This window comes from Micromys minutus (assembly GCF_963924665.1).
Source record: "Micromys minutus genome assembly, chromosome: 12".
NCBI classification, from domain to species: Eukaryota; Metazoa; Chordata; class Mammalia; order Rodentia; family Muridae; genus Micromys; species Micromys minutus.
The window spans coordinates 349,094-470,653 of NC_137981.1; the positions used below are offsets into that span (position 1 = coordinate 349,094).

The window sequence follows — 121,560 nt, forward strand, 5'->3', positions numbered from 1 at the left end:
ACTCTCCTGGGCCTTAGCAAGTTTCCTACTCCTAGGTCCACTTCTTGATTAAAAAAAAAAAAAAAAAAAAAAAAAAAAAGTTGTGCATTTTATATCTATGTTGGTTACAAAGAAAACATATTAGCATGTTCTTCTGTGACCCCTGAAATTATTGTGTTCCCCAGCATACCCCCAGAACCTGTGCCTACCTGTGCCTGGTGAATAAGTCAGCTCTGATCAGAATCCCATGATATCGTTAAGGCTACATGTTCTTACACGGATATTTTCATTTTCGTTACATTTATTACATGTTGAGAGGTCCGAGGACAAGGTGATGAACTAGGCTTCCTTCCATTGTGTCCACTCTAGGGATGAAATTCAAGTTGTCAGAGTTGGCAACAAATGTCTTCACCCTCTGAGCCATCCGGCCTGCCCAGGCAACACATTTTTAGGGCACAGCCTAGGGGCTGGGGATGTGGCCCAGCAAGGAGAGCACCTGTGCAGCACACAGCATGTGAGCTGAGTTTTGTCTCCAGCACTGCATGGCTCCTTCAGTGGAGGCCGGCATCTGTAATGCTCACACGCATTGGGTGGGAAGATGGAGGGAGGGAGGGAGGGATCAAAGGAGGTCCCCTAGCCTGGTAACCCAGAGGTATAGAAGGTTTATGTAAGACTCTGTCATGAAGAGTAAAAGTAACTCCAGTCTGTGGCCTCTGCCTGTCTGAGTTACCAGAGTGACATTTGCAGAAACGCCCATTTGTGACTCTAACCTGCCACTGGGCAGAGACAAAAGATCATGTCGTCTGGGTTGAAACTTCAGAGGCATGGGGAAGGGCTTTTTGATGTCCAGACCATCTCCCCCTCCCCCTGCCCTGTCTCCCTGTCAGTGAGTCCCAAGCCCATTGCCCAGAATTCCTGTCTTAGCCATGCTAGCCAGGGAAATTTTGGTGCTTGGGTGCAGAGGTGAGAGGCCCTGTCTCCAGGACTGGCTCATATATGAATACCTTACTTTACCATTTAGGGACTGGAAGGTTTCTGGAACAGCCTTGCCTTCTTCCCCTAAAGTCTGGGCGATGAGCTACGCAATAGAATCTCAACATGGGATAGATGAGTCGGGCATGTGGGAAAGACATCTTCTCCAACTTAACCAGAGCCCTTTTGATTTTATTCCCTTGGCAAAGTGGTGTATAATCCTAGCTACTACCTCCCCCATTTGGAAGTGTAGTGAGTTCTAAAGGTTCACATAGAAAAGACTTGCTGATATACCAGATCAGGACACTGCTGGGAGATGAGAAACTTGTAAGAGGTGCAGCTTGGTTGGAGGTCACAGGAGAGACTGCTCTGGAAGGGAAACTGGGCTTGTGCCTCCCCCAACCCATGCCTGTCTTTATTTTATGTGTGTGAGTGCCTTTCTTGTTTGTATATTGGCCTGTGAAGGCCAGAAGAGCAGAAAAGCCCACCTCATGTGTACTTGGTGTGTGTGTGTGTGTGTGTGTGTGTGTGTGTTGTTCCACTACACGCTCTTTTTCACAGACCCAGAATCAACAGTGGTAAGGGCCATAGACTGAAACTTCTGGAAGCACAAATCAAAATACTGCCCTCCTTTTAAGATGATCTCAGACATCTGTCAGGATGAGGATGATCTGGGACATCTATCAGGATGACGGAGCTGACTAACACAAAGACACAGTCCTTTTTCTTACATCAAAGTCACACAGTGCCCAGTGCATTAAGGAAAAAGAGCAACTCAGACACCTATTTACAGTGAAATATACTTTGTATTTCTTCAGGATTCACATGTGCTTGTTTATGCATAGACACCTTCGGGGAGCCCGCGCTGTGTGAAGAGGTTGCTTCTGAGACGATAAACTGGGAGTAGGGCCAGGCGGGTCGTTGCTCTTCACCATTCCTAAGTGCAGCAAAAGTAAAGAAAGAATATCCAGAAAAGCAAAGCGAATGCACAGAAATGGGTGTCCTGCATACAAGCAAGATAGCATGACATTGCTAGATCCCAGGAGCAGCAGGAAGGGGTGAAGCCTTTGGTTCCAGTTGGCCTTTGAGTGAGTTGCAGTGCTGGCCGTGGTAACAAACACAGTGTAGACAATGTTGCAGGGAAAAAATGGGATATTCGGCTGGAGACAACTGGAACAGGACAGGCACGGTAGGTTGAGCCCCTTCAGGGAAAGGGACAAAGAGGAAGAGGAAAGGGAGGAAGGGAGTGAAGGTGCTGTTGGAGCATGTGTCCAAAGTGAGGCTGACTATCAGATAATGGAAACCATGATGTCTGAAGACTGAGCGCAGCACATGGCAATGGCTTGTGTGCATCGCTCTGAGTACGGGCGGGCTGTGGGTGGGGCGGGCTGTGAGTGAGGTGGGCTGTGGGTGGAGGTGGGGCGGGCTGTGAGTGAGGTGGGCTGTGGGTGGAGGTGGGGCGGGCTGTGGGTGGGATGGGCTGTGGGTGGGGCGGGCTGTGGGTGGGATGGGCTGTGGGTGGGGCGGGCTGTGGGTGGGATGGGCTGTGGGTGGGGCGGGCTGTGGGTGGGGTGGGCTGTGGGTGAAGTAGGCTGTGGGGAGGGGTATTGGAAGTATGCCAAGTCTTTCCATGTGTGCTCACTTCTGGGAAACAGGAGTGCCCTGTGAACTTGGCAGCTGGAACTGACAGCTAATATCTGTCCTGCTGCTTAAATAGTGACAGTGAGGTCAAGGTGATGTAACAGAAGTCACTCTTCCCAACTTAGCTCCAGCTACTTAACCCAAATGGACAATGAAAGCAGCTTGGCCACTCTAATTCCTGGGTGTGAAGACAGCTTAGAGCTGTGAGAGCCATTTTATTAGGAAGCAAGGGGTAGCTTCAAGAAAGAGAATATCAGCATGAACCTAGGAGCGACTGCCTTTTTTTCTCTTCTTTAGAGAAATAGATTTTCTGTTGTTGGTGGAGGCCCTTGAAGACTGTAGCTTAAACTCAACTGGAAAGTGGTCACTGACATCCAGGGCCTATAGGGAAATGGAAGTAGAATTAGAGGCGGAGTGCTGAGACATGCCGCGGAGTTATCAAAGACTGCATTCAGGAGTGCAAGGGACAGGATGCTGCTCTTGGTCCTGCTCCTAGGAAATGTTGGCAGATCTTAAGTCTCAAGAGCAGCCCTCCTGCAGTTCCAGGGTGTGGATCAGAGAGACAAGGTGGTAATCTTACCTCCTCTTCAGACAACTCATACGCTTCCTGAAAGTCAAAGATGCCACTGGAACGGGGAACCATGGAGTTGACTATCTCTTGCCCACGAAGCACAATCCTGGAGTGGGGACAAGGAAGGTGCATGAGTTAGTCCAAGCTGTAGAGTTGTGGGACCGGAGTTTGATTCTAGAGTGTGTTGAGCAGTCTGGCCCACTTGCCATCTCTGTAGCAAGTGCTTACTATCCACAGCTGAGTTTGGCTTTCGTTTTGCTGCCGGTGCTGCAGTTTTGTAACTTGTCCAAAACCTAGAAATATCTGGGAAGAGGGAACCTCAATATGACAAATTTGCTCCACCAGATGGCCTGTGGGCATGTCTGTGACGGGCTTATTTTTAATTGTTAATTGATATAAGAGGATTTAGCCCACTGTAGGCACTATCATCCCTATTCAGGAGGGCCTGAGCTACAGTAGTGGAGTACTTCAGTTTTGTTTATCCAAAGTAATTTATTAAACAGTCATGAACAATAAAAGAACTGCCAGAGGTATCACAATCCCTGATATCAAATTGTTCTACAGAGCTATAGCAATAACACCAGTATGGTGTTACCACAAAACACACTTTACTGATCTATGAAATAGAGTTGAAGACCCAGAAATAAGTTCACACACCTATGGACACCTGATTTTTTTTATAAAGAAACCAGAAATACACACTGGAAAAAAGACAGCCAGCATCTTCAACGAATGTTACTGTTCAGATTGGATGATTACATGTAGAAGAATGCAAATAGATCCATACCACCACCCTGTATAAAAGTCAACTCCACCTGAAACAAAGACCTCAACCTCTAACCAGGTGCACTGTATCTGCTAGAAAAGAAAATAGGGAATAGTCTTGAACTCACTGGGACAGGAAAAGTCTTTCAGAATAGAACAGCAATAGCACAGGCATTAAGACCAATAATTAAGAAATTAATGAATGGGGCCTTGTGAAAATAAAAAATTTCTGTAAGGCAAAGGACATTGGCATTGGCACAGGGGACAGTTTACTAGCTACACATCAAAAGACAGCTAGTATCCAAAATATATGTAACTCAAAACATGAACATCAAGAAAACATATAACCAAATTTAAAAATGAGATACAGATTTTTAAAAAGAACTCTTAAAACGTGAAGCAAAAATGGCTAAAAAAAAAAACTTAAAGAGGTGTTCAACATTCTTAGCCATAAGTTTAATACAAATCAAACTACTCTGAGATTCCATCTTACCCCTGTCAGAATGGCTAAAGACAGCAGTGCAAGTGACCGCTCATGATAGAGAGTTTGGAGTAAGGAAAACACTCATCCATTGTTGGTGGGAGTACAAACTTGTTCAGCCACTATGGAAATCAATATGGTGGTTTATCAGAAAGATAGGAATCAGTCTACCTCAAGATGCAGATATACCACTTGGGCATATACTCAGAGGACGCTTCATTCTATCACAAAACAGTTGCTCAAACATGTTCATTGATGCTCTATTCATAATCGCCAGAAATTGGAAACAACCTTAATATCCACCAATGGATGAATGGAAAAAGAAAAATGTAGCCCATTTACACAATGGACTATTACTCAGCAACTGAAAATGAAATCATAAAGTTTGAAGGTAAATGAAGCTCGATAAAATATCATCCTGAGTGACAAATACGGTATATATTTACTTATTTGCTTATATGTGGATGTTAGCTGTTAAGTCATTGATAAGCAAGCTACAATTTGTATAATCACACAGGTTAGGTTGAGAGTAAAGGACTAGGGGAGGGTTGGGCCTTCCTAGGAAGGGGAACTGGAAAACTGACAAATACTGGGGGAGATGGAGCCCCAACTGGACATCTCTCATCACCAAATGAAGCTTCTAGTACTGGGAATGGGCTATACCAAATCAAGTTGTTAGCCAAGAAGTCCCATGGGAACACGCAAACAATCCAGGCTATTGCCAAGGCTCTCCACAGTCGACAGTAAGGCCCTATTGTTGAATACAAAACCTATTCAGTGAGTTGAACACAGAGAAGTCAAGCTGGAGCCTACCTAGAGCCTTCACCCTTATGGACCAGTACTGTAAATACTGGGATTTAGTTACTCTGCATGCTACGGAGAAAGCTAAACAGCAATCCACCTGCAAACTTTCTACCTGCGAGAGTGACCTGCCTGCAAGTTATGCTGGTGCAGTAGTGGCACAATGCTTGTGGAGTAACCAACCAATATCTTATGTAAGTTAAGACCCATTCCATGAGCTGGAACCCACACCCAAACTGTTTGGGTGACCAGAACCTGAGACTAGATAGGCCAGGGACCTAGGGGGAAACCAAATACTATTGTTCTGCTAAAGGAACACAGCAATGAAATGACTCCAAATGACCATCTCCTATATTCATAGATTCATGATGCCCTGCCTGGCTATCACCAGAGAGGTTTCCTCTTGTATCAGATGGGAACAAACACAGAGACCCACAGTCAGACATTACGTCCAGTGAGAGACCTTGGAAAAGCTCCGAAAGGGAAGTCTCCATAAAATCCTTCCTCTCAGGGTTCAGGGAACTCTGAGGAAGAGAAGGCAGAAAGATTATAAGAGCCAGAGAAAGTGGAGGACAGAAAGGAGTTAAGGCCTTCTAGATACAACAGGACAGGCACATGTATGAACGTACAGAGACCGTGGTAGCATGCACAGCACCAGGTGTGTTAACACACCCTATCCCTAACCCTGACAGTCACTACTTGACAGTCACTTGCAAATGAAAATCTAGTTTTCTCCAAGGGAGTCTCACTGGGAAAACAAACTCATGGTAAGGCTAGGCTTCAATCTCAGCAGCAGATAGGATTTTACTCAACAAAAAAGAAAAACTCAGCAGCATCTTTGGAAGCTCCTTCTGTCATAATGTTACGTCAGGGTATCCTCCCCCTTTTATCTCACAGCTCCTTTACATATATAGTGTGGCTTCTGGTTGGGGTTTTTATAGGGTTCACGTGTATTTGTATATATGGATCTATACACATTTCTTGTGCTTTTTCTTGGGCTCTTTTCCTTGTTTGACTCTTTTGTCCTTTTCTAATTGTTTTTGTTTTATCTTATTGTATTTTATAATTATTTTTTATAAGCCTGTTTGTTTTCTAACAAGAAACAGAAAGGGTGTAGATCTGGAAAGGAGGGAAGGAAGAGAGTATCTGGGAGGAGTAGGGGGAGGGGAAGCCACAATCAGAATGGATTGTATGAAAAATTTTTTTAATAAATGAAAATAAATAAATGAAAAGGAAAAGAAAAGTAACTGGGTAATTTAGGAGGACCAGGCCACTGGAGCATTCCTTCTCAGTCTCTGCTTCACTCTCTGATTTAAGGTCCTGTCTTGGTTGCCCTTGATAATAGACTATAACCAGTAAGCTAAACTAAACAAAACAAATTCAGTCAGAAACCCGATCTCAAGGCTATAAGACAGACATATATCTCTGACCTCCAGTACATACTCACTTGCACTTACCAGCACACACACACACACACACACACACACACACACACTCAAGTAACAATTTAAAAAACAAAACAAAGTGGCCTCTAGCATTTGCCAAGGAAGGCAAGCAGGTAGGTCTATGTGATCTTAGTGCCTTGCCTAATTTGTGGAAAGTGGATCAAACTGCCCTTCCATGGCTCTCCCTAAGATTTTCTACTTCTGTGTGATGGCTTGGTTTCTGGGTTTAAGCTGCTGGGGTCCCATAGCTGGCATGGCCGATTGAGCCGGTACTATCTACCAGCTTGGTGGAAGATTCTTGAGAATGGGAAGAGAGGCCTGGGAACTTGAGAGGCTATAAGTTCTCACACTGGGCTTCCACTTTTGAGGACTGAAACAATAATAGACAAAAAGGAAACTGTAGCCTCAAAAATCCCCAAGAGGAACAAAGGTGGCCAAGAGATGGGTATAAAATCCAGACCTCAGACCTAAGAAGTAAGCTTGCTACAAGGATGGCCTTTATGTGCTTCCTCAGCTGGCTGAGCACTGGGAACAGCGGGCTGTGCAGTTTCTGCTGCAGATGGTCACTGGCACTCATGCTTCAGAAATTCCCGAGTTCCTTCTAGCTCAAAGAACAGAGCTGACAGTGCTTAAAAAAATCCCAGGGAAAGTTTCAGTGCACAATGATTGTGAGCATTTAAACATGTGCATCTGCGTTTCTGTGTAGCAATAGTTTAAAAACTATTCAAGTCAGGCATAGAGGCGCTGTAATCCAGCACTGTGGAGGCTGAGGAAAGACCAAGAATTCAAGATCATCCTGGGCCAAATAGTGAGTGTGGAGGCAGCCTGGGCTACGTGACAAAGCCCTGTCTTAAAGCAGAAAGTAAAAATACTGTTGTATTAAATACTCTCATTTGGGGGCTTAGTGGTTAAGAGCACTGACTGCTCTTCCAGAGGTCCTGAGTTCAATTCCCAGCAACCACATGGTGGCTCACCACCATCTGTAATGGGATCTGATGTCTTCTTCTGGTGTGTCTGAAGACAGCTACAGTGTACTCATATATATATATATATATATATATATATATAAATGAATGTTTAAAAATATACTCTCATTTTAAATTTGAAAGTTATTTCCTTGTTGAGGTTCATGCCATTACAAGCATGTGAGATCAGAGAACAGCTTTGTGGAGCTGGATCTCTCCTTCCCTGTTGTAGGGATCAAAGTCAGTTCTTTATGCTTGTGAGGCAAGTACCTTTACCTGCTGAGCCACCTCGCTGCTCTTCCTTGACTTTCCAAATAGTACCCAAGGGTCATAAACATCGGCTCAAGATATACAAGTCAGCTATACGTTTCAGCAGTGTTTCTAGCAGCAAGGCCCTGGTAACAGCTGATTGGCTAGTGGTGGCAGTGAGGTGACCTGCTGCGGTCTATGTTTGGGATAAAATTGGTGACAACACAGGAATTGCTTGTGGCCATGGCTTCCTGAGTGTTTCAGGTATCATCTAAGAACATACAAATGTATTTAGCACTGGTCATAAGACAGACATTGTGTTAAACATTTTGCATGTGCTATTTCATTTCTCTCATTATATTCCTACAACTGAGTTACTTCCAATGCTACAATCAGGGATTTACAAGTGAGAAAACCAACACAAAGTAAGAGTCTCTCAGTTGGTCACAACACGTGAAGTGGTGGAGTTGAGACTTGAACTCTGGCCCTTCTGATATTAGTGCTGGCCACTGCTAAGTTTGCGCACAACCACACAATTCGTAAGAAACCAGCGGGCCCAGCTGCAGCTGGAATGATCACATGGACACAGGGCTAGTCTCCAAGTCAAACCACCACTACCTTGGATAGTCACCTGTGATCATCCCAGTTGGGACTGTGGACTGTTTACACTTCCACAAGAAAGGTGGGGAGGGTTACAAGACCAGTTCCTGAGTTTTGAGCCCCTCCCTACCGCCTGCTATATGCAGCTCATCCCCTGATGCCCATGGCCTGGGGAAGGGATAGAGTGTATAAACCTGCTAAGATTAAGGGATCCAGGCTTAATCAACGCAGTTGTGAAAAAGGTCATGATCTCTGCTAGGTGAAGACTTCCTGCTATGGCCACTTGCCAGGGATGCACCCACACTCCAGAAAGTAAACTCCCACCTAGGATTTATAAAGAAACCCAGCAATCTCACGAGTTCCCTGGAGTGAACTTTGGTGGAACCCTACCTTGGTTTGCTATTGGGATAGTAGGGTATGCATTGTTTACGTCTCCCCCAGGGAAGAACTTTTAGCTAACAGTTTTGAAATGGAGCTGACTCCTTCTCAGGCTGCTCTGGGCCAAATGCAGCCTCTGCAGAGGTTCTCACCGATCATAGGCACAGCTGGTGCTCTTCTTGACTGTGGTGTCCTCTTGGTCCCCAATTAGCCAAACAAAGTTGGGGTCTGTCCTCAAACGGATGTTCTGCCAGGCCTTCTTGGGGACATAGCTACAGCCGGCGTTGAAATCACCCATGAAGATGAAATTCTGAAAGACATATTTTAGAACCATCACTTGGTAAGCACTGGAAGACATTCATTCATCACCAGCAGCCAGGACCCACCTTCCACATTCAGTAAACAAAGAGGTATGTTTGATTGGTTGGTTGTTTTGGTGTGGTTTGGTTTTGAAGTTGGTATAGCTCCGTGTAGTCCTAAATGTCCTAGAACTTGCTCGGTAGATCAGACTGACTTCCAGCGTAGAGATCCTCCTGCCTCTTCCTCCCAAGCACTGAGATTAAAGGCCTGCACCACCGCTGCCTGGCCACAAGAGTATAAAGAAATCTTTCCTGACCTGAACTGGACCCCTTCCCATATATTTTTACTCATTTTATACACATACACAGATACACACGCATATAAACATATATACATATATACATACCTATGCATATATAGTGTGTGAGAGAGCGTGTGTGTGTGTGTGTGTGTGTGTGTGTGTTACATCAGAGGATGACTTGCAGGAGCTGGATTTTTTCTGTACTGCTGTGCATTTCAGTGATGGAACTTGGGTCATCAGGCTTGGGCAGCAAACTCTTTTACTCACTGACCCATCCATCCAAATTTTAACTCCTGGCCACAACACACTAGAGTGTGACTAGATTTGGAAGTTGGATACTTTGTTGCTTGTTTTGTCTTGAGACAAAGTTTGTGTAACCTAGCTATGTAGCCCCAGGTGGCCTTGGACCCCAGGTTCTCCCGCACCCATCTCTTAATCCTATGCACCGCCACAGCCAGCTGGAGAATGGGTCTTTAGTTAAAACGAAGGCAGGTGTGGGGCCCTTTATACTTTATACAGGAGCAGGGTGAAGATTTGCTCCTGGCTTTGATCACTAGCATGACAATAATTAGTGAAGAACTTTAAGTAAACTTTAAGAGGTGGTTAGAACACAGGAAGACACAGAGGAAAGACAGCCAGCAGAGACAGCAACATCTTCAGGCAGAGGACAGAGGTCCCAGAAGGAACAGCGTTGACCTCACACACTGGCCTTGGCAATGCAGGCCAGCCAGCAGTGACAGACCAGCCAGAGTTGTTTCTGTGTCCTTTCTTTTAAAAATGTATTTATTTTCATTTGCCTTGGTGTTTTGCCTACATGTATGTCTGTGTGCGGGTGTCAGATCCCCTGGAACTGGAGTTACAGACAGTGGTGAGACACCATGTGAGTGCTGGGAATTAAACGTGGGTCCTCTGTAAGAGCAGCCAGTTCCCTGAGCAATCTCTCCAGCCCTGCATCTTTGCTTCCCTTCTAAGAGAGGAGAAAACAGGTTCCAAGTGACTCACAATTTTGACAAGGATGTGACAGTGAGAAGAAGGAGTAGGAGAGAATGCTCACTCACTGTGTCATCCGGTTCTTAGTCACCCTCTCTCTGTAGGCGGTTGTGCACAGGTAGCAAGAACACTGTGATCCCCCTAAGATCTCCCTCCCATAAACATTGCAGCAAGTGTGAATGAATATACACCTCAGTACCCAAGAGCCAAAATGCACTTGCGGAGTGTGATGATACTTTGGTGTCTCTTGTGTCCTATTGTATGTGTTGAGGTCACTAATGCCTATTAACACTCAGTACTTAAAGACAGATTCCTAAGGGAGGCAGGCCTAACACCAGCTGATGGAAGTGCCTCCATGACACCCACAAGGGCCAAAGGAAGAGAATTTTAACATTCCACACTACAGAGGAAACAGCCTATTTCCTTTTTTTTTTTTTTTTTTTTTTTTTTTTTTTGTGCTATTGTTTGGGATGATTGCTGACCTGTGAGTTTTTATTTTAATATCTGCAATTAGGATGTACCTTGAGATTAATGTAAACAGTTAAGGACAGAACATGAACTCCCTGACCTATGTACCCTAGCCTGCATGGAGTGACTAACTAAACCCAATTCAGCTTGGTTTTGAAAGCGTCATTAGCTATGGCAGGAACAGGTTAGACTCTGACACTTAAAGGGATCAAGCTGACTGCTCTAGGCCACACAACCAAGCAGTCTGCTCTCCTGAAGTTCCTTATCCAAGGTTTCTTCCTCGGGACCTATTGATTGATTGATGCTCAATATATTCTTGCTGTGTGTGTGAGATTCATCATTTGTCCTGGAACTTACAAATAAGCAATAAAATACATCTTTGGGCTTCTTGCTGGTCAGTTTTGGCCAGCTGTGTCTACACTTGCCTCATCTCTTACCTTGAGCAGAGGAACTGAAGAGGAAGAGGGGCTCTCAGCATCATATTCCGAAAGAAAAAAAGAGGAATTTGGTAGGAAAGCCATCTGAGCACTTCCCCATTTAACAGGTGCTTCCTCAAACCCTCAGAGCCTTCCAAATGCAGAGGTGGCGGCTGTCTTGAGGAGCAGCCTCCGTATAACTTCTCTACATGATCTTGCCACTTGCATCTGAAACTCCCGGCCTCTAGACCTCACTGTTCTCAGCTGTGAATAGGGACAACTTGTGGAATTGCTCAGTATGTGTGGTGGGTGTCCATGTGGGCAAGGACACATGGAGGTGTACTTGTGGAGCCAGATTACATCCTGGGGAGCGTTCCTTAGGCACTGTTTCTTTCTTTCTCTTTCCTTTCTTCCTTCTCTCTCTCTCCCCCTCTCTCTCTCTCTCTCTCTCTCTCTCTCTCTCTCTCGTGTGTGTGTGTGTGTGTGTGTGTGTGTGTGTGTGTGTGTGTTTGAGTGCTAGCCTAGAACTTGCCAAGTAGGCAAGGCTTCAAGGCCATTGAGTTCTAGAGATCTGCCTGCCTCTACGTCCTCAGCACTAGGATTATAAATTTGCACCAGCATACCCAGATCTCTCTCTTTCTCTGTCTTTAACTCTCTCTGAGTCTCTGCCCCCCCGCACCCCCTCTTTCTTTGTGGTGTAGGGAGGGTTGTCTACTGTCTCATGGTTTCTGGAGATTGAACTCAGGTCCCAATGTTTTCAGGGCAAGCACTTCATCAACTGAACCATCTCCCCAGCCCCTCATTAGATTATTGAGAGAGTTAAACTCACCTGTTCTTGTATAGTCCCAGCACACTGCCTAGGCCTCGGTGCCAAATGCTGACCTCCAGTATAAATGCAGCAAAGCATGAATTCCCAAGACCCGCTGGTACAGACCCAGGCAGCTTTAGCAAGAAGGATGCTTAGGGCTGAAGAAAAGCCTGAGATGAGGCTGTGAATAAGTAGTGGCTTGCACATACTCTGCCCCCTCACCCTCCTCTTCAATAGCTGGGTGCTGCTTGATGGAACAAAACAAGCACAGAGGTCCTCACCTCTGCCTTCCATCGGCTTTTCACATCCGCATAGACATCAACCAGCTCATCTATCTCTTTAACGGAGGTCTCGGGAGTTGTGTGCAAGGGGACAATCACGAAGTCCTGGACAGCTGAGGAATGGCAAATAGGCAGTACAGTGAGAGTTCTGGAATTTTGGTTTTTTTTTAAAACACAGAAATGTTATAAGAATATGTTGTTTTAATTCCAGGTGTGAGATATGAGGCTGTCCTAGTTTGACCACAGCAGCTGACTATGATTTGCCTCATGCTCTGTAAGGGGTGTGATTTTGCCAGCTGCAACTAGATTCTGATTTGAAATTCTGGGGACTTGTCAAAGGGTATAAAAATGCTAGGTCCTCAAGAGGCATGGTTGGTTGTTGGCTCACTGTTGATTGCTACTAGTCACAGTTTGTTAAGTAGTCGGGCACAAAAAACAAAACAAGAAGAAATTAATATCCTGCAGTGCAGATTAACCTTGTCCCAAGGAACTCAACACCCTAATCAGCAAGAGGTAGTCTGACAATAACATTGCCCCCTTTCTGACCCTTGACTTTATTAAGGGATCTCTTTCCTTTCTTTACCCTTTTTTCTCTCCTATCTAGTGTTAGGGAATTGGAAGGGTGGAATAAAAGGGATATAGAAGGGTGTGAAAAAGAACACAGAAAGGAGCCAAAGTCCAGCTACAAGGAGGTACACTTCCCGTTAAGGGCCCATTAATACTGCCTGAGGAAAAACTATCTCTTCTAGGAGTTTTTCCTGCTGCACGTGGTGGAACTTCAGGGATCTTAGTGCCATTAGGATACTTGTTTTCTTTCTGGACATGGAAGATTCTGCACACCCAACTGTGCTCTCTCCAGCTATAGGGAAGCTGGTGGACATGGTACCTGTTGGCACTGTGGCTTCTCCTTTTTCCTTTCTTTCTTAGAGTGTGTGTGTCTGTGTGTCTCTGTGTGTATGACAAATTACATTGCAAAAATCACATTGCAGAGTTGGTTTTCTCCTTCTATGTGGGTTCTGAGGATCTCACCTGCTCTTTCTTTTTCAAGTCTTCATTTTTCTCTTGGTTTACTTAGAGTAATAAAAATTATGTTCTGTGACTGTCATTCTTTTCTAAGAGTAATAAATTCATCTGGGTGGTGTGGTACACATCTGTAATCCTAAACTTGAGAAGCTGAGAGATAGGATTAGAAGTTTGAAGTCAGCCTCAGTTACAAGAGAGTACCTCAAAAATGAAAAAGACAATCTACATCAGAAAGACAGAAGGCTACTTGTAGTAGGGCTTTAGTGACTACTTTTGTTTAAAGTGGCCTCCTGGGGCTGTAAGTGTCCAATGGTTAAGTCAGGGTGAACAGTTGGCATATGTGCATTTATTTTGTATGTCTCCTCTGCTACATTAAACTTTGGCTCAGATTCTGAGCTGACATGATCACCATTGAAGGAAGCAACGAGTCTCTTGTCCCCTGAGACTGAAGACAGATGTTTTCATAATTCCAGAAACAGTGAACCCCAAAGGCAGGTCAAGCCCTGACAAAAACTTAGGCCGGAACCGCAGACAGCAACAGAGTCCTCCAGGCCACCTGACTTGCTCTCCCGAGGCCAGTCACAGAACTAAAAATGACATCATGACCAGGACTGGTGACCAGTGTCCACTCTACCTCTCCTGGCTTTTCTTTGCTGTCTCTCTTTGCTTTCTGGGGGTCTTGCGAGGGTCCCCCGGGGCAGGGCTCAGGACAGTCCTATCTGACTCCTGCTATCACCACAATGGCGGTCATGCCTCTCTTGTTTCCCCACCACTGTCCAGATAGGACTTGAGGGCAGCAGGTGGCAGACCTGATTTGCTGTGAGTCCTGCACCCCGGCCCCAGACCAAGGACTCTGATAGCATGTGTAGCTTTTATACTAAAAAGGAAAAAGAAAAATGGAGGCTGGGGAGTTCTTTTGTAAACAAGAATAAAAGAAAAAAAGAGGTAAAAAACTAGAAAGCAGGTTCTGAAGGTACATAGCTTTGTTACCAGTACATGGGAGATTGAGGCAAGTTCTATCTGTGAGTGTGAGGCCAGCCTGGTGATACCATGCCTCAAAAAACAACAAAGAAGAAGGTTCTAGAGAGAGGGGAGCATTACTATTCTGGCAGAGGATTGGAGTTTGTTTTCCAGAACCCATGTTGGGTAGCTCACAGTTGCCTATAGCTCCAGTTCCAAAGCACACACACACAGAGGAGAGAGAGAGAGAGAGAGAAAGAGCACTCTGGGTTAGGTTCCCAGCACCACATAAAACAAGGCATGGTTGCATAGGCCTGCAATTTCAGTATTCAGAGATGGACACTGAAGGATCAACAGTTCAAGGCCAGCCTGGATTGTGTGAGGCCATATATCAAAAACAAAACATGATGGTTAGGCTGAGGTAGTGTACTTCTGTAATCTTAGCTTTAGAAAACAAAGAGCAGGTAGGAAAGCCTGGAAGGTGGAGTCTCAGGAAAAACAGATTTGCTTAGCAATGCAGGGCCTTGCCTCCCTTTGAGAAGAAATGGCACTTGCAGATGGAGGCTCTCCCTGCCCCGCCTGGCACAAGCACACTGGAAAATGAATAGGATTGCTGCACTCACTGTCCTCAGCAGCCTCTCTCTTTTTCTACTGACAATTCCCACACCTCTTTTGTAATCCTTTCCCAAGTGCCCTCCTCTAAACTAATTAACCCAGGGCAGAAATAGTTAATGCCATAGTTTTGGGTGTTGCAACAGTGTGGGGTGGGTATAGGCATACTTCCTTTAATTCTACGTAGACCTGTTTGCCTAGATTGGATCTAGGACCTTGTGCATGCTAGCCATGTGCCCTTTCACTGACTTATACATTTGGCCCTTGGCATTTTGAAAAGGGTCTCACATTATAGCTCAGGCTGACTTCAAACTGGCCAATCCTTCTGCCTCTGCCTCCTGAGTGCTGAGATTCCAGGCATGTGCCACCATGTCTGGTGAAATCTCCGCCTTCTATTGAGTACAGTGGTGACCTGGAATATGGTCTTTTGGTTTGGTGGCTTGACTTACAACCCTGGCTTGTCATTAATAGCTTTTAGTTGTTAACAGCTTGTCTGGCTACTTGAGTAGCTGGATTTTGAGCAAGTGATAATGCCTTTGAGCATTATCACAATGCCTCGGTTTCTTCAGATCTGAGTAGGGGGCAATCCCAGCCCTATACCTCAGGACACTGGCCATTAATTATGGAATAGTGGTGTCATTGGGGATCAAAGTGCACCTGATGTGGCTCTTCTCCCTCCTGGCAATTTGTGGAGAGGACTGCTACACTATGGAGTGACTTGACTAAAGGGAGAGTGAGACTCTTGGGGTTTTCCTTTGGTGACCCCTGCTTACGACTTTTGGAAATGAAGGACTTGACAGAGACCAAGGACTGAGATAAAGCATTTCCATGACTCTGAATCTCAAGAGGGTGGAGCTATCAGTGATCCTGGAAAGTGGTACCCAGGCTGGGAGGTCCTGCATCCCAGCAGACCAGCTTCTTTTTCTCAAGTATTAACTCTCAGCTCAGGCATCCCATAAGACAATGCATGAATCTGAGAGCATGGCTTACACATGCTCAGGGTTATGCCCCTTCCTGGGCTGCTGGGGAGGTAACTAGAAGGGCTGTTATGGTTTAAATATAAAATGTCCCACCTAGTGTCAAGTGCCTGGTCTACAGCCAACAATAGTATTTTGGGAGGTTGTGAAAATTTTAAGACGTGGGGATTGCTGGAAGAAGTGGGTCACTGGGGAGTGACTCTAGGGTTCCCCTTGGGCCCTGGTGCCTTTCTCCCACCCTCCATCATGAGGGGAAGAAGCCCTGTGGCACCTACTCTCATTGCCATAATGCTCTGCCTCACCACAGCCCCAGAATCCATCCCGGATGTGACCTGAACTCTCTGAAACATAAATAATCTCCCATCCTCTAAGGTGTTTTGCATCCAGTGTTTGGTCATAGCGACCTCAAGAGTAACTTATATAAGAGTCATGGTCTTACCAGTGAAGGGTGCCTGGAACCAAACCACAAATGGTTCTCTGGAAAACACGTCTGTGTCTCCGTCCTGATAGTCATGGTAGAGGTATTTTGCCTTCACAGACACCAGCTTCTCCCTAGAAGAGAAAAACGAATTCCTCGCTGAGTCCTTTGTTGGGAACATAGTTTCCTTTGACTTCAGAAGTTTCCAGAGCAGGCTCAGTTGACGGTGGGGGATCTGGAGGACCTTTCCCTAAGAACAGGCAGTCAGCTCTTCTCCACAGACTTGGTCTGTGTTACACCTGCTATTGGGCACACAACAAGTGAGTGTTCTTTAAACAGATTGGCAGCAGGAAGCCGGTGAGAGTCCTCTGTGTTACAGTCATGTGCTGGGACAGGCCTTCCCCAGGAAAACACAGAGCCTCTGTCCCCAGCCAGTCATTGCTGTTGCAATGCTGCTGTGTCTTCTAGTTAATGACTGCACACTTTCTTACTAAGGTTTTTAGGTGATTTGCTTTGACACAGGGTCTCATCTCATATACCTCAGGCTGACCTTGTACCAGCTGTGTTGCTTGAAGATTCTCCTGCCTCCTCCATTGGAGTAGAGTGCTGGGACTTAAGACCCATGACAACACAACGCTAGGGATGGACCCAGGTTTGCAGATGCTGGACAATCACTCCATCTACTGAGCTACAGCCCCAACACACATGTCATCAAGTTGACAGCAAAGATTCTGATTGATAATGATAAATGCCTAGAGACCAGAATCAGATGTTTTTGTTTTATTTGAGCAGGGTCTCGGTATGTAACTCTCACTAGCCTAACACCATGTAGACCAAGCTGGCCTCAAACTCATAAAACTCTCCTTGCCTCTGTCCCCCAAGTCCTGGGGTTCAAGGTATATGCTACCATGCCTTGCCTAGAATCTATTTTAAAGGAAAACATGGTGCCCATATTTTGGTCAGCTCATACTCACTTGTAGAGGAAGGCATACTGCTCTTTGTATGTGTTTCTTCCAAGTCGAGAACTAATCACATAGTTGTATGTTGTGCTTCTTCTTGAATTTCTAGAAAACAAGATATTTTAGTGTGTTGTAAACACCGCACACACTTCTTCAGCATCTGCCTTCACCCCTACCCCTGCCTCCAAATCTCTAGTGCTAGCATATAGTACCATGGCTTGCTATTATTTCTTGCCCTAAAAACATGGCTACTATTTTTACCCCCTACTCCATCATGTGTTGTTGTTGTTGTTAGAGACAGGGTTTTCTGTGTTGTCCTGGCTGTCCTGGAACTCACTCTGTAGATCGGGCTGGCCCATCTGCCTCTGCTTCCTGAGTACTGGGACTAAAAGTGTGTGCCACCACTATCACCTGGCCCCCACTGTAGGATTTAGTAACACAAGGCTAGGATTTGAGGGTAGAGCTTTTGTTCTTAATTTCTTAAAAATGTATTTATTTATTCACTTTACATCCCAATATTAGGCCCCTCCTCCAAGCACAATCGCACATGGATCCTCCCACCCATTCCACCCTCCCTCTCCTTTGCAGAAGGGAAGCCCCTAACTGGGTGTTATCCCCCCATACCCCACTGCCTTTCACATCAAGTTGGTACGAGACTAGGTGCATCTTCTCCTCCTGAGGTCAGAGAAGGCTGACCATTGTGGAGAATGAGATGCCTTTTCATTTCAAACTCCATAAGCTTTGGCCTGCTTCTATAGGAATCACAGGGGCCAGAGATGGTACAGGCAGAATCAAAAACCCTTGCTTTGGATTTTTCAAGATGGCTTAGCAGATAAAGATGTTTTCTGCCAACCAAGCCTAACAGTTTAAGTCTTCAGCATCCAAAGAGTGGAAAGAAAGAACTGACCCCTGAAAATTGTTCTTTGACCTCTAGATGCCTATCATGGGACATACACGTGTGCACTGCCATTGCTGTAACTCCTGTTTCTTATGTCTCCTGTCCACATACCACTTCTGAGGTCTACCGGATGCCTCCTCTTCTGAAGCCCCCTGGGACCTGCTTAAAACTTCTGGTACAGATTTGTAACAATCAACTATTTATTCCTGGTGTCTAGAGCTTCACCATGTAGGGAGAAAGAAGACAATAGACTATCTCTGGCTTCCACAGGGAAACTTGACCCTCTCTGTGAATATATCTAATCTGCTGATAACCTAGTCCAGACAGTCCTATACTGTTTCCCTCCATTGGCTCCCAAAAGGATCTGGGACCTGATTAGTATCTGGCTGTCTTGTGATCAGTTGGAAAAGACAGGGGGTCTGATTTAGGGACCAGTTTAAACTTTACAAAAATGTCTTGGGCTTCAAATGTGTGCTGTAAGCCAGACCCAACCATGGAAGGCGTGAGGACTGCATTCAGTTTGGAAGGCCAACCCTCTGCAAGCTCTAACCCACTAGGTTTTGAGGCAGCAAAATGCTTCTGAAGAACCCCACTGTAAGGTGGCTCACACTCTTTTCTTTTTACAGTGGACAAAGAGATATGTTAGCAGCTTCAGAGTTAGATCACATGTACAACATGGTCTTAGCATGTGTTCATTCAACTGAGAGACCATCAAGGGTGTAGCTTTTTTTCTGCTTGGGGTCCTCAGTCCAGTCTAGGTAGGTTGAGGATAGAGTTGTGAAAACCTCTTACTTCCAGACTGGCTCCAGGCTGACTGGGGGGAGAAGTCTGGAGTCTACTTCTCCCTTTGGCCCCTACACTCTTAAAAACTTCCCTGAAGGCTGAAGGGGCTAAATTAGAACCCAGGTCTAAATGTAGATGACGTGAACAGGCCTCTTCTCATGGTGTGTTGCCTTGACACAGACCCTACAACAAGAGACCTCCAAAACAGCGAGCAGAAGCTCTCCTCTTTCTGAGATGTCTGTCTTGAGTAGTTTACCACAGCAGTGAAAAGCTAATGAGCATGGTAGCTGGTCAATCATTCAGAAGGATTATAATCAGTATTAACAGAGTCCTTTAGAACTACTAGAAGATACTGCTTTCATTTCCACTATCTGTTCCTTCCCTTCCCCCACTCTCTCTTGGGTTTTTCTGTGTAGCCCTGGCTGTTCTGGAACTTGCTGACCTTCAGATTTAGAGATCTGCCTGTCACTGCTTCCTGAGTGCTAGGATTAAAGATGTGAGCTACCACCACCACCGCCGTTGTTGTCACTGCTGCTGCTGCTGCCTCCAGGTTTGGGTGGCCTTTTTTTTTTTTTTTTAATATGTTGCCTAGGCTGACCTCAAACTTGTGATCCTCCTGCCTCTGCCTTCTCCTTCAGCAAATCCTACTGATGTCCACTACCACAATCAGCTATACTGAGGGTAAAACACTCAAATATCACAGAAGTATTGAAGCAAAAAAGGCCTCCTATTCCTTCACTGACTGAACACCGTGGTGACTTTTTCCCAGATGTAGCCATTAACAGTTGTTAGCTCATCCTCCCAAGTCTTTCTTCCATGATCATCCAGACATACCCCTCCTTCCAGTATTCATGTGAAAACTAATACAGTGACCTGAACTCATGGAAAGTATGAGGCCCTCTGCCTTTCACCTTTACAGCAGGATTCCTTAGCTCAGCCTCTTACCTACCCATTTCACTTCTCTGTCCTAATTCTTTGCCTTTTTAAACTCTTGTTTTTACTCGAAAATATTAAAACCTGCCAGGTGAAAGCACACAGTGAGAGACAACTCAGCCCTGGCCACACTGTCCAATGATTAGAGTAAATGCCAGCCATGGTACTGGTTTCTATACCCCTTCCATAGTCAGGTGCCCTTGTACTTGACTTTACAATGTCTGGGGACCCATCCTGTTCCCCCTTTACCCATTCAACTTCTGCATCAGCATGGGACAGATGTTGTTGTTGCTGTCCTTGATTTCCATCAGCAGTATAAGGTCACAGCGTTTGATGATCTGTAGAGAGAGAATTCTCAGAGTTTGAGGCAAACCTTTCATCAGACACGTGCTGGGAGAGACTAACCTCAGAGCCAGGCTGACTCCATGACTTTCCATTTCTGAAAACTGACAGACTAGGCCTAAATCTCTGTTTCCCAGAAATGAGAACCTGGATCCAGGAACCAGGGGTCAGCCAAACACAGCTGTAGGCAACCAATCTCAGGACACCTTGTCATCTGGCCTGAAGTGAGGACAGGTAACTAGAGTGAAAAAGCAACCCCTCAGGGAGGTCTCTAGAGCCTAACCAATGATAGAATTAGTCAGACCCATGGAGACAGAGCTAACCAATCAAGGTAAAAGGGCACATACCCTTCCCTGGAATTCCCCTAACAGACAATAAAAAGCTAGGCCTACTAGCCCACTCCATTCCCAAATGGGGAAAATCCTGCATGCAAAAAAAATTGTTGGAATAAATGCTTTTTGTTTTTTTTTTTTTTTTTTTTAAACATAGTATTTGAGTTTGGGATATTCTCTGGCAATCTTGGATCCTAACAGGTGGGCTCCAAGCACCACAGTCAAGTGGCTGCTAACATAGCTTAGTCTCTTCCTGAACGAAACGAAGGGCTTCCTGGGAGCAGTGCCTTAGTTGTGGCTGTGCCCCTTTGTGTTTTGATGATGTTTGCCATTGTTTTGAGATACTGTCTTGTTGTTTAGGCTGGTCCCAAACTCTAGTGCTGAAGGGATCCTCCTGCCTCAGACCTGAGTAGCTAGGATTGCAGGCACATTGTGCGCCCAGTGGTTTGATTGTCGCTGTTCTTTAGTTCATTTTTGTCCATTTTAATTTTTAAAAATCAATTCTTTATTCGAGACAGAGTCTCATTATATAGCCCAGGCTGGCCTAAAACTTGAAGATCTGCCTGCCTCTACCTCCAGAGTGCTGGGATTAAGGGTGTGCACCACCATACCAGGCTGGTATTTCTATTTGAAGGATGAGGATGTTGAAGATCGAACAAGGTTAAGTACAATAACTAGTCTTGAAGCTAGAAAATATCCACAGAGACACCTGATCTAAGCAACCCTGTCCAGAGCCCTAACTGTCACCCTCCCCCACATCTACAGCTTGGGTCTGCTTGCGAGGTCATAGCAATAAGTACGTGCTGCATCTTTAATGACTAAAGGTTCTGGGCTGGCTATCACAGATATCAGGAGGCCTAGTTACAATCATAACAAGTCTAAGAGCTAACATTTATCGTAAACCTACTTCACAACAACACTAAGAGAGGGTTATGATGGTTAGTTAGTTAATTAAATCTAGATGCTAACTAAACTTGGAGTAGTTACACAATTTTTCTGAAGTCACACAGCCAGTACAACCGGAGAGCCAGGATTCCAGTGCATCTTCAGTCACATCTGCAGCAGAGTGGGATCCAGACTGGCAGAGACCCGGGATGCAGCTGTGAGGAAGCTGAGGACTGGCTGATCAGGAGACCCAGATTCTAGCTTAAGCCCATGGCGTCAGCCACGCAGGACTCACTAGCAGCCTGCTCGAGCTATCCTGGTGGTTCGTCACTGTGTGGTTACCACACCTTTCTAGAAATGACTGTAAAAGGTACACATCTAGTGTGTGTAATGGCACACACCTATGATCCCAGCATTGAAAAGCAGAGGCAAGCAGATCTGTGTGAGTGTGAGGCCAGGGCTACCTAGTGAGACCCTGCCTCAACACACAAAGACAAATGTACACTCTTTGATTCCGTTTTTCCATTTTGATTCTTCACAATCACAAGCTAGATAGAGTGAGAGTTTGAGGCAGTACCAGGGATGCAGGTAGTCAAAAGTAGATTATTATTTCTAAGGCCCAGTGAGTACTAAGACTTACAACTTCCTGTTTGTATTACCACATAGACATGCTTGCATGTGTGTGTGTGTGTATGTGTGTGTGTGTGTGTGTGTGTGTGTGTGTGTAGGGTGGTGAGTATCTGTGTTTGTGGGTCTACATATACCTCTATTATACCTCTATATGTGAGGGCATGAGGAGCTTCCCTTCCTGTTTTCTGAGACAGGGTTTCTCATTGGGACCTGGCTTGAAAATCAGGCTAGGTGAATACACAACGAGCCCCAGCAATCCTGTTGTCTCTGCCTCCCCAGCACTGGGATTGCAAGAATGCACCATCACATTTGGCCTGAGGAACCAAAGTCAGCTTCTCATGCTGGGTCACCAAACAGCTTACTGACTGAACACCTGCCCGGCCTCGTCTTTCTTTACCACCGAGAAAGTCAGTACTTGGAGTGGTTGAGGAAATCTGTAGGTTTTCATAGCTTGTTGGGAAGAGCCAGGGTCAACACTGACTGTTAGGATGTCCCTCCTGCTCTTCTCCACCAGACAGAGCTTGTCATTCTCCCAAGCAGAGCTCCTGCATCTGTCACATCATCTCTGAAAGGAGAGCCAGACACTCCGGGCACTGGGATGTTGGGAGAGGCTCGTCAGCCTTCCCAAGCCTTATATTACATGATGAGTATTGTTTTCTACAGTGCTATATACTGAGTTCTTAACAGGTGGGCTCAGAGTCCACCCTTGCAATCATCCTGATTTTATGCCCATTCTACAGATGGAACAGCTGAGCTCAGGGCACAAGCCATCCAATGCAGCGAGGCACATAGGGTAAGGAAGTGGATTGAAGTGGTTTATCCCCATTATGTTATGCTGTTTCCTGCTTAAAGACATCAGGTAGAGCTTCTCCTTACCCAAGATCACTCTATACCTCTGCAGACTGTCCCTTCCCTCTCCCTCAGAGCACAAAGGATTCCATCCATATTACCATGCAAGTTCTTTAAAAATTTCTGCCCTTGGAGGTTTTGACTGCATAGTAGTTGGCATAACTGCCTTCCAGGCTGTGGTAACTTCTGTGAAGGCAGGAATTTGGTATTGGCTAAATCTTAAAGGGTCCAGAGCTTGGTTATGAAAGGACTGCCTAGGGGTCTCTTCCTGAGTAGTAGGAACCAGAAAAAAACAAAACAAAACAAAACAAAACAAAAAAACATAGCTTTTTTCCTGGAACTGTGTCCTTTTGAGAATTCAGACAACAGGATTTTGCAGATTCTTGTCTGAGGAAAACATCCTAGAGATATAGCAAGGAAACTAGAAACTAGCATCAGCTGGAGATACAGGGTTCAGAAGCGCTTGGTAAGCAAGGACCAGGGATGTCGACAGGAAATCTGGCTTGTTATCTCAGGAAAGAGGATTTGAGCCCATGGCTTACACTTGCTCCATGAGAGGGACCTTGGCCTCTGGCATGCTGATCTCCTTGGCTGCTGAGTGTAGTGGCCAGGAAGCGGTCTGTAGCAGAGAGGGCTCGCTACTCACCTTCTCTTGATGTTCAGCTTACTAGTGCTTGGAGGAAGCAGCTCTATAGAGGTTCCGGGGGCTGTGAAGAGGGCTACCCCAGCAGATGGGACTCCACTCAGTTGGTAGGATTCTTGCCTGCTGTACACCAGTCTCCAGTATAAACAGGCAATAGCACACATCTTTAATCAGAGCTCTCAGGAGGTAAAGGCGAGGGGATCAGAAGTTCAGGTCACCCTTGGATACAGAGGGGGTTTGACCAACATAGGCAATCATAAGGAAGACTAATAATATTCTTCTAAGCTACAACTTCTTGTTTTACTTTTTGTTTTGGGATTTTTGGGGGGGAGTGGGTTTTTTCTTCTTCAAGACTGGGTTTCTCTACATAGCCCTGGATGTCTTGGAGCTTGCTCTGTAGACCAGGATGGCCTCGAACTCATAGAAATTGACTTGCTTGCCTTCCAAGTACTGAGAAGCTGGGAGTCAAGGCGTGTACCATCACTGCCCTGCCTAAATCATTATTTCTAGTGTTACCTAATACCTTTTCATGGTACATTTTCATCACTAAATTGCATGCTTCCCTACTTGGGTTGTTTGCATTCTTTTGGTGGCAAATATGTCTTTTTCCTTGATCCAAGCGCTAACTATTCTGATTGAGCACTAGGTGTTTGGGGTCAACTGCGACTATTCTGTTAGATGGCTCTGAGAGTTCTGGGGTGATTGACTTTGTGAGAACAGGATGAGGCATTGACAAGGCTTTAAACTTGTAGCTGGGGAGATGCTGTGTGAGGAATGGAATCACCAAAGAACAAAAGCACAGCCCTCAAGAGTGTGGCAACATTTCCAGGGTTGAATAAATCAGGAATGTAGATAGGCACTTAGGTCCCCAGGCTCTCCTGGGCCACATGTGAAGAACTTGTGAAATACTTTCCTTGCATGTCAGATTTCTCCATTAAGCCATGGTGTCAGAGTTACCACTGGCTCAGCACAGCTGTCCTGGTAAAAACATACCTAGAGGTGGTTAGCTTATCCAAAGGGGAGAGTCATCTAGGGCCAAGAAGCATCTTGGCAGGAGCACAGCAGGTCTTCTGCCTGTATCCTGTGCCCTACAGTAGCCCGACTTGGGCCTCGGCTCAGCTCAGGTGGGCCTCACTGATTAGCCTTGCCAGCCTCTCGGGTGGTATAACCCACTTTAGGTGAAGTATCAGGAAGAGAGGGGACCTTGAGCTCCCTCAGCTGATAGATGGGGTCTTCTGGCATTTTCACCATACAGTGGGACCTCTGGTGCTGCTGCTGTTATTGGTGGAGGTGGTGGTGGAAGTGGTGGTGGTGATGATGGTGGTGGAGGTGGTGGAGATGGTGGTGGTGGTGGTGGTGGAGATGGTGGTATGTGCTATATTGTATTGAGATAGGATCTCATGTAGACCAGATTGATCTTTAATGTTCTACATAGCTGACGACGACTTTGAACTTCAGACCTTCTTAGCTCTCTAGTGCTGCAGTGTGGGATGCCACACGTGGTTTATGCAGTGCTGATGCTGGAACTGTGGACTTCACAAATGTCAAGCAAGCATCCTACCAACTAAATCCTACCAATTGAAGTAAATCCTAATCCCACTCTTTTTGTTTTTAAGTAATAACTAACCCATGGAGTCCCAGCATCAAAACCTGTGGAACAGAGAGTCAGCTGATGCCAAAAATACAAAAGCAGCTTTCCCAGATATAGGTCGTATTGTCCAAGGACAGTAATATTCACAAGCAGAGAAAGAGCAGAACTGAGAGGTGGGAGATCGATGGGAGAGAGGGAGGGAGACAGAAGGGGGGCTGGCTCTCATGATTCACCAAGATTATGAAGCTGAGTCAGGCGGGCTGCAGTAGCTCCCTCCCTACCACCTCATCACCCTTCTGACTTCATCCTCCTCAGTAGCCCTTGTTCACAAGGTTGACAAATGACACCATGTATTTACGTGACTAACACAGACATTCAGTATGTTCAGTTAAAGCTAGCAGAACAGCAGCCTGTACCTGGAACTGACTGCCAGCCAGACTCTGGCAAGAACATCACATTTATCTGCTCAAGTAAACTTGCAACACCCCCGAGGGAAATACAGACCCACCCAGTCTGAAGACGGAACAGAAAACACCCAAGCTGAGGTGGTTATGGAGAAGGTGGCTAAGCCACCGTAGTAAGCTAGGAGTCAGCCCTTACCTCCCTACCACGCCAAAGGCAACTTCAGATCCCTTGAGTCTGCAGCTGGGAGAAGGTGCAAGGGGTTTCCAGGGCAGGAACATGACTCACCTTCACAATGATATCCATAGCATCATGGTTTTTCTTCTTGCTCTCTCCAAAGGACCTCACATTGAAGGAGCAGAGCCTCAGGGCCAGGGCACCATGGAGGGCAAGGATGAAGAGCAACAGGGAAGCCAGGCGTGAGGACGCTGGGTGCAGGGACATCTTTGCACTCCTGGGACTTCAGGCCGGATGAAGACAGGACCTTGCTCGCTGTCTTATAAAGCTGGCTGCTAACAGGAATTACTGGATCCCTTCAGGCCACTTTCACTTCTCTGAGGAACTCACCATCACGCGTTTCAATCCCAAGGAAATGAAGACAATGAGTTAGCCTTTATGGAGTCCTCTGGTTCCGTTGCCCTTCTAAGGAAAACGGCATGCTGAATGTACACACCAACCTCCTTCAAAGCCACTCATGATCTCAGTGGGCAGGGATTGGGGTGGGGTTAGTTCTGATCTCTGGGCATGTCTCCTGTGGTAGCCATGGGCCTTTTCCTGATAGTTGATGAGCTTGGAAGTGTCCACCCAGAGGGAACTGGACTGGTGGAGCCACCTGCTGGATGATAAGAATTTGATGAACAATTGCCACTGGCCACATAGATGCTGTGTCTCTTTAGCCATGTCTGTGGGTGCACAAGGTCAGGCTTAGTTTGAATTCAGTTAAGCAAAGGATACCTTGGAATCTGAGGAAGGCAAGGTGGAGATCCCAGCAGCAAAAGTGTCACAGGCTGAGGCCCTCGGAGGCAGCAGAGATAGTTTGCAAGATAGTCCTCAGGATGGGCAGGGATGGGTCGTGTGACCCAAACAGGTGTTCCCAGTGGCTGACGTTGTAATGAGTGAGCGGCCAGACAGCAATCCTACAGTGTGCACACACTACTGTGTCATCACGTCTCACCAGCAGCTTCGGGTTGTGGCGAGGATGGAGCACAATTTAACGTTGTGTAATTCTAGCAGGACTCACCTGTGTAAACTGAAGCACCAGGGGTGGGGTGAGGTAGCCTCGCCTATGTTACAAATTCTGCAAAGCTGAATGACTAATGGCCACCATGACTGCAGAGTCACGTGCATCTTCAGCACATTTAAAGCATCCATTGCCAACACCTGTGCTGGACCTAACATCCTGAGACAATCAGGCAAACCCCTGTTGGAATACACCAGCAGAACCCAGAATCCAAGGATCTCATCAGATAGCAACTGACGCCAATAACATGGAGTTTCTGCTTTGTTGAAACCACCTACTTACTATTCCCACCAATGTTTTCTTGTTTTGTTCTTATAAAAACATCCTGAAACGGGGGCTAGAGAGACGGCGCAGAGGTTACGTGCACTAAATGGTCATCCAGAGGATGCTAGTTCAACTCTCAGCACCCATATGTCCAGTGATCATGGTCTGAAACTCCAGCTCAAGGGGTTCTCACACCTTCTCTGGCCTCCACAGACACCAGACATGCACACGTGCTCAGACACCCATGCAGACAAAACACCCTACACATAAACAAACAGAACCCCAAACTGTTCTCTTGACGGAACATGGTATCTGGGGAAGCCTACCTCTATGCTTCTAGGCCACCGTCATTCATATTTGGCTCTTATTCCCCTATTCTCTCCCAGTGGGAGCTGTATTTTGGCAGACCCTTTTGTACCAGTTTCAGCCCCACAGGGCAGTGTCCACACAGGGGTGTACTTCCACTTGAGGAGAATCACCACAGCAAGTGAAAGCCCACACGCCATGCCTTCAAAATTCTTTGAAACTTCTTTCTTCCCTTCTCTATTTCTGAAACAGAGCCTCTAGCTCAGGCTGACCCCAAACTTCTTATGGAGCCAAACATAACACTGAGCTTCTGATTCTCCTGCCTTTACCTCCTGAGAGCCACTACTCCCCATTCTTGCACTTTCGGAGGTCAAAACCTAGGACCTCCCATGTGCGGGGCAAGCATCCAACCAAGTGAACAACCTCTCCATCCATTTAGACGCTGTGACGGAGCACTGAAGTTCCTTGGTAGGGCCTCTACCCTCCCCCACATGCTCCAGGGCATGCCTCCTCCCCCACCAACTCCCCTCACTCCCAAGCCTTGGCCCGACTCGGAGCTCCTCCTTACCCTGCTTCCAGCCCCAGGTGTAATCACACACTCTGAGTACGCCTGTTTTCTTCTTCTCTTTCTTTTTTTTTTTTTTTTAAAGATGTATGTATTTATATGTGTTCACTATAGCTGTTTTTAGACACAGCAAAAGAGGGCATCAGATCCCATTACCGATGGTTGTGAGCCACCATGTGATTGCTGGGAATTGAACTCAGGACCTCTGGAAGAGCAGTCAGTGCTCTAACCACTGAGACATCTCTCCAGCCCTCCTCTTCCATGGTGTTCAGGTCCTGTACTTTGTTCTAGGTACCAAAATGTATTACCTTGTATGAGTTTCGTGCTTCCTCATCTAATGTCTGCCTTCCAAACAGCTCTTTGTAGGGCCAGATATATCATGTGTGCATGTGTGCATGGAATAGGTGTTCAATAAACTACTATTGAATGTATAATGTGCTCAGTTGACTACCCAAAGCCCAGGTTCTCCATGACAGTATATGGGTCCTGCACTAGGGAACTCAGTTTCACTGACAAGGGAATTCCCTTCCCTAGCTACACAGACAAAACCAAACAATAGCAATACTGGTTGACCTTTGAGGTATTGCTGACATTTGCATTTCAACAATGTCACCTCCCACCCATCCACCCACCCCCTGTGTTAGACAGAGGCTCAGTTCTCCAGCATGAGTTGCTATATGGTGGAACCCTTAATGGAAGGTTTGGGTCATCACAGGCATACCCTAAAGGGAACTGTGGAACAGCAGTGGTTTTTTTATTGTCTCTCCCCACCCCCATGGAACACCTTGCTCCAATATATGTTCCTGTGATGAAATATTTGCCGTTCATTGACTACAAATAAACACAGTCTACAGATGACGGGCTTGACCTCCAGTCAGAAGGAGCCCCTTCCCTACATGAATTGATTACCTTGGGTAATCCCAGGAGTGGAAGAAATCAGTCTGGTTGAGAATGTTGATTTGGAGGTTAGAGCAAGCGTGCTTCGTTACTGGCTGGTCAACCACACACAAATAACTAAACCTCTCTGTGTCCGTCCCTCACTTTTAAAATCGACGATAATTGCTCCCATATAGTAGAGCTGTGAAAGTGAGTTTCTAACTAAATAGCTAACTTACTTAGCATAGTGACTGGTCATTCATCTATGTAAACAAAACATTGCTGCCTGTAAACTGGAGAACCGGCCCACTGGTTACGAGAACTTGGTATGCAGCCATGGGTTTGACTTGGGAGCCCAGCACCCATGTAATAACTTGGGCGTGGTCTCATACACACCTTTAACCCCACAGTTGTGACAGATGGAGACAGGGACTTGTTGGCTGCCAGTCTAGCCAAAAACTGTGAGCACTCCAGGCTCAGTGAGAGCCCCTGCCTCAAAGTAGTAAGGAAGGTGAAGGGTGGTCAAGGCAGACACTGGACACCCTCCTTTGGGCCTCCCTATCTACACACACATGCTATACACACCACACTCATTCCATATGCAACACAGAGAGAGAGAGAGAGAGAGAGAGAGACAGAGACAGAGAGAGACAGAGAGAGACAGAGAGAGACAGAGACAGAGACAGAGAGAGACAGAGACAGAGACAGAGAGAGACAGAGACAGAGAGAGATTCCCATTTTACAGATCCAGAAATAGAAAGTCAGAGGTAAGATATTGCATTGAGCTCAGCCGTTGGTTATGGTGTGACCTCAAAGGCATGCATTTGTTTTCTCAAACCGAATCCTCTGGGCTAATTCTTTGCTTATAGGTACAAAAAGACCTGTATAACTTCAGACTTTGCCTGACCAGTCAGTGACTCAGAGCTGGTGATGTTGCAATGCATAGATTATTAGATCTGCCAGGCTGGGCTAGGGAGAGGCCAAGGTTTAGGGCACAAATTTCAAGGTAGTGCCAAACAAATTAATAATCAAGGCAATTTCATTACATATTTTGTAAAAAAAAAAAAAAAAAAAAAAAAAAAAAAACCAAAATCTATTTAAAAAACCCACAGTGAACAGTGTCGATGTCTTAAAGAAGGTCACAAATGGGACCTTGCTTTGGCGTGACTGTCTTCTTCATTTCGCATTAGTACTGCTGCTTGCATCTCACTCCGAAGTCAAAACTCCTCGTTGCCTCTTCAGGGTGGACACCAGAGGAAGCAGCGCCCTCTTCTGGCAGGCGGGAGCACGTTTTTCTCGGCTGGTGAGCTGGTTGTGCCTTGGCGCCTGCAGCTCACTGCTTAAACACAGATTTCCATCACACGACAAAAGAACGCACTCGGTCAAACGGTACCATTGCAGCCCTTTCCCAATTCCTCCCTCTGGCAGCGCCGTCCACTACTCTTCTCACAGCTTTTCATACAAAGAAGCAGGGCAGGGCCTCTGGCGATTCTAAAGCAGCTTCTTGGCGTCCAGCGGACCTTCCCAGCCTGACCACATGAGCCGCTAGATCAAGAAGCAGAGGTCATCTAAACTATGCAGTTCTTTGTTTTTAGGGCTATGTGGTTTCTTAAATTACATTTATTTACTTACGATTATCTTCTTACTTTGAAATAATCCCAAGTGTACATACAAATCTCAAAAACAGTGAGAAGAAATCATATACTTTACCTAACCTTTTCTTTTCGCTCAGTGAGTTCTTCGCTAAGGCGTAGGCTTCTGACGGTGTGACATTTTACCCTTAAACATCAGGGTTCTCTTTATATTCTTTATATTCAGATGAGCATTGCCAAAACCATGTTTAACCATGATACCGTATTGTTACCTAATCTATAATATTACTCCAGGTTTGCCAGCCAGTTTAGCAATGCCCTGCTTAGCACCGTGCCCTGCCATTCCTGAATGACACCTGTCCCCAAGTGGGCCTTAAAGAGACAAGTTAAAGAAGAGCAGAGAAAGGAAATGTCTTCAGTTGGTCACACTGGGAAGAGGGACGAGAACAGTGACCACCTGGAAGACAAAAGATATGCATCAAGAAGCAGAGCTGGTTACGGTCTGACCCCGCCCATCACGGATCCATCACTGTCTGATCTGTCTGATCTGAAAAGTGGTCCAGTGTTTTGTAGGAACTGCATGAAATCACTTCTTGGTTGACATGAGACTGGTCTGACAGTATCTCCCTTAGAATGTCTTTGTTCTTAACAGAACCATTACATGTTTCCTCCCGCAGTCATGGCCTTGACTCTCTGGAAACACACAGTTTAGTTTTGTAGTTAAAGCTCTTTGGGTGTGTCTGGCACCCCCTTCCTCCTCCTGCCCCCCTTTCTTTCTGGTCTCAGACCAGGCTGGCTTCAAACTTGCCATTCTCCTGCCTCTATCTTTCCTGTTCTGGGATTATAAGTGCTTGTCTAGAAATAGTTTTGTGAGTCACTGTGATGGCCTTTGTATGTGGTGGTGGCTCTGTCGAATGACAGAGCCAGTGGCCTTTCCTTCAGAAGCTCCTATTTGTGTTGGGGTGAGTAGCTTCATTTTGATTCCGATGACTTTCAAATATACAAAAACAGCGAGCTCTCTGGAAGCCCGGGCTGCAGAATAGGGATCCCCAGAGGATTACATGGTGTGTTTTGGAAGCATATCCTCTCCTGAGTCATCCTACATTAGGCCTCCATATATCAATCCATCAGAAAGCACACCAACTGCAAAGGCAGAGTAGGAAAGCAGGTTTGAGCAGCTGTCAAACCTCACTAAACAATGACTCACAAGTGGTTCTCGGCGGGAATGACACCAAGACCGAGAGCCTCCGAAGCACTCTCCTGGCCAAACTTAGATGCAGGTCAGCCGCATTCCTATCCGTAGTGTTGTGTGTCAAGACGTCAGGGCTGGAGACTTTGCCACAGTACTTCTTGCTGTGGGACTTGGAATGGTTGCACACCGTGGGCTTCCAGACGTTTACTCAACATTTTGCCCTCATGAGGGTGGAGGTTGCATTGTGGAAGATGTTTGATAGAACTGTGTTGAGACCATTAAAACAAGATTAGATGACTAAGAGGGAGCAATCCTCTTCTGCAGGAATGGGCTTGTTCTAGCAAAATGACACATTAAGCCAAGTGTGATGGCACATCCCTGTCATCCCAGGACACCAGAGGTGTAGGCAGGAGGTTGAGTGTGAACAGCCTAAGTGACACAGGGAGACCCTATCTCACCTCCAGGTTATTACAAACCAAGCTTATCCACTGGGCTCTGTTTTCTTCTCACTCTCCTTCTGCAGGTTTTCTGCAATGCACTGAAGGAGCATGTGGCAACGATACCCAGCACCTTCCCGATCTTACGTGGCACAGACCTTCCAGCCTCCTGAGCCAGGAGACAAGATAAACCTAGTTTTGTTGTTGTTGGGGGTAGTGGGTTGTTTGTTTGTTTGTTTGTTTGTTTTGTCTTTTATTTTGTTTTGCTTTGTTTTCAAGACAGGGTTTCTCTGTGTAACAGCCCTGCCTGTCCCCCAACTTGCTCTGTAGACCAGAACTTGCCTCTAACTCACAGAGGTCCATCTGCCTCTGCTTCTTGAGTGCTGGACTTAAAGTCAAGCGGCCACCATACCTGGCTCTTGTTTCTTTATGAATTACCCGACCTTCAGTATTCTGTTATACCAGCTGAATCCAGACTAAGAGAGGCATAAGGGAATGAATAAAAGACCTTCTTTCATGAAGGACTTGGAATTGAGTAGTTAATGGGGCTTGTCTTCAGTTTCACTGAGTTTTCTGGGTCTCTGAAAGATCTGTACCCAATAGTCACAAGACAGTCACAAATCTGAATTGCCAGCCTAAATCTTAAACTTAAATCACTTTGAGTCTCATTGGCCACTGTTTGATCTAAACTGTTATGACTTCTAACTATAATGCTGAAGTTACTTTCCTAGTTTGCCCAAGCATAACATTGAATCAGTTCCTAGGGTGCTAGTTTAAATAAACAAGTCACAAGCAGATAATTAATTGCTCATTCTTGCATTAGGGTCAGGATAGGAGGCATAAGAGGGGTAAGAAAGAAAGGTAGTCATAACATTTTACCTAAGCATTTCTTAACAAGGATAAATGTAAGGAGTAAATGCTATACTGTTCCTATTGTATAGTAGGGTATAAGCTGAAGCTGGGAGAGACTGGACAATAGTCTGAGTATCTGTTGAGTGAACAGCAGAATGACATGTCAGAGACCAAGCTTGTGCCATCCCTTGGTATTACCCTAAGGAGACACACCTGTGTAGAGGTGGCACAGAGAAAGTCCAGAAACTATATTTAACATTAATTCTGAGACAGAGACCCAATTTCTCTGCAGAAAGTCAGTGGAAGCTGTTTCCATGGAGACCCACTCATATCCAACCAAGCTGTGTTCTAATGTAGCCCCAATGGTGAGAAGGCATTGTCACTAAAATACATACACCCCCCCCCCCCAGCTTCTTCAACGTCTCCCACTGGCTGTGAATTCAATAGAGCCTTTATTGCAGCCTGCAGCATGTGTCTCACAAAGCCTAGGAGGTCCTCCGGAGTGCCAGGTTGGTTGACAGCCCCTTATCCTCCCTGCAGTGACTTTGAACAAATTACCCAACCCTGAGGTTTGGTAAGCTTGTGGTTAAATGGCAGACTCACTGGCTGAAGATGAAAGCAAAGGGGTTAATGCATATAAACCAAAATGCTAGGCCCAAACTAGGCAAGGAGGAAATGTTCCCCACTGCCGAAGGATAACCGCTTGCCTGCCTGTTAATGAGACAGATCTGCTCAGGAACTGGCTGGAAGAGCAGGAAACAGGGCGCTCTGTTCTCTGAGAGCTGCTCCCTTTGACAACACCTCACTCAGCTGTGTTTCAACACCTGTCTCCATTCTCTGAGTTTAGCCTGTTCCCTGCTACCTTGGGATCAAGTGGCTCAAACACCTGAGCTGTCTCCACTCCCCATGAAGCCAGCTGTGCAGCCAGCTGCAGTAATAGTTTTACTTGTTTGTTTGGTCAGCCCATGCTGATTGTTCTTGACCCTTCACCCCATGCTGTTTCTGGGATTCCCTGTCTCCCCTAACCTCAGTCCACTCGAGAGGGCAGTAGGCACGTATTCCCCCCACCCCCACTTTGAGACAAGGTTCCTCTGTCCTGCAACTCACTCTGTAGACTCAGCGGTCCTGCTTGCTCTATAGACCAGGCTGGCCTCAAACTCAAGAGAGCCACCTGCCTCAGCCATTGGAGTGCTAGGACGAAAGGTATGCACCACCACTGCCTTCCCCTCTGTGCTATGGCCCATTGTGAGAACAACTGTGCTCCTGGTCTAAGTGTTACTTAAAAGATGGAGAGAGTTGGGAGGATATGGCCCATGGAGGTTTGAGGTGTGGGGGGAAGGGGTTTGCCTCTGTGGGACACATGTTGGGAATCCCTTCCCCCTGAGGGACCAGCCACATGACAGTATAGTACAGAATAGTTTATTCAGGTCATGGCAGGGGGTGAGGGGTAAGAGGGTGGTAGAGGCAGAGAGAGGAGAGAAGTAGAGAAGTAGAGGCTAGCATGAGCATATGGAGAGGGGGGGGAGGAAATGGGGAGGGGGGAAGGGTGGAGAGCAAGAGACCAAGAGAGTAAGAGAGAAAGGAGGGGGCAAGCAGCCCCCTTTATAGTGGGCGGAGCATACCTTGCTATTGCCAGGTAACTGAGGGGTGGGGTTTACAGAATTCCAACATTAAGTCCTTAGGGCTTTTTCCCCCTTTCTTTTTTAAAGTTAGGGATGTTTTGGCTTTTCTTGACTCTGCTCATTCCTACCATTTTTAGAACAATCTCCTTATGTCCCTTGAAAAGTGCTGTTGAAATTATGACCACAAAATTATCCTGAGTCTAATTTTAGTGCTTTCCTGAGCACCGGATTCTTGGCGGCATCTAGTAAACAGGCGCAGCCCTTTGTTAGAAATCGGAGTCATACCTCAGGGATTCTAGATCTGCTTGTCTCTCTGCCCTACTTGAAAGGATGGTAGTATAGGCTATTGAGGACCACAGGATGTTTCTTTTTGGCCCTGTGGGTGGCCTTTTCTCTTGATCTGCTTACTTGATCTAGGTTGCCTTATTGGGTACATTTCATTTTATTCTGAGCTGAGCTCACCCTGGAGGACCAGTTCAATCAGGAGCTCTTTTTCATGGTGCAGAGACAGAAGTCAGGAAGCTGGCCCTGTACACATACGCTCAAATCCTCATTTGCTCAAGCTTTCATTCAAATCTCAGTTGTTAGTATTAAAATCCCAGCAGTTTGGGGGGTTGGTCCTGTTCTCCAGGCTGATACTGTGGAAATTTCCCATCATTTTCCAACGTCCACTCAGGTACCTGGAGAGTTTATGTTTCAGGGAGGACTCTCCTAGCGCTTCCTCAAAATCCAGCTCTGGCTCCTCTCACTCACAGTTCTCCCTGACTGAGTGCTGGGCTCCACTGGCATTTTCTACAAGCAAACTTGCTTTGGTAAAAAGGGTAAGTTTAGGGGATGCTGAGAATATGGCTCAGGGGGTAACCTGCCCGCTGTGCAAGTGTAAGGACCAGAGTTTGGATCCCTAGAACTCACACACCGAAAATGTGACACAGTAGCATTTGTCTATAATCCCATCGCTCCTGTGACTAGACGGGAAGTGGAGACAGTATTCCCAGAAGCCCGTGGGCAGCTTGCCTGGTTTACACAGCAGGGAACGGCAGAAGACTACCAATATTGAAGGAACACTAGCTGGGGCTGCTCCCCCCCAACCCCGGGACTTTTGAAGCAGCCTTTCTGCGATCATGCACTACAGATTGACACAGTGACTTGTCCGGTTTGGGTTTTTTTCTTCTTCCTGTTTGAGACATCATCTTGCTATGTACTTCTATAAACCTTGAAGCTTAGACTTAAAGGAATACTCTCCTTGAAGGAAGCAGTCAGAATGAATCTTTCCTATTAGGACTTCTGTGCAATATTTTCAGTCATTTCAGAAGGTTTTGGGGTTTTGCTTTGATGTTTTGTTTTTTGTTGTTGGCTTAAATGCTAATGTGTTATAGATTTCTGAATATTTAGAGTTAGAATTTTCCACATCCCACAGTCTTCATATTTAATTCTGTCACATTTCAGTAGCTTATTGGCTTCCACACAAATTTTGTGTTAAGACATGCACAAGTTTAGTTAAGACATGACAATGTTACTGGCTAGCTGTGTGACTTTAGCAAGTTATTCAGTCTCTCAGAACCTCGAATTGTGTTCCTCATCTGTAAAATGGGGCTAGTAATATAGTAAAATCCCCCGATAGACTTGTGATGGTCTCGGTGAGCTAACTCAACATGAAGCCCTCTGAGCATGGGATGAGACAGGCAGGAACAGCTAATGTCTGCCTGCCCTGTGCGACCCGTCCCTGGAGACATGAACATGGAAGAGAGATGAGCCACAGCCTGAGAGAGCTGAGAGTCACCTAAAGAAATGCACTTTCTACCGTTCTCTGTGCACATGGAGAATGAAGAGACAGAAGGACTGTGAGGTGCTATGGTGGGAACTGCAGACTGAGCAGACGGTTTGGTCACTGGCTCACAAGTGCCATGCAGGTGTCCTGGGACTGGACCATCAGGTGCTTTATGAGACTGGCGTCTGGGCACACATGGAACCTTTTACATTTTTCTCTTCCAACACTTCCTTGCAGAACATTGCCGTCATGGGATTCCATGATACAGCAGTCTCCATTATTTTCTTAAATATAAGCAGACTCTGTGTTAGTTACTTGGTTTTCTTGTTTGTTGGGATCAAATACAAGATCAGGAGTGTCGGACCAGATCTTTTGGGTTCAGACGCCAAATTAGAGGACCTGACCTAAGGCTAAACCTAATTTAACCAACAGGCTGGTACCTAGCACCAGTTTCCTGGTTACCCCTCAAGAAGACCTATGTCTAACATCAGTTTCCAGGTTACCCCAAACACATCTATCTATACCTCTAGGTTACAAGCCTGCCCCTGACACTTCACTTCCTAACAATAACCAATCAGGAGAAAGGCAGAAGTGTATGGTTTGGCTCTTGATACCAGCCAATAATGACCCCCCCAATCAGATGTGTGCCAGGTTAGATACCCCTTCTTGCCTCTATAAATGCTTGCCTAAAACTAGGCTCAGAGCTCCTCCACCTTCCCAGTCCTGCCATGTCAGGGTTGGCAGGGGTGGGGAGGCCCAAGCTAGAGTTTGTAATAAAGACATTCTAATCTGATTACATCATCGGAATCAGCTCATTGGTGGTCTTTTGGGGTTCACGAGCATTTCCTAGCACAACAGGAGTAACTCAAGGGAGGTAGGTTTTCTCTGGGCTTATAGTTCAAGGGGATACAGTCCACCATACAGGAGAAAGCACGAGGCAGAGGTATGAGCAGCTGATCCCCCTCCTTTATCATCTGTCTGGAACCCCAGATCACTGAACGGTGCCACCCAGATTCACTTCATCATCCTATTTAGAGACTTCTTCAAAGTCATGCCCCAAGGGTTGTTTCCTATGTGACTATAGATCCTGTCAAGTTGAAACAATATTAATCTTCACAAACTCTAAGTCTTTTAGGACAACCGGAGAGTGTTGGGCCCACAAGATGGCTCAACACTCATGGTGATTGCTGCCAAACCTGATAATCTAAATTCTAATCTCAGGACTCATATGATAGAAGGAAAGAACTGACTCTTTAAACTCCTATGACTTCCACACACATCCCATGGTAGTACTGATAACGTTTGATGGATAAGAAATGGATGGTTTGATTCCTAGCTCTGCTATGAATTAGCTCTGGATTCTATCAGGTAATCTTTCTGATGTGGTGTGTGGAGCAGTCATGAGACTACACGATTGGATGTCCAGATCCTTTAGAACAAAAAAGCGTTAAACTATAGCCGCTGTAGGTACCGCTCCTTGCTGACTGATGTGCTGCTAAGTCTAGGACATTTCTACAGACTTGTGATGGAAACTGAGCCCACATTCTGCAGAAGCTACTGCCAGAGGAGAGCTTTCAAAACTCGGGTGAGACCTGACTGTCGATAAGGAGATTCTGTTTCTCAGGAAAGAAGGAAGCTCTGAGAACTGCTCCCCGCCCGCCAGCTCCTGACACGATGGTAGTGTTCAAAAGTGTCAGAGGCCAGAGAACTGGGGTGGGGAGGGGGTTCCTTCACTTGTACTTACTTCTGTAGCTTTACTGCAAGACTGGGGCTAGTTCAGGCTTCTCTCTTGTCACTCACCATATAAAGAGTCACAAAGCATGTGACTTGGCTCTGGGATTGATTATGTCCACATAATAAAACTGTGAGGAAAAAAAGACTTCAGCTCTTGGGAGGCCTGAGCCCATAGGGTATGAATTAAAGAAGAGGGGATAAAAAAAGAACTATCCACTTTAAAGTTTGCTGTTGTTGTTGTTGTTTTTTACATGCAAGGGGTCAAACCCAAGGCCTCACGTTTTCAATTGTTTGGGTTGGGTTTTTTTCTTCTTCTTTTTCTGAGTCTCTCTATATAGTCCCGGTTAGCTTGGAACTCAGAGATCCACCTACCACTGTCTCTCTAGAGCGAAGATTAAAGGCTGTGCCACCAAATCTATCAGTCCTCAGTTTATATCACTGAGGACAATCCCTCTATCACTGACCTATATCCCAACCTAATTTTAAAGTACTTAAGAGGGAAATTTAAGACCCTTAAAAATGAACTGCCTTCAAGCACCCACAGTGAAGGTTATAAATGGCTTCCCAGCTGAGTATTGTTTGATGTTCATTGATCATTGATATCATTCCTTAGTTAAATTCTGAAATCACCCCTGAGCATCTGCTTTGTAACTACTTGGCAGAGTCCCAGTTTGCAGGGCCACAGTAAGTGGCCTGTGGGAAGTGGGGGTAGCTCATTTGGTTCCTTGCCTCTCTGTCCTGAGGCTGTTGGTGAACAGGTGGGTTGGAAAGGCACAAATGTGTTCAGTGAACAGAAATACACAGAGCTTTCTATGGGTGACTTGGTATGCAGGCGGTGGAAAGAGCTTCATGCGGTGAATCAGATGTAGCCATTAGGGCCCGAGGGAAGAGCTAGCCAACAAGGCACCGGGATAAGCTCACTGGGCCTGCGCCACGAACCTTGTCCCAGATTTGGGGATAAATTCCAGAAGCTTGATCTAGAAAAACTTTGCAGATAGGTGTTTGCACCAGGGGAATCTTTGGGGCGGCTTCTTCATTCTTAGAAGCTAAGACCCTCAGCTTAGTCCAGATGTACTGGCTCCAGAGCCTGCTGCACCGGTGGATGCCTTTATAAAGGATGTGAGAGGTCCAAAGTCCTTCTCCAACAAGCATAAACCCAAGGCATGAGCACCCACTGGGTTCTCAGAGGCCAAGTTGAATTTTCCCCCCACAAACCGTGCTCAGGGGCGGGCACACGGAAGCAGAGACAATGCCTCTTTACGAGGCGAAGCCACAGTTCATGGGCACTGTTTCATTTACTGAGCACCTACTATGTGTCTGGCACTAATGTCTCACACCCTCCTAAAAGCAATTCTTGGCTACTGATCTAGATTGTGGGGATGGGGATGGGATAGGGGGTGAGAGCTAAGAAAACTTACTGAAAAGTATATTCAAAGGTCGTTTCTTCCTTTGTAAGACCAGACAAAGGACAGTGTGGCCTGGCTGGTCTTCCTGTTCTCAAGTCTCAGTTAAGACGTCATTTCAGGAAGCCCTCCTTAAAACCCTTTAGGCTCACACGGTTTTGCAAGCTTCCCCTGTCAAAACACTTAGTCATTCTTTTAACAAATATGTACTGTGCACTCACTGGCTGCACAGAGATGAGCAAAGAACCCTATACGCAAAGCACCAAGCCCTAGCCCTCCAGACGTTTCTGAACCCTGTCTCCAACTAGATTTTGTTTTGGATTTGCTTTGAATTTTCCAAGCGCCCTTAAGCTGTCAGGGCCAAGACGCTGCTTGAATCTTTTTGGAGTAGTGCCAGGCACACATTAGATGCTCAATAAACGAAACAGTGCCCCATGAACTGTGGCTTCGCCTGGCAGCGTGGCAATGCCTGCTCCCTAATGCCCGCCCGCAAGCACTCGTTTGTGGGATTGATCCAGTGGGTGGGTGCTAGTTCCTTAGGTTCATGGTTGTTACAGCCGCGCCGCTGGGGACGGATACTGACTGTACTTCCGGGTTTGCTGTTTCGAGCTAGGGATGCGGAGCGTCCACCAAACAAATCCAGGCAGCTGAGACGACGACGCCTCAAGCCGGCTGGGCTGGCTTTTCTGTCGGAGGGCGCGAGCGAGTGCGTTGCGCCTTTAAGGAGTCAAACCAAGCCTATCGCCGAGCGCGAGAGTGCGCAGGTGCGGGGACCTGGGACCCGAGGGTGGCGATCGGGCAGCAGGACCCCGGCTACTGAGGTAGGTCTGGTGAGCGAGGTGTAAGGGAAGGCGATGGTGGCTACGCTCTTAGGAGAGGGGTGGCAGCCTCCCACTCCCACGACCTGACCACCTGCCCCCATTTCCGAGGCCGGTCCCTTCACCCCAGGATCGCAAGGGTGAATGCAGATGCGTCCGAGATACAAACCTCCCTTCCCATTCCATTTTCCCGCTCTCTCTTAAGGTGCAGGGAAAGGCCTGAGACGTCCCCAAGCGGGGTCTCCCCACTGGCTGGCCACCTGCCAGCCTCCTTAAGCCTGGGGCTAGAGTGAGGACGCAGTGGAACCTCCATCCTGTTTCTCTTCCTCCGGATCCTCCGCACTTGCAGCAGCCGCGGCGCCTTTCTCCTAGTGCCTGGGTGGATTTAGTCCCGCGCCCCCTCCCCCAACCCTCTGCTTACACTGCCCTGGAGTAGGGCTACCACTCGCTCTCCTGGTACCAGGGAATCTCCGCATCCTTTTGAGGATTCGTAGTCTCGTTGATTTAAAAAAAAAGTCAAAGCTCGAAGACCTTGTTTTTGGAGTTTGATAGAAAACGAGGCAGGCAAGATGTAAACCTCTGTGACTGGTGGAAGCGGGTAGATAAAGAGGAAGAAGTTCATGTCCTTTGAGATAGGGTCAAAAGAGGCTCAGCAAAGGGAAATTTGCTAGCAGCTGTGTGGAAGGAGTCCCGAATGTCAGGGCAAGTATGCTTAGGATCTGAATGAGGAAGAGGTGGAAAGGGGGAAGAGGAAAATTAGCTTTTTGAAAGAGAGTTCAGAAAAGCAGGCAGACTCAGCAGTGGAGACGTGTAAGCAGCTGCTTCTGGGGTTTATATGTACTTATCTCATTATTCCTGCCATTACCTTAACAGTCTTCAGGCATATCAGCCTTGCTAAGAGGTAGTCTCCTAGGTGATTGACAAGCCCAGTTAGATTAACTCTTAAAGACCATGCTTTACCGGGAGGAAATGCTTTCTTTTTCTGGGCTTCAACGAAGACCACCAGTCTCTAGTTTCCTCCCTTGCATATGGCACCTGAAATGTTAAAGGTCAATTGTGACGCTTCCTTTTCTTTAAAAGAAAGAAAGAAAAAAAATGCGTTGCCAAGGGAGACCAGAGGCGGTGCCTAAAACTCATAATGGGAGGGACCTCCAAGCCTGTCTCCCGAGCCATCATTCCCAAATGACCTAGTCTTATGTCATCTCCCCTACCATGACCGACTTCTGTACTTCCCTAAGATTTCTCTCCTTCCACTAATGTCAAACCTGCTTCCTTTCAGCTGCTGGAACCTTAGTGGAGTCAGGATGCTGGTCTAACCACTTTGACAGCCAGAACAAGCTTTATCATCCCTGGGGCTTTCTGATCACCTTAGCGATGCAGATTGTGAAATGCTAGCCCCAGGACAAAGCACATGATTTATTACCATGTCCACAGACCTGGGGAGAGGCCACATCCACGTAGTGAGGGATGATCAATCTGCTGTGTGTGCAGGGGATATGTATTCTGAGCTAGGTGCTGGGTGGCTAACAAATTTAAGCAGAGAAGTCCCGCTCCAGCCTGGACCTTGAAGGTAATCATTGCTTCACTCCCTGTTCTGAATCAGCTGACTGCCCCTAGCTGGTAGTGAGAGACAGTGTGCTAAGAATGGCTAACATAAAGTAAGTGCTGACAGCCTGGCTCTGTCCAAAGACCATCACTCGAGTTACTGCCCTGATAGTACCACAAGGTGAGGATCTGGTTGATACAATTTTTAAGGGACTGACTTGAGACTTCCAGAAATGGCTTTTCCCAAGACACACTGAGTCTAACTTCAGAGCGTCTCTGAGCCACTGACTTTTTACCTAGTTTTAAGAACTTTCTTTTTTTTCTTAATTTTTATTAATGTAAATGGGTGGTTTGTTCGCATGTCTGTCTGTATATTATGGGCATGCCTGGTACCTGTGGAAGTCAGACAAGGGGGTAAGGTCCCTTGGAACTGAAGTTACAGACAGTTTATTAACCAATCATGCGGGTGCTGGGAATTGAACCTGGGTTCTTTGCAAGAGCAGCCAGTGCTCCTAATTGTTGAGCCAGGTTCAGCCCCTATGGCTAACTTCATATTAATAAATACTCTTATAATATAGGGAATAGAGATATAGCGCCTGTGTTCCTGGTACCAGTTAATTTTTCTAAAATTCATCTTTATGGGCTGGGAGTAGGGGAGATAGTGTTAGAGCACTTGCTTGGGATGTGATAGGCCCTGGGCCTGGCATAGCTAAATAAGCAAATTATGGTGCTCTAATCATTAGGAAGTCTTTAGTATTCTCTGGGACAGAGAGACAGACTGACAGACAGACAGACAGACACACACACACACACACACACACACACAAACAACCCTCCCTCCATGGAAGCCAGCAGGTAGACTAGTTTGTAAAGTAATAGTAGGCTCATGATTTCTGAACCCTGTAACACTAAATTCCCTCAGTGCAACCCAGCAGGATCACAAGGAGAAAGGCTCCTGTTGTATGGTGGCATAATTGCCTTTGTTCATACACAAAAGATTTTCCCCACAGTGACTTGGTCCCACATCTCCACTCTGCTTGCTATGGCCCTGGGCAAGTTACCTACCCTCTGAGCTTCATCTTTTATAACTGTTCCTACATTAGAGGAGCCCGCTGTGTGGGTCCCTAGGTTGAGAAGAGATTGTTGACCAGTACCTGGGATTGCAGGAGCTATATTTAATCACAAATAAGTGACTCACATCCTCTACTTGAAAGTGAGTTTGGGCCAAGCAGAAATAAACATTTTTTTTAAACTCAAGTCTCTGTAGTTTTGTAAACTCTAACCTATCTCTTGTATTTGCATTGAGAGCAGATTGGCTTTCCCTTTCTTGAGCTGTTCCAGGTGATGGGCTGTGAGCTCCGTGGGCATCTGCATAGGGAGAGTGAGTGTAGACACATAGATTGTGCATCTGGAAATACTGATGCAACTTTATGCAAGGAGGAAAACCTGTCTTAGAGACGGCCTACTAACAGGATGTGTTACTAGCAAAGGTCTGTCTTGGGGGAAGATGTTAGAACCAAGGATCATCTTTGGGTTTGGGAGGGGAAAAAAAACTAAGCAGCTGAGAGAATATTCTTTACCAGTTCTTGGATGTTTTGGTGACTAGAAAAGTTATTGTGCTGTGACTTCTAAAACAAAAAGAAAGAAAGAAAGAAAGAAAGGGCAGAGATGTCACCTTTAAAACTGTGTTTGCAGTGTGCTAAGAAGCACGTCCTGCAAGTTGTATTTCTCTCCCATGATGTAGGGTGTGGTGCTCAGCCTCGGCTAGTACTCTGTCACTGAGTGTACATATCCACCCTTTTTAAGAAGATTAAAAGATAATTATGTGTTTATTTGTGCATATCTGTACATGCACACCATGGCACATGTGAAGAGTTGGTTCCTTCCTTCCATCTTCTAAGTCCCAGGGGTTCAGCTCAGGTTGTCAATGTTCAGTGTCAGTCACTTCCCTACTGAATGATGTCACCACCATGAACACGCACACACATACACACACAGACACACGGTGTGCCACAGTACCATTACCACTACTACCACCATCAGTTTTTCTTTCTAATTCTGAGATGCTGGCTGGCTCAAGCTGGCCTTGGATGTTTCCTGTGCTGGCAGGCATGGCCTTGGGGACTCTCCTGTCCTGGTGGCAACCCTGTTACAGCTATGATTACGGGCTTGTACTACAAGGCCAGTGGGAAATGTGTTACTTTTTAATTTCTCTGAAATTGCATTTAAGTGGAATACAAATTGGCAAAGATGTTTTGATACTTTAAGACATAAATCTTTATACATTTCCCTGCTCTAAGAAGTGTAAGAGGCCATAGAACTTTATTTTTGTGACCCTATAGGGTCAGAAACACTTCCTGGTGTTTTTTGTTTGTTTGTTTGTTTGTTTTTTAATATAGTAACAATTAGTCACATGTTGCTATTTTAAAAATGGCTTTCAATTAAATTTAAAACTCAGTTCTTCCTGTTTCATATGTGGCCAATAGCTGTTTGAGACAGGCCTTCATGCAAAGTTCCAAATGGCAACACTGTATAACTCAGTGAGATCTCAAGAGAGCCTCCTGTTGGTGGCCTTAAGTTCTGATCAATTGTCTAAGTGCTAAGAAACAGAGAGTGTGTCATTGTGAGGAAGGAGCATCAGAAATCTTACACTTGTTTTGGCTCTACCAGTGGCTTTTTCCACTGTTCCACTTTTTACACTTAGAGCCACATGAGGGCTGGGCTCCAGTGTAGATCAGAGGTAAAGTTCTTGCCTAGTTTTTGTAAGTTTCTGAGTATTTAGACTACCCACCCTGGGAGGGGTGGCAGGCCATCTGTGACCCATATATCCTGTTTGGGCAGGAGATGGAGTTAGTTCACTTGCTAAAGTGTTTGCTTAGCATGGGTGAAGCTCTGTGCTGAAGGCTGGAAGGTGAGCAGTTCAAAGTCACCCTTAGCTACATGTAGCAGGCTTGAGGTCAGCTTGAGTTATACGAAAGAACCAGCCAGCCAACCAGCAAGGGTTTTAAAAACAGCACTGCGCCAGGGATCCACTCTTGAGCTAGCTGACTCAAAGGGAGATTCTTACATGGAGCCAGGCTGTAAGAGTCTGGAAACTGTAAATTTAGAGCCCTTGATAATGGAAGACATCATTTCTGGGTAACTTTTGTGCATAATTTCAAGTTCCTCACTGAGTTTCCATGGTGATGAGATGGGCAGACGGCTCAGCCGAGATAAATTTGTCCCTTGGGAGATTTTGTTTCGTTTTGAGACCTTTCTGCTTATCATCGTGAGTGGTGTGTGGTGTGGGTGAAGGCCAGGGATGTTGAAGACAGGACAGCCAACACTACTCATCCGGCACCCACTGTCACTTGCTGAGAAACCTGACATGGACATGCTTTGTGTGACTTGAAAGTGCTTCCTGACCTTGGGTGTGGTTGTTTGTTCATAAAGGAGCAGGAGGCTGTCAGGGGAGGTAGTTGTTGCTCCTATGGCTGAATGGGCAGTTTTGACTAGTTCTCTGGTACTGCAGAAGAGGCACAGTGCTGGAAAGGGTGAGCTGAGGTCCCTAACTGCTGCAGGCTGGGATCCTCCTCTTGTTAAGTAATTACCTAGAATAGCAGTAGCTTTTGCCTGAGAATTTTCCAGAAGCTTTGGCTGTTGGCCTAGGAGGTTTGCCTTGCCATGCAGAATTCGGGTTTTACATACATGGAGACGACAGCACAGAACTCTTCACATAACTTAAGCAGCTGGACGGTCCTTGAGCAGGACAGGGCATGGCAGGGGTAAAGGTATGGTATAAGGCAGGACTGCCCCACTGCGGGGACAGCAGGCTGATCTTTTTGCTGTGCAGAGGGAGCTTCCAGTATCTGCCAGTCACCTCTCTGAACCTTCTCTTGCATCACTTGTCATCTCCACAGTAAGGTTCTACGATGTTAAATTCAAAGCTGGTCAGTAGTAGAGCAGAGATTTGAAGCCAGGTTTTGAAGTGCAAACCTGGCCGTTGGGAAGCATGAACAGACAGAGTACAGTGCTTACAGAAGTGACCTGTAGATGAGCCAGGGTTTAAAAGGCAAGAAGGACCATGTGTGCCCAAGCCCTACAGACATGGAAGGAACTGATGTGTCTAAGGCTTGTTTAGACTAGTCTAATAAAGTGATATTGGGCAGGTGGTTAGTGATAGAAGAAACTAATTCCCAAGGGATAGCAGGCTTCAAGCTCCTGGTAGTGTTGTACCTGGAGCTGAAGGCCCTTGTGAACCATGGAACAGAGGAGAAGAAAGCAGTGTGACCTGCACCCTCTACCAGACTGATCTGACAGGAATGTTCATTGTGTTGGTAGCTATAGGGACCACGTTGACACTAACTGGGTGTAGTGGCTATTCCTGGTTGTCAAGTTGACTATATCTGGAATGAACTATAATCCAGAGTTGGAAGGCTAACCTGTGATCATGATCTTGAGGCTGGGAGACACAAGATTCTGACTTGGATTTTGGCATGAAGATCTTGAGGCATAGTGACTATGAATCCCAGGAGACTGAGGCAAGGAGATCTCAGAGTTCAAGGTCATCTGGGACAAAGCAAGTCCCAGATCCAGGCCTGGTGGTACACACCTTTAATCTGGGACACATCTTCTGCTGGAGACTTACATTGGAAGAAGGAAGAGTCTCTCTTCTGTCTACCTGTAGGACTGAGCAACTGCTAGGTCCTTGGACTTCTATTCACAGCTCCTGCTGACCATTGTTGGGGAGTTGGACTACAAACCAAACTGTAGTCCAACAAATTCCCTAACTATATGGAGACTACACATGAGTTTTGTGACTCTAGAGAACCCTGACTAAGACTAGGCAATCCTATGGACTCAAAACTCCTCCATGAGAGACAATCTGGTGGCTGCAGCAGCTTTTTTTTCTTAGTCTGAAAGTTGGTTGTATTTTGACTTTCTAGCATACTGTTTGGAATTTACCAAGTGCCCACCAAGTGGTTTTTAAGTGCTCCTGATAAGTTGAAGGTATGATATGGCTCATTCAAAAGCTTTCAGGGAGGGAAAATGGGTGAGGTGATCTGAGGATGCTGAGGAATCTCAAGCTGAGGTTTGAACTTTGTTCTACCAGCAGGAGCTGTAAAGGAGATGAGGTGTGTAACATGACCTGTAGGTACAGAGAGGTGTTCGCACAGAAAAAGAGAAAGCCAGTGCGGACAGCCTCCAGAGAACCAGGACATCAGCTGGTCTCATATCTCAATCCCCCCAAAGGGTCCAGCTTAGAGATGGGAGCTAAAGATGTTCATAACAAGAAAATCCTCATTAATGGATTCACGAGCATCCAATCTCGGTCCTGCTGCTTTCCACCCTGGGGCCGGGCAAGTGCCATGGTTTCTTCTGGGTCTTCGAGGCCATATTTACATATTTGTAAATGTTGCACAGAGAAAGGCAGGATTTTATGGAGTTGGGGGATGTTTAAGAGCCTCCTGACTGATGTGTTGAGGTGATGAGCAACATCTGAGTTTTAAGATGTGTCAACAGTTAAAGAGAAGGGATTAAGCACCACTTCAGGGAACAGAGACTGGAAAATTGGAGGACTGAGAAATAAAACTATGTGATTTGAGAGGGGGGGTTCACTTTATCATTACTATGGTAACCAGATGTTAGATGGGTAGGCCCTTCATGATACTAACAGTATGAGGAACTTTATTTTTTGTCCTAGGAATGAGCACAATGTTATAATTAAAATACAGATTTTGTTTAGTGTTTGTTACTTCATTTGTGTGTTTGAGACAGGGCCTCAAACTTACAATTTAGCTGAAGATGAGGTTGTGTTTTCTACTTTGTGGCTGTGATTACATGTAGGCATAGTCATGTCCACTTTACAGAGTACAGGAGATGGAACCAAAGCTTTGTGCGTGCTGAGCTACATACACCATAGCCCCTTTATTTATTTACATTTAAAAAAAAAAAAAACGTTAAGTTTACTATGAAAGAGTGCATGGGTTCCCAGTGGCAAACCCCTGTTCACTGCATCTTGATAATTTTTATCAGCATACAAAGTAGCAGGTTTCTTTGGCATTTGGGAACATCCTTTGTGTAGATTGATTTCCCTTTCTCTCCATTATCTCCCTCAGGGTTGTGCCCTCTCACCTACACTATTCTCTCCCACATGTGAATGGTATGTGCTGTTTCTCTGCCTCCTTCCCTTTTTCTCTCTCACCACTGTAGTTTCATAACGCACCCCACACGTATCCCTTAACAAATACACATATTTAGGACCTAGAAGCTAGGGTGGGTATATGAGAAAGACTGTGTGGTCGTTACTATTGTATTCCTAAACCTGGTTCTTAATGTAGGATTTTCCAGTACTATCCACCAACTGTGAAATTTTGAGTGTGATTTTATCTTGTGTCTGTCTTTCTTTTTTTACCCTTCCCTTTCTTTCTTTCTGTGTCTTTCTTTTTCTTTTTCCTTTATTTTGTCTTTTTCTTCCTTTCTCGCTTCCTCTTTCTTTCTTTCTTCTTCCTTCCTTGCCTGCCTACCTGTCTCCTTCCTTCCTCCCTCCCTTCCTTCCTCCCTCCCTTCCTTCCTCCCTCCCTCCCTTCTTTCCTTCCTTCCTTCCTTCCCTTCTTCCTTGCTTGCTTGCCTCCTTCCTTCCTTTCTTTTTTTCTTTCTTAACAAGAATCTCTTTTTGAATCTCAGGCTAACTTTGAATATAATCCTCCCACTTCAGCCTTCTGAATGTTATGGTTCTGGGTATGCACCAGCAGGTTTTGTTTTTTTTTTTTTTTTTCTTTCTTCTTTTTTTTTCTTTTTGTTTTTTTATTGTTGTTGTTTGTTTTTTTTTTTTTTAGATTTATTTATTTATTTATTTTATGTGAGTACACTGTAGCTGTGTTCAGACACACCAGAAGAGGGTATCAGATCCCATTACAGATGGTTGTGAGCCACCATGTGGCTGCTGGGAATTGAACTCAGGACCTCTGGAAGAACAGTCAGTGCTCTTAACTGCTGAGCCATCTCTCCAGCTCACCAAAGCAGGTTTTATGTTCTTTTTTTTTTTTTTTTTTTTTTTTTTTTTTTTTTTTTTTTTTGGTATTTGTTGGTTTTAGGTTACTGAGACTCCTGGGGAGGAGATTTTGGCTAGAAAGGGTGGAGACCAGCTCACCAGTGTCCAGTTAGGCCCTGTGCTCCCCAAACCTCAACACTTTATTTTGACAGGGCTCTTTTTCTTTGTTCCTATAATCAGAAATACTATTGACTAGCTGTATCCCCTTTGCTGAAGATAAACCTCTTTAAGCTCCTGATTCTTTGAGAGCAGGTTTACACATCAGGAGAGTGTTTGGGGTGCTTAGTTTCCAGTCCAGACCTCTAATGTAGCACACAGGGCACTATTTTGATTCCCTTTTAGTTCCATAGAAAATACTTGCTGATAAGATGCTTTCTCTGGCCCTTCACTTTGAGTGAGGATGAAAGCTTGTATGCTCCTTCAAACCCCGGGGCTGAGGGACCACATGAGGAGCTGGTTTAGTGACTTTGGGTTTTCGTAGAGACTGATTTGGATTTCAGTGGTGGTGTCTTATTTCAAACATGATTTCAAGGAGATAGTGATCTCAGACCAGCTTACATCTTGCCTCAAGACTGATGCTTCACATATGCTGGGCCTTGCTTCTTAGACAGTGAGTTTTGAAAGCTGTGCCACAGATGCAAAAGCCTCCTTCATCTAGTTAAGTTCCTGGTTAGTCTCTTAAGTAGTCTTGCCTCTGCCTGTTACATCTCAGGATTGTCGGATGGCAAGACTTTCTGGTTTTTTCTGCTCTTCCACCCGTGGGCACAGCCCAGCAGTGTCACTAGGTAGCAGAATCAGGGAACAGCTGTGTCTCCACTGGTTCTTGGACAAGAATCTCTAGGACAATCTGTTGCAAGTGCTTTTTGAACCTTCTCATCAGCCCTTTTTTGAACCACAGAGGAGACAGGAAATCATAGCTTAACTGAGGGTGTGTGGATGCAGGGTGGAAAGTCCTTACCAGTGTCTATCTTAGAGTACTGGAACTTGAACCTTAACGACCGAAGTTCTTTCGGGTGTGTACTTAACCTCTGCTCTGTCACACAGGTCAGGACCCTGTCTCCCAGGACTGAGCATTGCCTTAATGTGTGGGCCTTCAGGTTATGTGCCTCTGTGTGGAGATGGATTTTCATCCTAACAGTACTTGAATTTGTATTTCTTTACTCATTAGGTTTATTCACTCTTTCTCTCTGTCTCTGTCTCTGTCTCTCACTGTCTCTGTCTCTCATGGATCGTTACACCAATAGAACCTTTAATGATAATGAGAATAGTCAGTATTTTTTTTCACCATCCTTCTATCCAGTATGGAAGTCAAGAACCATGTGTGGCTCCTGTGCATGACACTTGGCTAGTGCAGATAAGGAACCAGTTTTTAATGTTGTGTGTGTGTGTGTGTGTGTGTGTGTGTGTGTGTGTGTGTGTGTGTGTTGTGTAGACAAGATTATGTCAGTGTCAGGGGGTCTTTCTCTATCCCTTCTACCTGCTTCCCTGCACTAAGTTTACAGAAGGTGCTCCCATTCCTTCATGGGCGTGAGATCCTAACTCAGGTACCCATACTTGTGTGCCATGTCCTTTACTGCCTAAGCCGTCTCTCTGGCCCTTAAGTCGTAATTCTAATGAACATAAATTGAAACATCCACGTGCACGTAGTAGCTACTGAAGTAGACAGTTCAGGAGGGCTCCTTGCATTTGAGGAGCTTAGATTGCATTTGTAAGGAAATGGAGGGACTTTTTATGCAGTACCGACAGCACAAGCGAGTATCCATTAGAAATCTCTCGCTGTTCTCTCCGTTTCCTCCCCACCCCGTTTCCTTACCAGAGCCGACTGTTGTCTCCAGAACCATTGAATATATGTGAAAAGTGTAGCATGTATGTTTTTTCTTAGTGTCTTTTTAATGCAGAAGTCTTATTTTACCCACTGTCTGTTTTGGTTTTGCTTGCCTGCCTATCTACCTATCTACCTAGATAGCTCAGTCTAGACTTGAGCTCCCGAATTCTCCTACTTTAGCTTTCTGAGTGATGGAGATATAGATGTCTATCACCACGTCTGGCTGTTCTTTGTTTTCTTCCTTCCTTCCTTCCTTCCTTTCTTTCTTTTTCTTTTTAAAATTAACTATGTTTCTTATTATTTATCATCTATTTGGATAAATGAGACTGCCTCATTATTTTAAAATGTATTTATTTTTATGTGTATGAGGGTTTTGCCTGCATATATGTGTGTGGATCATGTGTGTACCTACTGCCTGTGGAGGACAGCAGAGGGTATCAGAGCCAGTGAAACTTGAGTTACAGGTTCAGGCCCCATATGGGTGCTGGGAACTGAGCCCAGGTCCTCTGCAAAGCAGCCAGTGCTATTAAGCAACGAGCATTTCTCGATCCTCAAATAAATGTAATTCTTAAAAAGGGTGTGTGTGTGGAGAGATGGCTCAGTGGCACTGGCTGCTCTTCCAGAGGTCCTGAGTTCAATTCCCAGCAACCACATGGTGGCTCACAACCAGCTGTAATGGGATCCAGTGCCTTCTTCTGGTGTGTCTGAAGATAGCGACAGTGTACCCACATACATGAAATAAATAAATCTTAAAAAAAAAAAAAAAAAAAGAGTAGAGACCAGAACCATTAAAAGCTGGTAGTACTCTCCTATTTAAAAGACAAGATCTCAGTAAGTACCCCTGCTGGCTTGGAAATCACTGCATAGACCAGGCTGGCTTCTAACAGATCCACAGACCTCTGCTTCCCAAGCACTGGGATTAAAATCATGCACCATAATGCCTGGTTGTATTTCCCTTTATTTTATGTTGATGTCCAATCATTTTAACTTGTATTTAATGGCTCTATATAATCTAAAAAATTGTAAAGCTGTGCCAGCACTTACCTGGACCCAAGGGTGAGTTTCTGGAAGAAAACGGGCGTTGCAAGGTCAAGGGAAGGAACAGGTTTTGACACATTGCCGTCCCATGGAGTTTGTGGAAAGGTGTGTAAGCTGGTCCAGGATTTGAGAGCATCTGCGTCTGTACAGCCTCACTCCGTGGGCTATGATGCATTTTTGCTGAGCAAGAGTGTTGTTGCTAATGAGAGGTGAGAGCCTCAACCCATGACCTTAGTTTGCCTGTGTCTTACTGTGAGTGAGGCTAAGCATCTTTTCAGGGGTTGAAGAGCTGATTTCATTCCCTTCCTGAGTTCTCCAGGTCACTTAACTCACTTTCCCTACGGGCTCTAGGCCTGCAGGGGCTTTCCATACTCTAAGGAAGCTGTCTACTGCAAGATGTCTGTTGGCAACTTTTGACCTTGTTTATGTGCTCTCCCCAAGTGGACTTTAAAAAGTGATTTTATGTATCAACTTATTACCCTCGTAATACTGATATATTATTTTAACATGTTTTGTTATGGTCTCTGGAAGTGTGTGTGTCTTAGAATGGCCTACTCCATGGGAGACATTTTCAGAGTTATTGTGATTTCATCTAGATGTTTCCTGGTTTGTTTCTCATGTTTAATGCTAACTTGTCTGATAGGCTTTTGGGTCTTGGGCCTAACTTCCCCTCCCATCTCCTCACACTTTGCTGTGGAGTTTTTGCCTTCCATTCCTCTAAGCCCTGTTTGTGAGCATTTTGACCTCTGCTCACTGGTCACTCCTGTAGCAGGATTGCCTCCTTCACCATGGTTATCTCCCCCTTCCCCTCCCCCTCTCCTTCTCTCTTTGCTCCTTTTAGAAGGTAGCAGTTAGGTGAGCCCTAGTCCAAATGAGGAAGGACAACTCTAGATCTTTACGTGAGGCGATTCATTAAGCTTTGTGGCCCGTGCCTCTTCAGACCGTGCTGGTGGTGGTCAGTCCATGTACCTGACCTGTTGACACTTTCACCTTAGACCCTTTTAGCCCTCCCAGGCTTAAGCAGTTATCTAGATGCCCTGCCCTCTGTGCACTTTTACCTAGTTGGGGAGGTGGCTTGAGCTAGAGGTGGACTATAAAGTCGTAGGATATGCAAATTTTCTGGGTATTGAGAGAGCTCTTTGCTCTACCACAGCCAGATCTAGCTGGCTGCCAATACATCCAAACATATTATATTCTTCATGATAGTTTAATGATTTGTTATTTTACTTCCTGTGATCACAGAACCTCATTTTCCACTCCTGCCAAAGCCAGCGACATTAGGAGTCTGCTCCTTGAATAGTAAGTGTGAATTTTTAATATATTAGAGTATCTAAAACAGGATTGACCTTCTCAAGGCTGGGCCAACCTGTGAGGGCCGCCTGTGCTAAGTGACGAAGTACTTGGGGGAATGGTGTTCAGAACGTCAGGATACAGTCTAAAAGTTCCTGCTGTTGCCAAAGACCATCCTGAATCTCTGATATAAAGTGTGTCTAAACAGGAATGACAGTGTTCTACTGGGGAATGTGTCGCTGGAACCAGCCCTAGAGGCAGGGAGTTGTTTATCAGTTAGCTAGGAGAACAGGATCAGAGGGGACAGAGCAGGAAGCAGTGTACATGGGTCAGGAAGCTGGCTTGTTGGGATATAAGCAAGACATGCGGTGAGTTGATAGTAGGAGGCTGAGTTAGGACCATATGGGATGACTCTCGTTTTATCTGAGGGTGTTAAACTCAGACTGCACAGCTGGATCCTTGAAAGAACTAAGATGAGTCTCCCAGGAGCTGGTGCTGGAAGGATGCCTCGTGTATCATAACAGCATCATGGAGGAGGAGCCAGGAGGGCCTGGTTCCAGTGTACAGCGAAGGGAGCAAGTCTGGCTTGGACAGTTCAGTATCTGATGTGAATTGCTCTTATCAATAGTCCCACTAAACTCTGAACCAAACTGGCCTATTCAGTTGCTTGTAAGGGGCCATCCCAGTGTGACTCCCTGCTGTGTGTTCCTGAGTGGGTGTGCCTATCTACTTGTGGCTTTTGAGTGCTTGAAAGACAGTTATTGTAGTTCAGAAGTGAACTTTGGATTCTACTAAATTAGTATATTATGTAAACTTACTGACCATCGAACCTAGGAATGCATACATGTTATACAAGCACTTTGCCACAGAAGTTATTTAAACTTACATGACAGATTTCCACAGACTCAGACAAATTGATCTCTGTGCTGGTGTCTTCTCACGATTATGTTTCTCATCTAATAAACAGATATGAAGAATGGAAGGTATGTCGGCACTGAGGAGGTTAGATGGATGGGGGAACTGTCAGCAGAAACAGTAAGAGCTGTGTCAGAGGCGTAGCTTAGTGTTGTGGACTAGTCGAGCAGGCGTTAGGGAAATGTGAAGGAAAACCTGTATCCTGGGAGTGACAGGGGAGAGAAAGCCTCTAGGATTATCCAGGAGAAAATGAGGAGAATGTTGAGGTGCAGCTGTTGGAGCTACAATTCCAGAGTAGGAATGAGCTCAACCCGAGTTGAGGAGACCAGGTGCTCGCAGAGACGGTGGAGGAGAACAACCCAGGGCTGTCTTAGCTGTAGCTCTTCAGGGAAACGTTCAAGACTCAGTTTCTCTTTCCAGGAACTAGTTCAGGACTCTGTGGAGATGCAGCATTATTGACCAGCCAGACTGCACTCAGATTTTAAGAACATAGTTTTTCTCTTCCTATATTCTTTTCTTTATAGTGTTTTAACTGTAATATTCTCCCCACAGTGGGAATTGAACTTGTTCTACCACTGAGCCATATCCCCAGTTCCATCAAATTGATTTTGTGAGAAGATCCTGCTAAGCTGCCCAAGCTGGCCCGGAACTTACTACTTAGTCTAGGAAGTCCTTCAGTAATAAATGATCCTCTAGCCTTGCGTTCCATGGAGCTGGGATTATAGGTCTGTGTCATGAGGTGTAGCTAAAATCTGTATTTTTTTAGGACTAGAGATATGGCTTAGCCCTTGATCACTTAATTGTTTTTGCAGAATACCAGGGTTCAGTTCCCAGCACCCTCGTGGTGGCTCATGACCATTTATAACTCCAGTTCCTTTCAGGAGATCAACCACCCTCTTCCGGCCTTACTCAACAGTGCATCCACATGGTACATAGGCATACACGAAGGCAAAATGTCCATATCCACAAAATAAAAATAACAGTCTCTTTCCCTCCCCCCGCCCTTGCTTTTTGAGACAGGGTTTCTCTGTAGCCCTGACTGTCCTGGAACTCATTCTATAGACCAGAGGCAGAGATCCACCTGCCTCTGCCTCTCAAGTGTTGGGATTAAAGGAATATGTCACCACCACTCAGCATAATAAGAACTATTTTTCCAATGTTAAGCTTTATGGGAAGAATTTTTACATTTCATAACTAAAGAGATATAGCAGCATCGAGTAGTTTTTAAAACACACCAGGAGGCATAAGGAATGAACAAGATTGCAGAGGTTGTCAGTGAGTTAGCGTGTGTGGACGAAGTTCTGCAGAAGTTTAGCAGGTGTCTGGGAGGTCGTTGAACTCCAGAAAGTGCTGCATGGGAGAGGCAGAGGCATGAAGTAGGAAGGCCTGCAGGGAGGGAGAGCCGGAGGCATGCTGCTTACCAACCAGGTGCCCTTCTCATCATGGTTTGAGAGAGAGTGGGAAAAAGATGTTAACGAGCACGTGCTGGCACAGGAGAGTTAGACTCCATGGAGACTGCTCTTTTTGCTCTTTGACTGTGCTTGTTACCATAACTGGTCACAGTTACTGTCTTTTGTTGTAAAAGACATTATCTTTTACAGATGCTGTCTTTTATAGACAGACCAATGTAGCAATAACAAATACCACCAACCCTCGCTACCGCCGGCATCATACAGCCACACGGCATTTTCGGGGTATTTTCATCTCAGCCGGACTCGCAGACTCTCTATCCCGGAGCTCTCAAAGCGTCTTCATCCGACTCGCTAAGTTTCCAATTTTTATCCCAGTCTGCCACCAACTCTCTGGTCCCAGCAGTGGCCACCCTCTCCCAGTAACCCAGTAAAACCAAAACTCTTGAGACTTGTAATTCATCAGTCAGATTTATATCAGTAAATTCTCACTCCACAAAATACAGTAAACTCAGAGCCAACTGATATTGATATAAACTGCCCACCTAGATGAGACTGTAACAGTCCATCCCGTATAAGACAGTCACAGCTCCCTGTGGCTATTAAAGCCACACAGAGATGGATTGTCTTCTCTCTCCTCCATCTTGGCCTCCTTCTCCTCTCCAATCTCTCCTGTGTTTCCAAAACTGTGCTTTATTTTTTCACTGTCCAATCACAGGCCTCGCCTTGTCTTGTGCCTGCCCTCACCTGCATAACAATCACAGACCAAGACTAGTTTGTCAGATTTGATGGACTCCAGATGGTTGTCCAGATATCCAGCCTTTTGGCACCGTAATGACACTGTTGCTACTGTGTGGGCTGTAGCTGGGAATACCTGTGACTCGAGGGGCAGGTTGGACGTGTATAGAAGGCAGGAGTCAGTGAAAGTGTTTCTGTCTTCTGTTTACTCTTGTGTATTGCTTCATTCCCTGAAGTGTGTCATTGCTCAAGATCCTTAGCATTCAAGTCGGGGGCATTAGAGAGTTCTGAAATGCCTGATTTCTGATCCCAGTGACTTCCCTCATGCAGGACTTATTTGGATCTACAGTCTGCTGGATCTCCTGTCCAACCTCTATCCAATTCCTCTCCATTCTCGTTTACAGTGACAAAGGCCCTGAACATACAGCTCCTGTGTTAACATGTGGCAGCGGAGGCTGAGTGTAGGCTCTGTTCTGGAGCGTGGCTCTGTGACTCTCCCCACTGACGGCAAGACTGGCCAACTCTTCTTCCTTCTTCTCCTCCTCTATTTTGTTCTTTTTGGTTTTGTACAGAGAATAAATTCTCAAATTCGCTGATTACATCGAAAGTCAAACAAAACCACAAAGGCATATATTGAGGCAGAGCCATAACCACCTCCTGTCCTGTGCACCGAGCACAGTCACCTTTCCTCACCCTGCGCTGCAGGGTTCCTGGGTCCTATTTATACCATAGATCAGTGGAAAGACTAACAAATATTATCTGGTAACAAGAGCCGTCCATTTAAATGCTTCTGGGAAACTGTAAAAGGACATGAGATTTATGGGAGGATTAATTAGATCTGGTTCTTTGATTGCCTGATTAACTCTAGAAATGTTAAATCACCAGATTAGGTAGACAGGGGAGGAGAGTGGGGTCTCAGAGCAGATGTGTAGAAGAGGTGGGGGCTGGAATGCCCCGAAATCTAGTGCCCCTCCAACCGGTGACTGTGCCCTACCATACAACAACTTGCATACCACAACCTCAGAACCACACACCAACCAGTTAGCATTTCCTTTGTTTTCTTGCAGAACCAGGGATCAAACCTGGGACTACACATGGTAAATGTCTACCAGTTGTCATCAACCAGTATCCCTGTCATCAACCAGTATCCCTGGCTCTGCCATTAAGAGCCAAAGAATGGTTCAGTGGTAAAAGTCCTCACTGCCACACATTATTACAGAAATTTGAGCTGCATATTAAACCTGCAAATTGTTCTCTGACCTCCACATGTTTGTTGAGGCATGTTCCTGCCTCATGACACACACACACACATACACACTACACACATACACACACACTACACACACACACTTACATACACACACACACACACACACACACACACAATCTGTTGAAATAAATGATCGGCAGACTGGAGAGGTGGGTCAGCAGTTCAGGCACTGGCTGCTCTGCCAGAAGACCCAGGTTCAATTCCCAGTGCCCACAGGGCAGCTCACAACTGTCTGTAACTCCAAGATTTGACACCCTCACGTACACATACATATAGGCAAAACACCAATGCACATAAAAACAAACTCATTAAAAAAAAACAGGTGCTTATACACATATACACACTGTTAAGATAAATGGTGGGAACAGTGTCACTGGCTAACTAAAGACTTCCAGGAGTTCCCAGGCACAGAGATCCACTGAACTTGCTGTCCTCAGAGCTGCTATCTGGCTTTGACAGGACTTGACTGGCAGAGATAAGTTGTTTAGGGAGTATTAGTATTGCCCAAAGCTATATGCCACTGAAGCCTGACTTAAGCCATGTGCCACTGAAGCCTGACTTAAGCTATATGTCACTGAAGCCTGACTTAAGCTATATGTCACTGAAGCCTGACTTAAGCTATATGTCACTGAAGCCTGACTTAAGCTATGTGCCACTGAAGCCTGACTTAAGCCGCCAAGCATTGTCCTATGTATGGGGCCATAGTCTGGAAAGTTACATAGTCAGGTAACACCTTGATGTGGTCTTTTGATTTTTGGTAATTAGTAGTCTTTGTTCTTAAGGTTTTGTCTTTCCTGTCTTTAGTGTCCTGAGTCCTAAGGACGTCTTTAATAAGCACCAGCAGGGTAGAAGAGCCTCCCAAAGGAAATCTAGGCATCATATGTAGTGAAGGATATTGCAAAGATGGAAAATGTTGTCTGTTCTTTGTCTCAATCAGTGGCTCTCAACCTTCCTAATGCTGTGACCCTTTAATTCAGTTCCTCACATGGTGGTGATCTCAACCATAAAACTGTTCTGTTGATACTTCATAACTGTAATTCTGCTACTGTTAGGAATCATAATATAAACATCTGCTATGCAGGATATCTGATATGTGACCCCTGGGAAAAGGTCATTTGACCGCAGAAGGATTGTGACCCACAGATTGAGAACCACTAGAAAACATGGCAGTCAGAAAGCATAGGTTACTCGGGGCCTGGCTTTGTTTGACCTTGTCTTGGAGAGTGTATGGGTTCTCTGGGGAAGCCCAAACCTTGTTAAGTTGATCCTGCCACACAAGAGTTCCTTCTCTGAAGATGGATCCTAGTAGAACTCCCTTCCACAGCAGACAGCAGCAGAGGAAAGTTCTTCTCTCTGTCTGCCTACCATCTCCAGTATCAGACCTCGTGATGACCATGACCTTGGGCATCACATGTTCTAACTTCTAGACTGCAGGGACATTGTGTAATTAACTCCCCAGCTCAGGAGTCTGAATCACAGTGGCTCTTGGCACGTTCTAAGGACATCCTGTGATAGGGACGTTATCTTAAAGTTAAGTTCTGGTTCCCATCAGTTCACATGAGAATCACAACCTACAGCCTGCAGACTTTTACACATCTGTTCTGAGCTATACCTCTTTCCCCAGCCCCTGTACCTTGAATATAATAGGCAACTCTAAGGGGTTTTGTAATGACTTATTTTCTGGGGAAATTTTCAGTCTCTTGTAGCATTGTAGGGAATGATTTTCCTTCCCTAAAACACGTTACACAGGATCAATCCCATCTTGTAACCTTGCTTTTCTTTAGTCTGTTTGTACTTGTGTTTGCTTTGTGCTGTTTCAGGCACTACAAAAGAACATACATTGTAGCCCAGCAGGCCAGTGACTGAAGCATGCTGGGAAAACTGCTTCTGGTGACTAAGCAGCTCAGAGGACAGGAGCATGAGCAGACCAGGGTGATGTCTCCCTGCTGCACTGCTTCATCTGTGAAATGGGTGTTACTCCTCTACTCCTCTCTCATGTGGTTATACTTTTAAATTTTAAGTACATGGGTGTTTTGCCTCCATGTATGTATGTGCACAAGTCCGTGTCTGGTGCCTGAGGAAGGAAGAAGGAGGCACCAGATCCTCTGGAACCAGAGTTTCAGATGGTTGTAAGCCCCATTGTAGGCACTAAGAGCCCACACCAGCAAGAGCCCCTAACCACGAAAAATCTCTGCAGCCCTTCTAGGCCTACCTAAGCTACATAATGAGTTTCAAGGCAGCCTAGGTTACATAGTGAGGTCTGTCTCAATCAATTAATCAATAAAAATAAATGATTTCAAACTGAAGAAAACTGGAAGGGATGATACATCATAGTTGTTTTATATATGTTACTTTCTCCTGAACTTTTAGGGCTGAGTAGTAGATACCAGTCTATACAGAGTCCCGCCTCCGCCATCCCTCCCCCACACCCCCTCATAGCCTGAGCACTGTCGCACGACTACTGTCTGGTACCCATTAGGTTCTGGGGTATCTCCAGCCACCCTGCAGTGTGCACTGGAGTGTTGATTTTCACTTTTTGAAAATCCTTCCAAGTCAGCCTGGTCATACCTCCCTGCTACGGTTAGTTCTGCAGGCACCTGTCTCCTGACTCAGGGTCCTTTCCTTTTTGAGTGTTTTGGTTTCAATACCCCTGCCCTCTCTTCAACCTCTGCAGGTGTCAACAAGCCTCAAGGAGCAGGATGGATCTCGACGTGGTTAACATGTTTGTGATTGCGGGTGGAACCCTGGCCATTCCAATCCTGGCGTTCGTCGCTTCTTTCCTCCTGTGGCCTTCAGCGCTGATAAGAATCTATTATTGGTAAGTAAAGTGTCACAACATTGTCATCCCTCTTTATCCTGGCCTGGACATTGTTTGTCATCTTGTCATGAAATATTTTTAACCTAGAAAAGAAGGACATACATCTTGTTTTGAAATCTTTTTAAAGTTTTTAAAAATAAGTTATTTTATAATAGTTATTTTCATGTGTGTGGGTGTTTGCTTGTGAGCATGTCTATGCACCCACAGAAGCTAGAAAAGGGTGTTGGGTGTCCTGAAGTTGGAATTATAGATACTGATAGCCTGCCATATACATAGTCCTCTGAGACAGCAGTGAGTGCTGCTAACCACTGAGCTATCTCTCCAGCTTCTCTTTTGAGTTTTAAATGTTCTTGAACTGGAAGCGGCTTCAAAGCAGATAGAATATTTCTAGTCACTGAGACATGCCTCGGAAGCACTGGGAGCCCTCAGTGGCAGGAGCACATGTGGCAGACTCTGGAACTCTTAGGTGTTTGACTGTCTTCTTTGGGTTTGGGCACAGGATCTCAGTATGTAGCTGTGGTTAGTCTGGAATTCTGTGTAGAACAGGCTGGCCTCGAACTCACGGAGATCTGCATGCCTCTGCCTTGGAAGAGATAGGAGTGAAGGCATGCTCCACTACATGGGTGGCTGAGCATGATTTTGAACTCAGGACCCTCTTGTTCCTGCTGCCCAAGTGCTGGGGTTACAGGAGTGAGTCAACACACCTGTCTTTTAAATCTGTATTTAGAAAGTGATATAAATGCTTCTACTGAAACATGAAAAACTTGCCATGAACTCTAAGTAATGAATAAAAGTAAAAGTAAACATAGTTACCTGTAGCAAGCTTTACTACTTTGTGGATTTTTCTTCTCCCATCTTTTTTCAGTTTCATCCCGTATTATTAGATAGGAGAGAAAGAAGGATAGAGGAAGGGGGAGAAGGAGAGGGAGGGAGGGAGAGAGGGAGAGAGACCTGAATCTCATTTCTTTCCTTTTGTTTCTTTGAGCCCAACTGCTAACAAATCACAACCACCTCTAAATTACCACCAACTACCAACCCCGCCTATCAAGGGTCTAGCATTTATATACCCTATGAAAAATTCTCAGAATTCTAAAACTCACACAATTGCAGAAACTGTCTGTACCTGGGAACATCATGCCTCTACGAGAGCATGAGGCAAGTCATGGTTAGCTGCTGTGGATAGTCTGAAACAGCTCCATTTCTCCACACCTGGGATTAAAACATGTTCTTAAAACATTTCTGTGCTTTTTAAAGTAACCACAATTCTTGAATTCTTACTACAGTTACCTTAAATAGTCATACTAAATTTTCGCCTAGTTGTTGTTGCCCATCAAAGGACAGAACCCAGGGCCCATGCATGTGGACACGGCCTCTGGTGCTGACTTGTAGTCCTAGGTCTTAAAAATTTAGCACTTGGAAAGACAGTGCTTCATTGATTTTTTTTTCTGTAACACTGATGAAGTGATTATGAAATAGACCCGGTTCTTCTCCATACTGTGCATAAACCCCAGGAGATTTATGGGGCAGTTAGGGGAGTCTTTCAAGAGAAGGGTGCCAGGAGGTGGATGCCCTCTATCTGCTCTCCTTTCTGGCTCCCTTTTGTTTCACTGGCTCATGGAATTTTCCACCGGCTGCTCAGGCTCCAAGCCTTGGAAAGCAGCAAATAGGACAAAATGGTTTATGGTCTTTCATTCTTTCTGCCTTTTCTGTGTGGGTGAAGCTGCCACCTCCTGGGAGGTGACCCTCCTCTTGCATTGACAAATTAGACCTCTAGCTGCGTGAATTCTACTGTCCTTACTACATCACCAATGCTCCTGGGTGGTCCTGGCCATGTTGAGCTCAGAGCCGTGTCTCCACTCCACGGTCCTACCAAGGTCCATGCTCCTTTGCACACAGATGCCATCATTAAGTGAATGGGCTTGAAACAGAATGCAGTCTGCATGTGTACCATGACATGCATATGGCTGAATGAAAGTGTATACAGTTGAGTGGTTTCATTGTATTTGCAGTTTCATACTATCATGACTAAGTAACACAGAGTTCACACTAAGTAAATGTGTGATCCTCCTGCCTCAGCCTTCCCACTGCTGGGATTACAGGCTTGTCCCACCAAGTTCCATGTGCACTATCTTGGGTGTCAGTACTTGTTTTTTTTATTATGGTTTGCAGAATGATTTTTCGTTGTACCCACCTCATATTAAGAGGGTTTGCACTTCCCAAACCCTTGTTGATGGTTCATTCCCAATGGAACAGTGTTGAAAGGGCTGCAAGAGAGCATTAGGTCATTTAGAGAGATTAAGGCTGTTCTGCTGAGATTGAATTCATGACACATGGGAGTTGGTTGTGGTAAGTCAAGGCAGCACCTCATAATTTGTTTTTAGTATGTGGCCACTTGCCCTTTGGCTTCTTGTCATGAGTTGAAACAGCAGAAAATCTTGACCAAAAGCCAAACAGAAGTCACACCATCTGCTGGCATTCTGCTACAGAGAAATTGTCTTGGGGTTGGGGGAAAGTAAGGTCTGGTCAGGGGCCTTGGACCTCTCCTCATAACCAATGAAAGATCTATCACTCTTCAGAAGGAAGTACCGGGGCCTCCAGTTCTTGATGTATTCACCACATTTGTGGAGCCAGCCTTCTTTGATGACAGATACCTTATTTATGGTGTCAGCATTAACACGCTGTCACCTAGCTTGAGAGAGCTCAGGGCAGCAGGACATGCAGGAGGCCCCTTGGATATAGTACAATCTGTCACCCTAAGAGGCCACAACCCAACACCTTTGTCATATACTACCTGCAGTGGATACAGTCATTGAGAGGACCTTCCGTGTAGACTCTCCAGATAAGAGATTCAGAGTGGATGTGAGCTATCCAGATGGTAGCCAACAAGCATGTCTGAAGCAGTGGGGCCCAGGTGGGGATGCCTTGAATTACAAGTGTGGCTCCCCCAGTGACTCTTCTACATCTGAGATGATATTGACAGGTAGCTGTCAACAAGGCACAGGCCAAAGTGACCATGAATGACTTCGATTATCTCAAACTCCTTGGCAAGTGCACCTTCAGCTAAGTCATTCTAGTTCAAGAGAAGGCTGCTATTATGTCATGATGGTCCTGCTGAAGGAGGTCATCATTGCAAAGGATGAAGCTGCTCTCACAGTCACAGAGAGCCAGGTCCCACAGAATACCAGGTACCCCTTCCTTACAGCCCTGAAGTACGCCTTCCAGACCCACGACTGCCTGTGCTTTGCGATGTGTGTGCCAATGGGAGTGAGCTGTTTTTATGGAGCAGAGATTATGTCAGCTCTGGAGTACTTGCACTCAGGGATGTGATGTACTATGACATGAAGCTGGAAAACCTTATGCTGGACAGAGACAGCCGCTCAAGATCACTGACTTTGTCTTGTGCGAAGAGGGCATCAGTGATGGAGCCACCATGAAAACCTTCTGTGTTACCCCGGAGTACTTGGTGCCTGAAGTGCCAGAGGACAGTGACTACAGCTGGGCAGTGGACTGGTGGGGGCTGGGCGTGGTCATGTACGAGATGACGTGCGGCCACCTGCCCTTCTACAACCAGGACCGTGAGCGCCTCTTCGAGCTCATCCTCATGGGGGAGATCCGCTTCTCTCCCTGCTGGCTGGGCTGCTGATAAAGGACCCTAAGCAGAGGCTCAGTGGAGGTCATCCTAGTGATGCAAAGGAGGCCATGGAGCTTCGGTTCTTTCTCAGCATCAACTAGCAGGATGTGGTACAGAAAAAGCTCCTGCTACCATCAAACCACGGCTCACTTCAGAAGTGGACACAAGGTAAATCGATGATGAATTCACCGCCCTGTCCATCACAGCCTGGGCACGCTGTAACTGGACCAGTGGACACACTTCTTCCAGTTCTCCTACTCAGCCAGCATCTGAGAGAAAGCAGTCCTCTGCCACCAGGACACAAGCATGGCCATCATCCACTGCCTGGGTGGCTTTAAAAGACAAAACAAAACAAAATTTAAAAAACTATTTTGCCTTTTGGTTTGTTTCCTTCCCTGTCCCCTCATCCCATATCCAGGTTCTTCTTTGGTTCTTGCTCAGAGTTAGTGGTCCTGGCAGCTCTGGCCTCCCCTCTGTTCCTAGATGAGGACTGGGGACCTGCCCAAGGACAGGCTGTTGGGAAGATAGAGAGTGAGGTCATTAATCACCACCAGCCTCCAAGAGGGTGACGTGGGGAGCCTGAATTTAAAGGCAAGCCAGCAGAGGACACATCTAGAAGTCCCCACCCCAGCACTCAGCAGCCTTCTATGCAGCCATCTGGGCATCTGTCTGCTGCCGCCCCACCTGGGACAGAAAAGCAATAATGTCCAGGGACATGCAGAAGCCATTGGAAGCTGAGGGATCTGGGTTTGGTTCCATGGAGAATGGAGTCAAGACCTTGGATCTTCATGGGGGGGATCCAGGATCAGGAGCTGCCTCCTGAGCCTGCCTCTTCTTCCCAAGCTGCTCTCTTAATTCTCGATAAAGCAGGAGGAACATTTGGGGCCTTCCTGCCCCCAGCCAGGGCTTCCTTCTAGCCAGCCTTGCCTCCCGCTGGGCCCCTTTGGATGGCTCCGTTCTCTGCCTGGGGCAGAGGGAAACCAACCTTGGTGGTTACATATCTCACACTGAGACAGTATTGGGCCCCTTGGGCTTGACGGGGGTCTGAGAGGGGACAGAGATGGGGACAGAGATGGGGACAGTGTCTCTGGTATACAGTGGGGTGGAGGCCGCCTCATCTCCAGGGCCCCTGTTCTGGAGCCTTAAAGCGAATGTTTGAGTGAGAGTTGTCAGTGCTGTGGGTGCGAGTGTGCACCCTGACCTAGCAGTGAGTGTGTCAGGCTCCTGGATGCTGGTGCCCACAGCTGCATGCAGCACTGTGTGGGTGGGCTCAGGCCTCAGCCCCAGCCTGAGTGCTGGTCCCGTGGGCTGCAGCAAGTGCAGCCATTCGCCTGCTGCTCCGGCCATGCCTCTCCTTCAGTATCTCTGAGTGTTTGAAAATGAGTTTTCCTGGTTCTGCTCTCCCACCACACCCCCAGAATAGTCGGGTTTCAGAAAGGCAGTACGGTGGGGCGGCTGGGGATGGTTATGGGGGTCATCTGCTTTTTACCTTTTATGTGTGTCTGTTTATCAGAGAGTTTTCTGCCATCCCTACTAGCCTTTCCTTACTCGCCATATTTGTACGGTATGAGCAATAAAGACACTCATTTCAGACCAGGAAAAAAAAAAGAAGTCATACGATGGCTGGTACTTCCTAATTTCTATAACGGTGGTTCTCAACCTTCCTAATGCTGCAGCCCTTTAATACAGTTCCTAGTGGTGGGGTGACCACAACCACAAAATCATTCTCGTTGCTACTTCATAGCAATGTACTCTGGCCTACTGTTATGAATCATAATGTGATATCTGATACATAGGATATTTGATGTGCCACGCTGCCCCAGGTAGAGAACCACTGCTCTAGAACCATTAACCTGAATACACTGCTTTCCTTTACAAATCACCCAGTCTTTAGGTTTTCTTGGTTTTTGGGTTGTTTTATTTTGTTTTGTGTTGTTGTTGTTGTTGTTGTTATAGAAGCAGAAAACAAGGCTAGCATGATTCTACCACATTTTGATTATCCCTCAGCTGTTGACCATGGGTTGTTCCCATCTTTGGCTCTTCTTTCATAACAGAACTGCAGAGCAAACAGTTTGCTTCAATCAGCAAATGATACCACCCAAAGCCAGAGAGTTCACTGAGCAGAGCCTGTAGCCCCTGGTGGTCAGTGTGACTGAATGGTATCCTAAAGCCTGTCTGTGCCCAACACCCAGCTCCCAGCACTGGCCGGCAGACACAGAAGAAGACTAAGCTAGTTGAAGAGGACGAAATCCTGGCATACTTATTGGATCACACCAGATGGCATGGTGACACGAGGGATTGAGATTTTAGTAACAGCTTCTGATGCTGTCCCAGAAAGCCACCAGAAGTCCCAGGAGTAGCTTCCTCTGCTGCACTGGAAAGCACGGCCCATTTCCTTCTATTCTCCTCGCTGCAAGAGGCATTTGCATGGTGCTGCCATAGGACCAACAGCTTTCTCACGCCTCACTTACACTCCCTAGTCACACTGTTCCAAAGGCCTTCGTCTGCTTGGCTGCCTCTCATGATTACTAGTGCAGATGCCAACATGGCTGGGCACTCAGGTGACTTTTTAATATTGTCACACTAATAGGAACAACAGATGCTAGAAGCCGCCCTGTGGCACATACTATTTGGGCAGAAGGGCTTGAAATCATTGAGCATCCTGACTCCCTCTAGGATCTGCCCAGCTCAGGAACCAGAGACTCATGTCCTCTACAGGCCATAGCTAGTCTTCTTGGCAGCTCTCTCTGGGTCTGAGTATTCCTGGAGCACAGCCAACCCCTCTTGATATTGTCATGGCTCCTGCAGAAGTGCCAAATGTTTCCCCATGAGTCAGCAGAGGGCACAGCTGTGGCACTGTGGCCATGCTGTGTGATGGGTCCTGTTTCTGGTTCCCACTGCAGAGTATAAATAACAAGACTGGTCTCACTGTCGAAAAGTCTGAGATTTTCTAAGTTTCCTATTGAAGCTTGGTCATGAAACTGAGGTTAGCAACCATACCAAATCATTTGGTTATATAAATAAAATATAAAAAAGAATGAGAATTAAAAATAAAGATATAAGTTATGTTTGCAAATGACGGGATTGTGTACATAGGAAGTCTGGGAGAATCTATAGATAATTAGAATAGGGAAGTTTGGGGGTGGGAAGATGGCTCCATTGGCATAGTGCTTACCACATGAGAATAAGGACCTGAGTTCTAATCTCCAGCACCCATGAGAAAATCTGGGTAAAGCTGCATACATCTGTAATCCTAGTATTGGAGAAGCAGAGATGGGAGAATCCCTGGGCTACTGGCCACTATTTTAGCAAAATCAGTGAGAGACTATGTTTCTTTAAAAATATGGGGAAAAGCAATTGAGAAAGACATCTGGTGTCAACCTCTGGCCTTCACAAGCACATACACATAAATACATGCACCCACACACATGATACATGTGTACACACATACCAAAAGTGAACTTGGATGAGTTACTGAATACAAGATCAGTAACTAGAGCTAGAGAGATGGCTCATTGTAAAGGTCCTGGGTTCAATTCCCAGCACCCACATAATGGCTCCTATCTATCCTTAACACCAGTCCCAAGGGATCCAACAGGCACACAGATGGTACTCATACATGCATGCACAATATTGATACACACAATATATATGGACCTAAGAAAAATCAATAATCAAAATCAGTGGCATGAATACCCGATAATAAATCTGAGAAATAACATGGGAGCTAAGAAGATGGCTGTTCAATGGATAAAGGTCCTTGCCACACAATGCTGATAAACTGAGTTGGACCCCTGGAAACCAGAATGGAAGCAGAGAAGTGACTCCCGAACGTTGTCCCTTGACCTTCATATTCTCATGGTAGCATGTGCATACACATTTTAAAAAGAATGTAAAAACGTTCCACATAGAAATATAAAAAGTAGTCATGAGAGGTAGTTGACGACACCTAATTTGATAGAATATACCATATTTGTGGGTTGAAAGGTTTTCTTCTTGTATAGATGTCTTATTTTGTACAACAGCCCCTAAATTAAGTGGCTAATCATCTTAAATCCCAGTAGGTTTTTCTATCCGCATTTGATGAGCAGTGGTTTGGTTTGATTAGGTTTTGGTCAACTTGATATAAACTAGGGTTATCCATGAAGAAGAAACTTCAGTTGAGAAAATGCCTCCATTAAATTGGCATTTTCTTGACTAAATGATGCTATGGGAAGGTTCAGCACACGGTGGGTGGTGCCAGCCTGGGCTGGTGGTCCTGGGTTTGATAACACACAGACAGAACAGGTCAGTAAGCAGCACTCCATAGGCTCTGCTTCAGTTCCTGCCTCTGGGTTCCTGCCTTGGCTTCCCTCTGTGGACTGTGCCCCAGTCCTTTCCTTTCTAAGTTGCTTTTGGTCATGGATCTCTACCTCAGGAATAAAAAGTGAATTAGGACAAGTAGATTTTTTTATAAGTTTAGAAATGTTTAATTTTTTATATGATCCTTCAAGTTGGCATTAGCCTCATTTTACAGAAAAGACTAATGAAGCACTCTAGATTAGAACTGACCTATTTTCCACAAGGGGCAGGGTGAGCTGAAGTTAAGGTATTTTGTCTTCAGTTTTAATTTTTATTAGCATGTGTCATCTAAATAGTTAGGATGAGTTTCCTTATGACAAATTTGACATATCTGTAACATTTTGATTTTGTTCTCACCTTGTCACCTTCTTTTGTCCCTCCCACTCCTGCCCATCCCTTTATTTTCCCAACTAGTCTCTCTCCTACTTTCATGTAATAAGTGCGTTCTTATTTTCTTAAAGAGATATGTGTTTTTATTTTATATGTGAGTATTTATCTGCATTTATATGTGTTATCACATGTGCGCCTGATGCCCATGGAGAGCAGGAGAGGGAGTCAAATGCCCGGGAACTGGAGTTACAGACGGCGATGAGCTGCCGTGTGGGTCCTGGGACCTGAATCTCAGTCCTTTAACCAGTGCTCACAGCTGCTGAGTGTTCTCTCCAGTCCATCTAAGCGGACTCTTGATAAAGAAAGGTAAAGGGCCAGTAAGCAAGACAGTCTTGAAGAGTTCATCTAGATGATTTATATTACTAGCTATCAATTATAAAGCTAAAAGTCAGTGCGGAACAGGCCCAGAGGACAAAGAGAGCAATGGACCAGAGGTACTCAGAAATATATTCATGGCAATATGGAAACTGCACTGTATTAACAAGATATCTAGACTCAGGGTAGGGAGGGTAATTTTTACCTTTCTGGTAGACAGAATTATTAAATTATGCTCCTCAAAGATGCTCCCACCCCAGAGAGCTGTGACTATGACAGCATATTTATCTCATGGTCATACTAAATTACAGTCAGTGCATGCTCCATGCAGCTAATTCTAAGGCAGGGACATCATCACCTCAGCCCTTAAAAGCAGAGAGATGCAAATCTCCATCATGACTTGGGGATGCTGTTTATTTGAGCGGGAGGGAGCCATCCAAGAAGAGCGCAGGTAGGATGGAGCCAAAACTAAGAGCTGACAAGGACACAGGGATGTTCGACCTGCACCCAGGAGGAACAGAGTCTGCCAGCAAACTGAGTGAGCTTACAGCCTAATGACAGGCCACCCGGCTGAGCTCTTCACTGTGAATCCCTGAGCAAGGTGCCTAGCCAGGATTATGTCTTACTTGCACTGGTGACCTAATGAGGAGTGGCTTTAAATTCCTCTACATCTGTGTTGTCGTGTAGAGATAGAAACACTAAAAACGGCTCCTTTTGTGCAAGTTCACATGGCACACAAAAATCCAAGCCTGGTACATTGAAGCTCTATGTAAAAATGTTCAACAAATCATTATTTTAAAAACACAGAAATGCATTTTCTTGACAGCCAAGGTAGGCAGAAGCATGGCATAAAAACTTCTAGCCATAATAAGTATTCAGTTTAATTGTATCATGTTAAATGAAGAAATATTGTTAACCAAAAAGAACACACTGGCATATAGTTCAACAGTGAGTATGCCCAGCATGCACTGGGCACCGTGCTAATTTTTCTCCCCAAAGGAACACTATTAGGGAATAAAAATGCAAACCACGGGGTACATATTTGTAGTAAGTCTGTGTGTAAAGAACTTACAACTAGCATATATTAAGAATTCCTCCTGTAAGTCTAAAAAAAGTGCATATAACCTAAAAAATGGGCAGAAAACTCACTTTACATAGATGGTATCCATAGCCCATTAGCATGAAACGAAACCCTTTTCTGGTTCCTTGGGCATAGAGACACTTGGAACCACAAGTGAATCTGTATTTGGAAGGCTGAGCAAGAGAGTGGAGCTCAAGTGTTCAAATCTGAACGGAAAACAAAGCACAGTGAGATGCTGTTACCTGCCTATCAGCAAGGTTAAAGGTAAAAGCAAACAAGGGTCAGGAGAGCTGACTTGGCGGTTAAGAGCACTGGGTGCTCTTCCAAAGGACTCAGTTCAGTTCTCAGCTTCCGCGCAGTGGCTCACACCATCTGTAACACCAGCTCCAAACGATCTGATTCCCTTTCCTTCCCTCTGAGAGAAACCAGCATGTGGTTCACAGACACAGAGGCAGGCAAAGCATCTGCACACAAACAAATAAATATACTTCAAAAAACAAAAACCAACCTGACAGGTGGTAGTTGTGCACACCTTTAATCCCAGCACTTGGGAGGCAGAGGCAGGAATTCTCTGTGAGTTCAAAGCTAGCCAGGACTACATAGAAAGACCCTGTCTCTAAATAAATAAGTACATATAAAATTAAAAACTTTGTATTTCATCAGGAATACAGGAAATGCCAGCAGTGAGGGTAGACCAGACAGACCCTGATACCAAAGGGGGAACTGACTCCTAGGAAAGACTTATCTCACAGTGTGAGTAGCTTAACTTGTAGCTAAGTCTATGCATTGTCCCCGGCTTTGTTTCAACATTCCTGTATATTATATAAGGACAGATAGAGAGGGGCTGGGAATTTTTCTCTTCCAAGTTCTGGCCAAAACGAAACCAATCAAAATTCTTTTACCAGTTCCTGCTTCCTGAATGGTTTTGTTTTGTTTTTATTTTTAGGAAGGCTAGCAAGGGACCTAAGAGTCCAGTGGTGTAAAAAGATATGCTTTATTGTATGTTGATATCTTAATTATTAGTGAACTTCACTGTTTTCTGTGTTTTACAATAATCTTTCTTCTATCCTGAGTTATCCTTTCATTTGTTTTGCCCAGTGTTGAATTCAGTTTTTAGCGTGGTTTGTAGCTGTGTGTCAGCTTTTATAAGGATATCAGTCCTGGCTGGGGGCGCAGCTCAGTGGTACAGTGCTTACTTAGCCTATGTTGAGCCCTGGCCTTGTCCCTAGAGAAGCAGAGATGACAGCAATCTGTGGCTATGATATTTGTCACAAGTATTGCCTCCAATTCTTTCTTTTAATCTTAGCAGATGGCATAGTTGGAAAGATACTTTTTAAAATATAATGCTACTTAGTATTTATCAAATATCACCATGTGCTGGGTCTTGAACAAAAGTTGTGTGGACTGGGGCTGGAGAGGTTGCTCAGTGGTTAGTGCCGCTTCCTGTTCTTCCAGAGGATGGGAGCTCAGTTCCCAGTATGGGTCTCTGGCAGCCCACAGTGGCCTGTTACTGCAGTCAGTGCATTCAAAGTGTTGCACTCACATACACATGCACACATTCAGACACTTAGGCACACATGATAATAATAGTAATAAAAGCAAAGCACGCATAATAGTGACAATAATAAACACTTTTCATGTGGATTGTCACATTTAATATTGGTCATAGCCTTGGTGCAATGCAGTCCCCCCCCCCCCATTATCGTCAATGAAGAAATATATGTTCAAGGTCACGTAGTCAGGCTGGGTTCTGAATGAACATAGAAACTAATGGTTACACAGCCATTACTTAAAGAAATGAAATATGCCTGCTTTTCCCTATGGAAAGCCTTAGGCGAGACAGTTCATTACTGTTTTAATGGTTCGATGCAATTTTATGACTGTTTTAATGCAGCCATTGCAAAAGGATAGAAAGAAATCCAGTCAGAACCCCCTGCCCCCTCCGCTCCTTGCTTCTCACTTCATTCTCTGTCTCCAACCCAGACCTTGGGAGTGCCTTGGATGTAAGCCCCCAATTTTGTCTGTAGATACAAGTAAACATGAATATATGCTTTAACTCCCGCTCAGTATCACACAAAATATTACTATACTTTTGATGACTTGCTTTTGCAAGACTGGGCAGCCATTATAGTGTAGAGCCTATTACAGAGAAGCTGTCCGGATGATTCAGTTATCTTTCATTTTTGAAGAGATTTTTCATGCTGGAAGTTCAATTTGTTTTGATGGTAATTTCATATTGAAATGGACTTGAGTCCAAACTGCAGCTTTGCCAAGGCTTATGTAACCAACAGAAGCTGAGCCCTCAACCAGCCACTACTGTATGCGGAAGAAAGCCAGAGGGCTCAGTTTGTGCCAGTCCTGAGTGGTCAGTTTGAGCCTCAAGAGCTGTCTAACAAAAGGTCATTGTGTGGGGTTTGCTGGTTTGTTTGCTTGCTTTTGTTTTTCACTCAAGGGTAGTTTTTTTTTATCATTTCTAATTTTTCCTCATCTTTATTACCATATATTAGTTATGCACCGTGAGGCTCATGATGACCCTTCCCACAAATATGTGTAATGTGTATGATCCTGTTACTCTGCTGTCTGTACATTGTTACACACACACACACACACACACACACACACACACACACCCTGCTGGTCCCCTTCTTTCCAAACACATGTGTGACATACTTCTCTTCCTAGTGCTCCTCGAGGGTAAAGGACAAAATCTGGAAGAAGCGTCTGCCTCACCTCTCAGTAGGATCTCTAGAGAGGACCAGTGCCCTCCTGAAGCATGTCCCCTGAGTGTGCCCACATGTGCCTTACTTTCTCCATCCTAGGTACTGGCGGAGGACACTGGGCATGCAAGTCCGCTATGTGCACCATGGGGACTATCGGTTCTGTTACTCCTTCCGGGGCAGGCCAGGACAAAAGCCGTCCATCCTCATGCTCCATGGGTTCTCCGCACACAAGGATATGTGGCTCAGTGTGGTCAAGGTAACTTCCAGATGCTTCTGCCTGCAAAGGAGAGGGGTGGGCAGCACAGTTCAGGTTCACTGTGAACGTTAACAAAGACCCTTTTGGTGTTGCAGAATTAAGTGAGTAGTATTTAAAAACAAAAACAAAACCCATGTCTCTGGAATCTTCTCACCTTGGGGATATTTTTAGGCAGGGGTAAGGATGGGTGTGAGCTAACAAGGCTCCATCTCAGAACTGCCTTGATGCTTGAGGTTGAGCTTTTCCCAAAACTGTTAGTTCTTTTAAATTCTATAATTCTTCTCTCCTTTCCCTGTCTATCCCCAAGCCCCCTCTTCCTTCTGTTGTTTGTTCTTTTTTTCTTTTCCTTAACCATTTAAAGAAACAGTCTAGATTTAGCAGCTTTTCAGAATCCCTTTTTGTCACTTGAGACTGTTCACTTGTGTGGCCTCTGGCTGTCCTTTGAGAGTGACCAGCTGGTGGGGAGGCCCCGGCTGGCACTCGCCTTGAGAGCACAGCATCCTGAGTTCCTACTTCAAGGGGTACAGTATCTGAGAGATCCAAAGTGTCCCTAGAGGACTGTACATGTCATTGAGTCACCTGTGTTCTTCTCTCATGGCATAAGGACAGCCATCTCGAAGTCTTAATGAATTCTTTTCATCGACTCTTCAGTAAACATCTCTGATAACTGATGTTTCTCAGATTCCTGGCTAAAGTTGGTGCATCTTCTAAACAGAATGGAAAGGAAAATAAGTATCTCAAGATTTAGACTCTGACGGAGGAAAAAAAAGTTACTGGATAACAACCTTGTGGCTTTGGGGAACAGCACTGGAGCTGGCCAGGGCTCTGGGAACCATCCCTTCTAGCTCCAAGACAACAGCCCCATGGCTGGAGGAAGTATGTCGGGAAGGAGAGGAAGTAGTACTGAGCTAACGGTGTTAAGAAGCTTTAAGATGCTGGGCCACTGAGATGGCTCGGAGGGAAGAGAGCTTGCCATGCAAGCTCGATGAGCTGACTTTGATCCCTGGGAGCCACAGAAGGTAAAGGAGAGAACTGGTACCTAAAGCATCGAGGTAAATAAAAACAAAAGCAAAGTTAAGCCCCAGATGTTAAGTTCACCACCCTGCGTTTGGCATCATTCCATCCTCCCGCCCCCAAGTCACCCATGAGCCTCAGCCTCTTTGTATCTGTGCACCAGTCTGGGGCTCCTCTCTATACTTATTCCTGAGTATCATATAAAACACATGGAGGCTCAGAAAGGGCTGCCTCCCCAGAGACATGGGCAGGCACATCTTTTGTAGTTTTTGTAAATGGCATACTGACTGTCGGTCTGGGTTTTCAGTTCCTTCCGAAGAACCTGCACTTGATCTGTGTGGACATGCCTGGCCATGAAGGTACCACCCGCTCCTCCCTGGACGATCTGTCCATAGCTGGGCAAGTTAAAAGGATACATCAGGTAAGCAGGACACTCCATCTGAAGTCCCAGGTAGCTCCCCAGCACATGGCCAGTCCCTAGTACATTCTGTCTCCAAGTGATTGCAAACAAAATGGCAGCCTAGAGACATCTCTGGCCATTTAAGGAGGGCCAGATGCTTATTACAGATGCTTTTCCTTTAAGCCTATGGAACGTTTTTGTTTTATATTTTGAAACAGGCGGTTACGTAGATGAAAGGTGACCTTGAACTTCTGATTCTCTTGCCCCTACCTCCTAAGTGCAATGATTACAAGACGATGCTACCAGGCATGTTACGTGTGGGTCTGGGAATCGAGTCCAGGAATCTGTGCATGCTAAGCAAGCACTCTGCCCACCGAGGTCTGTACATGAAGAGACATAATCTGGACAGTTTCCCAGCCCTCTAAAAAGTCTCCCTGTGTAGGCCTGTCTTTCTGCCTCTGTGTGGTTAGGGCTGGGAGATTTTGCATGTTACTGTATTTTAGTTTTCAGCTCAGGCTTTCTCCTATAGTTACCATCACTCATGAGCCCTTTCTTAAAAGAAGAGTTTGTAAGGTTCATATTGGTGGTTTTTTCCAAATAAGAATATTTACTCAATAATTTCTGCTTCCACTGTTAAACTGTGTGTGAGCCACCATGTGGCTGCTGGGAATTGAACTCAGGACCTCTGGAAGAGCAGCCGGTGCTCTTAACCGCTGAACCGTCTTTCCAGCCCTAAACTATATATTTTAACAAGAGCTTATTGTCTGGCTCTTTGCTATATTCTCAGCAGCTAAACATAGTTACTTCTAAATAACAAGTACCCAACAAATGTTTTTCCAGAGAGGGATGTATGTGTAGATGGTTGATTGGACAGATGTTTAGCCAGATAGGGCTTCAAATTAAGCAGGAGTCATCAAACTGTGGCCTCAAGTTCACTTCTGTGAACTAAATTTTCTCCATACACAGCTGCACTTGCCTGCTTACATATTGCCTCTGGCAGCTTTTGCAACACAGTAACCAAGTTGAGCAATGACACAGGGACCAGCTGACCCAGAGAGAAGAAACACTGATGCTTTGGCCCTTCACAGAAAAGTTTGACTTATTAACGGAAGCCTCATTGTTTGAGTGATATTTATAAATGACCCAACAGTGAATGTGTGCCATATAAAGGAAAGTACATATATGTCACAGGGCTCAACTAGGTGATGGGTCAGGCTAGCCAGTGTCAGACCCAGTGGAGGGTCCAACTGTCTTGGGGGAGGGGTCTCTGCAGTGTGCTGACGTCACAGCTGTGATCACACCTCCTTTTCATTTCTCTTCCTAGTTTGTAGAATGCCTTAAGCTGAACAAAAAGCCCTTTCACCTTATAGGCACCTCCATGGGTGGCCACGTGGCTGGAGTATATGCTGCTTACTACCCATCGGATGTCTGCAGCCTGTGTCTTGTGTGTCCTGCCGGTGAGTTACATGATCAGGACAGCCTCACCAGTGACTTGAATTTAAAGAAACAGCTGCACAGCTTCTGTGGTTACTTCCAAAAAGTTATCCCTGATAGACTTCCGAGGTAGGCAATGCTAGATGTTAACTCTGACCAGGCGGCAGTTGTGAGAGCCATGGCCAGAGTGACGTGCCCTGTGGCGCCAGCCCTGTTCCACAGCGAGCTGGAGGTAGGCAGTGCGCATGCTCACTGCAGAGTGCCACTGCTACCCATGATCCTCTAGAGCTAACATCGTCCTATCAATCTAATTGTCATTTAACCCTGTGACATGAAGGTACCATCCTGCTCTCATTCTTTTGCCAAAGACTTTTGGTCATTCTAAGATTTTTTTTTTCCCACGATTTTTGTCTGCATGTGTTTATTGTGCAGAGTGCTAAGTTTATACAAACGTTTTTATCCAAGGTGAATAGTCACACACTGATAGCTTTGTAAAAAGCCAGGGGACTTTAGCTTCTCCGCTTCTATTTGTGTGTGTATAATTTTACTTATTCACACACACACACACACACACACACACACACACACACACACACCTTACTACAATTTGAGCTGCAACTCCAGAAATTGCTACCTCAAACTGAAGTTTTTAATTTATTTTTCTCCCATAAGTCTTTAAATTTAGAGTGATAGCACATGTTAGATAAATAGTAATTTTTCTCTTTCCAACTTGCTCTCCTTCCTTTGCTGTGTTTGATATTAGGGCATTATTTACACGTAGTAAAGTAGGTGTTGTTTGTTTGTTTTGAAAGAGTATCTATTTAGTCCAAATTAGCCTTGAACTTGTTATTCTCCTGCCTCGGCTTCCTGAGTTCCAGAAAGTTCGTGATCCACACGTTAAGAAGCATTGCTTTATATGATGCGCTGGAACTTAGCCATTAACTGGACACTTGCAACTCTTACTGAAGCTAAACTAAACAGACCTTTCAGCCGGGTGGAGAGATGGCTCAGTGGTTAGAACACTACCTGTTCTTCCAGAGGTCCTGAGTTCAATTCCCAGCAACCACATGGTGGCTCATGACCATGTAAAGAGATCTGATGCCCTCTTTGGTCATGTAGGTGTGCATACAGACAGAGCGCTTCTACATTAATAACAAAACAAAAAAAAAAATTTAGCTAGGGCTGGAGAGATGGCTCTGAGGTTAAAAAGCACTGACTGCTCTTTGAGAGGACCCAGGTTCAATTCCCAGCACTCATGTGCAGCTCACAACTGTCTCTCATTCCAGTTTCAGGGGCTCCAACACCCTTACACAGACGTGCGCACAGTATACATGAAATAAAAATACATAATTTAAAAACAATAAATGTATTAAAAACAATAACAACAAATCAAGTACTGACTAAAAAATATATTCACATGGTTTTATGTAAAAATTATTTTAATATCTGAAAAAACAGTACTGACAAAAATGTATAATTTTAAGCAAAAAATGTTTAAAATCTGTACATTTATCTTTGTTTTGTAAAATAAAGTCGTTTAAAAAAAAACAATAACAACAACAAAAAAAAACCTTTCAGCCACCGTGAAGATTGATCATTTATTTGCAGGCCTGTTAAGGACTTTGAACTCAAAGGAAATTCCTAGTGTATCTTTTCTCTCTTTTCTCAGCACTGTTTCTGAAATCGGTTGCTCTTTTAACAGTAAAATTTGAGGTCTGAAGGAGCAGCTCCTGGAGAAGGTGACTCACCTTCCCGGTAGGAGGTCATCCTGTGCTTTCTTTCTGTCCTGTGTTCCCGTCCGTCCGTCCATCCGTCTCTGAGGCCTGCAGCCCCACTCGCACCACACCATACTCATCCCATCAGCTTGGGATGCAGATTCTGATTCAAGAGGCCAAGCGTCAGCGGTCACAGTATATGCAGCCAGTCCCATGCTGGCCTTGAACTTGTGATGCTCCTGTCTCTGCCTCTGGAGGCATCTATGTACCACAATACTTAACTCTCTGTTGCTCAAAATACAATGTTCACTTTGAGTGTTGGTGTCAGTTCCAGTGGAAAAGGGTTCTCCCGGTGAATGACTCCTGACATGTTAACCCGGGTTTGTGGTTGGACGCTTTTCTGGGGGCATGGTAAGAAGGTGGTGTGTCACTGGGCTCTTCTATTTTGCATCCCAGGCCTGCAGTATTCAACTGACAATCGGTTTGTACAACGGCTCAAAGAGCTGGAGGATTCAGCTGCCATTCAGAAGATTCCCTTGATTCCATCCACCCCGGAAGAGATGAGTGAGATGCTTCAGCTCTGCTCGTATGTCCGCTTCAAGGTGCCCCAGCAGGTACAGTGTCTCAGGGCCACTCCCATGCCCTCCCTGTGGCCCTACCCCCACCCCCCAAACACAAATATCCTCTTGCATCTACTGTCTGACTCCATTCTGTCTGCTCCATTTCTTCAACATGTAGCTTACCTGTGATATGTCAGACACTGTGCTGAACAATGTGGTAAATCCGTGACACAGGGAATTTTCTTGGGCAGATATAGTCCAATGTAGGAGGTAGACATTAACAGATAAAACTTTACAAATTGTGAAGTGAGTCTTAGAGGTGAAATTAAAACTTGTACATTAAAAAAAATTTTTTTGGATTAACCCAAAGGGCTTTCATCTAGAAGAGTTATATTTGTTGATATTGAAACTCAAAACAATTAACATAAGCATGTACATTTGCCACCAGAGATGATATTGTTATATTATATAGTATGCTTAAGAGAATGTAGGTGAAAGGCAATGACAATGGCAATGAAAGTCATTGACAATGAGCACAGTGTGACCTCATGGTCTCAGACCTGCTCCCAGATGTTGTAGGTCTCTCTGGCTTATGGGACCGAATCTATTTCTTTGTAAGCGTAGTGGGGGAGCCACTGAAAGACTGTGGGGGAACACACCTAGAAACAGGGCTACTTAGGATCTTCTTTGGCCTAGATGGTACAGGCTGGGATGGAAGTAGTAGAGATGAGGGCTAAAGTGTGCTGTGAGGAAGAATGGGCAAGATAGGACATGTGCAGAGAGTTCCATTTTGGACTTATGAAGTTCAGATTGCATTTGAGGCCTCTAGAGGGACATGTCCGGTAGGCAACTGGACACTTAAGTGACGAAAACAGAATTCTGACCTGAAGGCAGAGCAGGAGCTATTGGCAGAGGACAAGTTGAGAGTCGTGGGTCTGAATGAGATCATTGAAGAAGAGGTGTGGAGAGGAAAGTCTACAGCTTGGGACCCATGGACTAGGCTATCTCCTGTGTTGGAGGCAGGAACCCTAACTCTGGGTGAGTGGAGTCCTCCTAGGCTATGAGAATGGCTGCTGTTCAGACTTAGTAAGTGCAGCGTATATCGGGATGCATCCAAATCTGTTTCTGTGGCGCACTCTGTCCTCAATACCTTTTTATTCAGAAAGTGGCACTTTCTTCTCACTGTGACATATTTAGAATATCATGACCAAAGGAGACTCTATGCTTTTCATTGTCAGAGATAAGAATACACTGAGAGGACATATTGTTGGCTTCCAAAGCCTTTTTTTCCCAGGAGGGTAGGATCACCTACCACTGAGCCCATTAGGCCATCTGTAGTTGTGTCTGTTCACATGTGGCTCCTGCTGTATGCTCTGTAAGATCAGGGCCTGTGTCTCTCCAGACTTTAGTAGTGCATTTCCACAAAGAAGGTCCTACTTACAAGATTGGATAGATGGTAGATATTATAGGAGGCCATAGTGTCAGAGATGGTGGGTATGCGGGTACAAGATAGGTAGATATTTGAGTTGATACATGTGTATGCTTCTATGATTTAAGGCTACAGGATGGGTGGATGGGTGGGTGATTGGGATGCTGGCTGGATAATACAGGGATGGAGAGTGGATGGATTAGCAAATATATACACATAAATATAGGATTCAGGGAAAGAGGAGGTGTTGATTAATCAATTAAGCAAAGTTGGAGACAGATGTATGGATACTGTATGGACGGAGGGGGAAAAATGTCTGTCTCAGAGCACAGTGCTATTAAATAAGTACTCATCACCCTCACCCCTGGTTTCCATCCTTAAAACCTCTCAGATTCTAGTCATGCTTTAGATCCAGTCCAAAGCAGCCGTGGTCCATATGTTAGCTTTCTGCCACTGTGGGAAATACCTCAGCTCTTTATGGGTTCAGCAGGTTCATTCCATTGTCACTTGGCCCCTTCACTTTAAGCCTAGGATGATTCAGTATATCATGGAGGGAAGCATGTGACAGACCAGAACTGCCCATCTCAGGACGGGCAGGAAACAGGCAGCGATGGAGCCAGGGTCCCAAAAGTGTATCACCAATCACTGCTTCCTCCATGTTGGTCCATCCTCCTTCCAGTGGCTCCACAGGCTGAAGACCAAGCATTTAGTTCATGGTCTTTTGAGGACTGTAACACTACTCTTCCCGACTTTGGTCTGAATAAGACTCCTGAGGTTTGCTGAAAGGATCTAGACCTGTTCCCCGATGGAGGAGAGGCGTGATGGGCTACCTTGAGGATAGAGACCTGTGCTCTGCCTTGGAGTCCTGAGGCAAGGAACCAATGCCCAAAAGCCACCTGTTTTGGTTAGTAGCCCAGGACTTGGAGAGCTGGCCTGACTATATGCTGTACAGCCCTCAGCAAGGAAGCAAAGGCAATGTCAAACAATTGCCTTGCTCTGTGGAACTATCGGAGTCTTCCCAGGGTTTTCTTAATACTTTACTTCTTCTCCTCTTCTGCCTCTTCCTCTTTCAAGAAGGTCTGTTCATGTCTCACAGGCTAGCCTGGAACTCACTGGATTGTCAAAGATGAATTTAAACTCCTAATCCTCCTGCCTCTCCCTCCAGAGTATTCGTTCAGGCTTGTGTATCTCAGCAGGTTTATATAGTACTGGAGATGATCAAGGCTTGGCGCACGCTAGGCCAGCTCTCTACCGACTGAGTTATGTCTCCAGCTCCTTCATGGCTCATGGGATCAGCAATCTCGGTGGCTCAGTCTCACTGTGCTTTTGCATATCATTGAGTAATGACCTGAAATTTTCTTAATTCAGATTTTTGTCTTGAACTAAACCAATCATTTCTCAAGATGCCTGGCAATTAGAGGTTATTTTTAGCATAGTGTGCAGGCCTCTGGCTTTGCAGCATTTCTCAAGTTCCCACCTAATTTTTTATATTATTATTACTGTTGAATGTGAAAGGTGTTTTGCGTGTATGTGTGTTTTGCACACGCGTGCCCCACATGCATGAAGTGCCGACAGAGACTAGAAAGGGGCATCAGAACCCTTGGAACCGGAGTTACAAATGGCTGTGAGCCTTCTTGTTGGTGCTAGGAATTGAACCCAGGTCCTCTGCAAGAGCTGCGAGTGCTGTTGACTATGGAGCTTTCTCTCCAGAGCCCCCTAGTTTGCTTCTGTAAAGCCCCCCCAATTATATTCTACATTCTGGAGACTCCTCCCCTGTGCTGCCTCAGAGCTAGGCTGGAGGAAGTAAGGCTTCTGTTGTCGTCTAATTCTGGATCATTCATCCTCAGATCCTTCAAGGTCTTGTTGATGTTCGAATTCCTCATAACAGCTTCTACCGGAAATGTAAGTAGCCCGGCTCCAGCTAGCAGCTTAGTGGCTAGCCACCTTGTAGTTTGTAAAATTGTTCTCAGGAGGAGGTGGTGGCCTGGGCTTGAAAAAGCTCTGACTGTGGGCACCTCTGCAGAACCTGCATGAGCTCACTGTGTGTTTCTTTTCCAACAAGTGTTCCTGGAAATTGTCAGTGAGAAATCCAGATACGCCCTGCATAAGAACATGGACAAGATCAAGGTCCCAACACAGATCATTTGGGGAAAACAAGACCAGGTATGTCATAGGGCCCTGTAGGAAAAAAGCAGGTGGTAATCTTTACAGCAAACCTCCCTGGTGGCTTCTGTGTCAGGTGCCAGTGTCTGCCACCGTTCTGTGATTGATTTTTAACATGAAAGGGAATTTGTTTATTGAAACAGGGTTTCTTTTACCACGTAGCCCAAGCTGGCCTTGTCCGTGAGATCCTTTCGGCTGCACATCCCAAATCCTGGGGTTGTCGACTGCCAGTGTGCAGACCGGGCCTCATACATGCCAAGCACTTTACCTTAAGCCATAATCCCAACCCCAACTTATCTGTCAGGTTAGGGACATGGACCTACATTCTTGTACATAAGAAGGTGACGCAGAGTGTCCCTGGTGTCCAGGAAATCACAGTCAGCTTAGCAATACAGGCCCTGTTGAAATCAAACTTACCAAAGGCATTTTGTCACGTGGTACCAAAAATACCGCAAAAATCAATCATGTAAATTTGTGTCCTTTCCTTCCACATCTTAGTTTCTGTTTCCTTTACTTCCTTACAAGATTTCTGGAATTTTCTTAAGCCAGATGTTGAGAAACTTCCTGTAAAGAGCCAAATAGTAAATAACTGTAGCTTTGCTCTCCATGGTCTGTCACATGCACCCAGCTCTGCTCTGTGTATAAAGAATCCTAGATAATATAGAAAGACATGACATGGCTGTGTCACAGCCAACAGCAGCGGGGACGTCACTGGGGCAGAGCACTGAAGTAGCATGGGTGAGTGTGTCATGTCACAGTTAGCAGCGGGGACCGTCACTGGGGCAGAGCACTGAAGTAGCATGGGTGAGTGTGTCATGTTACAGTTAGCAGTGGGGACCGTCACTGGGGCAGAGCACTGAAGTAGCATGGGTGAGTGCTTTGTTCAGTTCCAGCACCATAGAACAATGCAGAACAAAAGCAGCTACCGCTTATCTGCTCTTACCCCAGCGTGCAAGCTTATGTGTATACAGTACAGATAAAGAAGTTTGCAGAGTCTGTTGTTGTTGTTGTTTTGAGACAGGCTCTTAGGTAGCCCAAGCTGACCTGGCCTTAAACTCCCTATGTAGCCAAGTATAACCTTGGACTTCTTTCTGTACCTCCAGAGATCTAGGATTATATATACACTTCCTAAACATACTGTTTTGCACCAAGATTTGTGCCTTATGTATGACTCTTGTATCTTAGAAATCATTTCACATCTGTTCATATAGATCTATGTATTCTTAAAGTAGTTTTATTTTGAAATCATCTTAAACTAATAGAAAATATTACATGTGGAAGATTTGAGGCAGGATGGTCCTAAGTTCAAAGCCAGCATGGCCTACCTAGCCAGACTCTTTCTCAAAAACAAAACAAAGGGCTGGTGAGATGCCTCAACAGCCTATGGTAGTCGCTGCCGAGCCCGACAATGTGAGTTTTATTATAAGGAGCCATATGGTAGAAGGATAGAACCAAGTCCTTCGAGTTGTCCCCACCCTCCGTTCAGGGGCCGCAGTACCCATGCATGTACACACACACATATTAGTTAGTGTAACTGGAGAAATAAAAACTATTAAAGGGGCTGGAGAGCCAGCTCAGCAGTTAAGAGCACTGACTGCTCTTCCAGAGGAACCAGGTTCAATTCCCAGCACTTACATGGTTGCTCACAACCATTTGAAAATTCATTTCCAGGGATCTGACACCCTATTAACCTCCTCAAATGCTAGTCAGGCATGTGCTATATGAACATCTGTACAGGCAAAACATCTATCCGTATAAATTTTAAAAATAGACAAACACAAAAATAAAAGAGTACAAAATAGTCTTATACACCTTCACCGTAATTCATCAGTTTTAGCTGCTTTATTGATTGAAAAATACTTGATTACATTTTATTTGTGTATGTGTGGCAGGGTGGAGTGTAGGTGTGGGAAGGTGTGATAGGTTTTGTCCTGTATGCTTTTATTTGTTTCAGAGGACTGCAACAACTAAGTACCACAGCCTTGGGGGCCCAGCCAGCTGAGAGAAATTTATTATCTCTCACTTCTAGGGGCCGGAAGTCCAAGGCCACGTTATCAACAGGGCTGGTTCCTTCTGGGAGCTCTGAAAGAGACTTTCCCCCATATCCCCATAGCTTCTGGGGGGATTTTAACCATCATCAGAATCCCCAGGGTTCTACCTTCATTTTCACGTGGCATTCTGTGTATAACTCAATCCACATTCTCCTCCCCACCTTTTGAGGACACTAGCCATATTGGATGAGGGCTTCTCTGCTCCATTATGACATCATCTTAACCTGTACACCTATAATGCACTATTCCAAATCAGGCCAATGCCAAGTAGTGGCATTAGGACTTCGGCATTAGAATTTATGAGGATACCACTAAGTTCAGAGCCAGCTCTGAAAAGACGCATCAAGTTCATTCCCAGAAGCGCTTTTGTAGCTGCCTTTGAAGAATCATGTTTACCAAAGATTTTCCATAAAGTTTAAAGCAAGAGAGGGCAGAGAGAAGTGTATAAATCAGATGAACAGCAGTGTATTCTAAAGGGTGCACAGGAAGCAGAAAAAGATATTAAAAAAGGCTTTATTTGTCTGATTGTTTTCTGTTACCATAACAAAATGCCTGAGGCTGAGTGGTTTATAAGGACTTCGAAGTTTATAAGCTAATGGTGAGGGACTGTGAAGTCCACACACAGAGTGTGACCATCTGCTCAGTATGGAGTGAGATTAAGGACCTCATGATGGTGACATTAATCCATTCCTGGGGACAGAGATCTCAGTGGTTCATTCATCCATTTAAGAGGACAAAGGATAAAGTTTCCAATGCATGAAAGTACAAGAGACACATTCAAACTCTGATAGTCCCCAAGGTGAGAAACTACCATAGTGTGTTGTGGTAATTTCTTACCCCAATAAACCCATATAAAAGCACACAACTCAGTTGTTATATTTCTAAGCTATATGCCTAGATTGGGAAGATGTAGCACTACTCTGATTTATTCCCCGAGGAGACCCCTTGCTCCTGCGGCTTCTCCATCTTACTGTTCTGCTTCATCCTCCTTCCTCCTCTTCTCCATCTTGCTCTCCTCCCCGCCTCTGAGACCTGCAGTCCCACCTTTCCCTTCCACTGCCTGATCAGTGGCTCTAGCCTTTACTTGACCAGTCAGAATGGGGAGAAAGTTCAGTGAGCTCACCTGAGTATGTAATCTACTTCTTGTTGGAGGACAGCCCTCTTGAGGAAGCAGAATTAACATCAAAATACAAACAGCAGTAGGGCAAACCACAATTGTGAGTTCTCTGTGGGCAGTGCAGAAACACAGAGTCTCGCTGGACTGACAGACCAAACGTGCCATGGTGGCTCAGGTGGAGAGGTGGAGGGATGACAAGAAGTGCTGCTCTGAGCTGGTGCTCACAGCGCATGTAGAGGATACACCAGATGAGCCTAGGCCGAGGATGGCTCAGAGTACAAGCAAAGGGGCACAAGGAGAGGTCCCCACTCTCCCTCCAGCCACACCCTTTCCTAGCAGCAGAGGGACTGAAAACAGCTCTGTGTATGTACAATCAGAGAAGTGAGGCCTAGAAGCTTGGCCAGCAGGAACTCAGTCAAAAGGGGGGAAAAGCCTTTTTGTCGGGGGAGGTAAAGATTTCCCTTTTTAATGCTGGTCCCTTGAGGACCTGCAAGGACAGGCCATAGCCCATTATCCTGTAGAGCAGGAAGATCAAGAGAGCCAGAAAGCCAGTCTTGGGCCTCAGAAGTATGTTCTAGCTCTACCTTTGCCCTCCCTCAGCCTGTAACCCCAGGCAAGCACCCCAGTACTCTCCAAGTTAGGATGTCTCTGTTGCTGCCAGGCTAACTATGATTCAAGTGCAGCAGCTTGTATGAAAATGATCTCTTTTTTTCCAATTATCAAAACTTGAGTGATTTATCCCACATGTCCTTTGTCCCTGACAGCTACAACTGGCTTCAGCCTACCATTAAGAAGAATTCCTTCTCACATTCTGAAGTCTATTTTGTTGCACAATGTAAAATCACATGCTGTGCTACAGATATGATGAAACCTTTTATATTTTGTGCATCCTGAGGCCAGAGGCCACATAACAGAGGCTTCAAGTGTGTGTGTGGAGGGGAGGGAGGGTCTATTTCATGGTCTTTTGCCCAAGCTTCCTGGCTCCTAAGCTCCCTATTCTCTGCCATCATGCCCAGAAACAGGTTGTGTGGATGATGCTCCTGGATGTGGGCAGTATAGACCAGCTTGGCTGAACACGGCAATCCTTCCTGAAAGGGCTCCTGTACATCAGTCAGGCAGAGAACGTCTTCCATTTTCAGTCTACCAGAACAGAAAGGCCTTCAAGAGAACAAATGTCAGCATCAGTCATCTCTTCTTGCCAGCACTATGTATGACAGGACAGAAACACAGGCAGGTAGTGAAAGAATTTACCAAGATCTACTGCAAGAGTGCAAGCCAGTCCCAGTCTGTGTGGTTGAGAGGGAAAGAAAGTCTCATAGCAGTGAAGGGAAAGTACTTGAGTTTATCTCATGGGCCACTTGTATGGGATCGATAGGTGGCCATCTTACTATCTTGTCAAGTAATTATTTCTACAGAACAGCTAGCCCCTTCTGTAGGGCATCATAGCTTCTTAAGAATGCTTGTGTGCCAAGGCCGTGATACACGCCTTTCATCCCAGTCCTTGGGAGGCAGAGGCAGGCATGTCTCTGGGAGTTCAAGGCTAGTCTACAGACTGAGTTCCAGGATAGCCAGAGCCACACAGAAAAACCTTGTCTCAAGAAACTGAAAACATTAAAATAAAGTTTAAAAAACTGAAAACATCCAGCTCCAGGCTCCAAATGGCTATTGCCTGGCTGTTAGAGAGTAGAAATTCTGCCTGGTTTAGGCCTTTTGTCTCTTTGTGACAGGTCATGGCATACAAGAGCTTGCTTTCCCTCTACCGCCTCTGGTTAGTGTTTATATTTATGAATACTGCATTCAGGAATTTTTCATTTGTGAGTAATTTTGGCTCCTTTAAGTTTTGTATTTTAGGTGAAGCCTAGACTCCCCTTCTGTTCACCTGGGCTTTGGTCTCATGTGGAATGGAGAAAATTTTTAGAATATATATAAATAATCTGTGCTTATGGTTCCCACTGGCAAGCAGATGGGATGAGGGACTGTACATCAGCTTCTCATGGGTAGTCTCGGGGAAAGCTGGGTCTGCAGAGCTTATATGGACATCTTGACGTGAGTTGTCTGATCTCCCTCAGGGTGGATCCGCATTGGGAGTTTTCTTTTTCTCATCTACCTCTGCCACTTTGTGACCTGCATCCTCCCCGGGCACTTACTTTCCCAGTACATGGGCTTCTTTCTCCTTGGACAGTAACTTAGTGGTGGTTCTCACCCACATCTGGTGGTAGAAACTGTCCATAACAGTGCAGTGGAGCATCTAAATCTTTATGCATGTTTCTTTCTTGCTCTTTCTCTGCAGGTGCTTGATGTGTCAGGGGCAGACATATTAGCCAAGTCAATCGCTAACTCCCAGGTAGAGGTTCTGGAAAACTGTGGCCATTCAGTGGTGATGGAGAGACCGAGGAAGACAGCCAAGCTCATTGTCGACTTTTTAGCTTCTGTGCACAATACAGACAACAACAAGAAGCTGAACTGAGGCCACTGCAACAGCCTGCATTGTGCACACAGCATCTGCTCCCATTCCCAAAACCTGCCACAGTAACCACTCTCAGGGATCCTGCCCCCAATGCCGTCGGGGCACCAATGTCCCTGAGGAAGCCAGTTGCCTATCCTAGTATCCTTGGTTCCACAGAGCATCAGGGGCCCCAAGGAACTCTCCAAGATCATTTTTCAAAATAGAAACCTAAATGGAACAAAAACAAACAAACAAAAAAACAAACAAAAAAAAAACAACAAAAAAAAAACACCTAGCCATGAAGCCTACCAGAAGTCTACAACTTAATGTCACTGACAAGCCAATGCTAAGCGGCCACCCTGGAACATGATCTTCAAGGACACTTTCTTTAAGACACTTCTCACACATTAAACTTGATCTATTTTGTTGTTGTTGCTTCAGATGTATCCCTTGCATGGTCAGTGGCTTTTTCTACAGGAGCTTTAGTCCTTTTTTGAAAACTCCTATTTAGATTTAATTCAGGTTTTACATAGAGGCCCATATGTGAATGCAGCTGCACATTAGCCACAAGACCAGGGAAGAGATAGCAAACTGTGGAAGAGGTTTCTGCCCCGGGGTCTGATACCCAGGAGACTGAGGCAGAAGGATCCACGATCAAGGCCTGCCAGAGGTTGAGTGAGTTCAAGGCCAGCCGGAGCTGCTGACTGAAAAAAGAGAAACTGTTTCTACCTATTTTTAATATAGAAATTTGCATGAGTGGCGTTGCTCCACCTCAGTCAGCCCTGGGAACCAGCCAAACAGCAGGTCATAGAGACTGATGAGTTTGGGCACCACAGACCAGACGCATCTGACCAACCACAATGGCGAACACGTGACCGGGCGGGTTCCCTGGGAGTGATTTATAACTTTAAAAATAGGACTAATAAAGCAATAATGCTCTAGACTTCTGTCTGATCAGACTGGAGGTCCACACCAAGCACCCGTGGCCATCTTTTCTATTCTGCTGTTCTACTGAAAATCGTTGGAAGTAAAATACCAGTTTGTTAATGAATTCTGTGAATTCTGTGGAACAATGGCGTGATTGGGGGAAAAAATGAGTCCAAACAGCTGTAAAAGTGACCACAATAATGTGAAATAAATTTACTAAGTCTAGGCTGGTGACACCCAGGTACTTTCTATTTCCGAGCTCCTAATGTGTTTATGTGCGGGGACATGTGGCGAGGCCAGAGGCTGAGGGTTGGTGTCAGGTCTCAGCCACCCCGACCCACACCTTATTTTTAAGACAGGATCTCTCAGTGAACCTGGAGCTAGCAAAGCCCCGGCATTCTTCTCTGATGGCCTGCCCAGCCCTGGGACTGCAGGCACACGCCGCTGTGCCCGGTCTTTACTTGGCTGCTGGGGATCCAGACTTAGGTTCTCATATCAGCCCAGCAAGCCCTTTATGGACCGAGTCCTTTCCCCGGGTCCTAAAACGTATTTTTATTATTTCTCATTTCCTGTGATTAGGTATCAGTGTCTGGTTTTATGTGGGGCAGATGCAAGTGGGTGGTGGGGCTAATGGAGCTGCACTTACAGGAGGTAGTGAGCTTCCTGACATGGGTACTGGGATCCAAGCTTGAGTCCTCTGCAAGGGTGCTGTGTGCTGGTAACTGCTGAGCCACTTGCTCCTCATCCTAAGTGTGTGGTTTTAAAACTGATTTAGTACATGTGCACTGCTGTTTTGCAGGCATGTATGTATGGGTGGGTGTGTTTGATCCCTTAGAAATGGAGTTACGTCTCTAACTGTGATCTGCCATGTGGGTGCTGAGAACTGAACCTGGGTCCCTGGAAGAGCAGCCACTGCTGTGCTGTCTCTCAAAAGGAGAAGTCATCAGTTTGCTCCTATTCATTTGCTTCTGGTTTTTTAATAGTTTAAATGGAAATCCATGGTGAGGTGTGAATATTGTAATTGACCAGAGGCATCTTAGAAAAGATACAAAAATAAAAAATAAAAAAATTACACCAAGCTTGTGAAATTCAGCAAGTGCAGTGTCAGGAAAACATATAAGTAGAAATGCATACATTAGTAAGAAAGGCTAAAGATCAGGAAGATTAAGCTTCTGCCTCCAGGAGCTAAAATAAACTAGTAACTAAAACAGTAAAACAAGGTAGTAATCCAACAGAAAAGAAAATCTACAAAAACTATTCTCTTTCTCAGAGAAAGTAGATAGTACATGTTTATTCATCCTGTTCTGCATTTACCAAGAGTTCTGGGCCTCTGGGGAGAGGCTGAGTCATTCTCTGGGTGGTGAGAGATGGGTTCCTATCAATCACGAAGACGCCCTGAGGATCTGTCTCTCGGAACAGCTGACTCTGGACGCAGGATTTCTTCCTGGTGAGGGTTAGATGTCTCTGGAGGACAGGTGTGTACTCATAACCATAGGACCTGTATGGAGGAGGTGAGATCATGTGACCACAGACTGTCCCAAAGCACAGGGGCTTGGGGAGAGGGGTCTACATTGTCCTTCAGGCAGTGTGTGCTGTCCACCTGACTGGAAGAACTGAAGGGACACTGGCCAGCTGAAGCATTGTGACCAGGGCTCTGCAGTTTTTGCCCCTCTCCCCATTCCCTCTGCCTTGCTAAAAGCTGTTAGATTGCATTCTCAAAGCTTGTCCCCAAGGTCTGTTCCCTTATTTGGCACTTCTTCCTCCTTAGAGCTATCAAGGTCCAGCCATCAAAGTATTGAAGTGCAGCCAGCAGAAGCCCTGTTTGTCTCTCCTAAGTTAAAAAACCCAATTAGGATCAAACACTTCATTCTAACAAGTGTTTCCCACTTTTTTTCTTCATAAAACAGCATTTGCCTATATGTCAGTCTGTCTCCCCTCTATCCAGAAGCAGTCCTTTGTCCCATTCCAGGACAAACACCCCTTAGGCCTCTCCCTTGTTCCCATCCTCTTCTCCCTCTTCCTCTACCTCCTGTCTTTGTCTCTCTGGGCAAATAAACCTCTTTGGTCTTGGAGGTTTCCTTTCAAGAACAGCAGGCAGGTTCTGCAGGAGGACATGGTCCCCACTCCCTCCACTGTTAACAAAAGACCTGGAATGGAACTCATGAACCAAGAGTATGTTGGTTTTTTATAAACATATAACATAGATTGCTGAGTTCTCTGGTGGTCTGCTATGCTGGGAGGTCTCTTGCACATTGTTTCCCACTTCGGTGATTGTAAGAAGCCAGCCTCCACAGCAGATCCTGCTGTGCCGTTGCTGACTCTGGAAAAGAAAAAAGGCATCATTCATTACAGCCCCTCATGAAAGACTGCAAGAAAGTTCTGGTATAAAAATGCAAAGCCTCAGCAGACCCACTGCTTGGAGTTAGGACCATCAGAGTTGTTGCAGATGGAGCCTCCTGAGAAAATACAGAAGACACCGAGTGACAAGCAGTGGTCAGAATGGACTTCTTGTCCAGGATGGAGTGGGGGGGGGACAACAGGAATGACATTGGTACTGGGTGACATATGCCAGATTGACAGTGCTGCCTGTTCAAGTCTGTGTTCTGCTTGAGCTCCTGTGATGGCCCCATATCCCAGGGAAGTCATACCAGTTGCTCTGCTCTGAGGAAGTTCTCAGAAAATACTGGGTCTGAAATACCTGCCAGGTGGGGCAACGTGTCGGCTACTGTGTTTGTCGGGTCTCCTTTTCTGTCTCCTGTGTTTCTATGCCTCTCCTGGTATCAGCCACTCACTAGAAACATGGCTTTGCTGTCTTCTATCTCTCCCAAGTGTCAACTCTGAAGCCACAGAGTAGACTTCCTGGTCAACTTGCAGGGGCTTAAAAAGTAGGTGTTTTGATGGGGAAGGAACGAACAGAGATGGGACAATAGTGAAAACCTCAAATCACCTGCCAAGGTCTGAGCAGAGCAGGCTGGAACATTACAGGGTTACTGTTCAAGAGTCCTGCTACCCCAGGGCTTTATGGTTTAGTATCATACTGTTCTCTAGGCTGATAACAACCACAGTATGGGCCTGTCAGTTCCGCTGCCTGTGATGGAAATGGGGGTCTTAAGTCACCATCACTGATCTGAGAAAGGAAGAGGCATTAGACTGCTGTGCTGTTGTTGCTCTGAGCTCCAATGGGAACTGTTCCTTTCCCATTGGATCCCATTTTGGGATCTTTGATTCCTAAACCTCAGGTGATGGGAATGAAGGGTTCTGACAATCCCAGTGGCCCAAGGCCAAAGCTAGCTGGGACATATGACTCTTGTTGGCTGAAACACAACTCCCAAGACTAATGTGAGCTTCAGGTCTAAATGTGATTCAATTCAAGACCATCCCCATGTAAAAGGACCATGGGACCATATCATGTAATATCCAGCTCTATGCTTAATCAAATTGACTCACCCATGTTTCTGCTGTCAGTGTAAATCGATGATATCGGAGTCGAGTCATCTTTTCACAATGGTTTGAGTGAGGAGACCGAACTTCTGTTTTGTATGTTTGTTTAGTTTCAGAGTCACAAATAAACAATGAGAGCCTGGTCCTGGTTCCAGTTCTTCTGTTGGGAAGTGGGTAGTGAGAATTTCTCAGCATGGAGAAGGGGCAGCCTGTAAGTGGATGTGTGCCACAGCACCCTCTTCCTGACCATCAGCTTGTAATATTTTAATTATTGATGTAAATAGTACCAATCACTTTTATTTTCTAAATGCTAAGAAGGAAGATACCTATGCCTCCTGCCCTCCCCTTCCCCATTATTTTTGGGGGATGACTGTGTACTTGCAGACACATATACATACCTATAAACATACATACCTATAAGCAGGTACATTTGTGGGTTTTTTAAAAGATAAATGGAGTTATGCTGGGAATTATTGTTGCCCCCACCACCTGCTTCTCTTACTCTGTACCTTGGGACTCATCTAGATTTAACCCACAGAACCCTGGGTTTCTGTAGGGAAATGCAGAGTTCTCCAGAAAAACTGCATCTAACCAGTTCTAGTGGCACAAGCCTGTCATTCCAGCTACTTCAGAGGCTAATGTGTGAGGATGACAAGTTGGAGGTCAGCCTCGACAACTTAGTGACATCCTATCCCAGAATCGAATTAAGGACAGATCTCCATGGCAGAGTCCTTGTCCTGTGAGGCTCTAGAAGACAGGAGGGTTGGGGTGGGGGTGGGGTAAGTGACTGTGTTGGTTTGAATAGGTATGGCCCCCACAGACTCATGTGTTTGAATGCTTGGCCATATGGGGTGGCACTTAGGAGCTGTGGCCATGTTGGAGGAAATGTGTCACTGTGGAGGTGGGCTTTTGTGTTATGTGTGCTCAAGTTATGCCCAGTGTGAGCACTTCTGCTACCTGCAGATCAAGATGTAGACCTTTGGGCTCCTCTGGAACCATGTCTGCCTGCTTGCCACCATGATGATTGACTAAACCTCTGAAACTTTAGACCAGCTCCAATAAATGTTTTCCTTTCTAAGAGTTACCTGGGCCGTGGTGTCTCTTCCTAGCACTAGAACCCTACGACAGGGACAGATTCAAGACCCACACCAGGAAGCAATCCATTTCAATACAGGGTGGTTGGATTTTCCTCTACTGGGGTCTAGAGGGTGGTTTGAGTTTTCTGGGATCTATCTAAGGAAAGCCCCCTTCTCTATATATAATTTAGAGACAGAGAAGGCTGGCTGAAACACTTTGGTGACTTTGATGCTAGCAGGCACATATCAGGGGAAGAGCTGGCACCGAGGTGAGAGCTTTGAGGCAGAGACCAAGCTCTGGGTCAGAGCATCGAATCTAATGTGATCCACTGAGCTGCTGCCAGAACCCCTGCCTGCGGAGGCCACTCACACGCCTCCAGCTCCTCTTTAGTAAGTTTGGGGTCCAGCCTTGCTGTGTACTGGCTGCTGGCTCAGCTGACGGACAGGCTGAAGTCACCCTTCTCCTACCTTTTGTGGCTGCCTGGTAAAAAAAAAAAAAAAAAAAGATATTCAGTAAAATTTTAATGTCAGATGAGTGATAAATATATTTTTAATAAAAACATTTAATGTGTGTTCTACAGACTGTTTATTTGGAACTCGGATTTAACTGGGTGCCAAGATTTAACTGGTAATCCTGGGGTTTTGTTGTTTTGTGTGGTGTGTGCATGTGTGCATGCTTGGTTATGCATGTGCATGTGTGCATCCACGTTTGTCATTCAGAGTTCTGCTCCATAATTATTCCCTTGGAACAAGCCTCACGTAATCCAAACCTTACATTTACACCAGGCAGGCTGGCCAGTAAGCTCCTGGGATCTGCTGCTTTTTATCCCACAAGTTTGCATGTAGCTGAACTCAAGTTGTCTCTTACTGAGACATCCCAGGCCAAACTTCCCAGATTTGTTGTTGTTTTTTGGTTTTTGGTTTGGAGGTTGAGCTAGGGAGGAGAGACAGGGTGAGTCATGTAGCCCAGGCTGGCCTTAATGTCTCCACATTCTTGTCTCAGCCTTCTGAGTTCTCAGATGACAGGCATGCACCACCATACAAAGAATCCTTATTTTCACTTGCTGCATCTGGAAGCCAGTGGCCAAGACAAGAAAGGCTTGATCTTCCCTTGAAGCTGCCTCAAAGACTGCAAGTCTTTTACACTCCAGAGTCCCTGTGGGTACAACTGCACCAGACTTCAGATGAAGTCTATGAGCTATGTAGACAGATGCTACATTCTGAACCCCACTCTGGTTGCCAGACAAATGAGAACCCTCAAGTACCTCATCTTGATTGTGTTAAACCCTGCTCCCCAATTTAAAGAGAATTGGTTAGTAAAAGGCTGGAGCCTGAGTTTAGGCAGTAGATAGAGAGACAGGTGGGGCTAGAGGATGGAGTGAGGGGGTCTCAGAAGAGATCAAGGGGAAAAGAAAGAAGATGGAGGGAGCAGGGGTCTCCATTAGACAGGATGAACCATGAGCACAGGGCCGAGAGAAGTGCACCATGAACACAGACTGCTGGAACAAAGCAATGGGAGCAAGACTCAAACAGCAAGCAATAATGGGTGTACAGTTTGTATGTAAGGCAGAATGGCTCAGAGCCTGCCCAATCTAGGCTCACACTTCATAAATAAAATACCAGGTTTTTGTATCTTTTATACATGCCAGCTAGAATAAATAATTATTTTTACAGAACTCACCTCCTGCTGTCTACCTGCCAAACCCTGCTCCCCTTCTCTTTGGAGGTTCCACCGTGCCTTTCAGCTCTTGGGTAATGATGCCCAGGGTTTCTTTGAAGGAACACACACACACACACACACACACACACACAACCCCACACAAACAAAACCAAAAAACAATGCATTAATGCATGTAATGTACTCAGTGTCTCACAAGAACAATGTCAGGGCGCCTACAGTCAAAACACTTGGGTCAGTAACTGTGCTGGCTAGATTTATGTCAGCTTAACATGAGCCTTAGTCACCTGAGAGGAGAGAATTTAGATTTAGAAAATGACTCTGTAAGACTGGGCTAGAGGCAAGACTGTAGAGCGTTTTTAAAATTTGTGTTTGATGAGGGAAGGCCCAGCCCATTGTGGATGGAGTGACCCTTGGGATGGTAATTTGGAGGCCGATGCAGCTGGAGGGGTGCCTTAGATTCAAGCTGAGGCATCTCCCTCTCCCCGTGTACCAGCTGTACGGCCATGCGACAGGTCTAGTATAAAATGAAGTTTGTTTTGGACATGAGAAGGGGTGTACAAAAGAAAAGGGACAAGAAGATAGGAGACAGAAAGAAGGGAAGAGACTGGGGGTAGAGGGACAGGCCAGAGACAGAGACCCGAAAAATAGAAAGAGAGTCTGAACAATCCTTTTACAGCAGCCAGGCTCCTACCTACTATTGCTAGGTAACTGTTGGGCAGAGCCTAGAAGAAATGCTAGCAATGGGTTCTGTAAGAAAGCAGGCTGAACAGGACATGGAGAGCAAACCAGTAAATAGCACCCCTCCATGGCTTCTGCATCAGCTTCTTCCTCCAGGTACCTGCTCTATTTGAGTTCCTATTCAGACTTACTTCAATGACAGACTTATAAACCCCTCTCCTCTCTCCCTTTTCGTCATGGCCTTTGATCACAGCAGAAGTAAACCCCTCCCCCACTGCCGACTAAGACAGTAACTATGTACTTATTTGTGTTCTTTGGGAGAGACTGAAGATGGCTTACTAAGATGTATAAGATTTCATAACAGAAAATTAAACTTAAGTTTAATATAAGTGAGAAAGAATAAAGACAAAGAAACAGGACAGACTGTAAGCTCTAGTAGTCAGTGTTAGGGGAAGGATGGTTTGAGACAGACATTGACCATTGGGAAGATCCCTCTTCAGGACTCTCGCAGCCGGGCTTTCACAGCCGGTCTCTCTGTAGAGTGCATTCTCTTCTTCGGGGTTCTAGCAACTGGTCTTCTTGTTCCCCCACCCCAGGGCTTTCACAGCCGGTCCTTACGTCCTTACGCTCAAAAGTCCAGGCCTGGCAAAGAGCACTCTCCCTCTCCGACGGGACCTCCAGGAATCTGAGTGACGACTCCAGATCCCTGCGCATAGGCGAAATTTTTTCTACTGAGTTTTATCCACTGGGATGCTGGTTTGAGATAACTCAGTAGCCTCCTTTGTTTCTTCCCAATGGGCAACTCAATGTCTCAAAATGTGTCACCCGGCTCCCCACTGGGATATCTCCTGGAAAATTTCAAACCTCTAAAACTAACACCTCACCTGAAGACATCTAAATTGATACACCTCTGCAACAATGTTTGGACTCAGTATCCACTAGATAATGATTCAAAATGGCCAAAAAATGGCACCCTAGACTACTTAATTTTACAAGACCTTCACTCATACTGCCAACAATCTGGTAAATGGAAAGGTCCCTATGTACAGGCATTCATCTACCTCCGCTCTCACCCTTCTCTGTGTTCTTGTAACCCCACCCACCTCCTTTTAGCAATGAGGCAAACAGCAGATGACACTACAGCAATGAACTACCCCCCCTTCACCGCAAAATTCAGACTGCTGCCTCCCCTCCTCCTCAGCCAGATTCATGTATGGGCACAGACACGCGAATGCCCCATCCGGCCCTCTCTCATCCTCTTCTGCACTGCAACCTCACCCCCACCCTGTCTCCACAAACGTGCCAACTAAAGGCCACTCTGCCTTGGCACCTAGTTTTACCCCTCCCATTACCTGCTCCAAAACCATGGCTAAATTCCCGCCTGACTCTCCATCACCAGAGACTCCAGGCCCAGTATCTGTCCTTCCACTAAGGGAGGTGGCTGGTGTCAATGGGTAGTCAGTCCGTGTCCATGTTCCTTTCTTGCTAAATGAACCCTCCCAAATAGAAAGCAGGCTGGGTTCCTATACCTCCAACCCATCTGCTTTTATTAAGAGTTCCAACACATTACCCAATCTTAGTCTGACGTTCCAGGATGTTCATATGATTCTTACTAATAATTTTACTTCCTGAGGAACGCCGGTGAGTTTGGGAGCAGGCAAAAACACATGCAGACGAAATCCATCAAACAGATACAACATACCCAATTGGATCTGAGGCAGTACCTGACCAAGATCCCCAATGGGATTACAATTCCATGGGTGGTATTTTGGCCAGAGACAGGTTCATAACCTACCTCTTTGCTGATCTCCACAGAGCAGCCTTAAAACCAGTAAATTTTGAAAAGCTGCAAGAGGTTTTCCAGGACAAACAGGAGAACCCATCTCAATTTCTAGAGCGCCTCACTAAGGCCCTGTTACAGTACACTAACTTAGATCCTGAAAACTCAGAAGGTAAACAACTGCTAATGACATATTTCTTTTCCCCAGAGCTACCCCGACATAAGAGATAAGCTTAAGAAGCTAGAGAGGGGACCCCTAACTCCACAGGCAGAAGTCTTGGCCGCTGGCCTTTAAGGTGTACCATGGAAGAGATGAAAAGGCTCGCTAACAACAATACCATATGCTGGCTAAGGCTGTCCAACCAGCCCCAGCTACTACTACAAACTCCTGGTCTCCTAGGGCTAAGCAACTACCAGTCCCTGCTATAGATGTGGTCAGCAAGGTCACTGGGCAAAAGCTTGCCCTAGCCCCCAAAAGCCAAGGGGACATGTCCCAGATGCCATTGAGAGGGACACTGGGATGTAGATTGCCCTTATATCATGCAGGATAGAGGGGCATCACGCCCAAATAACTCTCCAGCCGATCTCCTAGGCTTGGCTATGGATGACTGATGGGGTCTGGGCTCCCTAAACCCGACCACTACCATCACAAACAGGGAGACACAGGTAGCTATCATGGTATGTGGGCAGCCCATCTCCTTCCTCTTGGACACTGGAGCCACTTACTCAGTCCTGATGGAGTTTTGGGGACCCACTTCTTCCTCCCGTTTTCCTATGGTCGGGGTAAGAGGACAACCCTACCTTCCTCACCAAACCCCACCACTTAGTTGCATCTTCAGGGGTGTACCTCTCACCCATTCCTTTTTAGTAGTGCCAATATATCCTGTCCCCTTATTGGGAAGAGACCTTCTAGCAAAGTTGGGAGCCTCTATTTTCTTTGCTCCCCCCATTCGCCTAAACCCAAGCTCATCAGCAACCCCTCTGCTCCTCCTCCTAGCCAGTCAACCTACTAACACAAACATGTTATTTCCTTTACCAGCTTCTCAGGTAGACCCCCGAGTCTGGGACATCCAGAACCCCTCTGTTGCTAAACATCATTCTCTCGTTGTCATCCAATTACTGGACCCTACCAGGTACATAACCCAAGGTCAATACCCTCTCTCCCTCCAGAGTCTCAGGTGACTTAAGCTATCATTTCTGACCTCTTAAGAAAAAAACTCCTTCACCCTACCTCTTCCCCTTTAACACCCCTATACTAGCAGTTAAAAAGCCTAACGGAACCTATCGCCTGGTTCAAGACCTCAGTCACATCAATTCTGCAGTGGTCCCCCTCCATCCTGTTGTGGCTAACCCTTATACTCTTCTTTCCACTATCCCCTCAGGGACTTCCCATTTCTCAGTCCTAGATCTCAAAGATGCGTTCTTCTCCATCCCTCTAGACGCACAGTCACAGGACATATTTGCTTTACCTGGACAGATCCGGACACCCACTTCTCTACCCAGCTTACCTGTTCTACCTCGGGGGTTCCGAGACAGCCCACACTTGTTTGGCCAGGCTCTGGCTTCTGACTTGTCATCTTTGCCTCCCCTCAGACCTAAGATCATACTTTATGTAGATGACCTTCTCTGTAGTCCTTCCTCAGACATCAGCCAGGATGACACCTCCATTCTCCTAAACTTCCTTTCCAGTCAAGGCCACAGAGTCTCACCTTCTAAGGTCCAACTGTCCACTTCTCAGGTCACCTATCTGGGACTAACAATTACCCCAACCCACAAAGCTATTACCTTAGATAGGAAGAACCCAATTCAGTCTCTAACCATTCCTTCTACAAAGGAAGAAATTTTATCATTCCTAGGAATAGCTAGCTTTCTACGCTCTTGGGTCCCTTCCTTTTCCCTCCTCTCTCACCACTTATATGAAGCATTATCGGGTCCCACCCATGAACCTCTCCTCAAGCCTGTTACCAAACCCTTCCGAAGGCTCCAACAGGCCCTCCTTAAGGCTCCGGGCCTTACATCTCCCTGACCTGACTCACCCCTTTTCCTTCTATGTAACTGAAAAAGAGGGATTTGCCCTTGGAGTCCTAGGTCACCAACTGGGACCATCTTTTGCACCTGTAGCATAGTTGTCAAAAAGACTACATCTAACCATCCAGGGATGGGCACCCTGTATTTGTACCTTAGCAGCTGCTGAACTCCTCATTAGAGAGTCAAAAAAACTAACCTTTGGGTCGCCTATAACTGTCTTCTCTTCTTATAACCTGTCGCAGCTTCTGACTTACAAAGGCCTACAGACCCTACCTCCCTCCAGGATTCTTTCTTTCCAGGTAGCACTAATGGAGGACTCCACACTCACTTTCCAATCATGCCCACCTCTTAACATTTCCAGCCTTCTTCCTCCACCAAACACTAGCTACTGCACTGAAACTTGAGAGGAACTATTACCTAATCCCTCACACATACAGGAAGGCACACTGCCTCAGGCTACCTACATCTAGTATACAGATGGCAGTGCCTTTTTACATGATGGGGCCAGGAGAGCTGCCTATGCCATAGTGTCAGACACAGAGGTGGTAGAGGCATAGGCCCTTCCTGCTCTATGACCAATCAAGAGGCTGAATTAATAGCCCTTACCCATGCTTTTCAATTGGCACAGGGACAATTCCTCAACATCTACACCAATTCTAAATATGCTTTCCATATCCTCCTGTCCCACACTACAATCTGAAAGGAGCATGGGTTACTTACAACTAAAGGAGGATCAGTAACTAATGCACATCAAATTATGGCCATGCTAAAGGCCTCCCATCACCCCATGGCTATTGAGATTATCCACTGCAGATCCCACCAGACCGATGATTCCATTGTTTCCAAGGGGAACAAGGGAGCTAACGAGGCAGCTAGGGCTGCAGCCCTTAGGGGCCTAGGCTCAACTCACCCTCCCCAAGACATTTTTACACTGCAGCCCATCATCCCACCTTCACTCCCGGACATTCGCCAAACTCTGTCCTATCTTCACCAACTCTTCCATCCTAACAACCAGGCCTTGTCCTATTTTGTTAAGACCCACCTGCAGCCTATTCCTGAAGACTCAAGTTTCCTAAAATCTATCACTGCTTCTTGCAAAATCTCCCAGGCGTCAGACTCTAACTCAAAATATCATAGTGCCTCTTTCCCTACCCATCAAGCTCAAGGTTCTCTTCCCAGAATCTACTGGCTACTTGATTTTACCCACATGCCCACTGTCAAACGAGTCAGATACCTCCTGGTCTTGGTAGACACCTTCTCAGGGTGGGTAGAGGCATTTCCCACAACTAACAAGAGGGCTCAGACAGTCTCTGATCTCCTCCTCCAAGAGATCATCCCCCGATTTGGTGTCCCAGCTTCCTTGCAGTCAAACAATGGTCCTGAGTTTACCTCTCAAATCTCTCAAAACCTGCCAAAACTCTAGACATCCCCTGGCATTTTCATATCCCCTACCACCCTCAATCTTCAGGGAAGGTAGAAAGAACTAACCGCTCTTTAAAAACCACCCTTGTCAAGCTGTCACAGGAACGTTACCTTGATTGGGTAAAAATCCTACCTCTGGCTCTTTTCAGACTAAGAGCTCTTCTCAAGTGACCTCTTCAGGTCTCACTGTTTGAACTCAAAAACCATCTACTTACCCCATTACTTTGCTGCCTCCATTCTCTCCTGTGGAACTTTGCTGACCACCATCTACCCTGACCACACACTGAATCTTGTCCACTGCCTGTCAACCCTGGAGACCAAGTTTGTCTATCTCCTCCAGACAACCGGCCCTCATCCCTCTCTCCTAAATGGCAGGGCCCTTTTAAGGTGATTCTTGAGACACCTACAGCGGCCAAACTGGAGGGACTCCCTCACTGGGTCCACCTGTCCCATCTGAAACCTTTTATTCCCCCACCTAAACACTCTTCATACACATCGACCCTAACAGGACCATGCTCTGTCAAGCTCCGGAAGACGTTGAGACCACCCATCTTGTCCCTGGTTCCAGAAAATGAGACCCCACCCTGCCAGTGACATTCAACACCACTGGATTAGACATGGGCTTCTTATCTTCCCTTTATGTTTTTTATCCAGGACAGCCCATATATCTGGAGATTTGAGGTTCAAGAGACTTCTGCAGATAACAAACAGTCCTTCCAAATAGGGTGAGGAAACTGCTCCATGGCTGAATGTCAGGAATGACTCAAATCGCTGTCGTCCTGTGTTGGTTTTCCCATCCAAGTACTACGATCTCTTTACCTGCCTTCTCTTTGACCAGACATCAGATGTTTGTAAGAAATGGCCAGATGAATATGGGGGCTGCCCATATTGGTCTTGCCAGATACACATGCTAGGATCACGGCCCCACCACTTCTACCAACAACGTAAGACGCTCTTTTTCTACATAGAAGGTCCATGGGATCCCAGGTGGGAGACTGGAGTTGTCGGTAAGCTCTACCGTAAAAACCAACCAGGATCCCCAGTGAGTACTATCAAAATTCAGAGGAAATATGTCTCAATTGCCCAACCCCTAGATATAGAAGGGGTAGGAGAAATAATCAAACACTCCTCTGAGGTCCTTACTTCCTTAGCATCCCCCTCATAAATGGCACCAGCTTGTCCTTCCGCCTTTTGCTTCAGACTTTGACCTCAGCATACAAGCTCCTTAATATCACCTGACCCGGCCACTTTAAAGACTGCTGGTTATGTGTTCCCCCTGGAACAAACTCACAATTGACACTTACAGCCTCCCCAGTGATGTTGCCTAATAACCTTACCTCACCCTTCATCAGCTGCCCTGACTCTGATGTTGCCATGACCTTTCCTCTATTCCTCTTCTTGGCATGGCAAACTGTTTGAAGGCATCCGAGACACATCCTGTAGGAATGTTAGGCTCCCTAGAGTGCAATACAACCACAAGCCTTGATACCCCATCTCTGCCACAGTGCCCAGCGATCCAAAATATGTCAGCACTCTGTGACACGCAGGTATGCCATTGTTTGCCTGCCAGTTGGTCTGGAAACTGCATGTTGGTTCTCCTTTTCCCTGAACTGGGGGTAATCCAGGGAAACAAACCTCCGCCAATCCTAGTTGTAGATTTGACAGCTGCCTGACATAAGAGGGCAGTTCAGGTCATGCCACTCTTGGTCGCTGCAGGAATAGCCGCAGTAGGTGCTGGCACTGGGGTAGCAGGGATAACTGCTTTCATGACCAAATATAATGAGATCACCTCCACACTCAGCAACAGGTTTCAAAAGTGTCTGAAACTTTGCTCACTATCCAAAAACAGATAAATTCCCTGGCAGCTGTGGTTCTTCAAAACCGATGGGGGCTGGACATCCTGTCAGCTAAAGAAGGTGGCCTTTGCCTGTTCCTCCAAGAAGAATGCTGCTTCTACATCAACCAATCCGGAATAGTGAGAGATAAGATCCAGGAGCTACAGACAGACATACAGAATTCCAGGGAACGTGAGACCTCCGGTTTCTGAACCTTCGAAAACCCTACATGGAAGTGGATAGTCCCCTTCGTAACCCCTCTTCTAGTCAACTTTCTGGTGTTACTGTTTGCTCCCTGCCTTATCAATCTTGTCTCTACATTCCTTCAACGACAGATACAAAAAATTTCTAACCAGACCATTAATCAGCTCCTGTTGCAGGACTACAGGCCATTGCCCATGGAGGATCCTGATGTTAACGATTACCAAGCAGACCCCGATGGTGAAAACCAGCTACACCCCTACGACGCCCCAAAACAGCAGGAAGTAGTTTAAGAGACCCGCCGCCCCTATTCCCTTTTCACCATCGGCTTCCCTATCCTCTCCTTTTCTCTCTTTTTATGATAAGAAAAAGGGAGGAATGTTGGCATTAGGATAGCCCCTTTCCCCAGCAATGGCTCCACCCACAGGTGACAGGAACCTAGCACATCAATTGCCATGGAAACAGTCAAAGCATCCCCAGAAGACATCAGTTCAGAATCCCCCCTCCACCTGGGAGCAAGTGAAGTCACTACTGCTACAAAAGACCGAAACTCCTCCTCCTCACTCTCTTTCTCTTCTTCACTCGGCCTTGACTCCTGCCCCATCCCGTTCTATTAAACCTCTCCACGTGGAACCGTGCTTGTTTAGTGTGGTCTGCCTAGGTATGGGCCGAGAAATCTAATTAACAGCAGTCAGGACGAATGTGTTCTGTGAAGTCCTGTATACCACCAAATGCTAGGTGACCAGATGGTAATTGGCTCAGTTCATGCAGCAAAACATAGGTTGTTTGTAAGTGGATACCGTGCTGCATGAGTCATTGTCAGGTGCATAATCCACAGAGTCTGCTAAATCTGTGTCAGCCCTTAGAAGATCCCTAACTGCTGCCAAGGCGGGGATACTTCAAGAGCAGCGCTCACCGACAACAAGCTGGTTGCAACAGATCTGAAATCGGTTTTCACTACTATCCTCGTGCCAAACATCAGTTTGGAATTTAACTTGACACAACCTCTCTCTAACAATTAGGAAGAACCTAACGCTTGGTGAAATTATCTTACCAAGGACGCTTTTATAAAAGACCAAGGTGTGCTTTTTTTTTTTTACTTGAAAGATTTTTTACATTTAAATTTTAAATAAATAAATGTATGTACATGTGTGTTCACCAAGTTATAAATGCACAGCATCTGGGGGTCAGAGAACAACTTTCTTTCCTTCCACCATGTGAGTACCAGGGATACAACTCAGGTTCTTGGACATGTCAGTCAGTACCTTTATCTGATGAGCCATCTAGCTAGTTCCCTTGTGTGGTTCGATTTAAAGTGATGTTACACTTAATTGTTCAAGAGAGAAAACCCACACTCAACTTGTGGGAGAAGATTTAAGAAACTCAAACAAAGGCCTACAGGTGGTATTTTTGCTACTGCTAAGCTTGCTGACCCTTGAGAGAATGAGAAGGGGGGATGGAAGGAAGGGAGGAGTCAGGGAGAGGAAGTCAGAAAAGGAGGGAGAGAAGAGCAGGGGAAACCCCTCAAACATGAGCCAGGCATGGCAGAACACACCTATAACCTCAGTACTCTGGGGACCGAATTAACAAGTTTGAGGCTGGCCTCAGCTACAGGATAAATTCAAAACCAGCAGGGGTTACATAGCAAGACCCTGTCTCAGAAAGGGAGGGGGAAAGGGAGAGAAAGATGGAGAGGGTGAGGAAGAAAGAAAGAGGGGGAAAGAGAGCATGCCTACTTTTGAAGACAGAAGTACTAGTTAGGGAGGGAGGCTTTTCTTGCTTTTCACTTTGTATCATTTGAAATGATACATCATGATACCTAGTAGAATAATAGACTTTCATTGGATTAACCAACAATGTATTTCTTTCTCCAAAGTATCTCTTTTGTCTTCAACTCTGGAGTAACAAGAGAGTCTGAGACAGAATTCAGGCATCAGGAGACACTGCTTTTCAAGATTTTCAAGAGTGGACTTTTACTGAGGTTCTTTGAAACCCAAAATGCATGTGCATCTGTTTTTTTTTTTTTTTTTTTTTTCTCAGTCACACGGCCTAGCAAGATTAGTTTTCTGGCCCAGAGAGACTCCCATTACAGTTTCCTGAATACCAAACAGTACATCAACTCTTTCCTGTCACAACTCTGCAAGGAAGTTGCTGGTGATCTGTCTGTACAAGAGGGGAAAAAGCTAGACCAGTGGCAGAGAATAAATTCCAACACAGTTCTGGAAACTACCTATTCTGGGGACTGTTAAGGGTCCTGCTTAGGGCTTAATAATAAAGATACAGACACATCTGTACACTATAAGCCCGTTAGTCGTTTTGCTGGGGGCAGGTCCTCAGATGGCCATCCAGACTTGAGTAGACTCCTGGGCCACCTCGTTAGACCTCACAGATCTCTCTCCAGCCTCTCCCCACTGCCCTCCCCCAGGTTCAGCTTCAAGTTCTTTTTATTGTTAAAGAATTTCAAGCCAAATTCTAAATGTCAAAACTTCTTATCTGATCTAGGGACTGTCTAGAAAAACCTATTGCCTAAGCAAATCTCACCCATGAGAAATTTTCCAATTTGGTAGGCCTGTTTTGGTACTGAGTTGTGCAAAGACTCTGAAAATCCTTCAAAAACAGAATAACCTCATAAAATCTCAGTTAATAATCACTGACAAAAGGCTTCTTAAAACCTTAGGTACAGTCACTCCAGATTCATGTCAGATATAAGAGTTCTGCTAAAGTTTTGCTATAACTACCAAAATACAAACTTGTTTTGAGAAAGCAAATGTCACTCTCTGGGGTCTGTGTTAGCTTCCCCCCCTTGTTCCCCCAAGAAGTCCTGTTTTCTCTGGGTGGGAAGGAGAAGAACCAGAAGCCACAAGACTCCAGAGTATGGTCAATGTGAGCTTTAGCGCATAACAAATATCAGGTTTGTTTCTCAATTACAGAAAAGGCCCTGACTGACCTCGACACAGGCTTGGTTGTGCAAGGCATATGGTTACCATCACTGACATGTCCAGCTCAGGCCAAACCAACACTCATCTTTTTAGTAAATCCAAGCTGCATGACCACTGGTGCCAAGGACTGCAATATGGTGATGAGGCATCACATAAGTTCCCACACCCAGAGGCCACCTCAGAAAGCAGTTGGGTTAAGATGGTGCATCTGGACCAGTCTGGACATTACTGGCTGTCTTAGTTAGGGTTTTACTGCTGTGAACAGACACCATGACCAAGACAACTCTAATAAGGACGACATTTAATTGGGGCTGGCTTACAGGTTCAGAGGTTCAGTCCGTTATCATCAAGGTGGGAGCAGGGCAGCACACAGGCAGGCATTGGTGAGAGTTCTACATCTTTATCTGAAGGCTTCTAGCAGAATATTGACTTCCAGGCAGATAGGATGAGGATCTTAGAGCCCACATCAACAGTAACACACATACTCCAACAGGGTCTCACTTTCTAATAGTGTCACCCCCTTGGCCGAGGATATACAAACCAGAACACTGGCCAAAGCAGATGATCTGTATTAACACTGGTAACCATATTCAAAGGCAAACAAATTAGTCTCTCCCTGTGCCTCAGTTACCCTTCTGTAAAATGGGACTACTGCAATAACAGGTACCTCAGAGTTGCTTGAGGGCTCCATTAGATAGCCTACGTGAAATCTTCTGCACAGTGCCTGGCCCAAATGTAAATATCAGTTGCTATTATTGTTGTTGAATATACATGGTATGTCACATGAATACAGGACCATCTCTTATTCTCCTGAGTTGCCAGCACTCAGTCTCCAGTGCATAACAGATTCTGAACAAGTACTTGGTGACTGAATGCAGAGGTGGAATAACTTACATCCGGAAATAGGAACAGCTGGATCTTTCCATGTCAAAACAGAACCTCTAGTGTATGTTAGGAACCACAACTGGACACTGGCAGAGGTTCTTTTCTTCAGTGCCTGACACAGATGTTCCTAACATGACAAGGCTCAGATTTAGCTTGTGGGTAGAGGACTAGCTTATCATAGACGAGGCTGTGGTTTTGATTCCTGGCACTAGAAAAAAAAAAAAAGAAAGGAAAAAGAAAGAAAGAAAAGAATCCAGGAGAATAAATAACCCGTTGAGCATGAATGTCAGTGTCTGGTACCAGTTCCGGGTGTGGGCGCTAGAGGGCGCAAAACCCGATGGTCCTCAGCTCCTGTGGAGGATTACGCGTAGTTCAGGGACCGACGCCGCGCGATTACGTCACATCCGGATGTGCGTCTGTGGGGCAGTGCGGAACGGAGTCAAATGTAAATACACCAGTTTTCCTGGCCCGGCCTTGGGCTGCTGCCGGTGAGCTCCGACCCGAGCCGAATTCTAGCAGCGGACGGCTTAGCCGCGCGCGGCAGGTGCGCATGCGTGACGCGGGAGCGTAGGGTGGCGGTGTGGTGGGCCTCAGGTTCTTCGCTCTTGTGTTAGTCAGAGAGCCGCCACCGGGCGGGACGGCGGGACGGAGCGGGACGGAGACCGGGAAGGCTGATCCCGCGGTGGGGCTGGGCGCACTACCTTCGAGGTAGACCGACACTAAGTCAATAGCGGTTGTTAATCGAGCAAAGTTGGAAACAATCTTACTCTTTAGCAGTAGATCGGCTTTTTAAATGATTGCTTTAGTTGTATTTTGTGTCCCCAAATGTAAAAGACACTCGTTTGAGTCCGTGAGAAACACTAGGGAATGGAACATCTCTATTTCGGAGGACAGGCACTGTGGAAAGCTGAAAGGGAGTAACACTAGCAAGAACTGGGCAAGGAGGGTTTGGCACAATAAAAATAAGATGGGCTGTGGACACATTGAGCAAGATGAGAGAGGCTAGAAAGTGTGAGACACGTGGCTACCTGGAGTCGATTCTGGCTTTCGAAGAAACTAGTAGGGGTAGCCGAGACCAAGAGGAAGCCCAGGGTGTTAGGTATCAAGAAATTGTTTTTCGATGCGCGTGGTGGCACACCTTTAATCCCAGCACTGAGGAGGCAAAAGTAGGCGGATCTCTGAGGGACAGCCAGAGCTCCGTTACACAAAGAAATCGAACCAAAATCATCATCATTCTTTTCTCAAAGTCTGGCATTTAGACAAAGGTCAGGATTCTTTCAGGGACTTAAGAAGATAGTTCCTACTTGCTAAAAGGAGGCTTATTTCTGGCCAAGGACATATTGCTTCTCCATTAACCTGTGTCTGTGGTGCCTATTAATATAATGAGGTCTATGCCAGCCTCTCTACAAGAGCAGCAAGATACACGAGGCATCCAGATGTGCACCGTCACCTCAGTCACATATATAGCAGGTGCTTTGTTGAGCGTGTGCCCTCCTGGACCTGGAAGAGAGGGATGAAGCTTCCTGCATTCAACTTTTTCCGGCTGTCATCATCCAAGTGTGCTTGGAATTGGGTCTGACCCAAAGAGGTTCTTGAAATATTCCCTAACAGTGTGACTTTGGATAAGAGGTGGAGGCCCCCAGTCTTTTGGGTCCAAAGACAAGACATTACATAACAAACATCTATAGAACAAGTATGAGAAAACCTCCCTGAAGGAGGAGACATTGAATTGGGAATGAGAGCTGTCCGGGGGTGAGCAAGGTCTGAGTGGACTCAAGGAAAGAGATCTTCTAAGGGTCAGCACATTGGAAGTTCTCGAGAGTCTAGATCTGTTTGAAATGGCCTGGAGCTTGGAGTGCCCTGTGCACACCCATAATCGCAGCACTGGAGGATGAAGCCTGAGAATCAAGTGAAAGGCAGCCTCCCCCATCATTACATGACAAGAGCAGCACTACTGCTGCCTGTGTTTGCGTATCTTCTGTTGCCAGTAAGAACACCGCAGACTAGGGAGATTATAAACAGCTAGGTTTTGGCTTATAGTTCAGGTCCAAGGCCAAGAGACTGCATCTGGTTGGTCTCTTGCTTATAGTCTCAACATAGAAAATAGGGCAAGTTCCTATTAAAACTGCAATACTACCGATAACACTGCATGCCTGCCTGATGGTTACGAGCTCTCTGGACTCCTGCAGGTACCCATGCTGGAAGATGCCAGCTACTGCCTATGAAAGAGTGGTTTACAGGAGCCCCTCGGAGCACCACTACATGAAAGTCTGCCTGTGAGTTCCATCTTGTGAGTTCTCTTTTTATGAAGCTGAAAAGCATGACATTTAATGCGATATTTTCTCACTATTTTTTTACAGAGAGTTTCAAGAACACGGAGTTGGACTGAATGCAGCCCAGTTCAAACAGCTGCTTGTTTCAGCCCTGAAAGACCTGTTTGGGGAGGTATGGAATCACTTGGCAGATTAACATTCTTAAGGTTTTTGTAAGAAATTTTAGAAAAGGGACTGAGGGTATAACTCACTGGTGAAATCATGGCCTACCTCAGGTCTGGTTGTACCTGTTACCAAAGAGGGAGTTGGGGGAGACTTTTCTGTTCATTTGTTTGAGACAGGTCCTCTGTATGACCCAGGTTGTCTGGAACTTGCTCTGTAAACCAGACTAACATCAACTTCACAGCCAACTGCATCTGCCTCCAAAGCCATGGGATTAAAGGCTTGCAACATCACTCCCAGTCCAGAAAGGGCAGGTTGTAAGATATACAGAAATATATACATACAGAAATATATATATTAAGCTGTACTAGAAATTGCAGAGGCCAACTTTCAGGAATAATGAATATAGGTTTTTAGTGTCTCCTGTGTTTGACAAGAATCTTACCAGACGCCGGCTTGTTGAACGGTGCTATCCAGTTGTAGTGTAGACTGGTAAGCCAGAGCCACGATTGCCCATCTTTGAAAAGGTGAAGGTTTCATGGCATGCTTCAGTGAGAACGCCTCTTTATAAAACAGTGTGAGGGCAGCAGGATGTCCTGACTTCAGTCCCTGGAGGCCATATGGTGTAAGGCGAGAACCAGCTCTTGAGAGCTTCTTCCACCTCCACACACTTGCAGTGGCACAGGCACACATACATATGCATGTGGGCAAACATACATGTGCAGCCACACACATACATGTGAGGAAAACACAAAAATAAGTAAGCCTTGAAGTAATAGAAAAAAGTCTAATAGAGTGTGAGCAGAAGCAAACTGACGTGCTTCTCGGCCTTCACGGGCCAGCACTTGGAGCAAATGCTTGGCTTGAAGACGTCCCAGCAGTTGTGGGGCACCTGGTTCAGTTGCCAGTCCCACACTGGTACATAACTGTCTTGTAGCTCTATTTTTTCTTTCTCTGGCCTCCTTGGGCACCAGGCGTGCACACGGTACACAAACATGCGTGTAGGCAAAACACTGACACACATAAAAATAAACCTGGAAAGGAAAATGGAAGGAATGTTTCACGCCAGTGTCTGTGGAGGTCATGGTAAGCTGAAGCTGAAAACACCACATGTTGTTCAGTGGTTACATGTTCATATTATGGAATATAATCCTCAGAAGAAAGGACAGTGCTACACAAACCTCTAGAAAATTAAGCTAAATGGAAAAATCCAATCCTAGGTAAGTTACTTACTGAGAAATTCTGTGTAATGCTCTTCCTACAACATAACCTGTAGAAAGAAGTGGTTGCCAGGGGTTAGTGGGTATACGTGATGAAGGACCAATAGAAAGTCTTGTGATGGTCCAGGGTTTTATCTTGGTGGTGGTAATAGTAGTTACAAGAAGTTGTCAGTGCGGAAGCACCCACATATAAATACATGTGTGTACAAATAATGTCAGGTCTAAGTGAAGTCAGTTTCGTCAGCACCACTCACCTGCTTTGACCCTGCACCGTAGTTACAGGAGATGCTGCTTTATGGGGAGACTGGGGGAAGAGTATGTGCACTTCCATGTAGATTGCAACAAATTAAAAAAAATAGAACCAGCAATTTGTCATAAAATGTGGTTTCAGGAGATAAGAGTTAAATAAGACATGGTTTCTATTCCTTGGGTTGACTTGTTAAGAGTCTGGTTTAAAAAAGAATGTAGTCAGTAGGTTGATCATATGATCTTCCTAATCTTGTGAATAAGAAAAGGAGCTTAAAAAAAAATTCTTCTGTTTCTCTGTCTCTCTCTTTCCCTCTCTCTCTCTCTCTCTCTCTCTCTCTCTCTCTCTCTCTCTCCCTCCCTCTCTCCCCCCGCACATGCACACATTGTGTACACACATAAATGTGTTTGTGTGTACGTTTGTCGAGGTCATTAGAGAACTTGGAGTTATTTCTCTGATTGAACCATGTGAGTCCTGGGGATCAAACTGGGGATGGAGCTTCGGCCGTCAGGGTTTGTACCAGGCACCTTCCCACTGAGCCATCTCACCAACTGGAGAAGGAACACTTTACACACAGGTTCAAAGGTGAGGCAGTATTATGAAAAGGGACAGGAACATTCCAAACAGTGGGAGCTCTTAGCAGACACGTGAGAGCACCAGCACTGTTAATTGAAATACTGGTTTTATTAGAGTTCACAAGTGAGCACAGAGGTCTGCTTGCTAATGGTATTGTTCCATACCTAGGTTGGTGCTGCTCTACCTGTGGATGTTGTCACCTATGATGAGAAGACATTGTCAGCCATCTTGAGAGTATGCAGCAGGTATGACCTGGGACAGTTCTAGAATAACAGAGAGAGTGGTGGGACAGCACAGTGGAGATGCTTCCAGGATGCAAGTGCCTGGCCAGCAGTCCTGAGTGCCTTTGGGGATTTACTGTGGAGTTAATATGAACATCCCTCTCAGGAAACTCCATCTTAGGGATCCTGACCTTAGATTAAACCCAAGTAAAAGAAAAAGGCTGGTACATAGCTTTAGTTTCCAGGCTACCTCCAACAAGACCTGCGTCTCCAGCATCTAGCACCAGTTTCCAAGTTACTCCCCAACCAATCTGTGCCTCCAGCTTACAAGCTTGCCTCTGCCTAACAACCACCAAGAAAACAGAAGTTAAGTTTATGGTTTGGCTTCCAACACTAGCCAGTTACCCTAAAGGCCACAGAAGCATCCCACTCATGCTTGCCAGGCCGGAAACACTCACCCCTCACTTGTCTTCTATAGAACCCTGTCCCGATGAGTGCTCAAGGCTTTTTCTCCACTGGATCTTGTGGGTGGGTGGTGAGTTAAGCAGAAGCTGGAGCTTATGTGATTGCATCGGATCAGCTCCTGACTGGTCTTTCAAGATTCACAAACACCTCCACCTGGGGTTATACTAGACAGAAAACCTTGTGATTAATCATAGCCACTTTCCCAGTTGATGCTTATAGTTTTAAAGTCAGAAATGTGTACATTTTAAAAAGATTCTTGGGGCTAATTTTGCTCTCTGTGATATGTTTTTACTTCTAAGGTTCTATTTCATAATCGTTCTGGTTTAAAAAAAAAACTTTCTAGATCATCACAAGGAAAAGTACTAAGTGCTGTTACAGCAGAAATCTTTATGCTTTCTTGATCTTTATGCAGTGGTCTGGTCAAATTGTGGAGCTCTTTGACCTTGCTTGGAGCCTATAAAAGCAAGAAATGTGCCTTCAGAGTGATTCAGGTAACGGCGTTTCCTTTACGATTCCAAGAGCTACTGAGCACTGCAGTGATCTGGGCGTCTCACGTCTGTCTTGAGTAAAGCAGTACACATCTAACAAGGACAGACCCAGAATCTCTGCTTCTGGAACTGAGGCATAGTGGTCAGATTTTAAGTCACCCTTTTTGCAGGATATTTGGTCACACTGTGAATCCAGAGATTGTGTTATTTACTGCAAAGGGCTGTCTCTAGTTGTGGTGTGGCTCAGCCCCCTAACACACACCTTTAATCCCAAGCAATGAAGGTAAAGTTAGTTTGAAGAAGGAAGCACCCATGTTTAAATGTGATATCTAATTGAGTGGTAGACAAAGTGGTGAGTGAAAGATTTGACAAAAGAGGCTATGCCCAGCTCTTTTGAGGAAAAAGGTTACTTAAGAGAGAGCAACACAGAAGAAAGGGAAGAAGGAAGCCATTTTACTGGGAGAGTTACTGGGAGAGTTTTACAGTGACCCATTCAAGAGAGAGCAAGCTAGACACGGGAAAAGACAGAAGGAGCCAGAAAGTTAGAACAGATTGTTAGGGTTAGTTTGAGGCCGAGCTGAGCAATTCAGGAGAGGCCAGGAGAAATCATTGAGTCAGTCAGTTTGGAGAGGAGTTTGAGCCAGGACAGCAGAGTTGAATCAGGCAGACAGAGTTCAAAGAGAACTAGGAAGAGTGAGCTTCTTCGTTAGTAAGTTTCAGAGGATGAAAACATCTCAGCCTTGATAAGATTATACAGATCTGGGCTTAGGAGCTTCCAAGACTAGGCCTTGGACTTAGCAGATGGCAGTAAGCCTCAGAGACAATTGTATCAGGTAAATAAAAGTCACAGTTCTATATACTGGAGATATTTGGAGGTCAAACTTGGAATTCTTGTGAGAAAGTCTTTTCTTATTGACTGCTACCCCAGTGATATCTTGGCAGGCTGTTTCCAGACTTGTGATTACTTCAGCCAGTGCTTCCACAGTGCCCTTTAAAATGTGACTGCTGCAGTTCTGTGCACCCTATGAAATCCACATGTTTTCTGTGTTCTCTGCTGTTTCCATGCAGTTTGGGTTAACCTTTTCTTCTCTTATAGGTGTCTCCCTTTCTCCTTGCATTATCTGGCAATAGCAGGGAACACGTATTGGACTGAATACTCTTACAGCTCCAGACGCCTCCACTCTCGACACTGTCTTTAGGTGTCTACAGATTGGAAACAGGCACGCTGAAGCCCCTGCTGATAACATTTGGAGATGCTGAGGATGTGGAATGGGCTTCAGAGGAGACTGTGGCAACATCTAGTGGTACCAACAGGGCAGTGTTTTCAGTACATGCACGTGAAAGTTGGAGACAGAGCGGAGCTCAGCAGAGCCTTCACACAGCAGGATGTGGCTACCTTCTCAGAGTTAACGGGAGATGCCAATCCTTTGCATTTAAGTGATGATTTTGCAAAACACACCAAGTTTGGAAAGACAATTGTGCATGGAGTTTTGATAAGTGGACTTATTTCGGCTCTCCTGGGCACTAAAATGCCAGGGCCAGGCTGTGTGTTTCTTTCCCAGGAAATCAAATTTCCAGCTCCTCTATATATTGGAGAAGTGGTTTTAGCATCTGCAGAGGTGAAGAGGCTGAAGCAGTCTGTGGCTGTTGTCACAGTGTCCTGTTGTGTGATAGAAAGTAAAAAGACAGTTATGGAAGGCTGGGTTAAAGTGATGGTCCCAGGAGCTCCTAGTTCCTGAAATACACATTTAAAGTTATACCTTCAAAAACCTGTGCTCTTGCTGTCAAATGACATCTGGGCAGGTGGGCTGTTGCTCTTTGTGAAGGAATGCTGGTACACCCTGAAGCCATGTGTGGAAGACATTTCCAGATTGGTGCATGGTTTGTCCAGACTTAAATATGTGCAAGATCTCATCATCTATTGAGGTTTGGATTTTTTTCCAGTTAGAAAACAATTGAGAGAGGCTGGAGAGATGGCTTATCAGTTAAGATCACTGGTTGCTCTTCCAGAGGATCTGGGTTCAATTCCTAGTATCCACATGGCGGCTTACAACTGTATTTAACTCCAGTCACAGGCAATCCAACACCGTCTTCTGGCCTATGCTGAAGCTACATGCACATGGTACATAGACACACATGCAGGCAAAATAGAAGTACAACAGTAATAAAATAAAACCTTTATAAATTGAGAAAACTATATGTTCTACTTTCAGAATTTCAAACAGTTATATTTGTATTTGATAACAGTAATGTCTGTCTGTCTGTTGAGGACTTTTCATGCTGAATTTATACCACCATGTATTTAGTTACTAACTACAACAATGCAAGTAGAGCCATCTTTGAACACCTAATTCTTAGACCCCTTCTCAGTGGCTTCTGGGTTAGGTTTATAATTCCTTATTATTTACACATCTTCTGCTGAATGTGGTGGCACTTGCCTTTAGTCCCCGCTTCAAAGGCAGAGGCAGACAGAACTTAAAGCTAGCCTGGGTGCATAGCAAGTTTCAGGACAACCAGAGCTACACAGAGAGACCCTGTGTCAAAACAATCAAAACAAAAACTGCTATTTAGTTTGGATGTGACTTGACTTTCAGGGGTTTTGCTGTTACTGGGGTTCAGATGCAGCCTTCAGTTATATAAGGTCCTAATACTGCAGTATTGTTGGGAAGTATAGAAACAGAATTAATCAGAGGGGCAGGCCTAGAAATATTAGCCAGTATTCTCCCATGAGGCTTCCCATGAGTGAATTGAGTGGCTTTTCTGAATTTGAAATTGACTGTTCTACAGTTGAACAGGCTAACATGCTGATCTGTCAGAGAGTTGGCCAATCTCGGTGTTTTAATCAGAAGAAAGGAGTCTGGGATACTGAGGCTCTGTTTTCAGGGTTCTAATTCTCTCCCTCTCCTGACAATGCAGATCTACTTTAAAATCAAAAAAAGCAACAACAATAAAACTATATGTATGAAGGTATAAGCTGGGCTGAATGTGGTGATGCATACATTTAATTAAGAGGCAGGTCTATATAACAAGATTTAGGACTACCTAGACCCTGTCTCAAAAAGAGGAAAAAGAAAAAAAGGGGGGGAGGTATTAGTGCATGGTGGCAGAGGGAAGCTGAGTTTTTGGGTCCCCCCTTCTTCTGTAACTTGGGGTTATGGGAAGAATGTGCTGAATGTGTTAGTATTTAAACAGTGATCCCTAACAGCCAGTACTGTTAAATATGCATGTGCACACTTGTGGTCTACCTGTGCTCAGTAGGTTAAATGGTGACTGATCATAGCTAGATGCTTTGATTAGAAGTACAAGATCAGCAGGGCATGGCATCTCTTACTGTCACAACTGAGGAGGGTTTGTCACCTGATCCATATTTCCTGGAAAAGGCGTTCCTTCTGGTGTCATCTTAAGTAACCAGATTTTTTTCGGTGCTTGTTTGTGCACGTGGAGGCCAAATGCCAGGCTTAGGTGTCATTACTCTTGCCTAATCTTAAGATTCACTTTTTGTCATTTTGTCTCTTGCTGGCATTATTTTCAGTAATTAGATGAAACTGGCTGGCCAGCGAGCTTAAGGACTCCACCTGTGTCCACTTCCCCAAGCACTGGGAGTTCTATAAAAACACAGGCCACTGTACCTGGCTTTTGTTTATAAACATGGATTCTTTGGGTCCTCATTGTTGCTCAGCAAGGCTCTTGGGGCAGTTGAATAGCTTACTAGAAAGAATTCTTGTGGTCACTAGAGGGCAGTCATGTGTCTAAAGTGAATTAGAAACCTACTACACCTTCCATTATGTGAAGTTGAGGAAAACCCCCAACTGGATGTCAAGAGCAAAGGTACTTTGTTGTAGGCAAGTCACTAGACTCCAGTCTTCAGTGCACACTCCTACAGAACTCGCCGTCAGTCCATAAACAGAGCACGATGTAATTAATTTTAGTAGCTACCAGATTTTTACATTTCTGACAAGCCAATTTTAATTCTCGAAAAGCTTTATAAAGTTAATAGCCCCATTTTATTGCAGAAGTAGACTCATGCTATATATCTTGTCTGAGGTCAGACAGGATCATATGGGGTCATAGAGTATTCAAGCTTGAGTGTCTTTTTTCCTATCACTGAATCTTACAGTGTTCTCATTTTTGGAGCACTGTCAATTTCAATAGTATTTTTGTTAAAATACAATTCTTAAATCCGTTCAGATTGACATTGTCTGCTACAGTTGTAGCAGTTCCCTATTATATACCCATGTTTTCACCCAAACCCTGTCCCTCACCCTGTACCCCAAATGATGGTCATGCCACATAGTCTAGGCTGGCTTTGAACTCAGGACCATCTGGTTCAGGCTTCCTAAGTGCTGGGAAAACAAATGAGTACTAAATATCATTCAGAGATTGTCTTCAGAGTATGAAAGCTCTAAGGATCAGTTAGATGAACAGAAAACTGGAGCCAGGCACAGTGGCTGATCTCTAGAAACTTGCCAACGGGGGTAGGAAGATCTGCTGTCTGCCCCAACCCAGTGAAAGAAAAAGTTAGGAAGGCCAAGTGGGGAGTGGAGAGAGATGTCTCACTGTGACTTTAAAAGTAGCTTCTCATTTAGAGCATTTCACATTATAAATAGTCTGAGGTGGTCATGACCTTTGATCCCTATAAACAGTAGTCAGTAGTCCCTACACGCGGTGCTTGATTGTCACGCTGTTCTTGCTGTTAGAGCAGCCATGAGGTACCAGAAGGAGTGACTGCCTTACAGTGAAAGGGGCCGATCACTGGGAGGGGCCTTGATTATACCAGGTCACATACGGAAGTGAGTGCAGAAGTAATGGCTAAAATAGTCCAATTTGTCTAGCACTTTCCATATTAGGGGCATTATATGCCTGTGATTTATGTGATACTTGACTGCCACAGAAAGAATACCCATCTTAAGTAATTTTAGCCTAATATACTGGAAAATTGCTTAACAGGCTGTTATATTCTGTTAGAAACATTTCCATATCGCTGAATGCCACTCATTTTTCCCCAACAGCAACTCTTGAGTTAATGGGTAGTGCCTCCCCATGGCCACCATCTATCTTGTGAACCTGGCTTGTGTGTTCATCCAGAAAAAGAAATCTCTACGTGCACACAGTATCTCTGAGATATCTGCAGGTTTTCATTTTGTGCCAAACTATAAGTCATTTTTCTTTTATGTTCCCAGAGTATAATTCACAGGCCAATTTACTCCCTGAGAAAATTGCTGTTAAATTGCTTCTATTAAGGGTTTATATTAAAAACTGTCTACTAGGGGTTGACTGTCACTGTGCAGCTGTGTTTCTGTGACTCCTAGCATGCTGGCATAGTTGATTACCTAGTTCTAGGTCAGCAGACAGAATCGGGCTGTGCCCTTACTTACTCCTGGGTCGAATGGCTGGCTGCACGTGTGTCTGCCGCAGGGCTCCACGTGCTTTGCTCTTTACCCGCTGCATTCATCTGGATTGTAAAGAGCAAAATTCTCAGCATCTTCAGAAAAATTTGGAGTTGGCACTGGGTGACCAGTTAGAAGAAAACACAAATAATGTGTACATAAAACAAGATTAATGAATCCACAAACTTTATTTCTAAAGTGGCCCTTAACATGTTTTCACCTCATGCCCCTGAACAGATTTTTCCCAGTGTTGACATAGAAAATGTCAGCATATGAGTGACTGCTATGAGTTAAATTTTGTTGTTCGGTATCTAGACCATGAATATGTAAAGAAATAAAGTCATTTGGAGTTGTAAGGCCACCCTGCTTAGGAAATAGTTTTCACAAGCTTCTGTGGTCCGATTTTGTACAGCCGTTGTCAGGGCTAGAAATTTCCTCACTAAAATCCATTATGAGCAATCACTGGCCAAACCTCAGGTTGTTAGATAAACAACCCACGAGCTGTCTAAACATTTGGCGACATAGAGTATGACAATCTTATTCTTCTGCTAGCCTCCAAATAGTTGTATGTATGCAAAAAAGCAAAGCACGTCGTTTTCTCGTTCCTTATCAGTTTATGAAGCCGGACACTAGAAACACAAGTCTATTTAATTTAGAGCAGCTAGAAGACTGTCTCATATGCAGCTTGTGTGACTTCAAATGCCAGACAGAACCAGGTACAGCAATCTGTAGTGAGCCACTCAAGGGGCAGGAGGATTGCTGGGTCCCCAAGAGCTCAGGGCCAAGACACTAATTAAAGAAAAAGCCAGGTGGATATTGAGGTTGTATGAGCTTTGGAGCTGGTCTGTGTGTCGGGATACTTAGGTTGGACGAGGAACTCACTGAGGTAAGTAGGAAGCAATGAGGCCAGCAAAAGTGTTTGTGTTGAAGGGTTTCTGGAAAGAACCGGAGGAAAGAGAAGGAAACCCTGAGGGTGTCCCTGGCTTCCCTGAGCTGCTGCTCACTTTCAGTTTCCCTTTCCTGGTAAAGAAGACAGGCAAGTCACAGCTCTTTCCACATGCGTGCGGCCCTGATCAGTTCTGTTCCTTTTCAGCCCCCTCCCTTCCAGAGAGGAAAGCATCCCAATTCTCTTTCCTCCATGAAAGGCTGTGCCGACGTCCTGGTAATAGCCTGCAGTTTGCTCTTAGCCTCTGGTCAGTGCAGTTCGGGGCCTCTATAATCTCGTGTGCTGAAGCTCTCCCAGTCTCAGTGCCGCAGGTGAGGCTGGAGCAAAGTGAAGTCAAGCTGCAGAGAACCTGAGGAGCGGCTCAGAACGTGCACCTGAGCCGTAACCAGCCTCAGCTTTGTGAAGGCAACATCTTGCCTAGTTCTTGAGTCTAACTTAATTTTTTCCCCTTTCTCATGGCAGTCCTCTCCCAAACCATTTTTTTCTACCTTCACCCACACCGTCTCCATCTCCTCCCCTCCCACAGTACTTTATCCATGTACTCGTCACCTTTCCCTTCTGGAAGTAGTACCACAGTGAGAAGTGTCTGTTAGAGGCTCCCTGAGGTTTCCGAGCCTCTGAGATGTCTAACCGAGTTGTTAGGGCAGTCGTAGCAGGCTGTGAAGATCTTTCCCTGCTACACAGCATCTCCTGCCCGGCGTTATCATCTTTGTCTCTGGTACTTCAAGCTGCATGGATGCTCTGGACTGGCCTGTGACTTGTGCCATTTTCCCCTTGTTTCGGGAAATATTAAAAGGGTGGCTTAACCTTTTGTTGGCCCCACGGTCTGACTTTGAGGATGCTGCTCTAGTGTGGATCTGAGCGCACGGACTCTACCACTTGGTGCATAAGCCACACTCTCCTCTCGGTTCCCTTCCCAGGTGCTTCACTCCTCCCAACTGTTGCTTCTGTCCCAGGTAGATGCGACCACCCTAGCATGTTCCTTTCCTCCACCACCAGTACGAACATGACTCCAAAGCCCAGCAGCTTATCAAGCTTATCAAGGTTTATATATTCTCAATCCACAAGTGCTCTAGACAATAAACTTGCATCCAATGGACAAAGATAACAAACTGCTCTTCTATATGAGATAAAAGATCTGTAGAAACCCTTAAAAATATTCATATCTATCTATCGCCAGTTAAGACCACCTGGACCTAGATCCTTTTTCTTCAGCTCCATCTTGATTCCTCTCCAAATCTCTTTTTCTCCTTCTCTTCCGTTTTCCTAGCCTTTTCACCACCTACCTCAAAACTGTCTAATCATGTATCAGCTTAACATCAACCCACATAGCACCTTTTCTGTTTACTTTAAAAAAAGGCCTTTACCTTTAAATGTAAGCTGTGTACAACCGTTCTCCCCTTGAAAAGATTCTAAATGACTGTGCATCACGTTAACATCAACGCCACCTCCCCCCCCTCCCCAGCTTACATGCTTAAGAAGCTCGACAATAGGTGGCATCTGTCTTGATTTTTCACTTTCACTTTCCTACACTAACACAGTACTTGGTTTCTAGTGTATGTTCAGTAGTTCAGTGGGCTTTTCATAAAAGCACGAAAGGGACAGAAGTATACCTCACATGCAAAACGCTCTGGGTCCTGAAGACCTTGTTCAAACCCCATGTTTCACAGACTGCACCGGAATACACTGGCTATCACAACTGTGTACATCTATGCTCCTACGGAGGTTGATGCCTCAGTTTCCTTACTCCATACAGACTGCCTTGTGACACGTCATTGTATTAGAAGATTGGACAGGGAATCTAGGTCAGTAGCAGAACACCTGCCTAACCTCCAAGTGGTCCTTGGTTCAAACCCCAGCATCATAACCAGAAAAAAAAAAAAAAAGACTACTCGTTTCTGTTTATTCATTTCTGGAGCCTTGAGAGCTAAGTCTTCAAGTAGCGCAACTGTCATAACTTTGTGCAGATTCACTGCAAATGGACCTAAGTGCCCGTTTGCTGGGTTTCGGAGAGGCATCTTCTGAACCTTGGAAATGTATATTTTAGGAACTGTGGTTTGGTAGAGCACTGGACTCTGGTGTGTGTGTGTGTGTGTGTGTGTGTGTGTGTGTGTGTGTGTGTGTGTGTGTGTATTTTTACCTGATCATAAAACATAACATTTTAATTATGGAGCTGGAGAGATGGCTCAGTGGTTGGAAGCACTGGCTGCTCTTCTAGAGGACCCAAGTTCAAGTCCCAGAACCCACATGGCAGCTCACATCTGCCTGTAACTCTAGTCCCAGGGGATCTGATACCCTCACACAGACATATATGCAGGCAAAACATCAATGCACATAAAAGAAAAATAATTATTTGAGATAAAAGAAAAAACATTGTAATTAAAAGCATTTTGGAAAATACAAAAAAAAAAAAAAAAAAAGCATGAATCTCTCTCTTACAGGAACATTTTAGTTGTATCCTGGTGTTTTTCCTGTAATTATATTTGCCTTTTTCATTTATTAGGTCAAGAACATTCCTGAACATCATTAGCTATTCTTTAAGTTGTTCTGGTACTGAGGATTGACCCCAGGGCCTTGCACAAGTCACATGCACTCTCTGTCACTGAGCTACACCCCAAGTGAACAATCTGGGTTTTAGCCTCGCAAAAAAGGGTGATTATACCATGACTTGTATAATCTTATATCAGGGAATAAGTGCTTGTCTTCACATGCTATATGTTTGGGCAAATCTCTCATTACTTTCTTACTACAGCCCTCTTAGAAGCAGAATTAGTCTCAAGGTGAGACATTTTCAAGCCCTTCATATGTATTATGAAATCCCAGCACCAGCACTCAACACATCGTAGGTACTCAGTAAATACTCGCTGAGTGACTGATGCCCTCCTTAGGGATTAAGCCACTGTATATGCCCGCCAAAGCAATATGAACATGGCCTTGTCTTGGTCAATCCCACCATGACAGGAGTAATGATGCAGGATTTGGGATTCTGTTCCTCTGACAATGAAATACTCCATTGCCTTTAAAAACAAACAGGAAAAGAGTGGAACCCTTCTAAAATGACACATGGTTTGGCTTTAATAGACTACTGCTCTGAAGCACATTGGAATAAAAATGAAATAAAAAAAAGAAAAAAGGAAGAAGTCTTGTTTATGAAGAAGATCCCCAAGTCTCCTACTGAGCATTGGTCCCTAAGGCACTCAGGTGACCCTTGGCTACTCAGGTTGCCCACCAGTCTCTAAGCTTGAATTCTGAAGAGGACAACCAGCAAGTGCAATCTAGACCTTTGCTTTGATGTCAAATTGCAGTGGTGGCATATTCACAAAGAAGCTTTGTATCTATGAATGAAATAATAGGAATGTAATGGAAACTTAAGAGTTAGAAATCTCTGTTCTGTGAATTGTCAGGATAGAATTAATATTGT

The 121,560-nt window shown here is 45.4% G+C and overlaps 4 protein-coding genes and 1 pseudogene across 5 annotated transcripts; 4 read left to right on the forward strand and 1 right to left on the reverse strand.

Annotated features, from left to right (window-relative positions):
- Window positions 1-2,798: 2,798 nt before the first annotated feature.
- DNASE1L3 (deoxyribonuclease 1L3) lies at window positions 2,799-26,092 on the reverse strand (the record flags this gene model as incomplete). The annotated part of the gene is made up of 8 exons (XM_080926145.1): window positions 2,799-2,973; window positions 3,173-3,269; window positions 9,000-9,157; window positions 12,412-12,524; window positions 16,423-16,535; window positions 17,376-17,465; window positions 20,224-20,312; window positions 25,937-26,092. 8 exons carry the CDS (start codon window positions 26,090-26,092, stop codon window positions 2,857-2,859), a joined length of 933 nt encoding a protein of 310 aa, XP_080782271.1. The 3' UTR covers window positions 2,799-2,856.
- A 14,138-nt stretch (window positions 26,093-40,230) lies between these two features.
- ABHD6 (abhydrolase domain containing 6, acylglycerol lipase) lies at window positions 40,231-88,619 on the forward strand. Its single transcript, XM_080926225.1, has 9 exons — window positions 40,231-40,320; window positions 60,055-60,198; window positions 72,776-72,932; window positions 74,254-74,367; window positions 75,671-75,803; window positions 77,952-78,109; window positions 81,332-81,386; window positions 81,547-81,647; window positions 87,106-88,619. Exons 2-9 carry the CDS (start codon window positions 60,080-60,082, stop codon window positions 87,280-87,282), a joined length of 1,014 nt encoding a protein of 337 aa, XP_080782351.1. The 5' UTR covers window positions 40,231-40,320; window positions 60,055-60,079; the 3' UTR covers window positions 87,283-88,619.
- Window positions 61,333-64,398, forward strand: LOC308428466 (RAC-beta serine/threonine-protein kinase-like; annotated as a pseudogene). The gene is made up of 3 exons: window positions 61,333-61,353; window positions 62,957-64,047; window positions 64,313-64,398. The product of its transcript is annotated as an RAC-beta serine/threonine-protein kinase-like (transcript).
- Window positions 88,620-106,563: 17,944 nt separating the features above from the next.
- On the forward strand, window positions 106,564-113,039 carry RPP14 (ribonuclease P/MRP subunit p14). Its single transcript, XM_080926117.1, has 6 exons — window positions 106,564-106,698; window positions 108,344-108,430; window positions 108,515-108,599; window positions 110,801-110,877; window positions 111,731-111,809; window positions 112,903-113,039. Exons 2-6 carry the CDS (start codon window positions 108,360-108,362, stop codon window positions 112,957-112,959), a joined length of 369 nt encoding a protein of 122 aa, XP_080782243.1. The 5' UTR covers window positions 106,564-106,698; window positions 108,344-108,359; the 3' UTR covers window positions 112,960-113,039.
- A 20-nt stretch (window positions 113,040-113,059) lies between these two features.
- HTD2 (hydroxyacyl-thioester dehydratase type 2) lies at window positions 113,060-117,064 on the forward strand (the record flags this gene model as incomplete). The annotated part of the gene is made up of 1 exon (XM_080926116.1): window positions 113,060-117,064. The coding sequence occupies one exon, from the start codon at window positions 113,060-113,062 to the stop codon at window positions 113,543-113,545; it is 486 nt and encodes a 161-aa protein (XP_080782242.1). The 3' UTR covers window positions 113,546-117,064.
- Between the last annotated feature and the right edge of the window lie 4,496 nt (window positions 117,065-121,560).

Coding starts and splice junctions, on each gene's coding strand:
- ABHD6 (XM_080926225.1), top strand. CDS start 60,080: ATGGATCTCGACGTGGTTAACATGTTTGTGATTGCGGGTGGAACCCTG. Junction 72,933..74,253: donor TGTGGCTCAGTGTGGTCAAG/GTAACTTCCAGA, acceptor CTGGGTTTTCAG/TTCCTTCCGAAGAACCTGCA. Junction 74,368..75,670: donor AAGTTAAAAGGATACATCAG/GTAAGCAGGACA, acceptor TTCTCTTCCTAG/TTTGTAGAATGCCTTAAGCT.
- RPP14 (XM_080926117.1), top strand. CDS start 108,360: ATGCCAGCTACTGCCTATGAAAGAGTGGTTTACAGGAGCCCCTCGGAG. Junction 110,878..111,730: donor ATCTTGAGAGTATGCAGCAG/GTATGACCTGGG, acceptor ATCTTTATGCAG/TGGTCTGGTCAAATTGTGGA. Junction 111,810..112,902: donor GTGCCTTCAGAGTGATTCAG/GTAACGGCGTTT, acceptor CTTCTCTTATAG/GTGTCTCCCTTTCTCCTTGC.